The 135,704-nt window shown below is 37.8% G+C and overlaps 22 protein-coding genes, 1 non-coding gene and 3 pseudogenes across 35 annotated transcripts in view; 13 read left to right on the forward strand and 13 right to left on the reverse strand.

The window, feature by feature from the left end:
* Positions 1-1,633, forward strand: part of LOC141828473 (copper-transporting ATPase HMA5-like) — a 5,217-nt gene extending 3,584 nt beyond the window's left edge. The window contains exons 2-6 of the mRNA XM_074715905.1: positions 1-33; positions 127-381; positions 457-579; positions 659-1,138; positions 1,226-1,633. The exon at positions 1-33 is cut by the window's left edge and continues 1,365 nt beyond it. Coding sequence (XP_074572006.1) covers positions 1-33; positions 127-381; positions 457-579; positions 659-1,138; positions 1,226-1,633 — 1,299 coding nt within the window. The remainder of the gene's footprint in view (positions 34-126; positions 382-456; positions 580-658; positions 1,139-1,225) is intronic.
* A 6,779-nt stretch (positions 1,634-8,412) lies between these two features.
* LOC141828111 (protein rough sheath 2 homolog) lies at positions 8,413-10,810 on the forward strand. The gene is made up of 2 exons (XM_074715480.1): positions 8,413-8,583; positions 9,463-10,810. Exon 2 carries the CDS (start codon positions 9,514-9,516, stop codon positions 10,561-10,563), a length of 1,050 nt encoding a protein of 349 aa, XP_074571581.1. The 5' UTR covers positions 8,413-8,583; positions 9,463-9,513; the 3' UTR covers positions 10,564-10,810.
* Positions 10,811-14,118: 3,308 nt separating this feature from the next.
* LOC141827079 (transcription factor MYB3R-5-like) lies at positions 14,119-21,347 on the reverse strand (annotated as a pseudogene).
* A 1,160-nt stretch (positions 21,348-22,507) lies between these two features.
* LOC141827080 (uncharacterized) lies at positions 22,508-25,329 on the reverse strand. The gene is made up of 4 exons (XM_074714355.1): positions 25,188-25,329; positions 25,022-25,113; positions 23,349-24,933; positions 22,508-23,256 (listed from the first exon to the last, which is right to left on the reverse strand). Exons 1-4 carry the CDS (start codon positions 25,327-25,329, stop codon positions 22,508-22,510), a joined length of 2,568 nt encoding a protein of 855 aa, XP_074570456.1.
* Positions 25,330-26,898: 1,569 nt separating this feature from the next.
* On the reverse strand, positions 26,899-28,531 carry LOC141828603 (uncharacterized). The gene is made up of 2 exons (XM_074716055.1): positions 28,364-28,531; positions 26,899-28,232 (listed from the first exon to the last, which is right to left on the reverse strand). Exon 2 carries the CDS (start codon positions 27,825-27,827, stop codon positions 27,150-27,152), a length of 678 nt encoding a protein of 225 aa, XP_074572156.1. The 5' UTR covers positions 27,828-28,232; positions 28,364-28,531; the 3' UTR covers positions 26,899-27,149.
* Positions 28,532-28,539: 8 nt separating this feature from the next.
* LOC141828604 (uncharacterized) lies at positions 28,540-29,421 on the forward strand. The gene has a single exon (XM_074716057.1). It carries the CDS (start codon positions 28,575-28,577, stop codon positions 29,148-29,150), a length of 576 nt encoding a protein of 191 aa, XP_074572158.1. The 5' UTR covers positions 28,540-28,574; the 3' UTR covers positions 29,151-29,421.
* LOC141828605 (uncharacterized) lies at positions 29,205-29,678 on the reverse strand. The gene has a single exon (XM_074716058.1). The coding sequence runs from the start codon at positions 29,676-29,678 to the stop codon at positions 29,295-29,297; it is 384 nt and encodes a 127-aa protein (XP_074572159.1). The 3' UTR covers positions 29,205-29,294.
* An 850-nt stretch (positions 29,679-30,528) lies between these two features.
* Positions 30,529-32,303, reverse strand: LOC141827562 (small ribosomal subunit protein uS8z/uS8w). The gene is made up of 4 exons (XM_074714836.1): positions 32,213-32,303; positions 31,161-31,304; positions 30,921-31,081; positions 30,529-30,799 (listed from the first exon to the last, which is right to left on the reverse strand). Exons 2-4 carry the CDS (start codon positions 31,291-31,293, stop codon positions 30,701-30,703), a joined length of 393 nt encoding a protein of 130 aa, XP_074570937.1. The 5' UTR covers positions 31,294-31,304; positions 32,213-32,303; the 3' UTR covers positions 30,529-30,700.
* A 672-nt stretch (positions 32,304-32,975) lies between these two features.
* Positions 32,976-44,131, forward strand: LOC141826759 (uncharacterized). Its single transcript, XM_074714056.1, has 8 exons — positions 32,976-34,731; positions 35,025-35,251; positions 35,333-35,665; positions 40,758-41,004; positions 42,838-42,966; positions 43,044-43,259; positions 43,383-43,506; positions 43,768-44,131. Exons 1-8 carry the CDS (start codon positions 33,175-33,177, stop codon positions 44,013-44,015), a joined length of 3,081 nt encoding a protein of 1,026 aa, XP_074570157.1. The 5' UTR covers positions 32,976-33,174; the 3' UTR covers positions 44,016-44,131.
* A 707-nt stretch (positions 44,132-44,838) lies between these two features.
* On the reverse strand, positions 44,839-47,895 carry LOC141826742 (uncharacterized). Its single transcript, XM_074714035.1, has 2 exons — positions 46,850-47,895; positions 44,839-45,149 (listed from the first exon to the last, which is right to left on the reverse strand). Exons 1-2 carry the CDS (start codon positions 47,767-47,769, stop codon positions 45,131-45,133), a joined length of 939 nt encoding a protein of 312 aa, XP_074570136.1. The 5' UTR covers positions 47,770-47,895; the 3' UTR covers positions 44,839-45,130.
* A 668-nt stretch (positions 47,896-48,563) lies between these two features.
* LOC141828342 (phosphatidylcholine:diacylglycerol cholinephosphotransferase 1-like) lies at positions 48,564-51,392 on the reverse strand. Its single transcript, XM_074715760.1, has 3 exons — positions 50,885-51,392; positions 50,018-50,155; positions 48,564-49,050 (listed from the first exon to the last, which is right to left on the reverse strand). The coding sequence occupies exons 1-3, from the start codon at positions 51,230-51,232 to the stop codon at positions 48,724-48,726; spliced, it is 813 nt and encodes a 270-aa protein (XP_074571861.1). The 5' UTR covers positions 51,233-51,392; the 3' UTR covers positions 48,564-48,723.
* Positions 51,393-52,190: 798 nt separating this feature from the next.
* Positions 52,191-55,779, forward strand: LOC141826741 (adenine nucleotide transporter BT1, chloroplastic/mitochondrial-like). Of its 4 annotated transcripts, none has more exons than XM_074714031.1 (4): positions 52,191-52,323; positions 52,555-53,211; positions 54,842-55,003; positions 55,071-55,779. In XM_074714031.1, exons 2-4 carry the CDS (start codon positions 52,675-52,677, stop codon positions 55,539-55,541), a joined length of 1,170 nt encoding a protein of 389 aa, XP_074570132.1. In that variant the 5' UTR covers positions 52,191-52,323; positions 52,555-52,674; the 3' UTR covers positions 55,542-55,779. The 4 variants fall into 4 exon arrangements, with proteins under 4 accessions (XP_074570132.1, XP_074570135.1, XP_074570133.1 ...); XM_074714034.1 differs by having other exon boundaries at positions 52,673-53,211; XM_074714032.1 differs by having other exon boundaries at positions 52,191-52,317.
* Positions 55,780-56,311: 532 nt separating this feature from the next.
* LOC141828738 (U12 minor spliceosomal RNA) lies at positions 56,312-56,468 on the forward strand. Its single transcript, XR_012601828.1, has one exon. It is a non-coding gene; the product is annotated as a U12 minor spliceosomal RNA (small nuclear RNA).
* Positions 56,469-57,279: 811 nt separating this feature from the next.
* Positions 57,280-61,532, forward strand: LOC141826377 (actin-101-like). Of its 2 annotated transcripts, none has more exons than XM_074713617.1 (5): positions 57,280-57,376; positions 59,861-59,933; positions 60,037-60,430; positions 60,505-61,118; positions 61,206-61,532. In XM_074713617.1, the coding sequence occupies exons 2-5, from the start codon at positions 59,874-59,876 to the stop codon at positions 61,269-61,271; spliced, it is 1,134 nt and encodes a 377-aa protein (XP_074569718.1). In that variant the 5' UTR covers positions 57,280-57,376; positions 59,861-59,873; the 3' UTR covers positions 61,272-61,532. The 2 variants fall into 2 exon arrangements, with proteins under 2 accessions (XP_074569718.1, XP_074569719.1); XM_074713618.1 differs by lacking the exon at positions 57,280-57,376 and adding an exon at positions 57,431-57,537.
* Positions 61,533-62,559: 1,027 nt separating this feature from the next.
* Positions 62,560-66,174, reverse strand: LOC141827449 (nudix hydrolase 19, chloroplastic-like). Of its 2 annotated transcripts, none has more exons than XM_074714697.1 (6): positions 65,525-66,174; positions 65,103-65,234; positions 64,899-65,003; positions 64,636-64,735; positions 63,214-63,306; positions 62,560-63,133 (listed from the first exon to the last, which is right to left on the reverse strand). In XM_074714697.1, exons 1-6 carry the CDS (start codon positions 66,086-66,088, stop codon positions 62,847-62,849), a joined length of 1,281 nt encoding a protein of 426 aa, XP_074570798.1. In that variant the 5' UTR covers positions 66,089-66,174; the 3' UTR covers positions 62,560-62,846. The 2 variants fall into 2 exon arrangements, with proteins under 2 accessions (XP_074570798.1, XP_074570797.1); XM_074714696.1 differs by having other exon boundaries at positions 65,094-65,234; positions 65,525-66,173.
* A 2,656-nt stretch (positions 66,175-68,830) lies between these two features.
* LOC141826818 (26S proteasome regulatory subunit 8 homolog A) lies at positions 68,831-72,611 on the reverse strand. Its single transcript, XM_074714122.1, has 9 exons — positions 72,331-72,611; positions 72,004-72,101; positions 70,701-70,925; positions 70,535-70,597; positions 70,313-70,476; positions 69,915-70,071; positions 69,718-69,816; positions 69,502-69,612; positions 68,831-69,270 (listed from the first exon to the last, which is right to left on the reverse strand). Exons 1-9 carry the CDS (start codon positions 72,533-72,535, stop codon positions 69,130-69,132), a joined length of 1,263 nt encoding a protein of 420 aa, XP_074570223.1. The 5' UTR covers positions 72,536-72,611; the 3' UTR covers positions 68,831-69,129.
* A 1,760-nt stretch (positions 72,612-74,371) lies between these two features.
* Positions 74,372-79,564, reverse strand: LOC141827304 (aromatic aminotransferase ISS1-like). 5 transcript variants are annotated; one of them, XM_074714522.1, is made up of 11 exons: positions 79,407-79,564; positions 79,232-79,280; positions 79,046-79,145; positions 78,690-78,737; positions 77,861-77,989; positions 77,125-77,184; positions 76,125-76,281; positions 75,495-75,598; positions 75,372-75,430; positions 75,118-75,226; positions 74,372-74,959 (listed from the first exon to the last, which is right to left on the reverse strand). In XM_074714522.1, the coding sequence occupies exons 3-11, from the start codon at positions 79,106-79,108 to the stop codon at positions 74,507-74,509; spliced, it is 1,182 nt and encodes a 393-aa protein (XP_074570623.1). In that variant the 5' UTR covers positions 79,109-79,145; positions 79,232-79,280; positions 79,407-79,564; the 3' UTR covers positions 74,372-74,506. The 5 variants fall into 5 exon arrangements, with proteins under 5 accessions (XP_074570623.1, XP_074570620.1, XP_074570621.1 ...); XM_074714519.1 differs by having other exon boundaries at positions 79,232-79,313; XM_074714520.1 differs by lacking the exon at positions 79,232-79,280.
* Positions 79,565-80,043: 479 nt separating this feature from the next.
* Positions 80,044-85,428, reverse strand: LOC141825940 (uncharacterized). 3 transcript variants are annotated; one of them, XM_074713201.1, is made up of 7 exons: positions 85,349-85,428; positions 84,188-84,523; positions 84,018-84,089; positions 83,810-83,932; positions 82,837-82,872; positions 80,930-82,751; positions 80,044-80,364 (listed from the first exon to the last, which is right to left on the reverse strand). In XM_074713201.1, the coding sequence occupies exons 2-6, from the start codon at positions 84,505-84,507 to the stop codon at positions 80,948-80,950; spliced, it is 2,355 nt and encodes a 784-aa protein (XP_074569302.1). In that variant the 5' UTR covers positions 84,508-84,523; positions 85,349-85,428; the 3' UTR covers positions 80,044-80,364; positions 80,930-80,947. The 3 variants fall into 3 exon arrangements, with proteins under 3 accessions (XP_074569302.1, XP_074569300.1, XP_074569301.1); XM_074713199.1 differs by having other exon boundaries at positions 82,837-82,935; XM_074713200.1 differs by lacking the exon at positions 85,349-85,428 and adding an exon at positions 84,813-84,907 and having other exon boundaries at positions 82,837-82,935.
* A 12,506-nt stretch (positions 85,429-97,934) lies between these two features.
* On the forward strand, positions 97,935-101,496 carry LOC141826157 (putative sulfate transporter 3.4). 2 transcript variants are annotated; one of them, XM_074713403.1, is made up of 14 exons: positions 97,935-98,005; positions 98,129-98,514; positions 98,595-98,643; positions 98,718-98,925; positions 99,004-99,175; positions 99,273-99,338; positions 99,425-99,538; positions 99,629-99,745; positions 99,827-99,953; positions 100,042-100,328; positions 100,440-100,630; positions 100,842-100,927; positions 101,015-101,091; positions 101,177-101,496. In XM_074713403.1, exons 2-14 carry the CDS (start codon positions 98,176-98,178, stop codon positions 101,312-101,314), a joined length of 1,971 nt encoding a protein of 656 aa, XP_074569504.1. In that variant the 5' UTR covers positions 97,935-98,005; positions 98,129-98,175; the 3' UTR covers positions 101,315-101,496. The 2 variants fall into 2 exon arrangements, with proteins under 2 accessions (XP_074569504.1, XP_074569505.1); XM_074713404.1 differs by lacking the exons at positions 101,015-101,091; positions 101,177-101,496 and having other exon boundaries at positions 100,814-100,872.
* Positions 101,497-101,996: 500 nt separating this feature from the next.
* On the reverse strand, positions 101,997-103,112 carry LOC141828698 (FCS-Like Zinc finger 10-like). The gene is made up of 2 exons (XM_074716156.1): positions 102,407-103,112; positions 101,997-102,298 (listed from the first exon to the last, which is right to left on the reverse strand). Exons 1-2 carry the CDS (start codon positions 103,110-103,112, stop codon positions 102,156-102,158), a joined length of 849 nt encoding a protein of 282 aa, XP_074572257.1. The 3' UTR covers positions 101,997-102,155.
* Positions 103,113-104,602: 1,490 nt separating this feature from the next.
* On the forward strand, positions 104,603-109,145 carry LOC141826158 (uncharacterized). Its single transcript, XM_074713405.1, has 12 exons — positions 104,603-104,682; positions 104,780-104,832; positions 104,928-105,002; positions 105,325-105,406; positions 106,190-106,263; positions 106,535-106,636; positions 107,163-107,252; positions 107,576-107,650; positions 107,727-107,759; positions 107,887-107,964; positions 108,807-108,869; positions 109,059-109,145. The coding sequence occupies exons 1-12, from the start codon at positions 104,628-104,630 to the stop codon at positions 109,143-109,145; spliced, it is 867 nt and encodes a 288-aa protein (XP_074569506.1). The 5' UTR covers positions 104,603-104,627.
* Positions 109,146-110,930: 1,785 nt separating this feature from the next.
* LOC141826652 (mitogen-activated protein kinase kinase SIPKK-like) lies at positions 110,931-117,324 on the reverse strand. Its single transcript, XM_074713918.1, has 9 exons — positions 117,035-117,324; positions 116,842-116,926; positions 115,423-115,557; positions 113,388-113,612; positions 113,120-113,302; positions 112,801-113,006; positions 111,470-111,515; positions 111,275-111,373; positions 110,931-111,187 (listed from the first exon to the last, which is right to left on the reverse strand). Exons 1-8 carry the CDS (start codon positions 117,109-117,111, stop codon positions 111,284-111,286), a joined length of 1,047 nt encoding a protein of 348 aa, XP_074570019.1. The 5' UTR covers positions 117,112-117,324; the 3' UTR covers positions 110,931-111,187; positions 111,275-111,283.
* Positions 117,325-118,117: 793 nt separating this feature from the next.
* On the forward strand, positions 118,118-121,826 carry LOC141827664 (U-box domain-containing protein 34-like). The gene is made up of 10 exons (XM_074714966.1): positions 118,118-118,419; positions 118,493-118,614; positions 118,713-118,825; positions 118,928-119,049; positions 119,122-119,178; positions 119,266-119,459; positions 119,590-119,691; positions 120,075-120,509; positions 120,585-121,331; positions 121,421-121,826. The coding sequence occupies exons 1-10, from the start codon at positions 118,242-118,244 to the stop codon at positions 121,613-121,615; spliced, it is 2,265 nt and encodes a 754-aa protein (XP_074571067.1). The 5' UTR covers positions 118,118-118,241; the 3' UTR covers positions 121,616-121,826.
* Positions 121,827-124,664: 2,838 nt separating this feature from the next.
* LOC141826093 (F-box protein At1g67340-like) lies at positions 124,665-125,328 on the forward strand (annotated as a pseudogene).
* A 203-nt stretch (positions 125,329-125,531) lies between these two features.
* On the forward strand, positions 125,532-127,552 carry LOC141828122 (putative mitochondrial adenine nucleotide transporter BTL3). The gene is made up of 4 exons (XM_074715494.1): positions 125,532-126,251; positions 126,335-126,638; positions 126,721-127,149; positions 127,241-127,552. The coding sequence occupies exons 1-4, from the start codon at positions 125,851-125,853 to the stop codon at positions 127,304-127,306; spliced, it is 1,200 nt and encodes a 399-aa protein (XP_074571595.1). The 5' UTR covers positions 125,532-125,850; the 3' UTR covers positions 127,307-127,552.
* A 399-nt stretch (positions 127,553-127,951) lies between these two features.
* The window catches only part of LOC141827082 (uncharacterized), a 10,659-nt pseudogene continuing 2,906 nt past the window's right edge, over positions 127,952-135,704 (forward strand).

A 135,704-nucleotide genomic window follows, 5' to 3' on the forward strand; every position in this document is an offset into this window, starting at 1 on the left:
GCCGATCACATCTCCAAATACTTTGTGCCTCTTGTAAGTTTCATGCATGCATATCGTTCGATCATGTTTACTTGCATGTGTTGAATTGAATTGAACGTAACCAAACCTGTTGTCTTGTGTTTGAAGGTTATTGCTCTTGCATTTTTGACATGGCTCATTTGGTACTTGACGGGAAAGTTCAACTCCTACCCCAAGTCATGGATTCCATCATCAATGGATAGCTTTCAGCTCGCACTTCAGTTTGGCATATCAGTCATGGTGATCGCATGTCCATGTGCCCTTGGCCTCGCCACTCCCACTGCTGTCATGGTTGGAACAGGAGTAGGTGCCTCTCAAGGTGTGCTCATTAAAGGGGGACAAGCATTGGAGAGTGCACATAAGGTAAAAATATCTACAAGATCATAAATAAACTTTTGTTAAGATTGAATTCACTTGACCAATTACTTTGAGTTGCAGGTGAACTGTGTTGTATTTGACAAGACAGGCACACTAACCACTGGAAAACCTGTTGTTGTGAGCACACGGCTGCTGAAGAACATGGTGCTGCGAGATTTCTATGAGTATGTAGCAGCTGCTGAGGTACATCATCCTCATCAAGCATCTGTGTGTTTATTTACTGTAGTAAAGCAGCAACAAAGGATAGTTATATTCTTGGCAGGTCAACAGTGAACACCCTTTGGCGAAAGCTATAGTTCAGTATGCTAAAAGATTTGGTGAGGAAGAAGAAAGCCATGTCTTGCCTGAAGCACGAGATTTCACTGCGATCGCAGGCCACGGGGTCAAAGCTTCAGTCAGGCACAAAGAAGTCATGGTCGGGAACAAAAGTTTGATGCTGGAATCAGGAATCGATATCCCCGACGAGGCTTCTGAGATTCTCACAGAAACAGAGAGAAATGCACAGACGGGAATAGTCGTCGCCGTCGACGGAGAAGTTACGGGCATAATCGCAGTGTCTGACCCACTGAAACCTGGCGCCCGTGAAGTCGTATCTCTTCTAGGATCAATGAAAGTGAAGAGCATTATGGTGACAGGGGACAACTGGGGCACTGCAAATGCAATCGCCGGCGATGTCGGAATCGACACTGTCATTGCTGAAGCAAAACCACACGTAAAGGCCGAGAAAATAAAGGAACTTCAGGTATAGGAACCATCTCCGACGATGAATATGCATGATCTAATTAACAATATAAATCAATTCGTTTTTCCATCTGTTGTCTTCCTGTAGATGTCTGGCTTAACTGTGGCGATGGTCGGAGATGGCATCAACGATTCACCGGCACTTGTGTCTGCCGATGTGGGGATGGCTATCGGCGCCGGAACAGATGTGGCGATCGAAGCGGCTGATATAGTTCTTATGAAGAGCAACTTGGAGGATGTAATCACCGCAATCGACCTCTCGAGGAAGACTTTCTTCAGGATCCGAATGAATTACATCTGGGCGCTCGGCTACAACATCCTCGGAATCCCCATCGCTGCCGGAGTCGTCTTCCCTTTCACCGGATTCAGGCTGCCGCCGTGGATCGCCGGTGCTGCGATGGCTGCTTCTTCAGTGAGCGTAGTCTGCTGCTCCCTCCTGCTGAAGAACTACAAGAGGCCCCGGAAGTTGGACGCCATTCCGATGAGCCAAGTCTGAAGTCTGAAGTCTGAAGTCGTCGTCGTCGTCGTCGATTAAAACCATGCTTAGTTTAATCTAGTGATCTAGTTGTAAAATAGTTGTGTTGCTGCAAGTTACGTTGTTTAAATTTGTAGATAAAGTGCTTGGTGAAATAAACTATGTATGGAATTCTCTTGTTTGCGATTCGATGATGGATCTAAGAACACTCACATATCGAGTTTCAAAGTTCAGTATTAGTTCAGGAATGGTCATCCTTAACAACGTGGTCTGTGTTTCTTAATCTTTGGCATCTTGTTGGAGGGCATTGGCAATGGCACGTGAGTCTCAGCGTTTTGGAAGTCGGCGTCGTACGACAGGACACATTCATCACGTGCACTGGACCAGATTCTCCTACGGACGCCGATGTATTTTACAGCGGGTCCATGTCGTATGATTTATTTTAGGCGTCAGCAAGTATCATTTTCTTAAATTTTATAATAAATTTATGATAAAATTTATTAAAGATTAATTGATGAATTAAAAAAATTTAAATCATTTTAAAAATTAATGTATTCCTGAAAGCTTGTATCTATATTCTAAGATCTGAATTAGAATGTATAAATTATAAGTAATTAATTTATAAAAATGTGAATGTGAAAAAAGAGAGGGATATAATGTCATTAATTTTTTATAAGTAAATTCGAGATTAATTAATTTTACAATAATTTATTCATATTCATTATATATACAAACTCAAATAGATGAATAAATAAATATATATGTTTAATTTATTACTAAATATTAATTATGAATAATGTTTACGAATATAAAATTCTCATAAGCTTATAAAATAATTAATCGACCAATTAAATTTAAAATATAAAAATAAATAAATAATCAAAGAAGCTCAAATCTAAAATTAGTCAATAACATCTAAACTATTAACTTCTAGTTAATTTTAAAGCAAGCTCAAATTTATAGAAATGAAATCAAACCAAGCTAAGTTTAAAAAATTATTTCAATGACTTATTTGCGCTAATTTATTATATATGTAGAGTGGAATTATAACTTTTCTACTATATTGTGATTCAAGATTCTAATATCTAAAAGGAGTATGACGTTTGATTGTGGTCGGTGACCTCATTGTAAATATTTTTTGAATTTATTTTAATGGTCGATAAAATTTTTTTTATAAAATTGAATTAATTATCTTTAAAATTAATAAATTTGAAAAATAAAAAACATTAATAATGTTATGGGAATAACCCAGAGGAGCCCCTAGTTTGATTCGAGTCCGATCCTGGTCCCTCCTACAAGTCTAGCCATCCACGCCCACGGGTCCGTTTGATCGAGGTTCGCTCTCTTTCTACTCCACCAGAGTCGAATCAGTTGCCCATTCGGCTCCCCCGCAGTCGAATCGCCCATTCGGTCCCCTCGTGGTCGAATCAACCATTCGGCCCCTTTGTGGTTGAATCGTCCATTCGGCTCCCCCGCCGCCGAATCGCCCATTCGACCCCTTCGTGGCTGAATCGCCCATTCGGCTCCCCCGCCGTCGAATCGTCCATTCGGCCCTCTCGCCACCGAATCGCCCATTCGACCCCCTCGCCGTCGAATCGCCCATTCGGCTCCCTCGTGGCCGAATCACCCATTCGACCCCTTTGTGGCTGAATCGCCCATTCGGCTCCCCCGCAGGCGAATCGCCCATCCGGCCCCCTCGTGGCCGAATCACCCATTCGGCCCCTTCGTGGCCGAATCGCCCCTTCGGCTCCCTCGTAGCCGAATCGCTCATTCGGCTCCCCCAAGACCGAATCGCCCATTCGGTCCACTCAGCGGCCGAATCGCCCATTCGTCCTCTCTTCCCATCTTCTATTCGGGTTACACCCCCATTCGGCTATAGCGCCGAATCGCCACAGCAGCCTTTGTCCTCACCTTACATACCTCTTATCCAGCAGAATCGATGGAGCGCCCTACAATGCCCTGGTATATCCCATCATTACTTCTGATAAGCTCACACCCCTATTTATTGCCGCCATCCCTCTGACACCAGCATGGGTCATGACAAGATGGTTCCTTTCCGACAATGGGACTGGGAACTCGATTGTTCCTGACACCTCATTAATCATGATAGGACCTTCCTTAAATGATGACGTGACAGGTATACACGCTCATCCTTAAAATGACCACTCCTCCCTCAGCAGGTAACTTCTTCAACTTCTACTCTTCCTCACGCTCAAGCTATTTCTGTTACTGTTCATCTTCTTCCTCTCGCCGTTTTTGACTTGAGCGTCGGAGTGGTCGTGCCAGGGCATCCCTTGGCCTTCCTACTCACGCTCGTTGTGATTCGCAGGTCCTGAAGATCCTGATGCTCCCATCACCCTCAGCTCCTCCTCCTATTCCACACCCACAGCGAGGGAGGTCCGGTGACGTGTCCTTCTCAACCGGAACAAATAATTAAAAAGAAAAATGTGAATGATAGCACATGTCTAATTTCCAAGTGGGACCAAGCTATTCCTCTTTAGAGTAGACCCCAAAGACAAAACAAGTGGCACCATCGCTCCTCGTACGGCACCGTTTGAGTTCTTGACTAGGAGATGGTAGGATGGTGCCCAAACTTTGAAACAACTTTATAGGCAATTACTTATTATGATTGCAAATTATATTGTTCACGTTGGAAACACTTTTATTCTTTTAATCGAACAAAAAATTTATATTGTTTGAATGATCAAGCTACAAGAGCAATTCTACTCCACAGAGAAACTAAACATGGTCTCTATCATTTTCAATCATTCTTTACTATAACACTCATCATTGAAAACACAAATAAATTAACTAACTTAAGTTGCTCCACTTGATTATTCTTCTTTAAGAAATCATCATTTTTTTTGTTAATCATTGATTTCTTTCAGTTGTTTTTCAAGACCTTTTTCCTGTTATTAAATATTCTCGGTCGAAATTTTTTTGACTGTGCTAAAGACTTAAGTTCATGTCAAATTAACACAGTACTTATATTCTTGACACAGTACTTATATTCTTGAGTTTTTATGAGACTGACTGACACTTCTAACTAAAAGTATTTAATGATTATAAAGACTTTAAATTTATACCAATTAAATGAATATTTTACACTTAATTAAAAATACTGTCAACTTATTGTACTCATAAAGAACAACAACTGATCTAACAAGGTGAAAGAGGTACGATAAATATATATGTGTTTGATAAACTCAAAATGAAGTTATATAAACCTATTCAATCACATTATTGTATTTTGTTTTTCTTTGTGTTTATTCATAGCCCCACCTCCATTCCAAGTCTGCCACACCACAGCGCCTCGGTGGGCGAAACCAAAACTTCTGGTCCCGGCCTAGCTAGCAAGCTGCCCACTGTTCTGAAGGGCGGCGTGTCCATGGACCATTACTGCTGGAGGACAAAACGACGTGATGATTCTTCACTATTTCAATGAATTCTTTTGGACGTTCTGTAATTGTGCGATATGGGTCATTTCAGGATTGGTGGGTGGAGAGAGAGAGAGGAGGCTAGGGGGAGAGGAAATGGCCTTTACATCCCCGGCCGGCCCCAAGGCAGAGGGGCGCAGACGTACAAGGCTCAAGGGAAAAGCCAAGGCGAGAGACGATACAGTGCTATCACTGGCAGCTGCATCTGGACTAATTGGATCCCTTCCCACGCTCCATGCACACCGCGCAGCAGAGGAGACAGCGAGCGTGTGGACCAGAGCGACGCAGGGAGCCCAGGCAGGCAGGCAGGCAGGCATGCAGTACTGACATTTTCACAAACGGATGGATGGAGATAACATTTTAGACTAGAGAGAGAGAGAGTTGGCAATGGACAGTAATAGCAACAGGCGTTCGTATCGTCAACATCGCTTTGTCTCTGCCTGCGCCGCGAAACGCGGTGCGCAGCCCCCTATCGCCCATCCTCCACCCCGGTATTCTGCGGCCAACGCCACGCACGTCTCTGCCTTCTCTCTCTAATCATGGCCATGGCCATGGCCTAGCGGAGAGATGGACGTCCCTCCTGCCACTGTCACCGCCACCGCTTCTTTATTTTGTATCATGTTTCTCACAATTAGAACTCTGGGACGACGTGAATGGGAGGGACCGAGGGAGGGAGGCTCCGGTGGTCGGTTGAGGTGTTTCAGGAACAAGGCAGGTCGTCTGGTACCACCTCTACTGTTGTGGTTTAATGCATCTCCTGTGAGCAGATGAAGATGGAGATGGAGACGAAGATCTCCATGTCTCTCCATTTCTGTGTAACGTAAATATATAAATACAGACCAGTGTAATTGCTTGGTAAAAATTTTAAGTTGTATCAATGAGTTTAGTTTGTGACGCCCTCACTTCGGCGTGAAGTTGTTTGAATCATGTAAGAATTATGAACAAATATTGTTATATAGATCGTTTTATCGTATAAAAAAATTATATTATATAGGTTTCAATTGCAACTGTTATATAAATCTAAACTAGTCAATATTTTTGTAAGAATTATGTAAGAATTATGTTTGAATCATGTAAGAATTATGTTTCTCAAATTTTTTAAAATTTTTGTATGCTTTTATTTTACTTGGTCTATAGTGATGAAGCTAAATAGATTAAATTAAAAAAAAACTAATTCCTTTTTTAGCGTCTTTCTTTGATTTGTGTTGGTGCATTTCTTGACGATGATGACTCATCTAGAAAGGAAAGACCAATAAGACATCCCTCTATTTAATGATAGAGTATATCCTTGGGGCTATGGCCTATGGTGCAATTGTAAAGTGATTTTGTAATTAATGAGACATCTATATATAGGTTGATTTTTAGTTTTAGGGTAGTGAAAAAAATCCTGAAATGTTGATTGTGGAGCGATAGATGTCCTATTTACGCTTCCTGATTTACTTGATGAGCGATGTCCTATTCAAGCTTCCCGATTTACTTGACGATAAGTAAAAATTTTTGTGGAACCACGGGTGTTTAATCAATTTGAAGAATTAAATATTTAAATTAATAACAAATAAATAAATAAATAAGTATAGATTTTAATTGAAGAAGAGAAGGTCATATTAAATGGCGATGAGTTCTTATAAAATGACTCCAAATCTCCAATGTAATTTGATTTGAATGTTAATATATATCATATTTTAACAAATATAAAATCTATATATACATATCTATTATATTAACATTTTCATTTTATTAATATACATATTAATTTTAACATTAATACTCATTATTTGTGGGGTTCATTATCCATGCACCCCAATGATTTTTTAAAAATTTTTTACTCATTAACCAGGTTTAAAAAATTAGACTTTAATTGTAACATCATTTGAGTGTTATAGCACTAACACATTAACATCAATGTGGGTGTGCTTATGAAACTCATTAGCTAGTGCAAAAGAAAAAAACAAAGCAAGTTCTATTTATTACGCAATAAAAAGGAATTGTCTTATGCATCCTAAATTGAGTAGTAATGATCCTTTAGGCCTAATAAATGCATCTACCGGTATTCCTAAAATCAAAGTAATTTTCGGATAATATACAATATAGATAATAAAAATATCTTTTATATCGTTGTGTCGATCATATTGATGAGTATTGTATCATGCGACACTTGTCATCCTTGACATTTAACAACACAGATCAAGATGAATTAAAAAATATATTATTTATAATTTGTATTTCTATAAGATATTGATAGAAACACAACCATATTATTATAGATGAAACATAGAATTCAAATTTAAATATATAATAATAATAATTATTTTTTTGCTTTCAAATTTAAAAAAAATATATATAATATAAATGAGTAAAATAAAATTTAAAGATGTAAGTAGGCAATGCATATGTATTTTTTGAAATTATAAAAATAAAGTATGTTAAAAGGATAATATTTAAAATTTCTCTGGGTAATTCTGAAATTTTATCATCCTATTCAATAAAATGCCCAAGAAAGAAAAAACAAAAAGAGCATGGCGTGGGACCCACAGCCAAAAAAAGGACAGAACCTACCTCACTTTGGCTCTTTCTCCACCATTCCCTGTATCTCGAAAAAAAGTAATAATAAAATAAAGGTTACTCCTATTATACTTTTCATATTAAAAATATATTTATTTTATTATTATTGTAATAGATAATATCCAGCAACGGTTAAAATACAATATTTTTTAGTTGAATTTAATTTACAATGCATAATATTTTTATATAAATTTAATAAATATTATTTAAACTTGATTAAAATTATTTTTAACATTATCAAATATACTTGCTACAGTTTGTGGCCACTGAATAATTTTATGATAATTTTAAAATTTTAAAAATAATATTAATTATACATAATTTACTCTTCTTCTCTTTATTTACCAGTTACCACCCCACGGCACGAAACCGCAGGAGGAGGAGGAGGAGGAGGAGGAGGAGCAGCTGGACATGTTTGATTTTGGTCATATGTTTCTGAAACGTTGATCTGCTTTACCGATGGCCATTAGCCTCTTCTTTCCTCGTCTCTGCTCTCTCTCTTCTTCTGATACTGAGTCATGGTGGCAGAGTGAGGCCATGGCGGTCAGAATTCTGAGTCACTTTTGTTTTGTTTTGTTCTGATCGGGACCTCTCACTTGTCCCTTCTCCCTTTCCTTGCTGCTTCCCTTTAACCCCTCTCTCTTTTTTACGTGCAACCACAAGGATTGGCGTCAGATTTGACAGCATTCTGATGGTTGGGATCCTCTCACACCATCGTCCTCCTGCTCCAACTGAACTGTCACCTTTCCCTCCTATTTATTCCTGCACCCTCTCTCCACTGCTTCGCCAGAGGCTCAGCTACGTACAATCTCCCTCAACCCCTCTGCTCCTTCCCTCCCTCCCTCCATCCCTCCCGTTCCTTCTCTCTTCAATCCCTCGCCCTGCCCTGTTGCATCCCTAACTTTTGACCCGTCGCAGAACTGCTGCTGCTGCTGCTCCATGTCGAGGGCATTTCCAGGGTAGTCCCATCAGGTGAGGGTTTTCTTTTCGTGTCATTTCCATTTCACCACCACTTTTTACTGCTTCCTCGGAGGAAAACTTCTTGCCTGATCTTTTCTGGTTCATGTTTCTTAATTATAGTTCGTTTTCCTCTTGTTCATCCTCTCGTTACGATACAAGAGATCAGTAGATTATGCTTCCTTCTTCGCTTGCATTCTCCTTAGTTAGGGTTGGAGTTGCTTCTACTGAGTAGAAATAATTCTTTTAGCATTTCATTTATGGTGCTTGTACTTTTGCTTGCAGAATGAGCAGTACTGCTTTAATTCAATTGGGCAACTTGCTAATTTTTTCCTCCTTTTTCTGGGATGACTTCTGATTCTAAATTAGTTACACAACAAGCAAACTGATAAAATAATGAAGAACAGTTGAATTGTTTAACTATGGCTTGATGCGAATTCTATAAAGCATGCAGTAGGATTATCGGAGGGAAAACTAAATAGAACTGTTGACATTAATCCTCCTGCTGAGATGGAATAATGCCACAATAAATGGTGGAATAAATTGCGAGTGCAGCAGAGTGTTTGATTAGGTTTCTGATCAAGATGCATCAGCTTTTTCATGATCACTCCTCTGTCTTGAGCGTGTTTCATGCAAGCAGCTGCCACTGTGCGCGTTCTCTATTTGCTGTTCCAAAGAGTGCCATGAATGGTCTCCTTGTTTGGTTGCGCTCGCTCGGTAATCGCGGTTTCTACCTGCTTTATGGCTTTAGATTTTGATGGATTTGGGTCTTCCACTTGAATGCGTTTGTTTGCTGCTGCTCTTGATCGATTGCTGTGGTCCAATCTCTCTCTCAGGGAAGAATAAAAAAAGACAATTTATATATCTAATTGTTGGCGATGGTTGATGGTATAGAGTAAATAGGCGCGCGGTGCTGTTCGAGATGAGGAGCGGCGTCGGCGGCCGATGAAGGAGAGGCAGCGGTGGCGGGCAGAGGAGGACGCGATCTTGTGCGCCTACGTGAAGCAGTATGGACCGCGGGAGTGGCACCTGGTGGCGCAGCGCATGAACGCGGCGCTGCACCGCGACGCCAAGTCGTGCCACGAGCGCTGGAAGAACTACCTCCGGCCAGGGGTCAAGAAGGGCGCGCTCACCGACGAGGAGCAGCACCTCGTGATACGGCTGCAGGCGCAGTACGGGAACAAGTGGAAGAAGATCGCCGCCGAGGTGCCCGGGCGCACCGCCAAGCGGCTGGGCAAGTGGTGGGAGGTTTTTAAGGAGCAGCAGCACCGGATCCTGCAGCGCCAGTCCGGCGGTTGCGCCGCCGTGGAGCCCGGCAAGTACGACAGCATCCTCGAGAGTTTCGCCGAGAAGCTCGTGGAGCAGGAGCGGCAGTACCAGCACCACCGCCGCCACGCCCAGCTGATGATGGCCACGCCGCTGCTTCCGGCGTGGCTTTCCAGTAACAATGGCGGGGCCCACCCGAGGCCGCCGTCCCCGTCGGTGGCCCTCACCCTCTCGCCGGCCACTGCCGCGGCCCCAGCGCGAGCACCTTGGCAGCTGCAGGCCCCGCCCGAAGCAGTAAACTTGGTGGAGAGCGGCTCCTCGCCCTTCGCCGCGGCTGGATTCACCCTCGGCGGCCGCGTGGTGGCGGAGTTGGTGGAGTGCTGCAAGGACTTGGAGGAAGGGCACCGCGCGTGGGCGGCGCAGAAGAAGGAGGCCGATTGGCGGCTGAAGCGGGTGGAGCTGCAGCTGGAGGCAGAGATGGCAGCCAAGCGGCGGGAGAAGATGGAGGAGATGGAGGCCAAGATGCGGGCTCTGCGGGAGGAGCAGCAGGCTGCGATGGAGCGGATCGAGGCGGAGTACAGGGACCAGATCGCCGGGCTCAGGCGCGACGCCGAAGCCAAGGAGCAGAAGCTGGCCGAGGCGTGGGCCGCAAAGCACGTGCGCCTCAGCAACTTTCTCGATCAGTTTGGCTGCCGACGGTGGCTGCCGTCGGAGATCAATGGCCGGTAAAAATAAAATTCTCAAACTTCATGCACCAATTTGGGTGCTCGACGGTGGCCGCCGTCGGAGATCATTGGACGGTGAAGACAAAAGCATGGACTAAGACTGCCATCGACGATCGATCGCCTCTTCTCTCTCGTTGTCGTAGTTTCAAGTGTCGTTAATTTGTTGTAGTATCGTATAGTGAATCATCTGTGTTCTTGTTCTTGCACTGTATTGTATCAACTGTGTATTTTTCATACTATCAAACAGTGATCCCTTTAGATCCATTAAAAATTTAAATTTTATTACTCCTCTATTAGAAAAAGACAATAAATTATGACTTAAATTTTTTTTAGGGTTTCCAAGGGCAAGTGATTTTGATTTAGTGTTCTTTAGTATCCTTCTTCACTCAGCCTCGCTATATCGATTAGGGTGTCCACCTTTGGTTTTATTTCTTATTATTTTACTGTTTGATTTTTCTAAACTAGCCAAATTCACTTAGCCAAACTGAGTTTAACTGCATTAAATGTGCATAATTTTTTATTAAACTTGTTCAATCTTATTTATTAATTTTTTTATTGAGTTCAACTAACAATATTATTATTATAATTTAATTATATATATATATATATATTATAAATTACTAATATAGTATTTTTTTAAAAAATAATTAAATTTATAATCAATTTTTTAATAAAGTAATAAATAAGTTTATTTATAAAATTTTATAACCCATCTAATATTTAAGCTTATTAATTTTATTAGTAAATAAATATAAATAAATTTTATTCACTTTTCTTCTGCAAAAATCAATTTAGCGGCCCCACGACCATATTTATAAATAAATGCAGTTGGTTATAAAATTTTATAGCCCAGCTAATATTTAAGCTTATTAATTTTATTAGTAAATAAATGCCCCGGGGGCTAAATAAATTGTATTCACGCATATGACTAGGATGGTAAATGAATCAAACGTTCATAAGTTTATTTGATATTCGATTTGATAATAATTTATTTATGTTAGTTAATATATACAAAATTAATTAAATGAATAAACTTACACATTTAAACTAAACAAACAAGTTCATTATTACCACATGAACAAAATTCATAAATAAAATTTTTAAATCATATTTATCAATAAACTCTTATCAATATGTTAAATATATAATTTTTTTAAAAAATAAATAAATAAATTTATATTATTAAACTTAATAACTAATTAAATAAATTTAAAATAAAAAAATTTAAACAATCAAATAAATTTAAATTGAGAGCTTAATTACATCTAAACAAATTAAACTCGAGTTGAGCATAAAACTTAAACAATCATTTTAATAATTTAATTTAATTCTGACTTAATTATCTTAAATCAGTTCGAAGAAAGGTTTATTTCTTATACCACTGCAAAAGGTGAGACTTTTAGTCTTGTACTTTTCAAATCCAAGTTGTTGTACCTGCAGTAGAGGCATTGAAAGTCCTGTCCTTAGGATGGGAGATGAGAATCAATCTCCACCAAGGACTGACTGGGTGCATTTCTTAAACTTGTTTTCTTCTCCTGCTGTTCTTATTTTGCAATAATTATAGATAAAATTTGTTCCGGAGTTGTTGGGCATAATCAATGTACAAATCTAACAATCTAAAGGCAAAGGATATTCCCATCAAATCTAACAATCCACTTAAATTCGTTACCCGTCCATTCTAAAAAACAAAACCCGGCTGCTCAACCGGCCGAAGTCTTCGTCCAGTTTATCTCACTTTGTTATGTTTCTTAAGCTCTTGTTGTTCTAAACATGGACAAATGAGATTCTTTTGGGTTCTTGAGTTTAAGCAGCATAATCTACAAATGAGATGCCAGGAAAGTGTAAAAGAATCCATCAAAAGTTACTATGAAATGTTTTAGGATTTTAAGATCTTAGTTTGTCAAAAATGGAAATTTTGAAAAAAATAAGCTTTAGGGTTTATATTCTTTTGAAGATCTAGAAATCATTCTAATGCTAGAGTCTAGAGTACAATCTATCAATTTTGAAAAAGAAAAATCTGGTATGGTTTTATTTTTTCTGTTTGAATTGTTTAGGTCCATCAAAAAATTTTAATTAAAACTATTATATAAAATTGTCCTAATCAAATTTCATAAATAAATATTTAGTTGTGCTCCTTAAACCCTATATTTCAAAAAAGATTCTTCCTTTGTGCTTCGTATAAGAGTTATAACTCTGTAGATCTAAACTAGCTAAATTCTAAAAATACTCCCTTTATAATGTTCCTTGGAGCTACTAGAATTATTCTATGCTCTCAATTTTTTTTAAAGTTATGGCTAAAATTGTTACATCTACTTAAATCAGCTCTTGTGTTCCTTGAGGTCTTAGAAATCATTCTAAGTCTTCATTTTCAGAATTTAATTAGTTTAATTCCATATAAAAATTTACTAAAATTGATATATAAACTTACATACGAACTAAAATTCACAAATAAATATTATGTTAATTGGAACCTCTGTTGAGTTATCTTATACCTTCTTCTTCTTTTTTTAATTTAAACCCATTTAAATTTATATAATAATATTGACAAAGATTAGTTTATAATTTTATACTAGTCACGTTTCATAAACAGAACCCTAGAGGAGCAGCATATTAGCTAGAATCTTATTAAAATAGAAGTATATAGATTTTATTCAAAACAATGACTATCCTGCCTGCTGCCGACAACAAAAGTATGACTTGGATCTTTAAGATGGAAGCTTGAAATCTTAGCTAGACATTAAACTTCGAGTTGTTTCTTGCATTTCTCAAACTTTTTTCTTTATTGCTCTATTTTACAATTATTATCAACAGAAACTTATTTTTGAAGTTGACAGACAACCAAATATCCCGGTTCTAACATAAACATATCCTGACAAGGATTAGGATGGAATTCGGCAGCTAGTGCAGTAACAATTCCGAATTATGATCCCAGTAATTCAAACAAAGTGCATTCATTCATCTTGGAAAAATAAACATATAAATAACAAAGTGCACAAGCAGCAAGCAACAGGGCATGGCATTCAATGATTCATGTCATATTGAATTGCATGGCAAGAATCAGACAGTAAAAAATTGCTCATGGGTTTATTGTTATGAATCCTATTCACTAGGGAATAATTCTTAACATGAATTCAAGACAAGCTCTTATTCCACTGGAAAATTTTATAACAATTAATTACAATTTATGCTCTAACCTTGTCCGTGTGATTTGGGCAACTTTGGTGCAAAATAGAAAATCCGCTTGCAATTTAAGTGAGAAACTTGCGATCCAAGTGGGAATTGAATCCCAAATTTTTGTCGTCCAAACCTACAGTTAAAAACAGAGAAAAAAAATACAGTTACTACTAAATAATGAGAAAAACAATTGCCCAACATGTATCTAAAGGACATATCAACAGCAGAGAAGGGAAAGAGTTTCATTATCAGTATTGTAAACAAAAATGACTTCCTACTTTATCTCATGTAATGCAAAAAAACTAGAACTAAAAAATACTGGACGATACTCCCAAACAAAAAACACTACTTACATGAATCTGGGCGTGTTGAACTTAGTTCTGATTTAGTGCTTTTCAGATCCAATTAGATTTTCACTGTGAACTCTCACATGGAAGAGTTCGGGGGCTTGATATTACCGCCGCAATCATTTTCGTCAACTGTAAAATCCAGGTGTTTCCCCATAGATTTGATAATTGCAGTCCTTTTGGACCTCAACCTGTAAGGAGGAGAAGCATTGAAACTGTTGTCACGGTATGAATTATTGCTTCTGTCAGAAACACTTGGACCAGGCTTAGTCATTGAAGACTCAACTGCCTCCAAGATTTCTCTGTTCCTCCCAGTCGTAGCAGAGTTATCCAAAAACTTACGCTGTCTGCATGTGACAAACTAGTTTCAGAAGCAAGAGTCATTTCTGTTTCCCTCTATGTCCTCCTGATGATAGAGGGAGTGTTAGGGAAACTTCTAGCTGCATCTTTTAGTATTGATTCAATACTTTGGGCAGGTTCCTTCCCCTTCGAAGAGGGAGGTGTCCGATTTTCTTTTGGTGTTGATACAGTCTAATTGCTTCCGGATAGAATTGTATTAAGGAGTAGAAACAACAGAAAGGCAAACATCTTGAAGCTGAGGAGCCTTATACAAGAGTGAACCAAGACCATAAGGAGATTCAAGTAATGCTAGTTGACATGCATCATTTAGTTGGTCACTCTCCCTAGTATTTCCATGATCCACCAATTCTTTTCTGTGTTCGTATCCATTGCAGCTATCAGACATAGGAGTCTGCATGTTGAACTGGGAATTTAGATCATCGACTACGTTTACCAACAAAGTTGTTGCAGTTTCTGTTTTAGCATGAACTAATAATAGTTCCAGACAATTCTTTTGGTCATCCAATTTATATGCTTCAGCATGCAGACCATCATCTGAAGAACTGGCTGATCCAGAAAAAGCTTTAGTAAAATTCTCTGATCTATTTCTCGAAGTCAGAAGTGTAGCTCCACTGCCTATGTTTGATATGCTCTTCAAACCATCAAGAATTTCAGGTTTGTGAACCAGTGGAAGCTTACCGGTAGCCAAGAAGAAATCTAAGTTTTTCTTCAAGGAACTATTCCAGTGGTTCTTTATTGAGTTGTCAGTCCTAAACACAAAGAGAAGCAAATCAGACCATGTAGAAGTTGTAGCAAGTGAAGAAAGCTGGATATTCACAAGATTCAATTTAAAAGAGATGCCATGTTCAAATTATTAGAATCCCTACATTGCTAACTTGGCAATATATAAGCATTGTCAAAAACTTTGTTAGAATAACAAGTATAATGCTGACAGGGTGTCATATAAGCATGCGATGTCACAAGATTTGTTGCAAATACAATGAATTAGAGACCATATCAGTTAAGCAAGAGTTTTTACAAGAATAATAGTTTGCTTGGACAAATTAAAATTGTACACTAACTAGATATATTACAGTATATAAACATTATGGCTACAATTATTACAAACTTGTATTTTGGTGAAATTCATTAAATATGTTAAAAATTATGAACTTTATGTTTAAGAAAGAAAACACAATGTTTTGGATAAATCCTTAAAATGTTCTAAAGTTTAAGCTATGTGCATGAGAAAGAAACATGTTTATAACATAAAAGTTTTGTTTTGAGCTAACATGTTTATAAATCAAGTACAATTTGTAAAGAAGTTTGAGATAGCAGAATGCTATAAATGTAGGCTAGGCATTCAGATGAAGATCCACTCCTATTGTTGTGCTAAATGAACATGACAAGACAATAATGGAGAAATGCTAAGTTTTTTTTGAGTGGAAACTAATTCTACTTTTGAATAACAAAGTTTTACTATGAAGTGTAAAAGAAATTCTCAAAATATTTACGGGAAAAGCTTTAAAGATCTTTTACTACAGAAACTGTGTATCTTGATACTGCTAGTTCCACTTCAAGCACACAGCGAAGAATCTCAATTTTCTATCTGATCTCGTATGGGCTAGTGGTGGCTGGATGTTGTAGAAAGAAATCTGTTAGTAGTAGCACAGATATTATTAACTTATTAACTCAAAGTGAACAGGGTAAAGATTTGGCTAGGTGAACACCAAGCATAAGTTGTTAGGAAAGGACCAACTCTGATATAGTAGGAAGCAAATTAATAATTAATGATAATTAATAATTAATAATTAACTTTGAATATTTTTATCCTCATAATGATTTATTATGATGTTTGTATACATTCAAAAAGTTAGGTTCTTTTATCTAAATTGATTTTGGTAAATGTTAATGGTCAAATTTCTTTCATTTAGTAAACTTATTTTTTACATTACAATTACCTTATTTGATTAGTTATTCGGTTGAAAATTTGTATTCTTGCATCTACATGCAATACTAGAGCCTTGAGCAGTAGAAGATGGATATTATTGGAAATTTGAATGGAAACAATAAGAGGTGGACAAAGGAGACTCCATTGTGCATGAGTTTTTTAGTCCCACATTGGGAGTCCCATGACCTTATTGTTAGTTTATATTGAATCATATGCATGCATATTATGAACAAATGCATGGGGAGAGATTCTCTCTCACGTGTGGGTATGCAAGGGTTACAAATCCAAGGTCTGGATTGCACTGAACTAAATTGATTCGTGTTCGAGTACGACCTGCGTGCGTTAAATGCAGGACTAGTTGAGGCAAAATTTATCTAAGAGAATGAACCAATATTTTACCACATGAATACATTTTTGCTACTTGCTCAATTGCATAATAGATGCATTAACTAATCTTAATGACATATTCATAACCTCACGGGCGAAACGGCTGGCGTTTTGATCCGAGGTGAGTAAAGATAGTAAATGGTCATTAACTGGTCATTCAACGTTGCCTAAGGACCTAAGGTTGGAGCTCCTATAAAAGAGGAGGTCATAATCATGAGCAAATATGTACAAGCGAAAATAATCTTCATCCACTTTCGTTCCCTCACTATCTTTCTCTTTGTTCAGCATTCACTTGGCAGATCAACTCATGATAGCCTTCAAGTACTATCTTAGTTCGCCGCGATTACCAGCGCTTGGTGGAAATTTGCGGTTTGCCGTTGTATCCTGGGAAACAGATGATCCACGACAACTTCAAAGCACCGCCGGAGGTGGGGCGAATCTGTTTTAAGAAAATTGCATTGAACGCAAACCTCGGCTCTCTATTTCAGAGCACTCGAGTCTTGGACTTGACGATTCGGACTCGAACTCGACGACTCAGACTCAAGGACTCGGACTCGGCCATACAAGGCAGCCCAGTCTTCCAAGCAACTCAGCAACCATCTAAGCAGCTTAGCCTTCCGCTTGTTAGTTTGAGATTATCAGCTTAGGTTATCTTGACAAATAAGTCAGAATTTAAATATGGTAATTTTCAATTCAATACATTCCCATAATATCTCCGGCAAAGATTGTCCAACAATAACTATAGCTAAACATAGTTTGAAAATTATCTTTATCACCAAGATACACAATTTGTGAGCCCTTTATTCTTCATTTTTATTTCCCTGTTTAATGACTGTATTTAGGGGTCCGGGTCACGTTTAAGGGTTTTTTAATAGGCATTTTTAAAGAGCCATGTAAAAGGGCCTTGTAATAGGGCCTTGTTCTAATGGTCCTAATAAAGGGTTCTATTTAATGGTATTATTTTGGAGCAATGTTTAAGGGTCCCATTTAAGGGTCATGTAATGGGTAACCTTCTTTAATGACCTTGATTAAGAATCGTGTTTAATGGTCTTATGTAATGACCTTGTTAATGGCCTTGTATTTGAGGGCCTTATTATAGGGCCCTATTTAAGGGCCTTGATTAAGGTCTTTGTTTAATAATCTTATCCTTATTTAATGGCTCTATTAATGGTCCACGTTGTGTTTAAGGGCATGTTAAAGGAGCCCTATTAAAGGGCCATGTAATAGGGTCTTGTTTAATGGCCCTAGTTAAGTCGTGCTTAAGGACCCTATTTAAGGTAGTATTTAAAGGCCTATTATAGGCGAGCCTTATTTAATTTCTTAAGGATCCTTTTTTTTAACAAGTCTTTTTAATGCCTCTATTTATCGACCTTATTTACAAAATAGAAAACGTTATTGCAATCTTAAAATAAAATAAAATAACTTCAAAATGATTTATCTAAAAAACAAACAAGTTTAGAATCAAGGAAAAAGTAAAGAAATAGCTCAAGGGGCAGAGGGCCTTGCTTGAGGTGAGGGGCCCCACTTGAAGTGCCTAGAGCTTTGAAATCTTGGAAGGATGCCATGTACCTCAAAAAGGTACTCATCGCTTCAGAATAGCAACCCTTGCTTCTATCAGTGCACTCTGTCCTAGTGCCTCTAAATGACACCCCTTCTCTTTGTCTTTTTTTCCTTATTTGTAGTCTCGTTCATTTTATGCTTTTTCAAATTTTTTTCTTTTCAGATTGCAATAAAAATTAATGTTTTGTGAAGAAGTATCCTTGCTATTTATCTTTCTCAAATTTTTTTATTCAATTTTTTTTGTTATTTGGATAAAAATCTTCTGATTTATTTTCTCAATTTTAAACTTTTCACTATTTTGACAAAAAAAATTTATAAATTTTATTTTATTTTCAGAAGAAGTCAACATCAATTCTATTTCTACAAAGTATCTTTTTTTTTTTCCTTTTTTCTCATTTTTGTTTTTGCTAATTTAAGATAATTTGGGACCCAACCCGTGCTGCTAGGCATATTGCATTTTTGTTTCTCTTTTTTTTTCTTGATTCTAAACTTGTTGGTTTTTTAATTTCTTTTCAGATTACATCAATAATTCTAAAAAAGTATCGTTTCTTTTAATTTTTTGTTAATTTTTTATTATAAACTTTTTTGTTACTTGGGTAAACAAATGGATCAAAGCAAGGCTGGAGAAGTTACAAACCTATGGGATTGATTATTTATAGACTTTTGCTGTGGTTACAAAACCGTTAGAATTCTATTATCATTGGTAGTTAATTATAGTTAGAAGTTACAACAATTTGAAGTCAAGAATGCATTTTTGCATAGAGAACTAGAGGAAGAAATTTATATAAAGGTTCCACTAGGATATGAAAATAATTTAGATGGTCATACTATATGTAAATTGAAAAAAAAGCCTTATATGAACTTAAGCAATCACCATGAATATGGTTTGACAAATTTATGATTGCCATGGGGTATAGATAAAGCAAAGGGGGATTATACATTGTTTATTAAACAATATTATTAGTGCGATGGAGTAGTCTAGAGCAAGATTCAAAATCTCGATTAGTGCCGAAGTTTTGATCTTTGACTGGAATGATATTATTTCGGTATCGTGTTGATGTTTTGATGTATAGTATCGATAATGGATTGGAATTGAAAAAAGGAGATGAAACATAGAAAGAGGACATTGTTTGTGCTGAGCTTGGTTTTAAATCTTATACCATGCCGGGCGAAACAGTCAAAACATATCATTTTAGTAAATTATCAAAACTTGATACCACTCAACACAGACAATGTCTCATTCCTCTACTTCATCTCCTTCCTCCTTTAATCTCCAATCTATCACCGACACTATGCATCAGAGAGTTAGCACCATACCGGAACAATATCTTTTCAATTAAAGACTGAAACTATGACATGACTCAAGATTTTGAACCTTAGTGCCAAATGGTATCGAGATTTGGTGATTTATCGGAACCATACAGTTCGACCGATTCACTTGATACAATATGAGATTTCAAACCATGGTATAGAGGAGTATAATTGCTCTAGAGCACTTATTAGATAGAGAAACGGAGTAGAAACTCATCCTCAGATGCTACAAAGATGTGCTTCACTTGTGGCCTAGATGAGTTGGTCAGAGAAAATGGGTTGTGCTTCAGCACACACTTGAATGGACGACCTTACTAGTCCAACTTTGGCTTGATACCCTATTGTAGGTTTTGAGTGTTTTTTCTCAGTTTTATTACAAAGTCATGACCTTTGGAAGCTTGTAATGACAAGACTTCACCATAGGAAGTGTGCTAGAACAATGGATTCACTTAATTTGTGTAGAGATTCTAGGGGATTAGATTAGGCAGATTGTAGATAGGAGGATTTTTTTCTTCCCAAGGATATGCTAGATTTTCTAAGGAGTGCTTAAGTTAGGTTTTTATTGTTATAAATGTTTAGAAAAGAGTCTTGAGGGAGGGGGATCATGCTAACTTTTATACAAGGATTAGGTAGTTGATTGTTCATATTTCTATGTACTTTTAGCTAATACTATACAAACTTGGATTCTCTTCGTTGAGCAGGCTTATGTTGAACCATGTCTCACTGTTGTTGATGTTTTCTTGAATATTTTCACTTATCATCCTTGGAATGAGTGTTTTTACTTATCATTTAGGTCCGTCAAAGGAGAGTAATCTAAGTTATACGCAAGGTATTGGACTTGTTGCTTCTTTCACAAAAATGAAAATTCCATATGGCTTCACAGTGGAGGTGATGTTGCATTCTAAGACCACCTGTTAATATCTAATAAGGGAAGTTCCAAGACACAAATTTGAGCATCTACCTTATTAGGACTGATTCAGTGGTTTTCAATAGCATCAATACCAACAACTGGTGATAAAGCAGACTCAACCCCTACAGTAGAACTCATACAAATAAGCTGACAAAAAAACCAAATTCATTAGCTGATTCAGACAAAGATTCTACGCATTTCATAGAAATCAAACAGTGAAAAATGTAAAAAAAAACAAGAATGCAAAATTTCAACCAAACTAAACAGTTAATACTCATCGGGAATTCAATGACGAGTAAGAAAAATAAGTACTAAGCATCCAAACAGAATACAACAAACAAAGCGTTACCTATCGAATGGGGAAGATCTCGAGGAGCTACAAACAGAAGGAGACAGCCCATAACTTCCCTCAGACATGGACAAGATTGAAGCAGCCGCCGGTTGCTTATTCTCCACACAACTCTTCTCAATCTCCACTACTTCGACAGCCATAACGCCACCATCTCCCATGCAAGAGGCAACCAGGTAGCAAAACCTGCGACACCAGATCAAACCACCACATCAAACCCATTCCAACGGTCGATTACAAAAGCAACATCTAGAAAAACAAACAACAGAAGCAAACCATAAACGGACGAAGAATCACCGAAAAAGGTATTGATTAGAACAGGTTCAGAAGGAACCCAGGCGCCGAGATCTAAATTCTAAAAGAAATCTAGGAGGGAAAAGCATCGATCCAGAGGGCTTACGATGTCGAGTACCTTGAGGCGACGAAGACGGGGCAGCAGGCAGCTGGAGATCGGATTTTTGAAAACCCTCGATTCGAAGCAAAACTCTCGCGGAAGGCGGAACGCTCGATTTAAAAGGAAACCTTTTCGCCTTCGCCCGTTTGAAGCAAAGTGGGAGTTAAAATAGGGTACGATATTGGACGGAAAAAGGTCAGTGGCGTGACAGCGACGTGACGGAAACGTTAGCGATGCGCGTTGGAGAGGGAGCAGATGCGGCGACGGTTGCTGACGGGTGACGTCCGTTACCGTTGCGACACTACGAGAGTTTGAACCTTAAACGGCCCTTTCCTATCAGTTAACGGTTGGTTGGGTTTGGGTGGCTGCGAATCGTCCGATCTGCGGGACGACATCGATGGAAATCTTTTCTTAGTGAAATCCGTCGGTCGCTCGATTTCGATCAATTCTATATTATATGTGAGAAAATAAATTTAAAAATTATAATTGATCATTACGGAAGGAGACATATTTCGATTTCATCGAAATTTGATTCTTGTCCACTTCAATATATTTGTTTCGTAATAACCAATTCAATTATGTTTCGAGAGCGATATTGATGGAAACCCACTCTGCTAATTCAGAGTGATTAATACCTGTTATAACGATAAATAATTTAATTTAATATATTTTTCCTTCGTAATAAAATCAAATATATATTTTTATTGTACAAAATAGTCTTAATTTATGCTATTTTTTATTTGTACAAATTAGAAATTATCAATATTAACTAAATTTCATATGTAACCTATCAAATCCTTAATTTCATCTACCAATTTTCATACATATATAAATTTAACTTAATTTTTTTTATGACACTTTAATTTCTAACTCCTATTTGGGCTACTTACCTTTTCATATTCAATTTATACCGATTAATTTTAAAATAAATAATTCAACTTAACATTTTATCTACCAAACAAATTCAAAAAGTGGCGTCATTAGTTGTTTAATATCGCATGCATATGCTAAATGAATTTAAATTACCGAGTAAAAATATCCTGCCTTAACCACCACACTATAAACTTATCTACTGATTAAATTGATCGTTCATATCATTACTCAATTTTATTGGTTACAAAACTCAATCTTTTAAAAAACAGGCACTGAGTACTAGACTACTAGTTTAAGTTACAACATGATGATGCAACAATTGATCGATGTTCATGAGATTGTGAGGTAAGTAACTAGCCTTCAAGTTGATATGCTAAGAACTCGAGGTCCGATATATCATCAAAGTCGACTATAATTTTCTCAATCCATATATCATCGAAATCAAGTATCATCTCCTCGATCAAGTCTTCCAGTATCCAATCTTCCATGTCGAGACCCACGAACTCAGTATCATGTTTAAGGTCCATCCATCCATCATTCTTCATGAAGTCCCTGGCCACAGTGGTCTCCACAGTCTGGTCCAGCAGTAGTTGATGGCTGAGATGCTTGCTAATAACTGCCCACACCTCTTCCAGCACTCGGTGGCCGACCGGCACTGGCCGAATCCGGCAGTCAGCCTGTAGAACCCAGGGGCAATAAGCAAACGAAGTGTCATATATCTGTAGCAACACTTCATTGATTAGATCAAACAGAAGCATGTGCTTTAGAGTTGTGTTCAGTTCATTTCCATGGAGCATAAGAGCTTGAGTGGAGCACTCTTCCTCTTCGAATAGGGACGGGTCGACTGGTTGATCAGGCAAATACCATTCTCCAAGGGCCTCTTCACTGCCAATTCTTGATTTCAGGAGTATGTTCCTCACATATTCGAACTCGGTCTCGTTCATTTCGTCTACTTGTATGTGGAAGGAGCCATGCTTTTTCACTCTCAAACTTGGTGCCTCATCAAAGAGATCTTCTACATTTTCATCTCTAGGAGTTGCTTCAATGTCAGAATCAATTTGTGGCTCAACCATTTGGGTATGACTTTTCGAAGTGCTCAATTCTGAATCAAGAAATATAGAAGGAAATGAATCGAAATAATGTGAAAATTGCTAAAGGTTATGTTTTTATTTATGCTGAATCTAACTAGTTTACCTCTAAAGAAATTCCCTGTTTCAGAACTTAGATTATCCTCCAGACGGCGAGAGTCTGCAACCAAGATCTCGGTTGGTGTCCTCAGAACATCATTGCTATCATCATCCGCAAAGCAATAGCTTCTATCTTTTATTATGGACAACTCTAGTGTTTCATATGCTACTGACTTATGCTCATTAATTGGCAACACTTGTTCTTTGGTTTCGGCAATTTTCAAACTTCCATTCTTCATTGCTTGCTCTTCCAGTCTCTCCGGTTTCAATGGTAACTGAGAGTGATTTTTGCTTAGAGAATATGAATGCATGTCTTGAAGAGAAAACATTCTTCCCAAAGCTCTTGGTGCCTTCTTTGTTGGTGCATCTTTATTATCCTTGATCAGGTTTGCTATGCTTGGAGTTCTTTTAGCTTCGATGCTCGAAATCGACTCTACCGAATTCTCTACAACTCTCGATCTTTTCGCGTCTGTGCTCGAAACAGATTCCAGCAATTGTGAGTACCTTCCTAAAGATTCGGTTAGAGAAGTTGACTTCCTCATCCTTTTGAGTTTATGGTTGCTGCTAGAAGAAGCAAGTCCAGTTTCTTTCATCTTAATATTTGACGCCTTTTCTCCATAAGGAATTTTGTGAAAGATACTGTCCATAGAGATCCTTTCTTGTTCCTTGTTGTTTTCCTTTATTATATCTTTTATCTTCTTCTTAAGAACCTTAAAATGTCTTGAAACAGTTTTAACATTCTTCTGATCTTTCTCCCTGTCGGAATCTCGGTCTGCTGCCAATCCCACAGATTGTTTACCTCCTTCAGTGATGGCGAAAACAGAAGAGGAATCACCTTGGATGGACTTGTGTTTCATCCCTGTCAATCCATTTTCGGTTTCTTTATGATCAAAGGTTGAGAGACTATTTCTGTGGAACCATCCTCCTCCTGCTCCAGGAAAAGAACCAGATTTCCTAAGTTCCTTTGCTGAAACCGAATCGGTTTTTCGTTGAGCTCGATCTGTGGAATCCAAGGGAGGGTCCTGCAGGAACATCAAGAACAAGTCCTTGTTCTTAAGGAGCTGCTGAATTATGTCCGTGAACATTGACTGATAGAGTTCAGTGCCAGCATTTGCAGCATTCTCTGTCTGTCCCTCTGCTATGAGATTCAAGAGCTCAAGCAGCTGGTCATGACTCAATCCATCTATGCTACTCCTGCTCCTGCAAAATCGATACCGCTTTCTGACACTCGAAGACACCGGAGAACCATAACTCTCATCTGCAGAAAGTCTAACAGTGGGGCTGTTGTCTCTAAGCTCCAAATCACCTACACTGGTATCACTTGTGCATTGCAAAATTGGCAACGCTTGGTGTATAGAAGAAGAACCAATTGCTTGTTCAGAATCCACCTTCCCACTATCAGCTCTCTCAGTTGTTATTTGTTCAGGATCTTGAGCAACATAGTCGTTAGAATCCATATGATGAATCGAAAAGGTCCGCTTCATTTGCGACGCCGAGGGAGTGGTGCTCTGCTTCTTATCCTTGTCTCCTGATCTCCTCCTGGCTATTAGATTCTTCACTAGAACACGAGGGTAGCTTCTGCCATGCTTGGCCTGAGCATTCAGTCAATTAGCATGAGAAGAAATTAAACACCATGCAGAACAAAATGCACCACCTCCAAAATCTTAGCTCTGCACTTACAGAGCGGACCGACGAGGTTGCATCCTTTTCCATATCGTTCCGGTCATCCTCGAAAGCAGCAGCATTCTGTTTCTTCTTTGGAGATCTGACCCCTGCAGAAAGAATGCACTTAGCCAAACAAGTTTGTGAATTGATGGTGTTTGTTCATCGGAGGTAAAAGAACTACTTATTCGTGGGATCTGTCTTGGATAGGTAAGAGTTTTCGGGAAGCGAAGGCGCTGGTGAAGGTCGAGGAAATGAAGAAATCTCTGCATGTATCCTGGGTTTCTCTTATTCTCATGCAAGATTTTGGAGGAGTCATCGGCCATTGAATTCTTCCTCAATTCTGCGTCAAAGTTAACAAAATGGAATTGATCAAGATCCACAGTGGGCGATCGATTGAAGAAGAAGAGAAATGGTTTGGAGATGAGATTGCAAATGTTTAATTTGGTGTATGCAATTAGGTTGATGAGATTGGAGGAGGAAGGGAGAAGCATGCGCTCATCCTCTCTCTTTTCTGGTCTTCATTATTATTATTATTTGTTTGTTTTTGCCTTTATGATCAAAGCTAATAATAGTTATTAGGATTTTCATCCTAATGTTCATATTGGTTCTAAGTGGTAGGCTAGAAGAGGGGCTGTGGGCTATAATTAGCATTTTAATTTGATTTTATTCTATTCTCATTCAAAATCTCATTCAAATTTCATTCCGCTCCATTTCCACATACCAATCACACTCTAAACTATGTAACAAACACATTTGGATCAACCTATTCAATTGGTTAATCAACAAATTGAACCATTTGAACAATTGCATTGGATTACCTTTTCTCGGGCCTCAATCTTAACGAAAGTCGAATCTTCTATGTTCTTGGATCGCCGACTTAGATGAGATTGTTGCTTAAGTAACATCTTTCTTGGTTGAGCAATGAGCAATCTAACAACGAACAATATCTAAGGATCTCAAAATGCCCAAATATGCAACTGGAAACACTTAAAAGGCCAAAGATCCTTCAAATGAGCAATGTTGTGTGTTACTTAAATGCATAGCCTCCTCCTCTAACTGAGGTGTCAGATTCTCCTCTTAAACAATTGCTGATGATATCGACAACTTCAACTAGTTTATCAATTAGGTTACCTTCTACAAACAATAAAGCTCTTTTTTCTTTTGGTCAAACACAAACAAGAAAGTTTGAAAGCTAACACAAAGGAAAACCCTCAACTAGAAGTCTGCATGCATGAGAGGACAGGACAGGACAGGTGTTGTTAGTCCCAAACAGAATCTTCTAATTACATATTCAGTTAGTTGATCATGGATGAACAAAGAAGTGAAGGCAAAATCATCTTCTTTTGTGTGTGCTTTAATCTAAGCTTCTGCTTCTCTGACCTTTGTCCTGACCTCCCTTGTGACTCCACACATGGACAAGATGTGAAATTGAGCAAATGGACACATAGCCATAGGACCACTTGGGACAAGATTGGGTGTGCTGAGAATGAATCATGTGGTGTGGCATGCCATCATTATCCAACTTGAGAGGTGTACAGTAGATTAATTTATCGCTTATAAAACAATGTTTGTCTCGATGTTATTATAGTGCAACTTCTTAGTGTTAAATCGTGATGTTAATTATGCACCTGGAGGGGCAATATCCTTTCAAAAAACACTTGATTCATCTAAGTTTCAATCAAATAATTAATGAGTTTCTAACTCTCTTAATATATCTTTTAACTAAACTGTTCTTAGCACTCTTTCTCTTCAACGTTGAACAGTATTCCCAGAGCATTTTCCAGCCAATTGAGAATCTTCAACTTTCACAATCCTTCAATTATTAGATTCCTTGAAGATACCTAATTTTACAGGTTTGGAACTAAGAGAAAACTCAGAGAATTTGAGCCGCGTAGAACCTTTTTGCTTGTGGGTGAGATGAAGTTGCATTGATTGAACTGGCCTTAATTGTGCTGGAAAGAAGCAGTAAATATGCATCTTTTCCAGTGCTTTGTACAATGTTAGACCACATATATCTGATCGAAAGCGTACAGAAAACGAAAAAGAATGGTGCTTTTTCAGCAATTGCACGCACCAGATTCGCCACCTGAAGTGGAGAAGACCCAAACGATCGAACTGCAAGAGACATGCAAAAGAAAAAAGCTTAATTTATGTTAATCTTCACCTGTGAACTCTGTTGCCCTCTGTCTCTGTTCTCCATCTGCCTGCAGCTTATTTGGACCTTCAGTGCTTCTTCCACCAGAGTTTTCCTGTACAGCTTCTCCTCCGCGTCGCGGAGGAACTTGAAGGTTGGCGGCGGAGATGAAGAAGCCTCAGGCTGCGAGTTGAGCATGGTTTTCTTTTGACAAGCCATTGGAGTCAGAGCAGGGGAGGAAAGAGGTGTCGCAGTGGGAGTTTCATTAGACTGAAGCAAGTCCCTCAAGCTCTTCCTGAAGGGACCTTTGTTGCTCCCCCAAGACACCAAGTCTTCCAGCGTCTCTTCTTCGATGGTGAAGAGAGACCTCGGGTAACCTGCAAGGTTCATCAGCTCTGCGTCGGCTGAGTCTTCTAATGGCTTCAGCTGGCCATGGCCTTCGTCAGAATGATCTTCTCTAGCGCAGATTCCATTAGGATTGAGAGCTGTGGGGATTAGAAAACTAGGCTTCTTCCAGCAGAAGAGGAAGGGGAGCTCCTTCCCAGGGATGGAGAAGCTCCGCTCGAGGTCTACGTTACTTCTTCTCTTCTTCCACCAGAAGAAATAGTACAACTCCGCAACAAGGGCCAACAAAAGGCAACCCGAGACGATGCTCAGGCCAATCCCCAAACAGCCCAATGGTTTCATCTCTCCGCAAGCATCGCCCGGTGAAACTGAGAAAGATTACAACTTCACCATCAAGATGGCATTTTGGATTCAGGAAACCGAGAATCCTACACCAAACTTAAGCGAGCTCGTCGACGGGTGAGAGCGCAGCAAGATGGAAGCTTTGCCAGCAAAATCGCATTTTGAGGACCCCAAGCTCGCCCGTGAGAGGAGAACATGCGGCAGCTTGGTGATGGGGTGCTGGCAGCTTTTTGAGAGCGGAGAAAAGGCACGAGAGAGAGAGAGAGAGAGCGCGGAGAAGGTTGAGCGATGGCGTGGTGGTGGCTGGACGGTGGATTTGGATGGTGGGTGAGAGTGCGTGGTCTCCGAGAGCGAGTCACATGGGGGCGGAGAAGTGGGGGCGGTGTCGTTTCTGTGAAGCTGTCACTGTATGCGGCCATGAATACGATGATTTGCGTTCAGAGAGCGTTCCGCCAATTTACAACATTAGCAGCGTGTGTGTTTCGCCATTTATATCAAGATTTTTAAACATTATCACAAAGATTTGTAAGTCTTACCTCTCCCCAAGCAACGCCTTCTCATCCTCTTCATGTTGCTTTCCTTGGCTTCTTCGTCGAAATCGCCTTGCCATTACGCAGCAACGCCCCCGATCAGCCAAGTCAACCGAGTCCATGAGGTGGACTCGATGATCAATCTACTTCATATATTCTGGCATTTGAGGAGCAACCCGAAGGAAGTGTCGATCCGATTCCTCGTCCGCGACTCCGAATGTCTAAGCCGCAGGTGGCGGTCGAGACCGGGATACCGATGAACGGGCTCGGCAACGGCGCACCGGCGTCGGAGCCACCACAACGACGGCAACAGAGTCATCACGCGGGCTGGGAGCGAAACGACCGCAACGTCGTCCTCCTCGTCGCCACGCTCATCACCACGCTCACCTACCAGCTGGGCACCAACCTCCCCAGCGGATACTACCAGGAAGACGGCGCCGGGTACCAGGCCGGCGACTCCATCCTCCGCCACAAGCACCACCGCCGCTACTGGCTCTTCATGACCGGCAGTTGGACTGGGTTCGGCAGCTCCATGCTCATGACGCTGGCGCTGCTCACCGGCGCCCCCACCGGCTCGCGCCTCATCCGGTGGCCCTTCGCCGTCGCCTACTCCTCCCTCGTCCTTACCTTCATCTCGTCGCAGCCCAAGACGAAGCTCTCATTTGACATCCTCCTCTGGATTCTCGTCCTCTTCATCCTGTGGGCCGCCATCAGTTTCAAACAGAGGGAGATGAGCATTCCGGAGGCGCTTGGCGCCCTCAAAGGCTTCGTCCGCCGGCGTTTCTGCCGTTAATTTGTTTGATTTCGGTTCTGATCCATTCATCGATCGGGAGCTTGCTATGCACTGTGAGAAACTAGGGTGTTTTTATTACATTATCCTGTCTGTTCTATGAGTACAAAGTAAGCATCAATTAGCAAGGAGACAAATTTGACACGGTCATGAGTCGACAGAATCCTCCTCGTACTCCCACAGCCCCACGGCCCGGACGAAGCAGGTGGAGCCACCGACGACCAAGGCGGCGAAGAGCGGCGGCACCACCATGTCCATCGCCGATCGCCGGAAGAGCCCCGCCGGTACGCACACCACCTCCCGAGGCCCATCCGTAGGGACCCGCACGGCCGGGGAGGACCCCCCGGCGCACGCGTGGGAGAAGGAGGAGCTCGGCATGGCGGCCCACACGAAGGCCAGCTCCGGGGCGAAGGACGCGATTGCGACCGAGGCGGTGAGGAGGGCCGACCACGCGACCGCGTAGAGGAGCAGCGGGCGGCGGCGGATGAGGAGCACCGCCCGCAGAGCCGCCGGGAGGAAGGCGAGCGCCATGGCGATCGAGTTGGGAAGAAGAAGCGGAGATGGAATTTCTATAAAGGAAGAGAGAGTAGAACGGAGATGCGTGTGGGTGCGTGAAGGGGTACGTTTGGTTTGGGGTAGGTAAGCAGGCGAAACGGAGATGGTGGTGATTCAGAGAGAGTGGGTCCAACCTACTTCGCCCGTTTCTTTCCAATTATTTGACGCACACAAAAATACAATAAATAAATACCTTAACAAAGAAGGAATAATTCTAATCCAAAAATATATAAAATTAAGAAGCCGGAATAAACTTATTTATTAAAATAGTTTAAAATTTAATATAATGTATTTTTTATTTAAATAAAATTTTACCCTCTTCAATTATTACATTAAATCAATAGCTAACTTATAAGTCTAATAATAATATTATTAGGTGAACTTAATATAAAATAAATTTAAACAATCTCAATAAATAAATTTAAACTCATTTATACTCCTAATAAAACACTAGTCCAATTCAACTATCTCCATTGTTATTCTCATAATTTATATAATTTTTTATTTATTAACATATTATAAATATTAAATTAATAAAAAAACATGACAAACTATCATTTATAAAAATATACTATTTTTGAAAAAATAATTAAATTTTATATAAATTAATAAATAAATTTATTCATGACCATGAACCTTAACAAATTGAGCTACCAAATGTGTAAACTTATTTATTTTATATATCAAAACATCTTCATAGAAAACCTGAATACATCTTGTATGAAGGTAAATAAACCTGAAAACATCTTCATAGAAATAAACTATAAATTTGCTAACAAAATTATCAGCAATCATAAGTTCAACTTGCAGACACCAACATGAAAAATAGATGTAATTGAGTTCATCATTCCTTCAGCAAAAGTATCAAAAAGATCTTAAACACTTAATTCAACTATCAAGATAGAAGTTCAGATGTTTTTAGCAAAAATAGTCCAAACGCATTGAAGGAAATCAATCAAGCCTATCTTAAAAATATAAGTAGGGGAGCCGAAAAGGATCTAGTAGAAAAAGCCGAGAACTTTGCCACCGGCGTTCTTTCTTCTCGCCTCTTCATGATCCATGATTCCGGCGGACGTTGTCAGCACAATGTAACCAAACTGGATATTTCAATAAAGAAATGGTAGTATAGTTAGATGTAATCTAACATTAACAGGGAGAAATGAAATGGAATAACTATTCAGGAAGTGGAGACAAACCAAAGGAATCAAGCAAATTTACCTGGCGTGATGGAAGCAGCCTGGCTGTCCAAGATTCGATCTCTTTGACACCCACGTCGAAGCGGGGACTAATAACACCACATTTGTTCAACCTTCCATTCAACTCGACAACTATTTTACCAGCGCGGTGGTCATCCACGTATTCAAACTCACCAATGTAGCCTGCAAAACCATAAACATAAAAATTTACCAAACTGAAATGGTTGAAGCATCAGAACAATGATGTTGGCCAAGCACAAACCATGTTTCTGCATAACAAGAAGAAACTTGATTATCACTTTCGAGGAAGGTCTGATCATGACCTGCCTCTTTCCGCGCTTCTCTGCATTGTACATGCTCTTGAGAGCATCATTCAGGACACTGACTCTCACCATCCTGATTAAGTCTGCGGATATGAGAATAATCATATTTATATGCAGATTTAGTCTATAAATTTTCATCACCAATCAATACCTGAACAAAAAAAAAAAATTCTTCATGCTATAACCTAATAACATCTTAACAGTTAGCTAAGCAATGTACTCAGTGATCTAAGTTTTACTCAACAAGCTAGACTAAAAGGCAAGCATGGATGGTGTTCAAACATGATGCATGCAAACGGTAAGTTCTTCCCAATGTAATCTGCAACGTAGCTTAATCCCATCCTAAGTAAATTGCTAACCAAAATATATTTCACGAAAAGAAGCTGAGTCATGGCCGGATGTTCACCCATGAAGGTTTGGAGAATCATAAAAAAATTCAAATCTCCTCCCTAGAAGATCCAAGTTTGCTTAGGCAAGCTATACAAAAGTAACCATATAGATTATAATCAATTAAATTTAGGTCATTTTCATGGGTTTTCATCCATTAAATGAAAAAAAAAAAAGCTTTTACCCAGTAGAGTGTTTTCAAGTAACAAAATGCAGGACGTTACGATTTGTAGATAATAATTGCAACCATGAAATTCTTAAGCTTTCAGAGATAAATAATGAAACTTCTCGATCTACTAAAACAGTTGGCCCTTTTCCACAAAGTTTTAGTTGGACATAATAGCGCAGGTAATATTGAAGAGATCAAAGACACGTCAAACGATTTAGTTATCAACATACAAAAGAAATTGAAGGCCTTCAGCATACAGATCGAAAAACTATTCTCAGCGAGCAAAAGAAAACCTTTGTTAATATGCAAAGGAAAATATAAAGAATACGCAAACATACGAAGAAGAAACACCAAAAACCAGAACGATCTATGAGAAGAAGATCCTTCTCCTCCGCAGAAGAAAGATTCCAGAACAGGAGCAGATAAAGAACACACCTTGCTAAATGAACGGCGATGTCTGCAACGAGACCACCACGCAAAACTCTAACCGTAAGAAGAATCAAAGGAAAGCGGCGTTCTCTCCCTGTTCGACTATATAGAAGAGTTAGATCCATTGTGTCGTCATCGATGCCCTAAATCATTTAATGGGCCGTCCCGGCCCAATCGTTGCTCGAGTGCGCATAGTGGACCGGCCCAAAGTTGCTATCAGATACGCCTTCTTAAATTGCAGATGTTATGCACGTGACCCTCGAGAGATGCTCCCATCAAACAGATGCTCCCATCAAACTAGAAATAATGTTTTAAATGTGTATAGTTCGATGATGAAGATCAAAGATTTATTATATCTTGATTAAAAAAATACAAAGAGAAAGATGCAACCTCAAAGAAAATTGTAATTGAAATTTTAGGTTGGCCATCTAGTTTTGTTTATGCTTGGAATTTATTTTACAAGAAAATAAATTTTCTACCAATAATGTTTTTTTTCCTAAAAAAGGGCATATACTATTTAAAGAAAAAAAACTCCGATGGGAATTAAATTACTTGGTTAAAATAAAATAAATCCCCCAAAAGGGACAGCAGTTTTAGCAGTTACAGCAGTCCGCGTAACTTGGCGCCCATTTACCGATTGCCATAATCACAATCCATGCCAGGCTGGCGCGTTGGAATTGTGGAAGCGGTACATATCCTTTAACGGATAAAATTTCCACCACCCGACAAGCCATCGCATCCGTCCATCGAGCACCTTCCCGACGCTACGAGACGCTCGCTTTCCCCACTTTTCGTCGCTCCAACAAAGATGGAAATGGAAGGGACGAGGCTTCTAGATCGAAAGCGAGACGATGGAATCGTCGACCTCTGATCGTATCATCCTTCCTCTTCGTCTTCCTTGGGATCCGAATCGTCTTCGTCCAATTCAATAGACTGCGTTCTCACCTCCGATCGCGAAAGGGATCTCGATGGCGTGGTTTCGTGCAGCGTCGGGGGTGGCCCGGATCGCCCTCCGTCGAAACCTAGCTCGAGGGCCTCTCCACCGCGGCGCTAGGGCTGGATGGGGTTACCCGCTCCAGCCAGCGCGCTGCTTCCACTCGACCCACCTCCGGCGGCAGGCCGCGCCCCACCCCCGCCCCGTGCCGCTCTCGCGCCTCTCCGACAGCTTCCTAGATGGAACCAGTAGCGTTTACCTGGAGGAGCTGCAGAGGGCCTGGGAAGCTGACCCCAGCAGCGTGGACGAGTCATGGGATAATTTCTTCCGTAACTTCGTCGGCCAGGCTGCAACTTCCCCGGGGATCTCCGGTCAGACCATCCAAGAGAGCATGCGGCTGCTGCTCCTCGTCAGGGCTTACCAGGTTAATGGCCACATGAAGGCCAAGCTCGATCCTCTGGGTCTGGAGGAGCGCGGGACCGTCGATGACTTGGATCTGGCCCTCTATGGCTTCACTGAAGCGGATTTGGACAGAGAGTTCTTCCTTGGAGTGTGGAAGATGTCGGGGTTCCTGTCGGAGAATCGCCCTGTCCAGACTCTTCGCTCCATCCTGGGAAGGCTCGAGCAGGCTTACTGTGGCACTGTCGGCTACGAGTACATGCACATTCCAGACCGCGAGAAGTGCAATTGGCTGAGGGAAAGGATTGAGACCGTTAATCCTACGGAGTACAGCCGGGAGCGTCGCGCGGTCATCCTTGATCGGCTTACTTGGAGCACACTGTTTGAGAATTTCTTGGCCACAAAGTGGAAGGCGGCAAAAAGGTTTGGACTTGAAGGTGGAGAGACTCTGATTCCAGGTATGAAAGAGATGTTTGACAGAGCTGCCGACTTGGGGGTGGAGAGCATTGTGATTGGGATGCCTCACAGAGGAAGACTGAATGTTCTCGGAAACGTAGTTCGAAAGCCTCTGCGGCAGATTTTCAGTGAATTCAGTGGTGGTACTAAACCTGTAGAAGAGGGAGAAGGGCTGTATACAGGTACTGGGGATGTGAAGTATCATTTAGGTACTTCGTATGATAGGCCCACAAGAGGTGGGAAAAGGATCCACCTATCGTTGGTTGCGAATCCAAGTCATCTTGAAGCAGTTGATCCTGTTGTGATCGGGAAGACGAGGGCAAAACAATACTATTCCCACGATATTGAAAGGACCAAAAATATGGGAATTTTGATCCATGGTGATGGAAGCTTTGCAGGTCAAGGTGTGGTGTATGAGACATTGCATTTAAGTGCTCTCCCCAACTACACTACTGGTGGGACAATTCATTTGGTTGTCAACAATCAAGTTGCATTCACAACTGATCCAAAATCTGGGAGGTCTTCACAGTACTGCACTGATGTTGCTAAAGCTTTAGACGCCCCAATATTCCATGTGAATGGTGATGATGTTGAGGCAGTCGTGCATGTGTGTGAGCTTGCAGCTGAATGGCGCCAGACATTCCATTCAGATGTGGTAGTTGATTTAGTCTGCTATCGCAGGTTTGGCCATAATGAGATTGATGAGCCCTCGTTCACACAGCCAAAAATGTATCAGGTAGACTTTTTTAGTATATCATGCAAAATGATTGTGTTAATCTTTGCTTGTTCTATGTCGCCAATGTTCTGGGAAGAGATTTTATGAATGTTGTCCTTTTCCTGTTTTTTTTTCTATCCTATTGTTGGCCACAAGTTTCCACTGTGTTTTTTAATATGATTTTTTGCATATTTTAAAAACTGATACAAAAGATGTCGAATAAACAGAAGAATCTTACCTTTTTTCTATGCCAAAATGAAACTACCTTTATGGAATCTATTTGGACCATACTGACTTGTATAATGTTCAAGTAGGTTATTCAAAATCATCCAAGTTCGCTTTCACTATATCAAAAGCAACTCTTGGAATCAGGACAGATCTCTAAAGAGGATATTGAAAGGACACAAAACAAAGTTACTAATATCCTGGAAGAAGAATTCGTTAACAGCAAAGATTATGTCCCCCAAAGGAGGGATTGGCTCTCTGCTTATTGGGCCGGTTTTAAATCACCAGAACAAATTTCACGTATACGGAATACTGGGTATGATTAGCATTCACTGTTTGCTTCAAATTGTTTTCTGGCATGGGCATTCAACTATTAAATTGCCATATCCTTGTGCAGTGTCAAGCCAGAAATCCTCAAACGTGTTGGACAAGCCATTACTACTCTTCCTGAGAACTTCAAGCCCCACAAAGCAATCAAGAGAATTTTTCAGCAGCGAGCTGAGATGATTGAAACCGGGGAAGGTATTGATTGGGCACTTGCTGAAGCTCTTGCTTTTGCAACCCTTATAGTGGAAGGTAACCATGTCAGATTAAGTGGACAAGATGTAGAAAGAGGGACCTTTAGTCATAGGCATTCTGTGGTTCATGATCAAGAGACTGGAGAGCAGTACTGCCCTCTGGATCATATCATCATAAACCAAGATGAGGAAATGTTCACAGTTAGCAACAGGTACATTCTAATAACTGTTACTGGCTTCCACTTATCCTGATTATTCATATTCTTATTTTCTTAATTCTTCCATTTCTACTTTGCTTGTTAACTGATAATCATGTGCAATTATTTTTTGAGATTGTTTGATTAGCTATTCAAATTAGAAATACAAAAAATTTAGCATTAGCTAACCTCACTGACATTGCATATTCTCAAACATACACATGCCACCGATAACTGATGTTTGGTTACAGATGCTCATCAGTCTTGGTGCGTAATAGGAGTAATGTGTTGGGTATTGATATTTGTGTTTGGAACCAATCATGTGACATTGTGGCTCTTCTGATTCCTTAATTAGATGAATGTGGATTTTGTTTAGTAACTAAATTACTTTATGCTTAAAAAATTGTTAGTTCTTGTACAAACTTTATAACGTATTAGATATTTGTAGCATCAAATAATTCAGTTTAATCTATGCAGTTAACATGTAAGTACATGTTTTTATCCCTCACATGTGTGCATGAGGTGTTGGTAAAGTCTGCAATATTGTTTGTTGCCTGAAGCAGGATGAATTCATGTTCTTTAGGTGTCAAATTTTCACGTATCCTAGTGGTTTAGTGCAATGGGGAAGTTATCATTTAACATGTAAACGCTCCTTTTTTTCACTCACATGTGTGCATGAGGTGTTGGTAAAGTCTGCAATGTTGTTTGTTACCTGAAGCAGGATGAATTCATGCTCTCTAGGTGTCAAATTTTCATGTATCCTAATGGTTAAGAGTAATGGGAAAGCTTTTATGGTCGGTATTGTTCGCTGAGTGAATCATATCGATAAGATATGTAATAACTATTCCTATGGAGTTGAATTAATAAAGAACAAAATTACCTATTCCTATGTCTGATTCATTGAATGAAATAAACACTTCATTTGAATAATAAACAACAAATAATTATTCACAATGATAAAATATTCCTATGTAAAGTGATTTGTCTATCTTTTGTTTTTTTTTGGATTTCTATGCTTGGTTTCTAGAAATAAATAATAAATAAACAAAAAATAAGTTTCACAATGATAAAATATTCCTATGTTATTTTATCTGTCTTGTGTAGCTTGAATAATCTGTAGGAGTGTAATCGAACTAAGTCAAGCCGAACAGTAAGAGGCTCGAGCTCAGCTCGGTTGGTTTTTCCCGAAGCTTGACCTCGACTCGAGTTCAATTCGAGCTTTAATTCTTAAGCTCGAGCTCGGTTTATAATGAAATTAAATAGTTCGCGAACAACTTCAGTTCGGTTCGAAAATAACTCGTTTAAAAATTAAATGAGCTTAGTCGAGCTCAATTTGTTAACATATAATATTTATAATTCATGTGGTATATACGTTCTCCCCGGACCCCGCATGGCGTTCGTGCACCGGGCTGCCCTTTTTTTTTATGTGGTATATACGTTCGCAAGCCTCTAAACGAACACGTTCGCAAGCCTCTAAACGAACACGTTCGCAAGCCTCTAAACGAACATGTTCGCAAGCTCACGAACCAAATATTGTTAAGCTCAAGCTCGGCTCGTTAACTTATTCAAATATTTTTTTGAACAGAGATCCAAATAGCTCGCGAGCGGCTTGGCTCGTTTACACCCCTAATAACCTGTATACTCTATGCCCTAACCCAAGTAGTTTGTCACCTAGTTTGTCGGTGTTCTGTCTACCTATTCTAATTATTTATTCTGGTATAACTCTTTACATATAGCCCATCTAACCCATTTCAAATTAAGCATTCCTTTTGGTATAACTTTTTAATATACAATATGCCGATGTTATATGAGAATTCTAGTTTTAGTAGCATGGTTAAATTTTTCATTTTTTTTTTTGATAAAACATACATATGAACTGGTTGTCACCTAGTTTGTCGGTGTTCTGTCTACCTATTCTAATTATTTATTCTGGTATAACTCTTTACATATAGCCCATCTAACCCATTTCAAATTAAGCATTCCTTTTGGTATAACTTTTTAATATACAATATGCCGATGTTATATGAGAATTCTAGTTTTAGTAGCATGGTTAAATTTTTCATTTTTTTTTTTGATAAAACATACATATGAACTGGTTGTTTCACTTACCCAATGTGTGGATTGAAAAAATAATTAAATTATATGGATTCATTAATGTTCATATTTTATATTACATTTTTTGAAAAATATTAATGAATTAAATATTTTTGATCGACTGCATTTTCTTTAATTATTAATACAAATTTGAAGACAATAGTATTAGGATTGTTTGTTAATCACGTTGTATATGAATCACTAGCATGTGACTAAACCTCTTCTCTAGCTGGATGTTTGGATAAAGCAATCCACCCTTTATTAATGAATCGAATTATATGTGGAATAGGACCAACAATAATTGAAGTATTCATTCTACAATGTCTTAGACATATCAAGATTAATAAATCTGAAGACTAAATTAACTACTTGCATAACAAAATTAAAATTGTTAAGTTCATAAGTAAATACTCCCAGCAAGATAGAAATAATATGTGCCTAAAGGGTGACACAAGACGTTTACTCTAACAGAAAAATAATTACGCAAGAAAGTAGAATCATAAGTTAGCGAGTTGTGAGTGCATGATATGAATCATAAGTTGAGATTTACCAAAAGAGAAAGCATACAAACTGGCATTTGAGAAGACTATAAATATCCAGAGAATTTGGTAACTTGGGGCTTTTAAAGTCGAGTGCCAAGTTATAGATTTGTGAGGATATGACGTGAATCATAAGTGGAGATTTAACATTATAAGAATCACTGCTAACTGACAGATGGCATTTACAATCAACGAAAACACTGACGTTTGAGATGGCGTTCAAGAAGTTGCAATATGTGAAAATATTTGAGTGAATTGTATATCAATAAAGGAGTACTACCAGCTTGCAGAAAAGGGAAGAAAGAAGAAGAAAAAGACTAAAAATATAGAATATTCTGGAGAGCAGATTTTGGATTTCAGTAAGAAAAATCCTTTTTAACTTTGCCAACAAAGCAAAAAAAAAAAAAAAAACACACACACACACAAAGAATTCACCATGATATCTTGGATGGTTGCGATAGCTCTTGAAAGTAGTTAAAGAAAGAGCATAAGGAAACCACGAGGCCATTCCAAGGAAAGTAATGAAACCAAAAAACAAAAAGATGGAAGAGCTACAAACAAAACCTCACAGTCTAACAGAAATCTAGTAGGTTGGGACTACAGCAGAATCAAGTCTAGCAAAGTGTTTCTTTTATTTGCAAAAACTTTTCCAAATTTATATACTATAGATTGAACACCAGAAATGATCAAAGCTCATACTGATTGTACTCACCCTCAAATCAATTAGAGGGAGAATTCAGATTGAGTTTGCCAAGGTTTGGTCGAAGTAGACAATACACAAGAAAACAACAAACTTTGATCAAATTAAGCTTTACTAAATTGATCCTACAAAATACATAATGATATTATGTTCTGATAGATTCTGCAATAAGAATCACTCAAACTAATAAGGGTCCATAAAAAGGGAGGACCATGTTGGAAAGAACACTGGAAACTCAACTAAGGAGAAAGATTCTTCTAAAAGAATGAGAGACAGGTGAGTACATATGTGTCTAACCCACTCCTCCCAATCCCCACCCCAATCCGAAAAGAAAGGAAACTTAAGACTTCTATTTTGAGGCTTGCAAGATAGTTAGCAACAAGAGCATCGACAATTTGTGGATGAGCACTACAATGACAAAAGACACTACCTCATAAAATTCTAGGCATGAGCCCTATACCAGGCTTTGACTCAAGGAAGTTTGGACATGAACCTTACTTGAACTCCACCTCGGAGATGCTTTGACCTGAACTATGTAATGATCTGAACTCTGCCTTCTGCAGGCTTTGACATGTATTATTTGATTTGGACTTAGCCTCAAGGAGGCTTGGACATCAACTTAACTTGAAAAGAGGTTTTGGCAAGCAAGTGTTGTTGGGTGTCGCTAGCAAGCAATCAAAGCAAAGAGTCATGAGCATGAGAGTGTTGTGAGGTAGGCATTTCTTGTGGAGGGTAGGCATTTGTGGGGTGATTGCGAGCACAATGGTGTTGCAGGGTTGGTGTTTCACACCGAGGATGTGAAATAAGCTGATATGTTGTTGTCAAATGAGGATTGCAGCAAAGATTGAACTGGCATGAATCAAAATATGGTGGTACCTCTGGTACCATGTTAGGAGAAACATGAAAAGTATGAGGTTTTTCTTACACTAGTAGTTCCTTTACTTATAATCTTATATTCATTTTTAGTTTTATGTTACACTCCCTAGGGTATGTACTATTTATGGTCCCCAACATTAGCAAAGAGCTAGTGATGCTAATGTGACTAATAATATCATCCACCCATTATATTAGATTGGGTGTTTGACTTCAGGGATGTCACAATCCTTCGTCAACAAGTGTATTTAGTTACTTGTATTTCCTACTAGTTTAGACTGGGAATTTGGCTTTTTATGAGCAAGTTGAATCTGAAAGCTTTTGTCTGCATATATATATACACAATGTTGACTAAGTTCATGCAAAATATTATAGATTAGGTAGGTGGATGTGTACTTCTTCACACGTTAGAGTATTTTATAATTAGATTAGTTGAACCACTTATAATAGGTGGATGGGGTGTAGAGAGAGATAAAAAAAATTATTAATCCATGTAATAGAAATGATTTAACTGATTGAAAATTTTGAGTCATACTCTTGTATTAGGCTCAATGGAGGATAAAATTCAAGTAGACAACCTAAGTAATTGGAGAAACACCAACCTGATGATGGCATGTTGCTATGGTTTGCTTCTATTTCCTACATGTATCATTTTTGCACTAACTCATCCCTGTAGCTTTTTCCTCATTGGCATTTATGTGCTCTGATTAATCATTGATAGGCTAATTATTCCTATTATGGATTAGTTTTTCCCTTGTGGCTGAAGTCTAAACTTCATACTTTTCTATAACGATATCTTTTGTGTCCTCTAGGAAAATGTAATAGTAATTGTATACCATATCATGCAAATTTCCCTTGTTGCACACGAAACCAAGGTGACCTCTATACTTGCTCCTTTCAGCTCACTTTCAGAGTTTGGTGTCCTTGGCTTCGAATTGGGCTACTCTATGGAGAATCCTAATTCATTGGTTCTTTGGGAAGCACAGTTTGGTGATTTTGCAAATGGAGCTCAAGTAATTTTTGATCAGTTTTTGAGTAGTGGAGAAGCAAAATGGCTGCGCCAAACAGGGCTTGTTTGTTTGCTTCCACATGGTTACGATGGTCAAGGTCCAGAGCATTCAAGTGGGAGAGTAGAACGCTTTCTCCAGGTATATTCCTAAAGGTTTTTGTTCAATTTATTTATTAGAGATGGGTTAGTAGCCACAATGACATTAATGTACAATCCACCCAAGAAGTAATTTTTCTGTTTTCAAGTCAGTAAGAGTGGTCTCACTATTGCTGTATCTCCAAGAAGTATGCACACGCAAGTAGGATTTGTATTTTGGTTTCCATATCTGGAAACAAATTACTGCCCTACATGTGTAGTCTCTAAGTCTAACTAGTGAGAGTGGTCTCATTAGTGATATCAATTCCATTTTTGTGTAACACTATCCTTCAAGCTCAAGTATAGATATCAATTGTCCCTAATTTAATAGAAGCATAAATCGAATCCCATTATGTGGAAAATATTGGCTATCAGTTTTTTATTGCCAACCTTGTCGACGTAATTGTGCATCAGATGATGTGTCAGTTAATTACAATGTGATTAGTGCATTCATGAAACAGTGGATTACGTGCAAAATAGATAGGAGCATATTATCACAATTTATATTCAGCAATTCAGTTATCATAAAATCAAGGTCATCAACTAAAAACAAGTAAAAGCAATTCAAACTATCTCACAAGTTCTCTGTGATAGCTTTGTGTTCTACCTCATCAACTAAAAACAAGTAAAAGCAATTCACATTGTCCCACAAGTTCTCAGTATTTGCTTTGTGTTCTACCTCTATGCTAGATCACGCTACAACAGTGTTATTATTATTATTTCAGGTAACCTATTCCAACATGTATACATAATTTGGAAGTGGATAACTGGTCATTCTATCAGTTGATAATCCTGCTAAATATTGTGTTTCAATGTTTTGATGTTTATTCTTACAAAGTAAATCATTCCCAGAACCTCCTTTAATATACTACAGGATTCTTGATGCCACTATTTGTATCTTGAGTCTGGATGCTACATCATCTTAGTTGGAAACATATTCTAAAGGATATGTTTTGCCATATATATATTTATTTATTATAATCGTGCACATAAACTTAGATAAGCATTGTTGTGAAGTCGACAAACTTGACTGAAGCACACAATGTTTTCCTCTTTCTGTTTGCTTCTCCCTTCCTCTCTTTTTTCTTCTTCTGTTTCCTTCCTTCCTGTACTTGTTGGCGGAGGTGGTACTGCTCATGGAGAGATAAATGAGGGAGGATTGAAGATAAGAGGGTAAATGGGTCGTGGTATCTAGGAAAAGAGAGAAGAGGATGGGAAAGAAGTGAGGTAGAGGAGAAGGAAAAATAGGAAGACTGGAACAGAAGAAAGGGAAAGGGGTCAAGCTGCTAAAGGAGAAAGGAGAAGTGAGAGAGAGAGAGAGAGGAAAATAGACAATAATTGAATAGGAATAGAGAATTGAAAGAAAGAAAATCATATTTTTCTTGAACGAAAACTTGATTAAAATGTTGTATTTCTGTATAATAATATGGTCGGGATGGGGGAGGGGGTTGTAATTTTTATTGCTCTTGTCTTCAATAAAAAATTGTTTCACATCCATATAGAATGGGGATTCCTTCCTATTATAAAAAATAAAATAAAATATGGACTTTGTGTCCAGTTAAATTTCTACAGGCTTAATTTTTGAGTTTATGGACCAAATTCCAACACTTAAATAAGTTCATGTATGCAATTGGAATTAAGATCATTCTAGAACTCAATTACGAGAAAGAGCATAGATTGTGTTTTAAATTCTATTTACCCAATTCTAAACTGTTCTAGCTTTTGGTGCTTCCTTTAAGCTATATTCCCGTTAAAGTTGTTATACTCTTGCCATGGGAGAACTCCTATTGCTTCTTAATTGTGCAGTTTTACCTGACTAGTAATATCTTTATTACAGATGAGTGATGACAACCCGTATGTGATACCAGAGATGGATCCGACACTAAGGAAACAGATCCAAGAATGCAATTGGCAAGTTGTTAATGTGACAACTCCTGCAAATTATTTCCATGTTCTGAGACGCCAGGTGAAGTGTTGGCAGACATTGTTTGTTATTTTAAATTGCTTAAAATGATGCCTTACTTTATTTTGCACTGTATTCAGTTACACAGAGATTTCAGAAAACCTTTAATCGTGATGTCTCCTAAAAATCTTCTCCGTCACAAGGATTGCAAGTCACATCTATCTGAATTTGATGATGTCTTGGGCCACCCTGGGTTCGATAAGCAGGGAACACGGTTCAAACGTCTTATAAAAGATCAAAATGACCATAGAGAGATTGAGGAGGGTATTAATCGTCTAATTTTGTGCTCTGGAAAGGTGATATATACTTCTTTTTACTCTAATAACAGTTCAGTAACTTTGACAGCATATGCATGAAAATAATACTCTTATCTTTCTTGTATACTTTGGAACACGGCACTCACTTCCTGTATCCCGCAGCTGTACTATGAATTGGATGAAGCACGGAAAAAAATGGAACGCAGTGATGTTGCAATTTGTAGAGTTGAACAACTATCGCCTTTCCCATATGACCTCATCCAGCGGGAGCTGAAAAGATATCCAAGTATGTTCAACCCTTCTGCTAAATTGAACTCTCAATTTTTTTTTTACCTTTCTCTTTTGCATATTTTTTGCCAGTTAAGATGCGAGTGCCCTGTGCACTTCTTTTCCTCTGGCTGTCATCAATGCTTCTTTTCATTTGTAGCTATAGTTTGAATTGATTTAGTGTCGTTCTAGGACTTGATGTTGAGAATTTTTTGCATACATGTTGAACGAAGATAACACGGCAAATAATGGTTTCTCTCTACTCTTTCATGAATCTCAGATGCAGAGGTTGTTTGGTGCCAGGAAGAGCCAATGAACATGGGTGCCTATTTGTACATCAACCCGCGTCTCTACACTGCTATGAAGGCACTAGGCCGAGGCAACATAGAGGACATCAAGTATGTGGGAAGGGCACCTTCCGCAGCCACCGCAACCGGCTTCTCATCCGTTCATGTGCAAGAGCAAAATGAGATATTGCACAAGGCAATGCAGCTAGAACCAATTAAATTTCCTTCCCATGCCACATAGAAATTTCTTATGTTTTGAAATAATCTCCCATGTCATGTAAGAAAGATGATCTCAGAGAGTGACTTGTCTCACTACTCAAGTAATAATCATTTAGCACCATGGATTTGTTTGTGGGAGGTGCTCATGAGAGCAAAATTTATCGATAAAAAGTTATCCCTCCTTTTGTCCTAATCAACCTAAACGATCTCAAATTTTGAGGCAAAATTTCAATTTTGGACAAATAATTAGAGCATGAGAGCAAAATTTATGATAAAAAGTTTAAAATAAGTTCTATTTGAGCATTATATGTTCGAGTACTTGAGGGTAGATGTATGCTTGTCAAACTATATACAATAGAAAATGTTAGTTGAGAGTATATGAACTCTTAAAACTTGTCTGTTCGAGTAATATTGGTCCACCAAACACTTGTTATAGTAAGTGTTCAATAATCGAAGTTAGTAAAGAAATCAATACCCTGACTCAACGACTTGAAGGTCTGGAAAATATTTTGCCATGAAGTCAAATATTTATTTCTGGATATGCATCATTTTGCTCATCTAATATTCTATTAAAATTTTCAATTCGCAGGATCGAAGATATTTGTTCCTGCAAATAAAGATCTATATTTTTCTTCAAGAACAAAGTGTAGCAAAATGAAAAGTAAGGGCTGCTTAGTTCTAGGAGGTATTTTTACCTGTTGGAGCAGTTGCCCCTTGAAGGTATAATGGAATGACTTCTGTGCTCATGCTTCTCGGATGCTGCTAAATCTTTGGAAGATGATACCTAGAGTACAAACCAAACAGACAAACAACACTAAAGGTTGAAGCCTAAAAGGACTGCCTCAGCACAGCCCACATAATCCTAGACCTTGCTCTATGGCAAACTCAAGCATACCCTTCTATTTTTGAGACTATTAAATGGTCATCTTTTCTTCAAAGTAATACAATCTCAGCACATACAAAAGCTCACCTCACTTTGCTTAAAGCATATTAATGCTTGACAGAGAATATGCTTTCTTTTAATAGTCTCAATACATTTTTTAGTGCCATCATCACATGAGACAACATGAGGAAGATGGTTAGCAGTTGGCACCACATGACGCCTTTAGCTCTTGTAACAGCGGAAAAGCTTCACCTTTACTCATCTCCTGTAGGGCTGGAAGAAGAAAACGGAAAGTGTGTTAATGTGATGTGCTTGCAATCTGGAGAAATGGTTCCTTTAATTCCTATCGTGTTGATGCTTTCTGCTATTCCTGCTATTACTACTACACTTTTGGTTGTACTAATTTTACAAGGCTAAGCATTTGCTGACGTTCTTTGCTACCACCGTTCTTGACAAAGTAATCAGTAACTCTTAATTCATTGACATTAAACAATTATTTACACAATCAGAAAAGCTTTCTTACTATAGATGAAGAATTCTTAATTAGTTGCTTTAACAAGTTGCATTGACTAGTGATCTAAACTTAGTGATTAAATATACAAAGTAAGATAACTGTAATACAAAGGTGTGCAAGAAGTTTAGCAAGTTTGGTAATTTCTACTCGACCACATTGCAATTAGTCCTAAATAAAACGTCTAGTTAAATAGTGCAAAAGACAGAAATATACAGTAGGCTGTACCAACCCTTGGACAATTGTGATGACAACATGCCAAATTAGTCTATGTTTGGTAGTTAGTATAATTGTTGACAAATGATAGCATTTAATAGATCCAATAGAGACGATTGTATTTTGATTAGAACTATCCATAAAGAAATGTAAACCAGGTCGGTTTGAATGAAAACTATCCTAGCTTGCACCAAGTAGAGGCTATGGCCATAACTACATACCACTTAACAAATGTGATGGTTGCTAGAATCCTCCAAAAAAGGAAGTCATTTGAAGAAAGCAAGCACCAATTAGAAAGTTAAGTGTGCTTGAGTATAAAAATATATGTGCAGACTTTTGTTCATGGTTTAGATAAGCTAGTTCAATTTCAATTTTCGAATGTTATCAAGTGATGTCATACTTCTAAGTTCTATATACAAAAATATAAAAAATACTTTTTGAATGTACAAATAATTGGAAACATTGGAAGGAACAAATTATAATCTCCCAACAATATGACAAAAAAATTTAACAACCATGTATAAAGAAGTGATTTCATATATCTCACTGAGACAATGTGACCTAGTTATCAACTATAGGGAAACAAGTATAGCAACAAACTAATCATTTAACATTAGCATTCAAATTCAGCAGCAGAAGCACAATTTTGAGAGTTGATTGCAAACAATTTAGATCCATACAAGTAAAAACAAAATAAAAATTTCATATTCAGTGAACATAATTTTGAGAAACAACAATGGATTTCGGTTTCCAATTTTAAAAATTAAAAGCATGTTTGATAGATCAAACCAAAGAATTCTTTTTAAAAAAAATTGAAAATGCATACATACAAACATACACACACACACACACACACAATGTTCTAATTATTTTCATTAACTAACCAGTGTTGTTTTCAATTTCTTGATAATGCAACTAATAACTAAATCAATAAATTGCAACAAAAGGGTTATCCGTGAAAAAAGAAATGCATTTGTGAATCTAACTTCCTATAATTGATTCTTAATACTTAAGATGGCTAGCAAATCGAAAAAAAGTACCTAAAGTATAAAAGATAATTTAATTCATTTCAATGTCCACAAAGGCCTTATATCTGTAGGGAAAAAAACAGCAAGGTGGCAACCATTCAACTGCAAATATTTGTGTTTGTGCATGTGTATTGTGTGTGGACAATCATAGGACCAAATGCAAGGAAACAAAGAATTCAGCTAATTTGCATATAGAATGAGGAGGGATAGAATATTACCGCTTGACATTGAGCATTTCCTTGGCCTCTTTTTCTTCCTGCATCAGCTCCTCACTCATGTACTTGCTCAGCAGTTCCTTCTTCTTGTTCTCCACAACCATCCTCTCAATCTCCTTATCATCTGGAAGAGGCACATGTACCACAAACTCCTGTTGTTGCTTGTTCCTCTCTAGCTCCTCCCGCTCTCTTTCCTTCCTCTCCTCCTCCACAACATCCTCGACCTCTTCCATCAGCAATGACACAGCCACAGAGGCAGCTGTAGGTTCCACACTTGCGACCTCACCACTCTTAACCATCCTCATAGCCTCACTCTGGATGGCTTTGATGCGCTCGAACTCATGGATCAATTGGAGGCGCATCTCTTCCTGTGCAGTAGCCTCTAGCTTCTCCAAGATACCGTCCTCATCGTCACGATAGCCGTAGTAACTAGCATCAATGCGCTTATAGATCTCATAGCGGGTGCGGCGCTTCCTGACCTCCGGTGGTTTCTCAAAGAGCTCGCGAACACCAGGAAGCTTTTTGGCAGCACCAAAGTATCGGTATCCGGGGCCGCGCCCGCTGGGGTTAGGGACGTCAATGATGTTCCCGTCGAGATCGGTCATCTTGGCAGCGTGCTTGGTGTAGTTGGGGCCGCCGAGTTCGACGATGCGGCGCTCCCAGTGGACGCGCTCGCGGAGGAGCTTGTTGATCTCGTCGTTGAGGTCGCGAAGGCGATGCTCGCCGAGGCCCTCGTTCTGGATCTCGGAGACCTTGATGCCGATCTCGCGTAGGATCTCGGAGCGCCACTTGTGGGCGTCGGCCAGGTCACGGCACTCGGAGGCCAGGTAGGGGCGGCGCTCCTTGGGCTTCCTTTTTTCCTCAGACTTCATATCCACCCATCGATTCAACATCGACTGTGCCTTCTCCTCGTTGCGAGCCATGGCTGCCTTCTGTCTCCGGCGGAGGTGCAGGAAATCGAATACTAGAAAACAAGAGATCGGACAGCAGCTAGGGATTCTCTGCCGGTGGGAGATGTGCGCTGTGACGGACAAGGGAGTTTTTACTTTTCTTATTAGGGTTTGTGAGATAAGCCTTTGAGGGTGTTTAAGATGGTTATAGAGAATATTGATTAAAAAAAATCCAAATAATACAACATATTTTTTTATAAAACAATTAAAAATTTCTAATTGTTTTTATTAATTAAAAAACTAAATAATTTTTAAAAATAATTATAAAAATTAATGAATTAGACATCATTTAATAAATTAAATTATTTAAAAGTTTGTGTGCTACGGTTATAATTTATCTAATATCCAAATGGCCATCTATTTAACATTTATTAAAATACAGATTTGTTTTTTTTTAATTCAAAATATCTTTTTGTGGTCTGCATGCTCAAATCAAGCATATTTATTATATTCCTAGTATATTCCTTAAATTCATCCATATATTTTTTTAAAAATTTATGGTCGTCAAGTTGTTTGGGAAAAAAAATATTTATGATCTAAAGAACTCATATTGGTATCGAATGAACATGGTCACAATACAGTGTTCCTCAAAATCTATCCATATTTTCCTTTTAAATTTTAAACCTTTTACTGTCAATTTTATGTAAAAGTGTTCGATGACCTTTATGCTAAATTGATATTCAGTTACCCTTTCTGGGACTCCTTTTGAGATTTGATCAAGGACAAATGCAGGATAAAAATCATAAAAATAAATAAATAAGCTCCAATATTAATAAAATGTACCAACAAATGTTCCTTTTGAGAAAACTAATTGCAAATATTTGATTAAAGAAACCAATCAATGAATAAACGAGGTTATGGCTTTTACCTAATAAAAAGAAGAAAAAAGTTGAGCTGTGAGTAGATCATCATCACACTGCAAGAATGTCAAGGGCTGCTACAACTGCACCCACAACTGCAGCATGGTCGCTGCCTGTCGCGCTTCCACATGATTTCCTCATACTTGCCGGCGAGCACGTCGGCGACGAAGCCAGCCCCGACACCGACAGCCAAGTCGATGGTGTAATGGCCTCTCGAGGCGAGCAGCCGAATGCTCTGCAACAAATTAAGAGTGTCAAAGACCCATGCCATCTTCTGGCGCCGAGCCCGCCTCATGTCCAAGGAAGCAATCACTGCTCCAGCAACATGGCCTGAGAAAAAGAGGAAGAAGGAGACATTGCCAACGGGGAAGTCTGCGCCTGAACCTAAGAACTCCTGCAACATTGAAATAATTAAAAACATGAAGTTATCAAGGAATTGTAACAAAAAAGAAAGCCAAAGCAAACCATTATAATATCACCAGCTTAATTGCCAGATTTTGTATTTGAGAATCCACTGAAAATCATGAAATCCAAGAAAATCATAGAACATAATATCATATCCATTTTTATAATCCTATGGTTCCAAACGTGACAAATGAAACTAAAATTAGGATTTTTCAAAAATTCTATCTTTCTATGAATTAAATTTTTTTTTAACGAAATTGATTCCAAAAAGCTGCACAAGTTTTTACCTTTCAATTATATTGTATGTCATCATTTTGTGACTTTGTTAGTTTATATGATAGATGGGAAAAGAGAGGAGCAAAAGAAACAACAATGACAATTTATGTACCTTACTTCCCCACTTTCTTGTTATTCATCTATCCAAGTAAACAAAGACTAGTTTTCCACTTCAGTTGTAATACTGATAGTTTGCAACACTTACCTGTTGAATCACTATTATGATTACAATTTTCATTTATATTTTTTTTCATACTTTGATTTATTCTACTTAAGAGCTAAAGAACATGTTCAAATTTGGCGATGAAATATTTGTTAGCACTGAGATAGAGAAATCACCTTAGACAGCAATTCCTCCCCAAATTCTTAATATCTTGTTTGCATCCTTAAACACTATTGAAACAAAAAATTATCATGCTCAGTAAATGCTAAAAGGACGGAAATTTTTTTTTCTAGGCATCTGAATGGCATGCTAACCCTTGGTTAACTAACTAGGAGTGTTCGTATGCATCTGAATGATGTGTGACTATCGTTTGATATCTAAATAAAATTCTTTTTCAAATTTTGGAAAAAAACTTTGACAACATCTTCCTAATTTGATTCGATACATTCAATACAATGGCTTAAAGCTCTTATCAAAAGCTAAACTTGGGTTGTAAATTAGCAAGGGTTTAATGTACCTGAGGCAGTGGAAGCTGGGTGCAGCAACCTAGTATTCCTCTGCAAGGGAACATGAACAGAGCTGCAATGGTTGGGCGTGGCCTTCCTTCCACCAGGAAGGTCCATAGTATGTAGAAAATCTGCATGCCTACGAATACCTGAGATGAGAGTGAAATTACCATACCCAAGAAGAAAACTAAATGTCCTAGGTTACTAACACCAACTTTTTTGCTTTAGTAGTATAAATCAATATTTAAATGATTGCTCAATTGCACATCCGAAGAATGTTGTTCGTCGCTGTGATAAAATTTCACATTATCAAAAACAAGTAACATGATGATACACAATAATTGAACGAACAACGTATGATCAAAACTGTGTTGCTTAACGAATAACTACGCAATCATAGAAGACAAACTGTGGATTTTGTGCTCTGAGACTCCAAATTGTGATGACTGCAATGGTTGTTCCTAATTAATGGCACACAAAATCTAGATAGATTGCGCTCCCATTAGGAAAGCAAGTGACTGTTGGGGGATTGAGGCTGTAGCATTTCGGTTGAGAGCCAGTGGCTTTTCTCAATCAATCAACGAGAAGAAAATTGTGATCTCATTTAGTTTTCTAATTGCATTCATGATATGGCATGGAACATGAAGAAAGATCCAATGGGATGGAATGAAGCAAAAGAAAGATATAAATTGGTGATCATTTCAAGAATTTGGAACATGTTCTATAGGATCGGTGGCAGAGGCCCTTCGCACGCAAGCATTCGACCTATTGTTCATTGATGATTGGGTATAGATCCGCCAGTGCATGTTAGCCCTAATTCTGTCGCGCAAAAATCGAGTGGAGGAAGGAGAACAGTCATCAAGAGGGTAGGAACTCACCGTGTTTAGGGCTGCGAGCGCAGTGTTGAGCGCGGGAGCGGCGGCGAGCCCAGCATGGAGCGGCTTTGTGACGACGAACCCCATGTCCAGCGGCGGGGAAGCCGATGCGACCATGGGGACGGTGTACTCCACGCCCATGAAGACCAAGAGTAAGAGGGCGAAGACGAGCGGCAAAGGGTGGTGCCTCACGGAGCCAACTACGCCGGAAACCGACCACCCAGCGAAGAACGGACCGTGCAGGGGTAAGATCGGCAAAGGCGAGGGCTTTGGCGTCGTCCCTCCTCTTACGCCGACGAGAGATTTGGGAGGCGGTTGGTGGAATTGGTCGGTGGCGCCGAGGGCGACCATAGTGTCGGCGGCTGCCGTTCTCCGGTGAACGCGTAGGCGGAGGTGCTCAGGCTAGGGCCTCGCCCATGGTGATGCCATGGTGGCGGGGTGTCTCGGTCAAGCTCGGAGAAGGAAGAGGGCGAGGACTCGGAGGAAGACGCGGGATTGGCAAGGGAGAAAATCAGCCGCGTGTTTCCTAAGACGGAAAAGGGCGGAAAGGATAACTTTGTATTGTTTCTTTGGAAGAGAAAAATTATGAATATTTTTATCATTCAAAAAATTATTTTATATACTCTTTATACTCCTTAACATCACATGCCCAACAATTATTTTATATATCCTTTATAAATCAAATAAATAATATACGGCGATTCTCCTTTTGATATTTTCCTGGCAGTAGATTTTATAATATTTAAACGTTTATTAATGCCCAGCAATTATTTTATATATTCACGAGCAGGATAAATCGGGAAGCATACGACAGTCAATCCAGATGTCCAGAAATTACATTCCCCATTTAGAAGAATCACAATTCAAAATATTATAACTCCTTAACATCACATGTATCTATTCAAATAAATAATAATATGATTCTCCTTTTGATACAGTAGATTAAATATTTAAACGTTTATTAAACAATAATTCACGAGCGAATAAATATTTAATATCATGTCTTTCGTCAACATCGTATTTATAATTATAACATAAACGTATTATCTTCAGAAATAAATTATATTCGGCGCTCGATGGAAGAACCATCTTCCTCAATTTTGACTGCAATATTCCACAGAATTGAATAAAAGTACGTAAAAAAGCATTAACTTGATTGTCAAGATAGCAGTTATTAATCTTTTGAATCTACAAATCGGAAGGAAATTTGTTGATTCATAAAAAGGATTGAGTTTGATAGCAAAAAGACAATGGTGCTCTCATCCTTTCCGCGATATATATATATATATATACCCAACGAGTTGAGCAGGAATTTGTGCGATTCTCCGCTTTGTTTTGTTTCACTGGAGCGCAGACGGAAAGCGCAGAAGGAGACGCAGAGCTGCGCGAGAAGAGCAGCCATGGGGCGATCCTTCGGCTTGTCCGCGTGAAGTGCAGTGACAGTTTTGTGCTCTGATTTTTGTTTGAGAGCATTTACAGGATGATTTTCTGTTAAAAGATCGATTTTGTCCCCCTATTTTGCTGCGCCTGGCTGAGTTTTCAATCGATTGATGTTTCTTTTTCGTCTTTTTCGAGTTGTTCGCCCGTGCGCTCGGTCTTTCGTAGATCCAAAACTCCATTATTATTTTTTGGAGAATCTCTTGAAAGAAAAGTTCTTTTGCTTGCCTTTGCAGATTTGGTAAAATTTGTAACTTTGCTTGATTCGTCCCCTCAATCTGCCCCCTCTTTGCTTATCTACGAAGATCCCTTCCAAAAGCTCTTTAAATTCAATTACCAGTTACGCACTTACAGCAATGGCGGATACGAGGTTGCAACCAGTCGAGAAGAGCAGCTTCGAGCTTGTTCTCCCTCTCCAAGAGCTGCCGGGCTTCTCATGGAACCTACCGGAGGGGTTCTGCCCCGCCGGCGGCTTGTTTGCCAGTGTTGGTCAGATGGGGGTAGGGTTTGGTATTTCTTCGCAGTCTCTCAATCCGACACCGCAGGTCGGTTATCAGGTCCTTGGGACTGCTCCTGTCCTATCCACAGTGGAGGTCACTAACAGTGCCGATGAAGCCGTGGTTAAGAAGAAGAAGAAGAAGGGTGGTCTGACAGTAAGAATCAGGATCGGAAACCCTCATTTCAGAAGGTTGTTCAGTGGAGGAATTGCTGGGGCAGTGTCACGGACTGTAGTTGCACCTCTAGAAACAATTAGGACACACCTTATGGTCGGCAGCAATGGGAACTCGACGACAGAAGTGTTTCAGACTATAATGAAGACTGAGGGATGGAAGGGGCTGTTTCGCGGTAATTTTGTGAATGTAATTCGCGTTGCGCCTAGCAAGGCCATTGAGGTGAGTGATAGTATGTGCAGCATTGTTCTTCTTTACTTCTTCCTCTACTAAGGCTATATAGCATTGCATTCATGCTGATTAAGCTATTTGCTAACCTGGTATTTTGTGTTGTTTATGAGGTCTTCTCGAATGGATGAGCTTTCACATTGTGGTGATTGTTATAAGTTAGATTTAACTGTGGTTGAATACTCAATCTTCATCCATCTGCTTCTCCTCATTGAAACTAAGGAAAGTTGTGATACCCTTTTGACTTTCTATACAATATCAATGTAGAGAATGTTTCATCTTCTCCTGAAATAAGAAAAAGAAGATGTCAAATACATTTTTTTCACGAGCAATTTTCAATGAAAAAATAGAACATTAGAAATACCTTCCTGAAATGAATCTTTTGTATTTATTAATTTTTTTGGTCTGGTTAGAGAATTTGGTGAAGTTTCCTTGCATTTAGCGTGTCCCTTTTGTTCCTTGGCTTGTGTTTTCCATCAAGTACCAGCTCTTAGATTCTGACTAATATCATGTGGGTGATGATATTGATTTGAAAATTTTCAGATTGAAAATGCAGTTTTTACATGATGTATCTGGATACCAATTCATGCAAGTCAAGAGATGAATAAGAGCATTGAAACAATTTGTTCTCTTTTAATTGATAATTCCATCTCTATTTTGGTTTGTTTGTTCAAGGAAAATACATACTAGAGACTATTTTTAGTGATGCTTAAACTGCTAATCAAATCCTAAACGTACATGATAATACCGAAGAGCAACATCCTGTGTTAGGAAGGATCTGCGATTGTTCCTAGTTACAAATGTTATTTCTATTGATTTGTGTTAGATTACATATGCTTATTCAAATTAATTGTAATTAGCAGATGGAAAAAAAAGATTGTCTCTTCTGCAAAAGGTGGATCCGCCACTTTAGCAGTCCCACACGGTCGGCCCCACGACCATCTGTGAGGAGGTAAATCGAGAAAGTGCAGTTGGTTACGACGCAGGAGGGTATTGCCTGGCTTCGCCAGGATTCGAACCCTTGCCCTCTTCTGCAAGTCTGCTGCGTCGTAACCAACTCACCTATGCCCCGGGGGCAAAGCCAGACGATTGTTTCTATAGATTCTAGTTCTATCAGTTAATTCTATGATTGATTGTTCTTTGATTAGAAAGGGAAAACCTATAGTATTAATCAGTAGTCATAATTAGTCCAGACGATTATCCTGTGTTGGTTTCAGTAGTCATAAATTTTTCTTTTGTTTACGATACTATATGATGATCATTGTCATCACCACCTAGGCATTCTGATGTAGCACCAAAAGTTAAATTCACCAAAAATTCCTTGATAAGGCAAAAAACATAGAATCAAAGGGACAGTGCTCAACTGCAAACAGATGACCATGTGAGGCTTTAACCTATCATAGACATCTTATTTGGCAACGAAAGTACAATGGTTCTAGGTGTATAGTTGTATACTTATTCTTGATCTTCACATTTACAAACTTGAATTATGTAATGTGTACCAGCCATCCTATTAGTTTCCTGTTCAATACTTTGCTTATCTGCTACCTATTTGTGCGTGTCTGTGTTCCGTAACCTGTTAGTTGTGTGTTATAACTTGTTGGTCTTGATGAATCTGTTGCAGTTATTTGCTTACGATACAGCTAAGAAGGTTTTGACTCCTAAAGAGGGTGAAGAACCAAAGTTTCCGATCCCCCCCTCGCTCGTTGCTGGGGCATTTGCGGGAGTCAGCTCAACCTTGTGTACATATCCTTTGGAACTACTGAAGACGCGACTAACTATACAGGTTTGCTGAAGCCACTGTAGTATCAAAATTTGCACCTACATGGTTCTAATTCCTGTTTCTTGTGCAGCGAGATGTCTATGACAATCTTTTACATGCATTTGTGAAAATTGTGCGCGAGGAAGGTCCCGCAGAGTTGTTCAGAGGTCTCACTCCAAGCCTCATAGGAGTCGTGCCATATGCTGCCACTAATTTCTACGCTTATGATTCACTAAAGAAACTCTACAGGAAGACCTTCAAGAAGGAAGAAATAGGGAACATTGCGACTCTTTTGATTGGTTCAGCAGCTGGTGCTATCTCAAGCAGTGCTACTTTTCCACTTGAAGTTGCGCGGAAGCATATGCAAGTCGGAGCAGTTGGTGGTCGGCAGGTGTACAAGAATATGCTTCATGCTCTTTTGAGCATACTCGAAAAGGAAGGGATTGGTGGGCTTTATAAAGGTTTGGGACCGAGCTGCATGAAGCTGGTACCTGCGGCCGGGATCTCATTCATGTGCTATGAAGCTTGCAAGAAGCTCTTAATTGACGAGGAGGAAGCTTAACTCTTTATCTTCTTCTAATAAAGAGGATCACAATGCAATGTGAGATCTCAAGCTTCCCTTTGAAAGTTTTTCTGGTTCAACCTTCTCTTGCCTGAGATTTAGATTCTTACATGTAGCAGTGATTTTTCCCTCTTTTTGATTTTACCTGACGATGCATTGGACGGGATCAAACTCTATTGTTCTTGAAGTTGGAAAAGCGATCATACCACGAAAATAAAGAATATAACAATTCAGTTCATTGGATTCTTCAGGTTTTGGATTGTTCTGATCATAGCAGACTGAGTTTCTCTTCTCATTGTCCCATGAACTCTTTGCACCTTTTCACTCTCCCATACAACCATAGCTCATCGTTTTCATAAAGACAATAGCTTCTACTCCGGTATTCAAGCTAAAGAAGTGAAGGAATCAAGGATAAGAACTGATTACAGGTCCAGCAATTGCCAGATCGCTCGTGGTTTCTGCGTCAGCTCAATCGGTGGCAACCACCAAGGAGTTCGGATCGACGATGCCTTACGAGGAGTCATCATCCACCAAGGAGAAACCATCCCGAGATTCCATTATGGTGATGCACCGATGTGGAGTAGCCGGAGATCTGCATACGAGGAGTCATCCCTCGTTCGGGAAGGTCGAGGGCGGACCGGAGGGAAGATGCGGAGGTCGCAGAGACGACTGATAAAAGAGAAGGGGTTTTTTAGTCCCACATCGTGGAAGTTGGAAGGAAGGGAACGAAGCGAAGTCTTTAAAACGGACGAGTGTGGCTACGAGACAAGTTGCCTTAAACTAATGAGTAAGGAAAACAAAGCGGGTGGTGGGAGCTGCCCGCCGCGCTCATGAATATGCTATGCGCACGAATTTATGGAGGGGTGATAGGCTGGCCGAGTGGTGACGCTGCTTACTTTGCAGAACTCACTCGTGCGGGCCTCCCGCTAATGCTCAATAAAAAAATTAGTTTAGCCAAAATAATTATCTGTTTAATTTAAATTAGGTGCAAAATCTTTTTTGTTTTAATCAAAATGTTATAGAATGTCTTAAATTAGTCTTGAGCCTGATTTGCATACCCTACTAAAATTATTCTCATTCATGGAAACACTTAAAAGCTTGAGAACATCTTTATTTTCCCAATTTAAAAAAGTGATTCAGGAAAATAAAAAAGTGGAAGAAAATAGCTGTAGCTTGGTCATGTACAAACGTGCATCCACCACCAGTTTTCATAATTGGCATATAAATAAATATTTAAAAAATAGGGAGTGCTGTAAAGCAAGTTTTCATCAATTAAACATAAATTTTCTGTTTCAAGATTTATTTTTGGTAAAAATTAGAAAGATGTCTTTTATTTTTATTATCACATTTTATCTTAAAAAAATAAAAAAGATGCTCTATTATATTTTTATTTAAAAGGATACCCTTATTTATTACAATATAGAGTAAAAATGCTTTAATAATATTAGTTAAAATTATTCTACTATTAATTAAAATTGTTAAAACTTTTGTAATTCTAACATTAGCTTTAACTAAAATTGTTAAAAGAATTAATTTTTTTATTTGAAAAAAATGAATGAGGTGAACTTTAGATCTGCACTTTTAATATGATAAGGTGCCTTTCCCATTTATTTAACTGTTTAAAAAAATTAATTTTATTGAATATTTGGACTTTGATAAAGACTACGTTTGACATGGGCCGGCCCAGGCAAGTCTGGTTCAGGAAACTGATTTTGGAACGGCCGGAATATAAAATAGGCACCTACTCCCTCCCCACTTTGTAGGTGTAGCGAATAGATCGCCGTCTCCGATCTCTTCGAGGTCAAATCTTTGCCAGATCGCCGTCCTCGGACTAGGTTTGCTCTCGATTTTCATAATATTCTTGCTCTTGATCTGTTCTTCCTTGAGCTTTTTGGTTTCCCTTGCTTGTTTGCTGCTCCAATCTGTGAACTGTTTTGCTTGGGTCCGTGAATCTGAAGATCCGTGATGTACATATGCTCCGTCTTGGCCTGATCTAGTAGGTTATTTACCATTTAGTTCGGATGTAGTGATTCCGAAGCGATCTTTTTTGTTTTGACTCCTGGAACTTTTTTTTGCCTTTTCCTCGCTATCTTACGAATTTGATCAATCGATCTATTATATTTCTGTAGTCGTGTAGAGTCACTTAGAAGCGAAAGCAACTTCGATGGTAAGTAGGTCACTGTAACCACCCGTATTGTTTCTCAGGTGATGTTGGTTTTCTGTAGATTTTGCTACTCATAATGTAAGGTAGGGTAGGGAACTTGTTTGATTTCACATTGGATCTTTTTGCCCCCGGAATTATATCTTTGATTTAGTTTGACAGTGCTTCCGTAAGATTTGATCTTGTGTAGCTTACATAAAACTATGCTAGAATCGAACGTCCTTGGGGTTAATTTCTTTCTCATTACTCTTATAGACTCCCTCTAGACTTTATTTCCTTTTCTTTCTGAAAAAGCAGATCCAGTATTCATATGGACATATGTCTAGCCATGCCTCTGCAGAATTGTTCTTTCGGAATGTGGAATTTTTCTTGTGCTTTGTCTTTCTTATTGACTGGATTTTCACGAGTTTTGAACATTTCGTCGTATTTATTCAGCAAGCACCGATTTTTAAATAATTTATGGTATTCATTTAAGCAGTCAAGCTGGCACTGTCGTCAGTCTATTTTGACGTTCTAGAATTTTCTCAAGATTTCTTTTTTTAATAAAGGATTAATTTCTGTTTTATTTTTTTGAGCTGAACATTTGCAATGAGTTTGCCCAGCGATGAAATGGTAATTCTTCTCTTTTTTGAATTTAGCTTTGAAAATTAGCAATCTCAAGGGCACAATCTCAAAGTTCTGATTACACCGATCCGTTTGAAATATTTCAGGTTGTAATAGTTTGTGCTATGCTTTGGGCTTTTATAATTAAGGCATATAATATTGACCATGTCGAAGGATAAGCATTTACACCTAATTTGTGGACCATGTGCAAAAGCTCATTAACATGGCCCAGCAAAAGTTAGCGCTCCATATTTTCAAATCATAGCAAGGGCATTCCTTCCTTTCTCATATCCCTCATTTGCCCCTCCTAATTTGTAATAAGTATTCTAAAAAGCTAAATTTAATTTAAATAGTGATAATTTTGATTTTTTTTTATTTATTTCACATATTACAAATTTTTGTAAGGAACTCTAAAAATTATATGAACAAAATAAATATAAAGAAAATTATGATTGAATTTTAATTCTTTAAACATATTTTAAAATTAGGACATAAGCTTGTACAAAACCTATGATTTATTTTTATGAAATTCAAGCTTGAAAATATCATCAAAATAATGATTGTTAAATTTAATTTAAGTTATTAGAAAATATTAAATTCATTTATATATCAATCTGGATTTATAAAATAATAAACAATTAAGATTTATTAGTTTTTGTAAAAATTCACATTAAAAATATCACAAAATTAAAATAAAAAATTTGAATATTTTATTATTTGGATTGGGAGGGGTAATAGAGGAATATTGCAAGAGTGGCATGAAATGTGTTCTTTAATAATTTAGAAAATCAGGGGCGTAAAATATGCACCTTTAATAATTTTGAAAAAGAGAAACATTTTTTGGATTTTGCACCGGAAAATTAACGTGGTCTTATGATAGTTAGAGGACAAGCAAACCATAATTTGAATACATTGAACCTGTATGCTTTGCATAGGTTTGTGATTTAGAGGAACTTACAAGGTTTGAAATTTCTGAAATTTTAGTTAGGTTTCTAATCTTTTGTATGGTTGTTTTGGTTGGCTGTCTGTTTTTTGCGTATCCAGTTCTATGTAAGTTCGATTCATTGTCTATGTGGGTTTGATTGTGGGAAAAAGAATGTCAGAAATTGCAGTAGACTAGAAATTTTAAGTATAGTCGACTAAGCTGAGGACCAGATCTCTGAGAGGGAAAAAGAATGTCAGAAATTGCAGTAAGCTAGCAATTTTTAAGTACAGTTGTATGTATATAGATAGACTGTTCAATACTTAGGCGAATAAAATAAGATCTCTAAGGTTATCCATTGAATAGATTGTTCAAGGGGGAGTCAGTTGTACAATTTCACTGCTGTGCATCTGCAAAACCCCCCATAGTGCTGTACTTCTTTTCTGTTCTACACTTTCAGGTTAGTTTGTTTTTTCATAATTATCTTGTGTCTCATCTGATGATACATGTTAATGCATTTAGATATCCGATGCCTAAACAGAAACTTAAAATTGTGTTAGAATGTGCAAGGTGAAACTGTTTCCAATAAAATATTTTGTTCCTATTTCCAATGCTTTTCTCACATGTTCCCAGAGATATATAGAACATGGCTGATGCTGAGGATATCCAGCCTCTTGTGTGTGACAATGGGACTGGGATGGTTAAGGTTAGTGTTTCACTTATTGCGTCTAGCTATTGGGCCAATTTTTTGACTGGCTTTAGTAATTGATGTATAAACTGAATTAACTCTTTCACTTGTGTGTTAAAAGGCTGGATTTGCTGGTGATGATGCACCTAGGGCAGTCTTCCCAAGTATTGTAGGTCGGCCTCGTCACACAGGAGTTATGGTTGGGATGGGACAGAAAGATGCTTATGTTGGTGATGAAGCACAGTCCAAGAGAGGTATTCTCACATTGAAATATCCTATTGAGCATGGAATTGTCAGCAACTGGGATGACATGGAAAAGATCTGGCATCACACCTTCTACAATGAGCTTCGTGTTGCTCCTGAGGAGCACCCTATATTGCTCACTGAAGCCCCTCTTAATCCGAAGGCGAATAGAGAAAAGATGACCCAGATTATGTTTGAGACCTTTAATGTGCCTGCTATGTATGTTGCTATTCAGGCTGTCCTTTCACTCTATGCCAGTGGTCGCACAACTGGTTAGTATTTTCTCATTAGCATCTTCATTCTTTTTCTTTTTCAACTAAGATATACCTATGGCACATATTCTCAGGTATTGTGCTTGATTCTGGTGATGGTGTGAGCCACACTGTGCCTATATACGAAGGATATGCTCTACCTCATGCCATTCTTCGATTGGATCTTGCTGGTCGTGATCTCACCGACTGTTTGATGAAGATCCTCACAGAGAGAGGTTATTCATTTACCACCACTGCTGAGCGGGAAATTGTAAGGGACATCAAGGAGAAGCTTGCTTATGTTGCTCTTGACTATGAACAAGAGCTGGACACTGCTGTGACTAGCTCATCTGTGGAGAAAAGCTATGAACTTCCTGATGGACAGGTTATTACCATCGGTGCTGAGCGATTTAGATGCCCAGAGGTCCTCTTCCAGCCATCCTTAATTGGCATGGAAGCTGCTGGAATTCACGAAACAACATACAACTCCATCATGAAGTGTGATGTTGATATTAGGAAAGATCTATATGGCAACATTGTGCTCAGCGGTGGATCCACTATGTTCCCTGGTATTGCTGACCGGATGAGCAAGGAGATCACAGCACTTGCTCCAAGCAGCATGAAGATTAAGGTGGTTGCTCCGCCTGAGCGAAAGTACAGTGTTTGGATTGGAGGCTCTATCCTTGCATCCCTCAGCACTTTCCAGCAGGTGAAGTGTCTGTTGTATATGCTCTAGTATGAAGGAAGATTTTATATGTTTTAGGTAACTGATAAACTGCATCTTGTAAACCTGCAGATGTGGATTACCAAGGGAGAGTATGAAGAATCTGGTCCAGCAATTGTCCACCGGAAATGCTTCTAAACTCATTACCCTGTGTCTTTGGGCACTTTTTCTGGCTTGCTCTATCTAGTATTTGGCTTCGTTCGAACCGTGGTTTGCCCGATAATAGTCTCTAGTGTTTGAGTCTCCTTTCTACTGTTGAGTTTGCTTGCTGAAAAGTTCTCTTCTTTAGACATTTCCGCGGAGGATGCATTTCATTTGGAGTGGAAATGAAATTATGTATCAACTTTGTAATATGATTGCAAGTTTTAGTGTCCATGCGCTGGCCTGGGGACTTATCCATGGTTGTATTCTTGTATGATGCATTACTTGGTTTATCTGCAACATTTTTTTTTTTTGCGTTCTCTAGAAGAAGTCTGATTTGATATATTTACCAAATTTTCATTTCTATATTTTTTTTTGCAGCAATAATTCCTTAAAGTTTGATGCCAAATATGCTCATTGATATTTATTCATTGTTTCACTTAAACTATCAAAACTTATTCTCTCTCATGGTGTTCTTGTGATCACGGCAGCTTGTGTCATTTGTGGTTGCTTGGAATTTGTATGTCTACAGGTTGCTTCAAGTCTTTTTTATACTGGAAAACTTGTTTACCTTCAAAGGCCTTCAACTGTGACTTTCAGGTTGTTTACTTGGTTAAGGAAGACCCATCATTGCACTTCCTCTCACAACTCTGCGAAACCTTGGAAGCTCGAACTGAGGACCACATCGAATGTCGAAAGCAAATTGATCGAACTACTCCATAATTGCACCTGTTCATCCTACCTACGAGCATGTTTTGTGTAAGTTTGTCAAATCTGTGTTCTTGGAACCTACATTGATCCTTTAGGAGGATTAGAGTTTGCTCCTAGTTGTAGATATGATATTATAAGATTGGTTGCATTGTCGACTTTCTACTTGTTAGTAGGAGTTCTGCTTTGTTCATGTAGGCAAAAATCACATGTTTTTTTTTTTTGAATTTTGTAGCTATGCAATCTATGTAGTTGTCATACAAGCATATTAAATTGCTTCTGAAATTCAAAATGTAAAGTGATCTTGTAATTAGCATTGTTCTTCGATCAAAAGAATCATAAAACTCACATTGGGTTTGTTTGTAGCATTTTAGTAATGCACAAATACACCACTAAAGTTGGCTTCAAAATTAGGCCTCTCCACTTTCTCCAACGATATAGTTTACACATATGATACTTTTTGTTTAATGAAATGAGCTTTGTCTTTGTTATCGACTTCAAATACTCAATTTATCGTAGGGAAAAGTTTCCGATATTAAACAGGTCATCCTAATATGAAATTGGTATATCATGACTAATTCTAAAATTGTTTTTGCAAGTTAAAAACAATTCTGACTAATTCTATAATTACAAGTACACCATGAAAAATAATTGGCAAAGTTGCCAACTATTTTCCAGGTACAAATATGCTCACAGAACATACCAGATAAAACACAATTGGAAAGTTCTTGACTCTTAAAACCTCCACCAGAATAATTGATAGAAGACAATGAGAAATCATCCTGTATATGAAGTAGTTGTAGTGTGGACAAGGTCACAAATTTGGCCACATTATTCCAAGGCATGGATCAGGCAATCATTAAATCATAAGTTAGAGAGAGAACTCAGTTGCTTAGACTGCAACCCATTGCTAGAATGTGTATCTTCATGAACCCATGAAGATATGAGATGGTGAGCGATGGCATAGGGTCCAGGAACAAACATCGGCACAAGATCTCCACTTCCAGTAATCAACTCTACAGCGGAAACCTGACCTCTCTCGAGACCCTTGCAGATTTGGTTCACTTTGTTGGCAGTTGTCTTGTAAGTTCTCTCATATTCATTGTAAGTGAGAGCTTTCTTCACATCCTCTCTTTTATACCACTGAGCATCTAGTGAGACGAGAACAAGAACAAAATTATGAACCAGTTTTACTGTAACATTTTGCATGAAAGCTACTGATTGTAGTTACCTTGAAGCTCTGATTTGTCGACATGAATGTCAAATGTTTTAGCATAGGCAAAGAACCCCATCATCAACTGGCAGGGCATACTGCCAGGCCCAACTGAGAAAATCTTAGATTTCATCAATACAAGTAGCCTATTCTTTATGTAGTAAGTTAAGAGTTAAGAGACAAAACAGAAAATTCACATTTCAGTGAGGACATTCATGTTTGTTCCTTGATTAAGGCAGAAGCAAAAGACTGCATGCATATTTTGTTTATTAGCTATCATGAAAAATTTTAAGGAAATTGAAGGTTTCAAAAGATTCATGAGCCATGTGACTGAATTATTCAAGTGCTCAAATGTTAAACAAAATCAAATATGGTCAAATGCACAACATGCCTTTTAGTTGCTAAATACATTCAAATTGCAAGCACATTATGTTAATTTGTTCTAATGAATATTTTTTTAACAAAAAAAAAAAGAATTCAAAAGATTCTTGAATCATTTGTCAAAATTTTAAACGAGTGTGTGCTTCAAATAAAACCACATATAGTTGGATGCAAGAAAGATATACAACTTCCCTTTTATTTACTAAATACATTCAAATTCTGTGTTCAAATTTCTTCATCTCCTTTCACTTGGCTTTCTATCTTCACAATATTGTCTGGATGTGTGAATTATAAAATTTCACTCCAGAATTTTTTTGCCTACTTGTTCAAATTATATTTACTAGGAAAAGGTTTACAGTTAGGTAATGTTTAGGATGTTACATCATTTTCATTATGAGAACCATTATTTAAACCTTATGGCATTGTTTAGTTCAAGGAATTGTTTCTTTTGGCCGGATAACCTTAAACTAGCTACTTTCTGCATTTATTTTTGTTCGTATTCTGAAATATTTTAGGATTACATGATTACTTAGGACAAATGATTTGCTTAGGATAACAAGTTGAATAATCTACTTGCCCTCTCAATAAGAGGTTCTTTGAACTACCTTATTGAGGGAATCTATTGTGTTACCTTCTCTGGAAAATAATGGGGGTATTTTCATAAAAGCTCACACATATCCGGTTTAAAATTTAAATGCAAACCTGCAAATAGGACCAAGAATGTGCCAGAAAATACTATAGTGGCATGCTTACTTAAGATGATGAATAGGAGTGAAGAGAGAAAGGGGGAGTTGCAAGAACAAGTTTTATCAATCCACTCTTACACCTATTTTGTTTTCCTTTCTCTCAAAGTTATTTTTAAAACTGTTGCAATGAATCCGTATTTCCCTTTTGTAACCAAACAAGTAGACTGTTTCCTAAGTTTTGGAAGTATGTCACAAACTAGAGAGTAGTGAGAAAAAAATTAAAAAAATAAATAAAAATCTTATGAAATGCAATCTTAGTCTACTCTGTCAAAACATGTTACACTAAAAAATCAAAATGAAGACAAGTAGGTACCAGGCCATGGCTGAGAACTATGGTAAACCACTTCACCAACTTCGATACCAGTCTCTTCCAAAGTTTCTCTTCTTACAGCCTCTTCTAAGCTCTCCCCTGGCTAATAACATCTAGCAGTTAAGATGTAGCGCAGACAAGACCCATTCAAGCCAATTTTACAAACAAAAAATTATTCAAACTGAATGAAAAGTAGTTCATATTGCAATCACACTAATTTATCAATAAAGCAAAACATATCAGTTGGTTAAATATGGGATCAATACCTCTATAAAGCCAGCAAGACAAGTCCATAGACGAGGTGCCAACCTGGATTGGTCGCTTAACAATGCACGATCATTCTCTTTGTCAATAACTAGCATAATTACAACCTGCTCCACGCAATAATCCATATGCACATTAGTCAGCAAATAAAACAGTTGAATAATGGCAGAAGTAGATGGATGAAAGTGAAACCATACAGGATCAACTCGTGGATATATCTTCTTTTTGCAGGACTCACTGGTGCATTGCTTTCTTCTTCCTGCATCAATGGAAGCAGTGGGAGATCCACAGTGCCCACAAAATCGTGATGTTCTATGCCACTCCAGCAGTGCCCCAGCCTGATAGGACACAAGGAAGAACAGTTTGAATGTTATATTGCAAGATGTCATGACAGCATATAGAAACTAACAGATAGCAAAAACTAACAAGATCTGTTACCAAAATTCACAGAGATCTACAAGCATTCAAAAAGGAGGAATAGCACAAGCATTATCAAGAACAACGATTTCCATCATCAGATTGATTGGTTGATGAAACAGATGGGCATTGGCTATCATTAGGTTAGCTCTTTTGTAATCAATTCTCCTACAAAAAACAGTGGAATCAAGGGATAAGAACAGGTTATTACATGTCCGGCAATGGCCAACGCCCCCATCGCATCTGAATCAGCCCAATTGGTAGCAACCATTAGGGTCCTCAGGTCGACGAAGCCAAATCCATCCCCAGGGAGTCCCAAGTGAAGGTTTTCTGCGTTAGAAACGTCAACCGCCCAAGAAACGGTGCTGGCCTCCTCCTCGGGATCTGATCCCAAGTAGACAAAGGATTCCACCGGGATACCGCTCACCTTTGCGGGAGAAACCCATCCGATGCTCCATTTTGGGGCCGGATCCGATGTGGAGTCGGTGGAGCGGACCCAAGCTCTGCCCTTTCTGAAAGGCAAGACCCTAGCAACGGCGGAGGACTCGGCATCTCCACCGGAGAGGAAAGACTTGAGGGCTTCGAGGGAGGATCTGGGGGAAGACGTAGAGTCCGAGTTGGAGGATCTCAGCGGGTTCCCGGCAAAGGTATGGAATTCGAGGTTGATGGCCATGGCTGCGAGGTAGCGAGGACGAGGAGGAGCAAAGGCTTCGAGGACTAGGGTTAGCGCCGTCAGAGAAGGTCGTCTCCGCCCTGGAATTAGGTTGAGCAGCATCTCGCGGCCGCCATGGTTGCCATCTTTCTTCCACGGCGACTGAAAAAGTCAACGATGGAGGTTGGAAACCATGGAAGATATGACCCTGCGAACGCAAGCGTCTTCGGTCGGAGGATGCGAGGGAAGTGCATACATCGGTCTACTTGTCAAAGTGAGCGTTCGCAGGAACCTGCTAGAGATGGAACCGCATTTACGTGCTTCTAGATGCGCACTCGTGGACGGTGCAGATGGCACATATCTTCCAAATATGGTGCATACATTGGTGTGACGTTCGCAGGAACCTGCGAGAGATGGAACCGCATTTACGTGCTTCTAGATGCGCACACGCGGACGGTGCAGATGGATGGTGGACGCCGCGCTGCGACCGTCGCATGTAGAAGATCTGTAGCTTTTTTTGGAAAATACACTTGTAGTAATTTTAATCATAACTATTATATTATTAATTTAGATTTAAAAAGTTTTAAATAATTATATAATAGTTTTGATCAAAATTAGTATATGAATTTGTTTGATCACTTAAAAATTATTCATAAATTATAAATTATCATAATTTTTTAGAGTACATCTATGTATTTAAATTCAAATTTTAAAAGGAAAATGAGTATTTGAAAGTTTTGGTTAAAATTGATGACATATTTTTATTTTTATTTTACATCGGAGTCCTTAAATGTAATGATCGGCTTAGATGCTTGTCAGTTTAATTAGATGAGTTTAAAGGACTAAATTGGCAAAATAAAAAAGCATCCTTTTAATCATAAATTTAAAAAAAAATTATGATTCATTTTAATATATAAATTTATTTGCACAATCAACTAGTTATTGAGCATGAAAGCCCTCCTGCAATAAGCATGAACGGTCTTATAGGAAAGCGAAGACTATGAAGATGACTGTCAATGTATTACTGTGAGTATTTTTAGATATATCCGATGGGTGAATTAGGACAAAGGATCGTCCACCTCTAAGATTAGTGAGGAAAAATTTTAACACCCAAATTATAAAAAAAAATGAGGATGAAGAATATGGTTAAGCTGAGAAATTAATTGATGGGCAGAAATAGTTTTGGGGTTTAGGGTTGGGTGAAATAGTTTTGGTTTTGGGGTTTAGGGTTTACTCAACCCTAAACCCCCAAATTTCAATCTACCCTAAAATCTGATTTTTTTTGAAGAAATAAATTTCATGAAAAATCTCCACGTGATTTCTCGAGTATCCAGAGAATCTTTCAACTAAAATTGGTGACTGATCTCTCCACTTAAATTTTTATCGTCAAGCTTCAAATATGCTTTTATTTATCCGAATGCAAAATGAAAAAAAAGGGTTTTAATTTAGGGTTTAGGTTTGGGTTGAGGATTTAGATGGCGAATTTGAAGTCTGCGGGGTCCATCAGCTTCATGAGCAGGGCAGCCTGGTCCCTCAGCTTTGCCGATCCTCTTATCGACAAATCGGCGAGCAGGGAGGGCGTGTCTTCGCTAGCCGCCACCTCCTCCGTCAGCTCTCGGCTCTCCCCCAGCAGCCTTACCAGCACCTCCATCGCGCTCTCCCGGCCAACAATGCACCCCTTCCGCACCGCTTCCAGCAGCACCCACGCCACCCCCGGCACCTCCCGGATCGCTCCCATCCCCTCCTCGAAACACGCCAGCCTCGCCAGCACCACCGAGGCGGTGCCGGCGAGGTCATCCGCCTGGCCGTCGAGGATCCGGACCAGTACCGGCACCGCCCCGGTGCGGACGGCCAGGGTGCAGTTCCCGTGGAACTTCGCTAGCTCCGCCAGGGAGCTGAGCAGGTGGTGCGCCGGCGCCGCCGCTCCCGCTGAAGGAGAGGTGGTGGCGATGACGAGCGTCTGGACGACGGCTTCGACGGCGCCGGCAACGCCGAGCGGGGCCTTGTTCTTGTCGTGCATGGCGAGGCTGCAGACGAGGGAGGCAGCGAGCGCGGCGGCCTGCGGGGAGGCGGAGGAGCAGAGGAGGAGGGAGCTGAGTCGACCGAGGAGGCCGTCGACGGAGGCGATTGGCTTCTTGAGGTTGGGGTTGAGGGAGAGGTGGAGGAGGGTGGAGAGCGCGAGAGGGGAGGCGGAGAGGGAGAGCAGCAGAGGGAGGGAGCCGTCGGTGAGGGCGACGAGGTCACGGTTGTGACTGCTGAGCTTGGTGAGGGCGGAGAGAGTCTGGAGGGCGGTGGCGCGGGCCTCCTCCGACTCCGACTCCGCCTGAGCCAGGCATTCTGCAATGGCGTCGACGGCTTCGCTAGCCATGTCTTAATTCTTCCACCACAATTCAGCCTTAACAGTTAACACCATGCTGCTGCTGCTGCTATATTTGACTTGAAATTAACGTAAAACAACAGTGAAATGGACGCTGCTTCCCATGATCAACTGCATTGTAGTAATCTACGATATCACTGGAATTGAGACAATCTGTTCGACAAGTTCGATAAAGACAAAAAAAAAAATACAATATTGATAAAACAAAGAATGGAGAGTCCAATGTGGCCTTTACTATTTGCATAATGGACTAGAAAGGCCAAAAGAATACCTCAAGAACTGATACCAGGGAAATTAAAAATTAAACCGAAGGATGTTGTGTGTTAACTACACAGCACAAGAAGACTTGGCCAAAACCACAAAGCCTCGTGTTCATCCTCTGCAAAATCAATGCCAATGTTGTGCATCATAATCTGATACCAGAATCCTGTTCAAGTCACAATATACATCTGATATAATTGAACCGAATCAATAACGAAGAAATCAGATATCATGCAATCAAGACTTGATGGTTATGAAGATAATCGTACATCATAAGCACAACCATGTCACTGCCCGTCAATTAAACTAGTTGACGCATCAACTTAGTCCTTTAATGTAAGTTAGAAAGAAAGGTTTGAATGTGATTTGAGAATGTGCACAAGCATCACGTAGTTCAACATATTTTACCCTTGGCGTATTAGCATGGAGTTGCAGGCTTTATAGAATTTAAAAGATTGCTCTGTGGGTCCCGCGATTGAACAAGTTTGAGAGTTTAAACATTAAGCCGACGAGTAACAAAGATCTACTACTTCCACAACTTTCGGAGGGACATGTTCTTCTCGGTCTCTTTCTTCATGACTTTAGCGACAGCCATCTCAAAGTCCTCCTGTGTAACATGGACTCTTCGTTCTCTGAGCGCAAACATCCCAGCTTCTGTGCACACAGCCTGCAAAACAAATCATAATAACAAATACTTGAATTATTACTTTCTATAATTGTATTTAGAATAAAAATATGATCTCGTCAGAGAGCTAATCTAGAAAAGAGGTTGAGTTTTCATGTGATACACGCCACTCTCTATTAAGATGGATGATAGAAAAACATTGTTGAAATGTTTACAGATAATAAAAGTTTCAGATAAGGTTAGCCACAGCACACGCAATGATGCAATAATTACCTTAAGTTCTGCTCCGGATGCTCCATTCATCTTTTCCGCAATCTTTTTAAGATCTATGCCACGCATCAAATTCATCTTCCTTGAATGAATCTTCAGGATATCAAAGCGGGACTGCAATACAATTTGATATTTTATATTAGAATCTCTCACAAAGCCGTATGTATAATGATAGTGTTGTATAATGATAGTGTTATGATGTGTAGATCATTTATCTACCTCTTCGTTGGGATTTGGGAACTCGATTTTTCTGTCAATCCTACCAGGCCTGAGAAGTGCTTGGTCTAGGATGTCAATCCGGTTAGTAGCCATTAGAACCTGAAAAAAGGGGGAAATAATGTCAAGAAAGGTATAGAAAAATGCACCAAGGAGATCTGTTTCTATGTAGTCCAATGAATATGAAAATATAAATGCACCTTAATTTTGTTTGATGCCTCAAACCCATCAAGCTGGTTAAGCAGCTCTAGCATTGTCCGCTGCACTTCACTGTCACCATTACCAGTACCAGACTCCATTCTAGCAGATCCAATACTGTCTATTTCATCCATGAATATAATTGATGGAGCATGTTCCCTGCAGGAACAATATTTGCATCATAAAAGACAACTTGTTATTCTCATGAACAATTATACCTTCCCCAAAGGCGAACACCAAGCTTTTGGATTAATAGATACAAAGTCCTAGGACTGAGATATAAATCCAAATTCCTATCTGTAACAAGATTGCAATTGCCAAAGACCATTCTATGGTTAAAACATATTTTTCAAAAGACATTTTCATGGAATTTATTAGTAAAAAATAGAACATAACATACCTAGCCATAACAAACAGTTCACGAACCATTCTAGAGCCTTCTCCAATGTATTTCTGAACCAACTCAGAACCAGAAACCCTAATGAAGGTGCAATCAGTATGATGAGCAACAGCCCTTGCCAACAGAGTTTTCCCTGTGCCAGGTGGGCCATAAAGCAAGACTCCCTGAAAATAACACATATCAGACAAACATTCTGATATACCATGGATAAGGTGACTATACCTTTGGTTGAGCAATTCCAAGGCTTTCAAACAATTCCGGATGCTTGATTGGAAGCTCAATAACCTGAATAGAGACACAGACATTTATGACAGGGCCTTAATATTTCAATAGACCAAGGGAATATCTTAAATTGAAATAGTACTGGGACACTTGAAACTTCACTGACCTCCTTAATCTCTTTGATTTGCTGATCAAGACCACCAATCATGTCATAGGTTGAATCAGGAACCTTTTCCACTTTCATTAGATTGACCAGAGGGTCCACTTTGCTGGGTAGGATAAGATGAAGAACATAACTGTCATTGCGAAGTGCGACTCTGGTTGATGGTGTCAACTTAGTGATATCAATGCTCTTATCAATATCAACAACATATTTGCCTTCTGGATGAACCTGAAGCAGACATAATGTTGTTTGCATTAGCACCCACACTATTTAAATAACCAAAGTTGTGCCAGTTCTGATGTCCAAATGAATGCATTAAATAAGTGCAAGTTTATTTGCAACAAGCATGATCAACTGTATATATCATAGCTAATATTTCAAAAATTACTCAAGATTTTTGAAATTCTAAAGATGCCCAAGTTAATGCAAGAGAATTTAAGCAAAAAAGCTCAAGCCACAACTTAGCTTATTTACACTAGGTTTCATGTCTGAAATACATACAAAAATGTGCTACAAAATTATAGTAATATAGACCATTTTCATAAGAATAGAAAAAATCATAAGAAACAGAAAAATAAATCCAAATAAAAAATTGATTTTTATAGAGAAATTTTTGAAAATTTTTGGGTTACTCTGGTAAATTTAGGGTTAATTTAACAAAAAAAAAATCCAGAATAGCTGTTTTTTAAAAATCGGTGAATAATTTAGACATATCATGTGTTTTTAACCATTAAACTCATGTTGCGGGTCGTGCCAAGCACACGCCCGAGCCTGGGTCATGCCCAGCTCAGCCCAAATCCTGCCACCTAGCCTGACCCAATTTCCAGGCTGAGATAGGCATGACTCGACCTAGTTTTTGGCTGGGCTAGACTGTATCAGATTACAGGCACCTAGCCTGTTTGCCACCTCTATTGGAACCATTGCAATGCTTCTTAATGGCGTCAATGAGGAGGAAGAGGAGATCCAATTATGTGAGAACTAGAAACAAAGGAAATAGAATATATTAGACATTTCAACTTTTGGAAAAAACTGATTGACCAGGAAGGTCATTTGAGTCTCATTAGAAGGATCATGGGGAGAATTCATTAGGTTAATACAATAGGGAGCATTTCCGTTGTGGACATTAGATAGGAGAAGAACAAGATAATGCTGACACAGATGCATATGCAAAATATATTGCAGGAATAAACTGTACAAAGAAAAATTGTCAGGATAAAGATGTCTTTACTTCTTAAAAGAAATTAACAAAAAAAAAATGCAAGATTCTTGTTAATTTGTAGTTGAACCAATGGGCCAGATGATTTACCTTGACTAGGACCTTGGATTTCCCCATCACTTTCACCACCTCTCCAACATACGAACCAGGCTCCTGAAGCAGCTGCAGCTCTTCTCGGAGCATTCTGACTGCAACCACAGCGTACAACATCAGACAACTAGAAAAATTACCGTGACGGATCTGTCCCTTTTTATCGCTAAAATCATTGTTAAGAATCCGAAACTAAATTTCCAGAAGAAAAGGTACAATCACGTTGGGAACCACTTCTATCGAGTAGCCTAAAACCTAAACCTTCTCAGGATTAGGGCATCGTGGAAAATGGTGCAAAAACACACATCGAGTGTTAGGATTCCTAACCTCGAGAGTTGAGATCGTTCCGTTGGGCCTCGAGGCGCTGGAGGTTATTCGCCTTCTGCCTGATCTGGAGCTGGAGATCATGGATGTGCTGGACGTAGTACTGCCGCAACCCCTCGCCTCCGCCTCCTCTCACCCGCGCCGCTGGCGCGCACATCTCGCCCTCCACCTCCGCCGGTTGCTTTTTCTCCACCGCGGCAGACGCCATCGTCTTCCTCCTCCTACTTCCCCGCCGTCCTCGCTGCGTCTCGTTTTCCCTTGAATTCGTTCTGCCTTCGGTTCGCCTCTTTGCGTCTCTCTCTAGGGCTAATATTCAATGAACTTGGCCATCTGGGACAAGGTTTGGACCCGGTTCAGTGCTCGTCATATTTTTTATTTTTTAAATTATTTTAAATTATTTGTTTTAAAAATATTTTTATTTTTATAATTTTTAATAATATTTCAGTTTAAATTTTAATGATTAAATATTTAAAGTTGCTTCAGTAAAATAAAGAATTTAATTACTCCTTTAACCGCCAAAAATTAAATTTGTTTCAATTTTTTCTCAGATATCTGATTAATCGCGCGAGACTAACTAACGATCTTAACTGACTGCTAGAAATTCTGATTCAGAAACTATAAATATTTCTGCCAAGAACAGAGAAAGCACACCATCGCCTTCCTTCATCTCTCTATCTGCTTAATCTCTCCTCCTCTTGATCGATCGACTGATCATCTGCATCTGCTGCGATCGACGATGCCGAGATACACAGATGGCTTCGACTGGTTCCACTGCGTGGCGTACGCCGGCATCCACTTCACCGTGACCGCCGATGGCAATCTCGCCGTCGCCGAGCTGTGCTCTGATCCTGTGGTCATCAACCCCGGCGGCGACGTGGTGGAGTCCGGAGAGCGGACTGTTTTGGAGGTGACGAAGTTAGAGAGCGAGAGTATCATCTTCGACGAGAGCACAGATACGTGGCTGCACTTGTTCGATGTCTACTTGGGGGACACGATGGCCTCCTTCACCGCCTTCGTCTCCGGCCGCCGGATGAAGGGAATCAGTCGCCTCAGGTGATCAGAGGCGACAGCACGTGTGTTAATTTGAAGACTCTGTCTCAAGATTTTTATTTTTTTTAATCCAAATTTTAGACAGCACAAATTTTTTAATCCAAATTGTGAAAAAGTGCTCTTTTTTTTATTAGTTTTCTGTAATAATTGTACTTATGTTACGAGAAATGATATGCTACGCCATGGGTATTTACGCGATCCGTGCGCGACATCTCCGACACCCAGCCATTGCCGCCGCAGCTGCTTCGCCGTCCGACCACCACCCGCCGGCGAACCGAGCCCGGTCGACGCGCCACTTGCTGGCGCACCGACCGGCGCCGGATTCTCGACCGGATTGTAGCCGGAATCCGATCGAATTTGGTCGGAAACCGCCAAACCAGCGCACGGGCCACTATGGGTCAAATCAGGGCCGATTTCTGGCCAAATCGCGGGCGGAGACCGGCCGAGGAAGGACCGCCGACCACCGGCGATCCTTCCTCGACCGATCTCCGACCGCGATTTGACCGGAAACTGATCGCAATTTGGCCCACAGTGGCCGCTTGCTGAATGCGGCGATTTCCGGCCGAATTCGATCGGATTCTAGCCACAATCCGATCGGAATCCGACGCCGATCGACGCGCCGACGAGTGGCACGTCGATCGGGCTCAATCCAGCGGCCGACGATGGCCGGACGACGAAACAACAACGATGGGAACAGCGACGGATCAGGCGCTCACGGCACTATACATATTCCCATCCTGATCTTCACGATCACGCGTGATGGATGGTGATCCCGCTGTCGCGCACGAGCGCGTATGAAGCCAACGCGCAGCATAGCATTTTCGCTTATGTTATTATTTTTATCTTACTTTTATTTTTGAACTTTACGGCTCGATAGTTTTATAAATTTTTTACTGTATTTTATTATTATATTATAAAAATTTTGAACGAAAATCAAATAAGCGCTCCAGATTATCATAAAAAAAAACTCTCTTAACATTCTAATATATTTTTTATCTAAAAATACCTTTATTATAATAATTATGATATTTCAAACAAAAAAAAAAAGGAAAAAAGAATACGAAGACGACGTTCTTTTTACTGGTAGTCAGTCAAGAAGGGAAAGGAGCTCTGGAAGTGCATTCGTATGTTACCCAACCATGCCATCCTTCACCAGTTCTTCCAAACCCTTCTTCAGCCTGCAGGCAGCAACCTCGCAGTCGGCCTCTTTGAGGCCGCCGAACGAGATGCGGACATAGCCTGGACTGCCGCTGGCGCTGCCGGGAATGATGACCACATGGTGCTTCCTCACCAGCCATCTGACGATCTCATAGTCGTCGGCGAACTTTTCAGGAAGTTTTGCCCAGAGATAGATAGCTCCCTGCCCCCCTCTAACATTTTCTTCACCGAGCGGAGCCAAAGCTTTCACCAGGATATCTCTGCTCCTCGCGAGGTTCTGCACCCTCTCGCGAACCCATTCCGGACCAACTTCGAGGGACCGGAGAGCCAAATGCTGGCTTATGATGGAAGCACAGATGGGTATGTTGTCTTGAACCTTGAGAAGCTGAGCTGCAAAACCATCCACAGCTTCTGGGTAGGCTATCTGTAAGATTGTATGCAAGCACCGTAGAGTTTGGAAGCAGTTAGCTAGCTCAAGTAAAAAGGGTGTAATGGAGCCAAAGGATCGTAAAAACAGTGCAAGCAAGATGGAGAAAAATGTCAGCTGACAGTAACTAAGGACGATACCAGCGGTCGACTTACATATCCAACACGCCATCCCATCATTCCATAGGCTTTAGAAAACGAGAAGAGATTGACAATGTGGTTATCTTCTATGCAAGAATGCTTCATACCATCGTACATGAAGTATCTGCATGACAGCAAAAAGAAAGTAATGAGTTTAATGTAAAGTAAGGAATTTTTGTGGATCAGTTATTTGTGGTGTCATATCGGTTTTGTAAGTAATAATATGATATGACGTTGTTAATGAAAGAAAATACAGCCATAACACTTACTCATATGTGTTATCTACGACAAACCAAGCACCAGCTCTTTTACAAAGATCTGACAGTTTCTGAAAACATATAAATATATTAGACATAGAAGAATTACATATATTGACTATGAATCTAATGTACCAGGAGAAGATGCTCTGGGATGTAGGCCCCTGATGGGTTTCCTGGATTCACAACAGTAACTAGCTTGGGAATTGGATCTTGTGATAAAGTCTTCTCTAACCATTCTGCATCAATTATGCATTTCAAGGAAAAAAATATTATCATTTCACTGGCTAATTGATAAATAATAAACACCTCTAAGATAAGAGATGTTTGTTAAAAAGAACAAAGATAAGAAGATTAACACTCTTACCAACTGAGGCAAGAGTGAGACTTGCAAGAAAAGAGCATTAGGGCAAGACTTTCAATCATAATTTCCAATTCTGACTATAAAATCCAGACCCAAGCTTAATTCGATGTCTTCATCCACTCCAAAGGTTTGAAACACCTCCTAAAGACTCGTGACCTTATTAACTATTGTTATAGAAACCCTAACCTTGAAAGCCCTTGTTCCAGTACTATGTTAAATGGGATCACAGAGATATTATATTGACGTATTATCAAAGATGTCTTACATGATATATACAGAACTCAACATAACCCTAAACCTAAATCATTCAGTGTGCGACTCAACCCGCTACACGTATATAATGACTGACAACACCTCTAATGGTCGTTTAACTTTAGAAAAACAAGTAACAAGAGACTTACCTACGTCTGGTTGAAGTGTTTTGGGATCAGTAGGCCCAACCAATATGTTGGTAATGCCTGTCATTTGGAATGACATGTAAGCATTGAAGTAATATGGTGCAAACATGACGACTGAATCCCCTGGATCACATAGGGTAAGCACCACATTTACAAACGCCTGCCAAACACACACAGAGTAAATAAAAAAATAAACAATTTATTTGTGAAGGTAATCAAACAATTTAGGATTTATATATCCTAGCACATGGAACAAAACAAGACGTCGTATGAACAAACCAAATCAATTTTACCATCTAAGCACTCTAACAGCAGCCGCAACGCTGCATTAATGGGTGTTAATAACACCCCAAGAGAGAGAAAAGAATGATGTGGCACATGAACACGTTCAATGTTTTGAACGCGTTCATGTGCAGTGAGGTGGGCCAGCCTCTGACTGGCCCACCCCACATGCTTTTTTTTTTATTTTTTTAATGTTATAACATGGTAACATTGCAAATGCTCTAATATACTAATAAATAAAAATAATTAAACAATTTTTTTATGAAGGTAATTGAACAATTTAGAATTTATAAATCCTCACGTGTGGAGGAAAAAAAGACGCAATAAGAACAAACCAAATCAATTTTACCTCCTAAACACTCTAACATACTAACCAAAAGTAGTAAAGCAGTAAAGCATATACAAACAATATAAAATTGCTTATTGAACTAATTCATATTAGTGACAATGGAGTCCACTTAGTTACCATGTAAATTCATTATCTGATTTACTGAGGATGAAACTTCAGACAGGCAAATTGCCCTCAAATCAAAAGACATTTCTCATATGTATTATTTTGTCAGGTTATGGTATCTTACACTCATATATGAATTTAATCTGATTCAACCAAGATGATCAAATTGCAAATGGAAACAAATTGATCAGCAACTTCTCTTGGGTGTTCTCACAAAAGATGACAGAAAACTCAAAAAGATGAAAACACTGATGGAAAGGTAATAACCTGATTTGCACCAGCTGTGACCATAACTGCAGACTTCTTCAGATTATTCTCCCTTCGCAACTGCAACCAACTCATAATATTAGTAGGATTACTTTCTATAGTGAATGTAACATGCATATGTTATCAGTCTTTTTAGTTTTCACTAGTTGTACATGTGAAGTTAGAGTACCTATATACTGGAAGAATAAGTACATTGGTTAAAATAGAATGAAAAAATTGTAAAATATTATGACACCCCTAGTATCAATTGAAGAAACAAATCATATAACCAAACTAAGGAAAATCTCTTATATCAATAACCAGGCACCAAGAACCTTCCTGTAAACCAAATGCATCAATAGCTCTAAAATTGGAGCACGCACAACAAGAGTATATTTCACAAGTTGCACATACTAAGTTAGAGAGAGTATTTATATAAGGGATCCTTCAACAATAATTTGCTCCCATCTGGGATTTCATGTCTACCTCAAAGAAACCATTTCAAATAATCATCTATGAAATTCTGGCCCCTTCTACCTCTTATAAACTTCAATTCCATGAAATTTTCAAGGTTCTACTACATTATCAGTAATTACATCTTTTATAGAGAGGAGAAACAATTTATCAACTATTTTTACAGACAATTATATTTACATCTATTTAGAGAACTTGCATCACAATCAAAAAGTTGAATTTTTAGAACTTAAGTAGATGAGATGAATCTTGTCAGCTATATCTTGTAAATATGAGGAAATACCTTCTCAATGAGAGCCTGCCTTAATTCTGGAAGACCTTCATCAGCACCATATTTACTAATTGAAGGGTCCCAAACAAGTTCTTTGACTTTTTCTAAAGCTTGTTCAGGTGGTTGCCAATAGACTACACCCTGCAGGAGAAATTGCGAATGATTTGCAAAGTAGCAGTGATTTTTTGACAAATATTAACAAGGTTGTCCATTTGATTCATAGTGAATCAAATCGAACTTAATTGGACCAAACAAACTTTTATATTGATTATTTAGAATTTGAACCAAATTGAACTGAATCAGAGCATAAGTCAAAGTAATCGCCACCCAAATTATCGATTTGGTTCGATTGAGTTCGAGTTCAGCCAAAATTTCAACTAGATATCATAGTTTTCCTTTTAACTTTTGAATTGGATCACAGCTCCTTATGAACCAATTTTCATTGAAAACAGATTATATTGAATCAAGCAATCATACTGTTTTTTTGGCATAAACATTATATATCTTGAGTTATTCAAAATAAATCTCCATGATAAATATATTTAATCATAAACAAATAAATTTTTAGCTTTTCAGTTTGGTTGGGTTTGCAATTACAAAACAGTAAGCCAACATCAAACTAAAATTTAAGAAGATAATGGATGGCAAGCAGCAACTTCAAAAAATGACTATTGTAATTAAATTCTGTTTTACAATAACTAATTATAAAAACTAGGTTAGCTTCCAAATTTTTAGGGAAACATGTTCTCGAGTTGCATTCGCATGGGGAAAAAATGCATCAGGGAAATCAAGCAAACAATCAGCGCAAACTGAGTGTCCATAAAGATTCAACTGGTCTAACCTGAGCTAGTGAGATCGCTTCCTTGGTTCCACGCATCAGTTCCTGAATCTGAAGGGGGAAAAGAATCCCGTTAAGAAACTTATAAAATGCAATATAGGACTCCCAAAAGAACCACAACCATCGGAATTAATGCAAATACCAATAGAAGACAAAGATTACTTTCCCACTGTTCATGAAAATAAACAAACATATACATAAGAGATAGCAAAGGTTCCTTCTTTTTGCAGCAGCTTTGCAAAAGAATGGGAAGAAAAGATCAGAGTTCTACAATCTAGAACACCTCTGGATTGAGCCAAATAGACCTCTTACTTCGTTACCCGATCAGTAAGAAGAAAAGGGGGTGCGAGTTAACTAACCTGGACCATGACAGGCATATCCGTCTCGAGAGCTCTCTTCGCAAGCTTAGCCCTTGTCCCCATTCCGCGTCCTCTACTGCAGCAGTAGTACCTACAACGCCTGTGATAATCAAGAAGGGCACAGGTGTGAAATCAAAAGAACAGCAAGAGAAGCCTAATCCCTAGGAAAGACCAAGGGCGACTAACTTAAAAAGAGATATTAGGCAGGAAGCTCCGGCCACCAAGCCCCTCCTCCCTACCAATGACATCAGAGATCTCAACGACTCCCCTTGTGCATATAAAAATCCAATCTTTATTGGTTCACCAAATTGACGATATGAATGAGTCTAAAGGTGGAGACGTGGGAGGATCAAACACTGACAAGTTGAAGAGATCCGATGGAGAACGAAGGGGAGAGTGGGAGTCCTGTTCGAGCATATCAGAGACTGATGCTAGCCAGCGAGGGAGCGGCCTGCGGCCGAAGAAGCCACGGCGTTTCGGCGCCCGATCTCCTCGTCGCTCACGTTTCTATTCCTGGGATTTTCCTTTATTTTTAGTAATAATGATGGTGAAACATTTTTGTTCACTTTTAAAACTCTCTTAAAATACTTAAAAATCATAATATTGTACGTTTTACCACAAATATTAAAAATCATAAAGTAGACGATCTTTATAAATTCTGCATATTTAAAAATCAATATATATTATTTAGTAAAACAGTCGACATGAATAATTTCATCTGATTGCTTGATCATAATTGCAAAAACAAAAAATATAAATCAGTTCATGATTACTTCATTTTTGACTTCCCATCATTGCTTGATTGATTCAACCCAATTGCTCATATTGGTCTGGCTTTCTAATTCCACCAGCAAATATGATCCTTTCCACACACAAAAAACATAAATAAAAATTACCACTAAAAAGGTCAATGGCACACTTAGGATCATTGCTAAGCTAATTGAGAACTTCAAAGTAATATACAGGCAATGAGTGTACCAAAGTTGTCGAGCAAAAGATACAACTACATAAACATCCATTGATCATACTAAGGCAGCAACCAAAACCATTGTCCCTTGATACATGACATCGATCATACAACACACACAAAATAATAATATTAATATTAATATTAATAATGCGTGCAAAAATGAAACAGCATGATACATGTATCAACACAACGCTGTTCGCGCTGATCAGAGCTTGAGAAATTGGAAGCAGCTAATGAAGAAACCTAAACAAAGTCTTACAGAGTTGTGAACTGCATGAACACAGGCCGATCGCGGCTGGAGGCATTGAGAAGAAGGTAGAATGCAGATGTGCTTGAGAACAGATAAAAACTGCAGGAAAATGGCTCATTAGACTCTGTGCAACATAAAGAAGTTCACTTTCTTAATAATTCTCATGCAATTACTAACTTGGATGACTGCAAACCCCTAAAGTTTATGCATATCGAAAGTGACAGAGATTCACACTTATTCTTCTCTTTGGAATATTGATGAATTTACATCATGGCAAACCAGAAAATAGCAAAATGTATAACTTATGTATATCACACTAATCCCTTTCCCTTTCAACATTATGTACTGCAGATTGGTTGTTGTTCTCGTCGATGTCAATTAGAGAATATCTTGAGGTTATCGTCCCCAAGTTGATCATCTACATTGGTTTAGCAAGTTCTTCATTGAGCAACTGAAAGATTAAATTTTAGGTTTCTACTACATTGAAGCCATACTGCAGATTAGTGGCAACCAAAAAGGAATCTAAGACCTTAAGAAAAATGTGGGAGCTATTCGGAGGCCTAATAAGTTAGTAGATATCATGCGAGAACTATGTTCATTATTTTTGGAAACAAAAAAGGTACACACTTCGCCTTATTGTGACTAGAGAAAGGCTATACTGTACCTGATGTCTCCATGAAGACTAGAGAAAGGCTTCACAAGTTGCCTTGTTGTGACCTGCTATTTTGCACCTGCTGCAGAGTCGAAGAGCAGTGGTAATCTTGTTGGGATTAAATCGCTTTCTCCTTGGCCTTCCTGGTGGACGACGAGTAGGGGGAGGGTATGAACTTGCACCAGAAAAGAAATCTATGCTTTCAATATTTGGTATCGCATGGATAGATTCTGAATAAGCCAACTGGTAGCATTCGATTCTGAAATATCTTAAACAATAGTCGTAAACATTTTTTTCAACCCGATTAAAGGCTGCGATGGCATGCAGACAAGGAAGACCAGAAATCTGCCACCTCTTGCAAGTGCATTCCCAACTTCCAATGTTGACAACAAATATAGCATTGCCACGAACCTCAAACACAGTGTCGGAAGAGCATAATACATTTAGCTTTCGAGCCTTCACCATCTCCTTTTGCAATTTTTGCTCCATAACTGGTGTTAAGGGGCCTGCCCATGTATTGTATGCTGCACGCCTTTCTTCAATAATCTCTCCTAACTTGCCTATTATTGCATCAAACATATGAACTACTGACAATTCTCTTTTTGCAGGTACCCAATTGATAAATGAATCAACAATGTTTGACGAGAAATGATCATATCTAAACCCTTTGAAAATGGCATCAGACCAATTTTCTGGTTTACTAGCCAGAATCCACTCAGCAGCTTCTGGTGAAACATTTCTTATGCTCTCGATAGAAGCATTAAAATCCTCGATACTGCAGGCTTGCGCAGCACGGGTAAAATCTCCAATCATTGCATCTTTCACTTGTGAAGACCATGGACTCTTCCTCAGTTCATTTTTAAATTCCTCTAAAAGGTGATGCAAGCAATAACTGTGATGGCTATTATCCTCAAATACTCGGGGTATGGCCTCATCCAAACCCTTCTGCCTGTTTGACACAAAGGTAATTGTTCGAGAGGTAGTTATGGCATATTTCAACTGTACTAGAAACCAAGACCAACTATCATAGTGCTCATCCTCTACTACTGCAAAGGCAACAGGAAAGACTGCATCATTTCCATCAACTGACGCAGCAACCAATAACTTGTGTTGATTGGTTGCTTTCAAAGGAATCCTATCAAGAAAAAGGAGAGGCCGACAACCATGCTCAAAGCCATGAAGGGAGGCATGAAATGACACAAAAAACCGACGGAACTTTGAATCAAGTGAAGTAGATAGCAATGCAACACTGCCTGGGTTGGTTTCCAATATTCTTTCAGCAAACCAAGGCAGTTGGCTGTACGTCTCTTTCATAGAATCATAAAGCTCCTTCTGCGCTACTTCTCTTCCTCGCCAAACCTGAGAGTAGGTTAAATTCACACCAAAATCTTCATATATCTCTCTTACAAGGTCTTTGGGTTTTGACTGCGGGCTGCAATGTAACCTTTCCTTGATAATTTTGGTGAGCCACTGCCGTGTTGCCTTTCTCTGACCATTTCCTCCATCACAGGTATGAACATCAGTCATTTTTTTGATGATGAACTTCAACTTACTTGATGTTTCCGAAGCATGAATACGCCATGGACAAGTTTCTTCAGCACATTTTACAGTTACTCTACTGGATTCATTCTTAACAAATTTATATGCAAAACCTTTACCAATAGCGTAATTACACAATTGAGATCGAAAGTCTTTGGCATTATCAAATTCCTGTCCCACTCCGCTTATGATGGTGTCCCAGTGGGAGCCTGAATTAATAGGTCTGACATCTTCAGTAGCAACTAGAGATGTAAAAAGAGGTGTACTTGGATCAATCAATATGTTGCCAGTTGCCCTACAAATCACAGCTCATCAGAACTAGCTATGATTTTAGCTATCATTCATTTCATGTATTTCATATATCCACTCAGGGCAAGTACCTTTCATCAACAATGTCACAATTCATGATCCTTTGCCTGGAATTATCCATAGTAGCCGTCGGCGAAACAATTGGAATAAGAAAACCGTCAGCATTTATCCTAGACAATTGTGACCAATAAAAATAATAGTAATTGAGTATATCATAAGAACTTACATTTGCATCATATCAATTGCAAGGAAGATCGTTAAGATACAAAATGAAGTTATGTAATGGGTAAAACTTACAAAGCAATGTCCTGTTGGGCACTTTTAACAAGTAGGTGAAGTTAAAGATGGAACTCAACAAATGGATCTGTAGAGAATATTTTCTAGGAGATAATCAATGAAATAACCGGTCATGGATTGTAGATATAGATGCTTTAAATGAAACATATGAGGCCATTCATTATCTTTCCAACTTAATATGCACACTTACATATGCTAAACAGAATTTACTCTCACATAAGAAGGCTCAATTTCAGTCAACAATTAATCACCTTGTTAAAAAGAACACAGTTATACATGCGTCAACTTCCAGAATTAAACAAATAGATCTTATGATAGTTTTACCATGTTTTATCATGTCCCTTCTGGTGCTTCCATATTGAACTACTTTTATTTTCAAAGACATCAGTTATAGAAGTGAAGGTAGGTTGCAGTGAATGTAAGGTGATAACATTATCAACCATAGGCGAGTAAAATGATCAAAAAATGATTTAATTAATTTGATATTTATTAGTGATATAGTTTTGCAAAGAACTAAATAGAAGGATTGATTTATGCAGCCAACCTCAAATGGTAGGTAATTGGGAGACTCTGATACACGGTTTGATGATGACGAGGTGGCAAAATGATTAAAATGCATATAACCACGAGATAGTAAACTATAATTAATCTTGATATTAAATCGCAAGCATTAAAGGAGAGGATATGCAAAAAAAGTTCCATAACGTCAAATAGCCAAACTTCTAAAAATTGTAAAGATAAGTTTACCTGTGGTCATCATTTTCAGTCATGATTGGCTGCTTTTGGAGATTGTTGGCAATATTTCCAGCCACACCAGATATAGAATTTGGAATATTGGGTTGAACAACATTCACACGGGTTTTAATTGTCCTGAAGAAGCAAAAGTCTTTGATGTTATTCACTATATATTTAAACTAAACAATCTATGAGAAAGTACACATTAGCATTATTTAACCTTTTTCGTTTCCCATCTTGAGCATTTGCAGCTGCGCCAATGTTTGAGGTTCCAGAATCAGCTACAGCTATCCTACATGAACACATTCTCTTGTGAGTTTAAATTATGTTTGAAGTGCAGACCAATTAGGCAACATGGTATTCTCCACATCAACATTGTAAGGCACATACCTGTTCTCAACCTTATTTATGATGTAAACCTCGGCAGTCAAAACATTAGAAGTAAAATCAATCATCCGGGCTAAATCCTTGTCACTAGACACTGTGATGAGTGTTTTATTGTTGCCCGGGAGAAAATATTTGATGGACATACCACTTATATCAACATTGAACACACTACTAAGTTCAAACTTAAAAGAATCAAAGCTCATGCCATGAGCTACTTCAAGTGCATGAGCTTCTCCACCAGAATATGTCATAGACCCATCACCGTTATTGACAAATTCACCACCATATTGGCAAATAGCGACTATTCTTCGCTGTTCATCCATGCTGTTCTCTATCTACCTGCATATTAACACACATCAAACATCAGTTAGACTAAAAGCAATAAACAATATACTAATAATATAACCATTGCAGTAGAAACCGACACATACTTAAAATCCAAAGTTCCCATGTGAGATTGACCATGATTAGCAATAGCATGGAGTATTTTAGCAGCAAAAATAGATCAGTTACAACATACTAACCTAGAACCTATGACTTAAGACCAATGTAGGCAAATTAAGGATCTTCAAATGAAATTCTAACAGATCACAACAATACTTGAGCAGTGAAAGTAGAATCACCATACCCAAATAAATAATTATGCCACTCAATTTAGCAGGTTATGCTGCAGGAGATGGCATTCCGTAAAGCTAGATTTTGTCACTGTGCAAACGAGCTTTGTAAAAACTTCCTTTTTGATTTTTTAAGTTTTTTTCAATGATAGAAAAATAGGACAAATTTCTTTCAAAGCTAAGACCAACTCCATTCACACTTCACAAAGAGGAAAAATAGAGGGATCAAGAATCAAAAGCATAGGCAAACAAATTTCAAAGGCAATAATAAAAAGATAAGCTTTCACTATGGTTCACAATATTTTATTATCTGATAACTCCCGTCACAAATCATTTTTGTGAAATCGTCCTTCAAAGTAAGTCAAGCCCAATAGAGATCTTCGCAATCAGAAAAATAGAAAAAGTTAGAAATCAAGTTTTCCGCAGAACACTAGATTCATCGATTTCGTGACAAACGGCAAGGAGATGGCAATCAAAGGAGAAGGCACAACCAGTTCCTTTATGACCAAATCGATTACACGAAGAGAAACAGAGACAGAAAAAAAAAAACCTGGACGCGGAGGGAATCCGGCCGGAGAAGCAGCGGCGGCGGCCGCGGCAGCTTGGGTGGGGGGATTTGGAAGATGTACGAAAGAAAGGGGCCTTAGGGCAAAGATCATCATCGGGGGGTTATATTTATTTCTTTTGCATTTATCACCTCTTAATGGGTAAATGTGTAAATACTTATCAAGAACAGGGTGAAAAGGCAATTTGACTAGCCCTCTTAATTAAATTACAATTTCTCAATTTGGACCCTTTTTTTCCTTTTAATATAAATAAATTCTGATGAGGATGGTCGATAGCAGGTGCATTAAAATTAAACTTTTTATTTTCCATAAATTACAGTGAGAGATATTAACTGAGGAATAATTATTAATATACTCATATTAATTTAATTTAATTAATATCTAAAAGTTCATGTACCTGTCTGATAAAGGAAATATGAAAAAGGCGTCATATTTGAAAAAAAACCATTCAGGTTATTCATATTAAGATATTAAGTCTTTTTAACTTTTTATCATTTTCAGACGAAAAAAATATAAAATTTAATAAACAATAAAATTCTAATCCGATAAAAATGATGGGGAGAAAGGTAAAAAATGGCTTTTCTTCTGCAGAACCGTCTCAGCCATGGCGCGCTCTCTCGCGGTTCCGCCTCCTCCCTCGCAAGCCCTTTTCCTGCTCTTCCCGCCAGGATGCTAAAATCCACTCCATCGTTAGCAGGTCTGCCCCTCTCTCTCGTGTCAGTGTCTAACTCCAGTTCAATCTCATCGTGTTTTCTTCCTTGCGTAGTGAAAGCAGGTAAGCTAAAGCAATGTAGAATGCTTCTTTATGACCCTGCTGTGCTGTCAAAATCTCTTCTTTTTAAACTGAATTTGAAATTCCGATGCGTGCTTAATTTGGAAGAATAGAGCCGAACTAAAACATTCGTGCAAGTTGATCCTGTGGCTTTCATTAGATACTCGGATAGATGAATTAGGCAATAGCACTATTTTTTTGTTAGTAGAAGATGATTATCATGTATTTTTGTTTCTTGGGCTGATTCAGCAATTGATAATGAAGAGTAAAAGGAAGATGTTATGATGTATTTTTGTTTCTTGGTCTTAGACTTGTTTCAATGATCCTATGTATTTTCAGATTGTGTGCATTTTAGTCTGCATCCTATGTTCTTTTAATCATAGCTCTTACGTTTCAGTTGGTGCAAAAATTATTGGCAAATGAGTAAAAGGAAGTAATTTTACTCTTGTTAAGGCTACGGTGGTTTAGGCATTTAATAGCCTTCCAATTTCATTGGTTGTCTTCCTTTGTCACTTCACTCTTGCTCTATTTTTCCATACAAATGTAGATGAGTACTGAATGATATCTAGAAAACAGTCATTCTGGACATATCTGTTCAGGTTTTGGGTGGTGGTTGATTGTCATTTTAAAAAGAAACCCTTTATATAGTTTGATAAAATTAAGGTTAGTCTGTAGTTTGGTGATAGCATGCTTTTTTTGGCATTTGTTTTGAGACCAAGTGATTGTTGTGTTCTTGATACCAAGCTTAGCTAATCATCTTAGAACTAAAATTTCAACTTCATCGATCCTTTAGCCTATTAAATTTACAGGATACACTGGAGCTTGACTAATTGACAGTTCCCTAGACTAAAAATACTTTCATGAAACAAAATTAGTTACATGTTCACTAATCAATAGGGAAACACTTCGAGTTCCACTTGAGAATCAAAACATTTTTCATGAGGTCATGGAATCAAAGACCTTAGTCTTTCTCAAGTACATAGCTAAAGATTGGAGTATTTAATTTTAGGCTTCATTCAACATCTCAGTGATAAGTTGCAGAAAGAGAGTTTTTTTGTTTGGACCTAAGAAGTTTTAATTGAGAAAATTATGTTCAAACTAGAATGCTCCATTTATTTGATGAAAAGAAACTGCTCCAAATGCAATTGTAGTTCTTTTTTCCCATTAGCTTACATGGCAAGGCACTTTTGAAAACTTGATATTGATTGCACCCACAGAAGAAACATTTACATCGGTTTCAAAATTTTACCAAGGTAAGTAGGTGTTTAGTATTTTCTCCAAAAATTAGCAGATTGAAAAGGACTTTGGCTCGTATTCTAACTTCAGAGATGAATTTGTACTAACAGCATAGCATATTTGGATCTGGTAGGCTGTGGCTTACTTGTGAGTTAATTCTTTAAATTTTAGCTCATCTCACTTCTTTGTGCATCAATATGTTGCTAGTATTTATCCGCAAACTATCTAGGAAAGTTAACTTCAAAGCTTATATATCGTTGGTCTTGAACATTTTCTGTTCTTGCTTGGTAACCTGAAATTTGATGATCTTTATTCAAGAATTCTTCACTGAATTGTTCCAGTTGTGGCATGCTTATCGAATCTTTGTGAAGAAGCAATACTTTTCTAATACAATTGTGGTTTTCCTCCTTTCTCAAATATTCATGTTGTTAACTAATACAATGATTGAAGAAAAAACACAATCATAAGGACCCAAATCTCCATTTTCCCTACAGAAAGAGAAGAGGTGAGAGGTGGATAGTGGATTCTTGGAGAAGCAATTATCCAAATTGAGCACTTAATATTGGGAAATATTTAAATCAAACCTACTATTCTAAAGATTTTCGAATTAGATGCCTCTTATTTTCATTGAGCCAAAACACATGATCTTATCTTCCTAATCTGCTTGTAAAAGTTAACATATTTATCTTTTGCATATTAAACTAAAAAAAAGGAAACAAAAAACAGAACTACTATATTTACGTATTAAATGATAGAAATTATTAGATTTGATTAAAAATACTCTTATGGTATATTTTCGTGTATCAGTTAAGTAAACATAATTCATATGTATCGTTTCTTAGTTTTTTTTTTTTAATGCTAATCACTACCATTTCATGGAAAAGAAGAAAGCTTACTATTGACATACAACAGGTCTTGCAAAATATCAAAAGCAAGGAATTGCAAATGCTCATTGGATTGCCATTCTCTTCTTCTGCCAAAGGTGGAATCCGCCACCTTAGCGGCCCCAAGAAAGAAAGAATAGAATTCATTGGATTGTCATTCTCATAGATTATAATGGAGGCATCATTAGATCAAAAATGTAGGCATGTCAAAATCTCACATACTGTAGAAAATGCTAGAAAGCTGTCTTTCTTTCCCGTTCACATCTCTCACCTCACATAACCTTATGTATATGTTAGATTTGATAAAATTTATATTGGTAGAACCAGATTTTATAAAACTTATATTGGTTATACTATATCTAATAAAACATATATTGATTGTACTAGATATGATAAATCTTATGAAGTGACACAAACTGGACAGATGCCATGTAGAATATCTAGTGCACAACTTGCTGAATTGATTAGTGTCAAATGAATTTCATGTCATGATCTTAATGACAATCAGATGCATACTTGATGAATGTTATATTTTAGTATGGTATCCATATTCTGATGTGCTATATTTGATCAATTTTAAAGATCGCACTAGATTTCGAAAGAACCACAAAGATTGCGGTAAATTGATGTTACAATACTGCCCAACACTATTCTAGATGTTAATAAAAGCTCTCGACATTGCTTACATTGTGTCCTCATTAGACCTATTGAGGTCCAAGTGTAGAATTAAAATACAGCCCAATAACTTACACATAGCTCGTATTTGGAAATAAAGCTTCTCTTCTTTAAAAGGTGTTCTTGATTGTGATATAACCTACAGTTTCTCTGTGGGTGTGAGAACATGGTCGAGGCGACAACTTGTAGTAGGGCTTTTAGACTGATGTTACCCTTCACGCACATTTGTCCTCTTATTTACAGAACATGATATTCTTTTTCATGTATTAAGCTCAAATTGAACCGAGATAGCACTTGTTCATTCATTATTTGATCGTATATAGAATATGGTTTATGCTTAGTTTATGTCCAATTATGGTGATACTCTCTTAAAAGCCTTCTCAAGATCAATTGCTTTTATCACAGCTCACAAATTTGGAGTGTATTCTCTTGCATATTTCTGGTAGAAACAAAAAGTAGACCATGATTTATCATCCAAAAAAATCAAAATTCTTCCTATTAGACTAAATATTTCCTGTACTACATTGCAGATAGCTATTTCCTTGAAATTAATAATGGCCAAAAGGCTTTTCTCTGGAGTTGGGATCGACACTGGCAAGTGGTGCACGAATCACCTTTACATGACTTGCTTTACATGAAGTCAACACCGCAACAGCTGTCACTCAATTCTGATCATTCCACATTCGATCGAAGTTGCAGTCACCATTGAACCCATTCTCCCTGCAGTGGAGTTTGTTCATTCTTTGACATGCACAAATGAGTCTTCAACCCAATGATATCAGGTATGGATCTTCTGACCTAAGTTTGTCAAATTATTGCTGATGTCTATACTTATTCTCCCAGAGTAGAGATCTATCTCCCCAAGTCGAGTGCCACCATTCTATTTGCACTCCAACTCACTGCCCTTCCAAAAACCTGAGGACCTACTGTTCCAGTCTCCTGTGCCAACCTATGCTCCCCAAGTGTGCCATTGCTCATGTTTGTATTCTTTCAGTTCAGTCAATAAACCACATTTCACTGGACCAGTTTTTCAGGTTGAACTTGAAGGTTCAGTTGTTGATTATAAGTGGTTCAGTAATCATTCTTCAGCTAAATGATAACCCAGCACAAGGGCTCACCATTAGATATGAGTTAGTGAGCTTTTGGCTAGTGCTATCCCAACACTAGGGCCTTTTCCTAGCCATTTCTGTAGGGTAAGATCGAGTTGGAAGTTCATTGTTTTCCCACTAAAAGTGATCCACAAAGGATTAGCCTCCTCACTCTCATCTCATGGGACTTGTGAGGACCAGAAAGCTCCCCGGTGGAGGAATAAGTTCACAGAGTGGTGAGATGATGCATTGAATTAAGGCACCCCTTCCACTTCTTCTTGTCCCTCCGTGCAGCACTGAGCTTGTTTCTTTTGGCCTCTCAGAGCAATGTAGCTTCCATTTGCCAAAGTCCACCTTATCTTTTTAGGGATGCAAATGCATTCATTTAGGAAGTTCATGAACCTATAGTTTATTCAATTGGTTGTGCTTGCATTGGTGCAATGGGTTCGAGTAGACATACAATTATTGACTCCTAGCATTCACCCGGTGATGGGTACTCCCACACTTGATCAAATGCGACCGAAAGCTACTCGATATGATGTTCGACAAAATGACACTATGAAAGAAAGATACACACATCACCTCGAATGTGAATATCGTAAACTAGTAACTAGCATGGTTTCCCCGTGTGAGGCCCAAAAGGGTGGTTTAGAGTATATCCCTCACAGTGGGTCCACACCAATCTTTCATCTAGTGATAGGGCTAACCACTTTCTCTCCAGGTAGTGGTTTAGCCACTCAAGAAAAGGCAAAGAGAAGCTCAAATTTAGGGTTTGAAAAATCCAATCTTGCTTTATTATCCCTTTGCAGCCTCATAGAAAGCTGGCTTGTCATGCTCAGAGGCAAAGGAGAGGAAGATGGCAAAAGACAAGTCAATTAGCTTATGATGACAGCTCTCAGATCAGATAAAAAAAAAGTGAAACTTCGTCCAATGGTGTGGGATATTCCTGGCATATACTCTGCTGAAGTATGCTATGTATCTTTTTAAAGAAAAAAAAAGAGATTGCCTTTGAAATTTCCAGTTGTGTCTTTCTTATCATTAGTAAAGGAGATTAAGAGTTAATCATGAAGTTCATAGATGGATGAGGACTTCTTGTATTCTTTTTGATGAAAAAAAAAGATTGGAATCTTGTTCAAGTAGTTGGATCGATCGGTTGGACCGATTATGAACTATTTGGTCTATCGAAATCCAATCATTATTTTATATTTATGAATTCTAGTTATTAAAGACTATTATTTAAATAGTTATTATAGAGTATTTATTAATTGTTATACGTTAATATAATCTTTAAAAAAAAGAGAGATATCTTTTGATTTTTATCGAGAAAAAAAAGATAAAGTGTAGATTATTTTAGTCAGGATAAATTAAATGTGTTACTAAATAATTCTAAGGAATCATGTGAGTGGGCAGGTGTGGGCTGATGTAACTGTCTGACATATTTGACTGCCTATCTGCGTTTTATTGACGCACGTCAACCGCTATAATCAAAAGGACTAATAAGTGATCATAACGCGCGGCAGGGAGTTGAAAGTCCAAAGCAAAACGTTGACCTTTTTCATTTAGATCTCGTTGGTGTCGGCCCGAGTCTTAGTGGTCAATGCGGAGTCCACCATTGATGATATAAAAACGTGTTCTCTTAGTTACAATATCACAATTTGCATCATTAATAAAAACTAAAAGCAAGTAAAACTATTGTAAGATTGTTTAGGTGCATATGAATTATGCTCTAAGTTTGATTAGTTTAAACCATAGAATCAAATGTAAATTTTTCTTTCTTTCTTTTTTTCTTAATTTTTTATATTTTTATAATTAATTCATTCCTCTCGCTTCCTGCTCTTCCCTTAATTTTTTCCCCTCCTATATATACCAACGGAGATGGATTATTAGAAAAAAAATGAAGGTTAAGAGAAAAGTAAGGTGTTATTAGTAAATTGGAGAAACTGAAATTCAAGAATTTTAAAGGTAGCAACTCCAAATAGACCTCCTTATGTGTTTCGGCTGGATGCCATAGTTGATCAAGTCATCAGTCAAGGATATGCCACCTCAACCTTTGCTGGTCCCGCCGATGAAAGAACCTGAAAAGAAGGAGCTAAGCGAAGGGGTCAGCAAGGCACCGAGGATTTCCAACAGGTCACTCCGACATTTAAGTCAGCAAAGAGCGCACTAAAGAGGAAAGAAGAAGCAATATGAAAAATATAGAGAATTTGAGAGAGAGTTCTTCGTACCTACGAAGGGCTTATATAGTAACTGAAGGGAACGTTTCCTCTGTCAGAAGAGCAGATTATGCAACGTTTTAGGAAACAAATTATGTGATCCGCTGTCACATGAGTTGATGATGTGCCATTAAGGACACCATATATAACGGTCTCTAACCACTCAACAGCTTTGCAAAACTGATTATTCTCATCTGACAACTGTAGGTTCAAGTGCGCGGGGATATAGGAAACCAAGTTTGAAAATCTAGTAGCTGTCCTTATCCTTTTGACAGAGTTCACACGCTTAATTGCCTTCTAGTACCAAAGATGGCCGAAAGAGATAAACCGAACCCAAGCCGAGTAGATGGGTCGGACTGTCTAGAAACGAGTAGCCGAGTTGTATAACTGAGCGGCCGAGCTGTCGGAACATGTGGTCGAGTTGTGAGATGCATAACTGAGCGGCCGAGCTGTGAGATGCATAACTGAGCGCTCGAGTTGTGAGAGTATGTGGCCGAACTGTGAGATGCATAATTGAATGGTCAAGTTATGAGAGCATATGGCCGAGCTGTGAGATGAATAACATGAGCGGTCGAACTGTGAGAGCATGTGACCGAGCTGTGAGATACATAACTGAGTGGCCAAGCTGTGAGAGCATGTGATCGAGCTGTATGGCTGAACTAACTGATGGGTTAGATCGAATGAGAATGTCCAGGCCGAATGTTACTATAATTGGGTCGTCCGAGGCGTTACTGGGTCAGTCAAAGCACAGTTTGACCATTGACTATTGACATACCAGGTCGGATCAATTATTGACCTTTTTTTCCTTGTCAGACCAACAAAGACCCGTCATATCATTAAGAAGACCTTACTTTAAGAATTAGTCGAAAGAATTAATGATTGGAGTAATGCGAGAATGGATGGATTCCCCTCCCTACCTAATTCTAAAGTCACGTTTGAACTTATCGATATATAAGCATTCAAAGGACATCATATATTCTTAGCTAGCGTACGTAAGAAGCATTTAATTCGATATATCAATGGTTCTTGATTAATGATTAAGATGCGATGCCTGGGAAAAAAGAAAGGAACATGCAAATATGCAATGGAATATCCAAAATTCTTCATACAAATTAGTTAGTGATATTTAATCCACGTCCATGCATAAATTAAACCAAGCTACTATACCACCTCTTCAAAAATCAAAATTATATTTAATTCCACTCTGCAGCTTCTGAACATTTATTTATATGCAAGCCACGCGTTTTGATTATATTCCCTGCGCATGAATTAAAGCAAAGAAGAGAAGAAGAATTAAGTAGGAATTCTCCGATCGAGAGCGATCGGTGGACCAACACACGCCGTTCAAGTTTTCACCACCTCCATGAATCAAATCCATCAGAAGAAAAAGAAAACAAAAAAGAGAGAGAGAAGAAAAAGGCACTGGAACCATTACACCGTCGCCGCGTAACAAGCTAGCAAAGGAATCGTATCCCTTAGTTTTGATGGCCATTCTTTACTTGCTCGATCGATCAGATATCTTTCAGTGAATCACCTATCACTGTCGTCGTTAAGCAGAAAAGGAAGAAGGTAGGCAGGCGGGCAGGCACATGTGCAGCAGCTGTTCATGTCTTGCACTACTGTTTGTGGGCTTAATTGCATGTTGGGTGGACACACTTTGAGATGGTAACCGCTTTCTCCTTTTTTTTCCCCCACCTCCATAGCACTTTTTGGGTACTTTGGCAAACAAAATATTGTCGATCGTGTTTGGTTTGATTTGGTTTGGTTTGGTCAAGCGAGATGAGTGTAGGTTTGGCTCGAAAGGAAGGTATAGCTCAAGGTACGTATACGTACGTACACTTGGTACAACAAATAATTTGCAAAGATAATTAATACTTTATATATGTGCCACAATTTGCAATGAGAATTGTGACAACGAGAGTGCCTCAACGACCACCACCTCAAAATATCCACCATGCATCCTACTCCATATATATGCCTCATGATCATCACCCGATCATATATAGCATCACCATCTCATCGCCTTCACTCGAGTTAGAGCCTCAATTTTTTCTTGCTTTTGTTTCTTGCTAGATAATAATTAATACAGCAATGAAGCAACAATTAATTAAGATTTTCAGTATCAAACATGACAATCGTATCCCTTGGAGCCACATGACAAAGAGAAATATAGAGCCGAACACGATTTGACCATGCTTAATTCCCAATACGATCGTGTTCGATCAATCGTAGACGTCCAACAACTAGCACAGTCAAGCCGTACTGCCTACCAATACGGTTGTGGCATCGTGGTGGTGCCCCGAATCTGGAATACTTTGTGATGTAGGTGTAGGGATCTATATGCGCGAAAAACCGATTAAACCGCATATAACGCAGCGGAAAACAGGATCCCTCCAGAAGATTCATGCGAAAAACATACTCGTTTGACGATTCTACCTACTAGAATCGAGGTTACCTTCGATGCGTGCCCTTCGCAATCCCGACAGCAACTCTTTGCCTTCAAGGTCGACGGATCTCAGCACGATCAGTGCGTTCGTGCCTCCACGATATCCACACGAACACTGATATGGAGAAGAACCCAACTGTGGTGCTAGCCACAAAGGAGGATTCGGCCAAAGGTGGAAGAGAAGAGGAAGAGGGAGAGCAAAAACATCCAACAACTCTTCATCAAGAGTCCCTCACCCCTTTTTATATCCCACCATGGGATATGAAGGGTTTTGTCTTTTAGTGATCTAAGGAATTAATATTTTATTAACTCCCATGCATCTCATGCATGAAGATCTTTCTCTTCATTTAATAAAGATCATGCATCTCATGCATGATAATCTTTCTCTTTTTTTAAAGAAGATCATGCAACCTTTTATGATCATGCATCTCATACATGATAATCTTTGATGAATTCGAATTTGGCTTGTGTGACTTGAGTCCAACTCGAGTCCAACTCAATCCGAATTGACACTAAGGACTAATTCTAACAGTAGGGGATTCGAACTTTAGGAGGTCATAATTTTCTATTCAGATTGAATCTCAGGATTTATAATCTATTAAATCGAAGTTTGCATTCAAAGATCTACAAATGATTATCTAATGTAATCCATAATAACTCAATCTTAGGTCTAAAAAGTATCATTTAAAAGTCTTTTAGGAGGCTCTGAATAATTAAGATTATTTTTGTCTTTTATTTCATAAGATTTTGAAACTATTTAAATCTTTGATTAGTTGTTGGTAGGGATGATTATTAACTTTTATTTTGAATCAACCTATTTGGTTAAACCTAACTCTTGCTTTTTATTTGACAAATTTTGATGTTTTCTTTATAATTATGTTGTGCAACCAAGCCTCCAGATATTATTCTATCCGGCATCAATAATTTTGAACTAACATGAAATTAAAATATTTATTTACAAATTACACTTTGATTATTCTTGCAAATATTGTTGGGATGTGTATATAATGTGAGTGATGTGCATTTGGTGTTATTGTTACTATCACCTTAATGTGAATGCATTATTTTGCTGTTAACACCTATTTAATAATGGGCTATATATACCCCTTGCTAAAATGCATAAATATATATTTTTTAAAAATATATATTTAATATATATATTATTTTAAATTTCAAACATATGATTTTGAGATCGAATAGAAGAGGAGTCTTGGTGGTTTATTATCATGTGATTTCAAAGAAATGATGAGTTGAAGTATATCAAAAATAACCTTTTACAAAACAGAATCAATATGCCAATTAATTAACAGTACTATATATATATTTTATTAATGAACATGAAAATCAATACTTTAATACTTCAACATTAACTATAAAACAAGGTTCTTACTTGAATAACTTTAGCATAGTAATAATGCCTTAATAACAATTATTTTATGTATTCTTAAATGGATATATATATATATATATATATATATATATTGAACTTGAATCTATTTGAGATCGAATTATTGTAAAAAAGTATTCTTCTTATAAAGAAAGGAATCGCTTGCCTCCTAGATCAGAGATATAGAATAATCTCATGTCTAATATAATTCGATTGGAGGAGAAAACCAAAGACAAGAATGAGTGTATGTGAATAATCCATCCCTAGCTCTTTAAGAATCCATCGACATAACTAGGTAAGGGAAGATTCATTCACATATATTAACTCAAGTCACTATAGAAGCATCTAAGAAGGACTGCTAGGCTAGTTGCTAAAACTAATATAAACAAATTAACAACATCAATATCATTGAGTCCTCCTAATGCAAGGGTAACACATGATGAGTCAAATTTTAATAGATCATAACTTTTGACTCGAGAATTAGAATGAGGCAGCATGGTCGAATGTGTTTCGAAGCTTTTTCAGAGACCTTTATTCGATCTATATCCCTTCTCAATTCTTTTCCAATCTTCCATCTTCGGAATAATCACTATTTTGTTCGGCGTCACCTCCTCTAATAAGTCTTCTTTAGTGTCAAATTTTACCTTGTATTGATCTAAAGACGAGAAATTACATGTGAATTTGCAGCCAACAATCCTTGTATGATCTAAAAATTTTGTTGCAGTTCTTGGCATCATCTTTTTTTTAGCCATCTTTAAAGATGATATAATTAAACTTGGCTATAATGCTTGTACTCATAGTTAATATTACCTTATAATTCTCTCATCCTCCTTTTTCTTAATTAATACGAGTACCTTGGAGTAGGATGAGTAAAATTTCAATTAAATTAAAATAATTAATTGAATGGATTTATTTTTAAAATTCAATTGGGTTAATTTGTAAATTTATTATTTTTAAAAAAATCTTAATTATTTTGATTTATTCGATTTGATCTCAATTATAAAATTAAAAATTTGATTAATCTGAATTGTCCGGAAACTAAATAGATTGAGTAGATTTAATATTTCCAACCTTAAATTCGAAGGGTTCAAACTGTCCGGAAACTAACTTTCCATTACATTCTAATTAATATATATATATATATATATATATATATATATATATATATTAAAAATTCATGTTCAGCAATTCTAAAAATTTATTTTTTAAAAATTAATTAATTAATTTAAATCAATTTCGATTTTAAATTTTTTTATTTAATTAAATCAAATTAATTATAATAAAAAATAATTTTTAAATTTTTAAATATATAGTAAATTTATAAATCTTAATTAATCATTAAATTTCCTATAATATTTAAAAAAAATTAATTATTTCTCGAAAACAAAATTAATTAATATTTTATCATTTTGATTTGTTCAATTTTTATTTAAAAATTTGATAAATTCGATAGTTCAAAAAAATTTGATTCGATTCGATTTTAATTAATTCGATTTAATTTGATTTAAATTTAATGGAATACTTATCCTTTATATATATCTATATATTTAAAAATACTAATTATCTATGTGATAGAAATACTCTTTAATTAGATAAATACATTAGTAAAAACTCAAAGTTAAAAAAAGCCTTATCTCGAGAGGAATTGTAAAGATTAGAGAGACCGATTCTTATAAACTATATCCATTAGATTATCTAGAATTGATATATCAAAAAGTTTGAGATATAAGATAATCAATTAATATTTATAAATAATTTATAAGAAACTTTAAAATGCTTTAATTTCGCTTAAGTTAACGACGACCCATTCAAAATCTGAAGCCCTGCCTGTCCTCTCCTTCCCTGCTCTGCCCTGCCGTGTCCCAACTCTTCTGCGCCTCCAAATCTATGCGTATCGCATCATAAACCCCCCACTCATCGCCTGCTGCCTTCCCAAAAAGGTAAATGGAGTTCTATTTGATTCCTCCATTACAAATTAAAAATGAAATAAGAGAGAAAGGCAGCAGAATCAACAGTAGTGTTCATCCTCAATTCCGCTATAAGTAGCCATCATTCTCACACAGGTTTCTTCAGCCTTGCGTGTGTGCCTTGTTCCAATTCAATTCCAAACATGGTTGGAAACTCCAACAGGGTAGAGAATTTCCCAGATGGCACTGACCTTGAGGATCCCATGCACTTCTCACGCCCTTTCACGGCGCCTTTGGAAGTCCACAAGGTCTCTGTGCCACCTGAAACCTCCACCTTTCAGTCCCTCAGGCAGAGGCTGTGTGAGTTCTTCTTCCCCGATGACCCTTTCCACCAGTTCAAGAACAAACCTTTCGTCAGGAAGCTTGTTTTGGCGTTCCAGTACGTCTTTCCGATCTTCGAGTGGGGGTCGGGCTACAGCCTCACCCTCCTCAAGTCTGATGCTATCTCAGGCATCACCATTGCAAGCCTGGCCATCCCACAAGTATGAAAACTTCATTTCTGAATCTCTTACTTCCTCGTAAATTGCCTTACGACTGTTTTTTTTCTCGTTTACTTCGACAGGGAATTAGCTATGCTAAGCTTGCCAATTTGCCTCCCATCATTGGCCTCTGTGAGTCTGAATGCTTAAATTTAACAACTTGTGGAAACTGAAATGACTACTAATTGAACTGGACTTTTGGACAGACTCAAGCTTTGTGCCACCATTGATTTACTCTGTCCTCGGGAGCTCGAGAGACCTTGCGGTTGGCCCGGTATCGATTGCATCTTTAGTGATGGGATCCATGCTGAGGGAGGTGGTCTCCCCTGATAAGGAACCTACCTTATTTCTTCAACTAGCCTTCACAGCAACCTTCTTTGCTGGTGTCTTCCAATTTAGCCTGGGGCTCTTCAGGTGACACTTTTCGGGCTCTTTATAAATAATTCACAAGCCATAAGTTCTTGGTTTCAAAATCTCGGTTCTTGCTTGCAGGCTGGGATTCATAGTCGACTTCCTATCAAAGCCAACATTGACAGGATTCATGGGGGGAGCAGCAGTCATTGTGTCACTTCAGCAGCTCAAGGGATTGCTTGGAATAGTCCACTTCACTACAAAGATGGGATTTATTCAAGTCATGGAGTCTGTGTTTGAGAATAGAGGAGAGGTAATTAAGAAACACCAATTTCTGAAAGAGCTATATATTTGAGATCATTGTGTTTTGCTGTCCTATATCGATTGATCTTTTCTAATGATTTGAGCAGTGGGCGTGGCAAACAGTTGTTATGGGACTCTCATTCCTTGCTTTCCTGTTGATTGCAAGACATATTGTAAGACCTAAATCCATCTTCATACTTAATAGACCTCTTTATACATATAAAATTTGGCCAATTATTCTTGAACTTGTATGGCGCAGAGCATGAGGAGACCCAAGCTTTTTTGGGTGTCAGCAGCAGCCCCACTGACCTCAGTGATCCTCTCCACCATCCTCTCCTTTGTCTTCAAAGCTCCAAACCATGGCATCAAAACAGTAAGAGTTTTCTTCTATGAAAAAAGAAAAAGAAAAAGAAAAAAAAAAGTTCGGTTCTTGTTGTTCTAATTGACTTGCTGGTTCAAACAGATTGGGCATTTACAGAAGGGGCTGAACCCTCCTTCAGCCAATATGTTGGACTTTGAAGGTCCCTACTTGAGTCTTGCAATTAAAACGGGAATAGTTACAGGAATCTTGGCTCTCACAGTAATCCTGCTAAACCTTTTTGACTCATTCAGATTTATGGCTAACAGAGAGTAGTTGAGTTAATCGACAATGGATTTGCAGGAAGGAATAGCTGTGGGAAGGACATTTGCTTCTCTCAAGAATTATCAGATTGATGGTAACAAAGAAATGATGGCCGTAGGAGCCATGAACATGGCTGGATCCTGTGCTTCTTGTTATGTTACAACTGGTAATCCACACCTTGTTATTCTTGATATCTATTGTGGAAAAGAAAAATAGCAAGTTACATATGAAGTTAACCTCAATTGACATTTCAGGTTCATTCTCCCGATCGGCAGTGAACTACAATGCCGGATGCAGGACAGCAGCATCAAACATTGTCATGGCATCTGCAGTGCTCTTCACAATGCTATTTCTGATGCCACTATTTTACTACACTCCCAATGTCATGTTATCTGCAATCATTATCGCTGCAGTGGTTGGACTAATCGATGTCAGTGGTGCATTGCGGCTGTGGAAATTGGACAAGTTCGATTTTCTCGCTTGCATGAGCGCGTTCTTTGGTGTTCTTCTTGTCTCAGTGCAGATGGGCCTAGCCATAGCTGTAAGAATGCTTTACAATTCAACCAATAAGAACCACTAAGTTTATTGTTACTGAAATTTCTGCACTCACAACTAGCTGAGCATTTACTTACTGTTATATTGTTCTATGCAGGTCGCGGTATCACTATTCAAGATTTTGATACAGGTTACTCGGCCGAACACAGTTGTCTTGGGGAATATCCCAGGAACAAACAGCTACAGGAGTGTGGCACAATACAGGGAGGCCACAAGGATGCCAACATTTCTAATTCTTGGCATTGAGTCCCCTATCTATTTCACCAACTCAATGTATCTGCAAGAAAGGTTAGTTTCGTTTCGTTCTAGTGTCGATACTTGTACATTTTCATGATGATTCGACTAGTAGTGCCAATATAAGCACTAACAATATACTTTGAATTTGAGACTTACCTTGTCTCTCTCAATCAGTGTTTCAAATCTTGATGACTATTTCACAAGTGATACTGAATTGCAGATATATCCTTTTAGGATATAAGTATCTTTGATTCTATGTCAGGATCTTGAGATGGGTTCGCGAAGAGGAAGAAAGGATCACAAAGTTGAATGAGAATTCCATCAAATCGATCATACTAGATATGGCTGGTAAGTTCAACATTTGTGACCATGACAAATGGGAAAAAAAGTTAATTGCTACTTTGTCATTGATGATAAGCTTCAAATTTTACACAGCTGTAACGACTGTGGATACAAGTGGCATAGAAGCACTTGTGGAGCTGAAGAAGATACTCGACAAAAGATCTCTTGAGGCAAGTATTTTGTACCATCACTGCAATTTAAAGTTTGAATCTTTAGTTCATATCTTACTAGACATGTCTGAAAAATGGTTTGCAGCTTGTTCTGGTTAATCCAGTTGGGGAAGTAGCACAGAAGCTGTCTCAATCAGGAATTTGGGATCTTTTTGGGTCCGATCACATCTTCGTGACAATTGGGGAGGCCATTGCTGCTTCCTCGCACAAGGTCAATGTATGATCTAGAGGGTTGGGTTGTCTGTAAACAGTACGTTAATCTAACATAGAGACAAAAGGGATAGGTAATAAGACAAGCCAACTGTGTGCCATCTGCAGCAAGCAGTGGCAAGATTCTAAAATGTTGCCTTATTCTTCAAGCTTTTGTTGTAAGAGATTTTGAGAAGAAAAAAAAAGAACAGAAAATTTAAATCTGTTGCCTCAAATAGTCTCACTTTTCTTGTTCATTATGCTTCAAAATTGATGTTCGATAAGATCTTTCTTTGAGCACTTATAATTCAATCATAATTCAATATGAAGAACAAGAGAATCCTATCTACTTCAACAATCTTAAGTATATCATAATGTATGTGAACTATTACAAATTACTAAAGGAGAAAGTTAATTGCCAATAAATTCAGCAAACTAAACGATGCTTGAATTCTATATATCTTGAATGATTCATTGGAGAGTCTTATTGGAATGTAATCAATGGATAAAAATTAATTTATTTAAAGAGTTTTTAGATATCAATTTATCATTCGCTCGTTGTACCTCAATGTGAAAATCAAGTTTCAATTACTTTGTTCTCTATTAACTATGTTTACCAAAAGAAATTGGTAAACAAACTATTAAGTGAGACGATTAAAACCTATCATAATCTTTGATCTAAGGTTTAGAACAGAAGAAAAAGACAGGTAGAGCAATTGCCTGCAAGATCCCATTAACAGTACTATGAATCCTGAAACAAAGAAATGAATGTACATGGTGATATTGACTTTGCAAAAGATCGATTTCACAACGCCGGCATGGCTCTTGATAAACAGATGATCAAGCTGTTTACCTTCTGAAATTGAATCCTCAGCTTACGAAGCCGAGGTCATCTCATCAAGTAATATCTCCTCATGATATGATGAACCAGAAGAGGCAGCTGAAAATATCCTGGGTTTCTCCATCTTTTCTTCCATCAATCTTTCTTGGTCACAGCAAACACAATGCATAAGGAGTTATAATCGAAAGAAGCTAATGTCGAATTATAAGGACAAGAAGATGAATTGGAGATGTTTGGGGACTAACCTACGCATGAAAATGTTTTTTCCCTCTTCGAATTCCTTCTTGCAAGAAGAGCATGACAGTGAATCTTCTTCCTCTTTATGACTGGATTTCTTAAGAGATGGTGATCCTGTGATGTGGCTTTCAAGTATGCAATCTCCAAAAATGTGAGTCAGTTTGGGGCTAGGACCATGAGATATAATGCAAGTGTAGTCCTCGGATTGCTCGATCTCACTCGAAGAGAGTGTGCTAAGAAGTCTATGAGAAGAGCCAAAAGCTATTGGGAGGGACCCCAAAACCTTCTGAAAATTGGAATTTGGTCGAACCTCCGAATTCAAGTAGTTCTTGGCATTGTTAAAAGACTTAGTAACAAGCCCTGAAGAACAAGAATGAGGTTTGGATGATCCAAATTGTGGCTGTGACAAGATACCATAGTCATGGGCTGAGGCATTGTTCCTCATCTGTGAACCAAACACAATGTTCCTGTTTCCAGAGTGCCCTGAGGCCTTCCCACAAGGCTTGGTTTCCTCATCATCAATGAGACAATCCAGAAGGCGAAGGCCTACCCTGCTGCTGTCCCAACATTTAAGCCTGCCATGTATGCCTGCAGGTGTAGGGCTCCAAACTGCACCACAGTCTGAAGAGCCCTTGCTGATGAATCCCACAAGCAGGCCAGGGACATTAGGAAAGGGGCTACAAGAGGTCGTTTGAGGCATGAGGTGCTCTTTACTTGGATCCTTGTGAACTGATCTGCTCCTCTTCCTCAACATGATCTTATCCAACCTATAAACACTGCTCCTTAAGTAGTTGCTAATCTTCAAATCCCTAGTACTGGCAAAAGATCAAACACAAAGCATGAATGATCAAAGGCTATCACATAAAAATATAATTCATGAAAGAGACGAAAAGAACAGGAATGAGAAAGGAAAGGGAAAACACACCAGCTTTTGAGCCCTCTCCCTCACTCAAATGCGAGTGTGAGAGATCCATGCAGTGGAGAAAGAAAAAGAAGGGCAGCAGGTGGAGTTAAAGTGGGGTTTCACAAACGTACCAAAGCTTCCAAGGAGCACTGTCACACACACCTCCCTCTCCTTTGGCTGCATGCATCGAATTCAAGGCAGGGCAGGGCAGGGCAGCTCTGTGGCCTCTGCTGCACTCTCTCTCGATCACAATCGTCAGAACACAACGTTAATTTATTCCTCAATTATTACATCAATTTCAGTTTTGTTCACTGAAACCAGAAGGAAACACTGAGAGCCTGACCACTGACTGAAGTGGAAGTGAGACGATTGGAATTGAATTCAGTTGGTGTGGTGGCTCCACATGGCAGTGTGGCCCGATGGGGAAATCTATGATACTACAACGACGGGATGGAAGGATCAACGATGGTGGTGCGAGGAAAGGGAGGGTGCATGTTCTCTCTTTCGGAGACATTGAGAAAAGACTAAAGAGTGAGAAAAAAAAAACAAAAAGGAAAGATCATGGAATTCCATGGTCTCTAATTTCGCCCAATTAAAATATTCCTGTGTTATTAGTAATAGTAACAAAACTTTTAGTATACTTAAAATACTCAACTTTTTTTATATATGATAGATAAATTAAGGGGTATTAATTTGATATAAATTTAAAATTTTTAAGATCGTCAATGATTTTTTAATAAAAGTGTTTGATGAAATAATTAAAATTTTATTATTATTTCATTTTGATTTAGTTCGGTTTGATTCAATTTAAATTAGATATTTTTTTACAAATGAAATCTCTAAACAAATTAAGTCAAATAATAAGTTAACTAAAATCAATTGAACAAGGAGTTTAATTGATTGAATGACTAGTAAGACCGATTCAATAATTTTTTTACTTGAATTTGAGTAGAATGAAGTTGAGTTTGACCACATTTTTATTTATAAATTAATAATTATATCATAAATATTAACTACTCTAAATAGTATTTTAATATTATTATTTTTCTACTTTAGAAAATTTAAATTATTTTTTATAGTTTTATAAAACAAAAAGTATAAATTTTACTTAATTAAATTATATATATCTATATATTTCAAATATTTATAATTTATATTTTTAAAATTTCAATTTATTACAATATTTTTAATTTAAATTACTAGGTTTTAAACTAACACAAAAATTTTTAGAGCCGGGTCCAAGCGACTCAGTCCCGGCCCGTTTAGTTTAAACTGTAAGGTACTCTTCGATATCCTCGCTGCCGCCGACGCCTTTTGTATTTCCTGTCTCAGAAGCGAAGAGTTGTTCAGGCGGCGATTAGATTGATGGCCACTCAGGTTGTTATGGGGCTCTCAAAAATCGCGCTTCTTCTAGGAGCAGGTGACTAAATTCTTCCTCTTCGATCTCATCAGGCTGGATATATGTTCCTCGCTTTATTTGATTCTATACGTGTTTTTTTTTTTTTGGAATATTACAGGCTCGATCTTGATGCGCAATGGCATGCTGTCTGATATCTTATCAGAGCTTCAGGTTCGAGTTGTTTAATTTTGTGCTGTTTTCTATTATCTCCTTGATTCAGGGATGAATTCGAGATTCTTAGATAATTTTATTTGATTGGTAATCAGGGCATGGTCAAGGGTTTAGAGAAATCTGCAGAAGAAGGATCTGTCGATTCAGAGTATGCTGCACTTGCATCACAGGTATCAATTTCATTAGTTAGCAGTGTTGGCGTGGCGTTGTTAACGTACCTATTGGATTTTTGAAGTGAATTAGATTTCATCTTAAGCTTTTTGGATTTTGTTTATTTTCATCGTCATTCCAGTCAACTTTGATTTCATTATTTTGTTTGTAATGTTGATGGAGATTCTTTGTAAACCTTTCACTTGATTTATAAACTCTGATAGCTGTTATGTTTTTCGATTTCTTTCTCGCTTTTGTATTTACTGTAGTTTTCTTGTACAAGTGAGATAAATTTATTTTCTTTGTATTTACTTAAAAACCTCACGTATCAATTATATGTAGGTACGTCGTTTGGCAATGGAGATGCGCCAAATTGCCTCAGCACGTCCAATAACTGTTCTCAATGGAAATTCGGGTGTAGCAGGTATTTATTTTACATGCTTTCCCAAATGTAGGGCTAGGATTCGGTTAAAATCGAACCGAACTGAATTAATCGAAATCGAACTGAACCGAATCTTTTTGAACTAACCGAACCATTAGAATTTTCAAATAAAAATTGAACAAACCGAACCGATAAAATATCAATTGATTCAGTTTTCGACCGAATTAATCGAAATAACCAAAATTTTTAAATATTATAAAAAATTTACCATTTAATTAGGGATTTATAAGTTTACTTACTTAGAAATTTATAAATTATTTTTTTATTTTGATTAATTCGGTTTAACCGAATAAGAAATTTTAAAATCAAAATCGAACTGAATTAATCGATTTTTTTAGAAAAAATAATCAAAATCTTGAATAACCAAATCGAATTTTTAATTCGGTTGGTTCGATCAGTTTATTTGATTTAACCGAATTTTTGCTCACTCCTACCCAAATGTTTGAAAGGTATAGCGAAGGTCCTCTTTTTATGTTTTTAATCGTTGAGGTTTTCTTAGTCAAGACATTTTTTTTCTTTTTCATACCTCAAAAAAGAGCATAGTATAGGTTTTCAAAAAGTTAAATTCTGCCATCACGCTATGCATATTTTAGCAATTATCACGAGGTGCACAATTTTGATTGATGCAAAAAGACAATTTTCTTAGAGTCGTTATTCTTATATTGCTTCGTACTTTAAAAATTTAGTTATTTCTCTTGTATATATATAAAAACTCCCTTTGTATCGAAAAAATTTGCTGAAAACTACATTTACTATCTGTACCAGGGAATATGACATCACTTGTGATTCCAGCTGTTGCACTTGGAGCATTAGGCGGCTATGGCTACATGTGGTGGAAAGTATGTTTCTTCATATTACTAGTTTATTTTGTCTGTGGAAATTCTGTTTTCTATTGAAGTAATCTCTCACTTACCTATGCAAAGTAATTCTGTCAAATAGAGATTAGTTGCTCTTCCTAATTTTCTTTATTTTTAAATATCAACTTAAAATATATGCTATCTTGACACCTCATTTCTATGTGGTTCTTTGTGATTTGTTTGGTGAATTTTGATTTATATAATTTAGGTGGCCTCCTAGTATACTTATAATTCCCTTTTATGTTTTTGATAGGGTATCTCCTTTTCTGACTATATGTATGTTACTAAGCGAAACATGGCAAATGCTGTAGCAAGTATGACGAAGCATCTACATCAAGTCTCTGCTGCCCTTGCGGTGAGTATCAATTTTTTTATTTGCACATTTTGTTATTTCATTAGAGAAAATGCTATCTAAAAAAATCATCTCTTTCTTTGCGAGACTTAATGCTCAATTAACAAATTTACTTATTAAATTACTATAGGCCTAAAGTTGAATACGCTTGTAATAAATTGAGTTTCTACAATATGTTCGAACTAGTTTAAGGGAGAGTGTTAACAAGCTAAATGAGCCCATTTCTAAATATGTAAGGTAGAGAATTCGATCGTAATATTCCATATCCCTAATAACATCTATATATTGGTAAAGTGTGGCTACCTAGGTTTTTAGAGGAATAATTCTCCTTAATCTCAATGGTATATGGTTACTGTTTTATTGATATGTTTTGTTGTAATATTTGATATTTCAGTTGTCATGTAAGCCCTTTTTTCTAATTGGTATTATTTGTTCTCTTTGGTAACTTTGTGACACTTAATCCCTTTTATATGTTAGTTATGAAAGAACTTTACCATTATACTGAAGAAGTTTATTTATTTATTTACAGCAAACTAAGAAACATCTGACCCAGCGAATTGAGAATTTGGATGGGAAAGTGGATGAGCAAAAGGAGATATCTGGAGAAATAAAAAATCAGGTAATTGTTTATTACTACTACTATTAGCTTAGTGATTTTGGGGCTGCAGGTACATTTTCTTTTAATATGAAAATAAAATGTCTTTGATTCTTTACTACAATCAGGATTTACAATAGCTTTTTGAGTCATGTTTCCAATTTTAATTTTCCATGCCTGGTCTTAATGTTAACTAGTTGTAGCATCTACCATCAAATCTTCTATACTTGGTAAGATTAAGACCGCTATTGATTATGGAGGAGATAAGTATAAATATTACATCTCTTCTTGCTCTCAAAGCTGCTAGGTGTTGTTATCCCTCAATTCTTTTCTTGTTCTGCAAATAGGTAGTTAAAGTTCGTGGCAAAGTTGATAATCTTGGCTTTGAATTGAATAACCTGCAACAACTGCTTTGGAGTGTGGTGAGCAATTTGCTAGCTTCAGTTTAGCTGATTTTGGTTATGCAGTTACTTAATGATTCCATAATTTTCTAAATAGAATGGGAGGGTGAGTTCCATCAAAGACAAGCAGGTGAGCAATTTGAAATTGTTGTGCTTTAGTCGTTGTTCAAGAGCTTATCTTTTGTTTTCTGTTATTGCCAAATAAATACAGTATCTGCATGCTATTCGAGCCATTTTGACTGTGTTTGTGATTACAGAATTTTGCCTGTGATGGCATTATGTACCTCTGCCAGTTTGCAGAAGGAAAAGGTGGGAAAATGCCAGATTTCTTGATGGTAAGATGGTGACGATTATATCATTTTGCGATTATGTTCTTTGTTTGTTATTATCAATATGGACCTTATGCTATATTTATAGTATGTATTGTTAATGATCTGATATTTAACGAAACAAAAAAAAATGCATCCCTATTATTTATAATTTTCTGATCATAGCAACTCCATACAACCAACACTTTCAGATGATCCTTGTTTCGTTTATCCGTTTGAATAATCATGCTCCAAACCCTTCTGCGATCACGAACAATTTACATAAGTCGGGCTGTGTGGTGGTATATCATTGGCCTTCATGAGGAATTGAGAGATTGTTTTTCTAAAAAAATAATGATAGAGATTGATGGCCCTGTTTGGTTTCTGAGAGTTGACACTTTATCTACGAGGCAAACGTGTTGCATCATATGAGCCACGTTAGTGGCCGATTATATAGGTGGTGGCTGTTGGAGGCAAATTATCGAATGGTTCAGTCTGGAAATCATATGCATGGCAAGAAACAAACTTTTGTTTCTGTTTGGTAATTAATAGTTGTGTTTGAAACAACAATTAGAAGCCGTCATTGTGGTGTGTGTAATGAATTCAAATAGTTATGTGGATTCTCTTCTCGAGAGTGGCCACCTGAGGTCTTCTCTCACACTTAAGATTTAGTTATCTTTTCCCGACAACCCAAGGAAGTCTTTGGATTCACTTCACTTGGATTTACATGTGGTCTTGTTTCCTGTGTTTCTATAGATGTGCACTGGACAAAAATTTTAATAATTATTGTTTGTGCTTGTCTCTCTGCATTTCAACTCAAATGATGTGCTCTACTTCTCTTTCTTTATATAATTTTTCCTCATCTGCAGGCTGGCTTGGATAGCGGTGGGAAACGACGTTTTTTGGGAGCTAGCGAGGCTAAACAATTGAAGGTTTCTGTTTCTGTTTCTTATCTTAGTCCATACGCTCAATATACAAGCCCGTATCATCATTGTAGAAAACACCTGATCCTTTTGCTAGCAAGATTTACATAATTCATATCAATTAAAATAATGATCTAAGTTGACCTGTAGAAATATATGAACGTTTCAATCACTCTTATGCTTTTACCATTTTTACAGGGTTTGCAGCACTTAGTAGAGGCATTCGAAACTGAAAATTATGACACATCTAATATTGACGAAATCATACAGAACGATACAACTTGAAGCCGAAGAGCTTGTCCCGGTCAGTGATACCCTCCCCACTATCACCCTGAAACATTTATTTGGTTGAAGATTGATAGTTAATTGCCTAGATAGTAATGATGCAATGAGTGGCAACTGTTTTCTATTGAATTTTCATCCATTTCTATTCCTCACAGATGGTCGTGGAGCTGACCATGTGGACCGCAAAGGTGGCGGATTCCACCTTTTGCAGAAAAGAAAGTAGTTTGTTTAGTTGCTTTCATCAGATATGTAAATCTATTTATCTTGGTTCTTTTAATATTGTCTTGATGGTTCCAAATGTGTAATTGGGATCTGGTTGCTCTTGAATACAAGTTTACTAGCAAGGAGTCATTTCTCAAGATGCTTTAGTTTTAACAGGTCGTCTTAATGGGGGTCTAAGGGTGCAAACAAATCAAATGTTTCGTGTCGGTTTGAAATATATTTGATTTGCATTTGAAATTTTCGAATTCGAGCTGAATTTGAACATGTTTTATTCGATTGTTTATAAATTGCTGGTGAATCCAATTTGAATTGAAGTTTATTTACTTTTATATAATTTTAATTTAAATATTTTAAAATAATTTCAATTTAATTTGAATTTAAATCATTTTAGTTCGATTATGTTTAAATAAAGATTTGAATAATTTAAATTTGAATTAAAATTATTTATTTTTAAAATATCACATATATTTTTAAATTTGAATTCAAATATTAATATTTTCATATTATTTTATTTCATTTGCACCCACCCTATTCGGAATATTATGTAAGCATTGCCACAATTTTGGGTGCCTTAATAAAATAGATAGGGTTGGGTCCTATTACTATATTACTAAATTGGATCTTGTACGAGTCATATCATACGCAATACCATTTTTAGTTGCGTATTTTAACTGCGATCTCATTTTAGTTAGGAAATTTAGTTATAGATTATTTTGCAATCTGTTGAGATATGCCAAATATCTCCGTTGACATTTTGGTATTTCTAAGTAATTGCTTACAAAATCAATCTATTTTTAACATTAGATATTCTAAAAGAGAGTAATTTCATTAGATTTACATGAAAAGTCAATTTCATTAGTCGTAAAGTTGACATGTCTAAGATGGTCATTCAATTTTTGTGCCTGATTCAGTCAGATGAACTGGCAGATACAGTTGGATCATCTTCAAGCATTGAGCTTCGCAAGTGATGTATTCACAGTTCATGAATCATCGATCACAAGCAAATTAACAGAAGAGAATTAACAAAGCTTCAATTAGGCCGATTCCCAAAGATAACAAAGCTCCAAATTGCCACTGCACCACAGGCTTAATGATGCACTTATTGTAACTTTCCTTGTCCAATTTTGTATCTATCTAAAAATTTTGGAGCAATTAATATACACATGCATGCATAACAGTTAGCATCTCTCTGAGATTAGATCTTCTTTATTAATTAAGAACAAGTAGAGTTGAACTTGAATTCAGAAACAAGAGCAGACAAGGAAGCCGACAACTCTTATGTTCCACTAGTTAGCTAGCTTCCATTAATACACGAGAAGAGATCTTGTAGTACTACCTTCTTGGCTACATACTGTTCTTAGCATGCAGATTCAATTCCTTTTTTATTCAAGGGGAACTGACACTCCTCTATGGCATGGATTTGGTTTACTAGGACTAAGGACTGGTTGTTGAGAAATCTCAATCTAATAATTCAGGTAAACCAGACAAGAAATTCAAGTAAACCAGGGGAACCATCCATTGTATATTCCTGCACCAAAGATGGGTCATCCAGTACAACCAGACTTGTGTCTTGAAACATCATCAAACATTGATATAAATCTAGTGTGGTACGGTCATTACATATCGAAGTTAAACAGGCAGGCACAAATAACGTGATCTCCAGTTGAAACAAAAACAAAAACAAAAACAAAAATGATCCAATGGCATTACCAAATACATGAAGATAACATCAGCATACAATTCGATACACTAAATATGGCCAGCGGTAACAAGCAGCAGTGAAATAGAAAGCAAGATCAGTAGGCGGATGATTAAGAACACTGCAAGAAGAAATAAAAGGAAAATTTGTAATTCTTTGCCACTTCAAGGTGCAGATAAGCGAGAACTAATATGAGACATGGACTTACGGAAATCATTTAGAATGTGGCTAGGGGTGATCCAGCCGTTGTGAAATAGGAAGCAAGATCGATGTTCAGGTCAGCATACATGCTCAAGAAAGGATGCGCCTGGGTTGTTCAGAATAAATGAAGAGATCAAGGGAAAATGATTCTGCCACTTTGTAAAGCAAAAGAAAAACGAACTAATATGTGACTACTACATACCAAGAGCGCCTGTGCAGGTTTTCTATCCTTGGGATCTTTCTGTAAACTGAAACCAAAGTTTACCATAAATGCTACTTGTGAAATGGACATCAAATGAGTTATATCATTAACAAAATATTAACAATCAATTAAGAAGGAACAAGTCCATGTGGAAAAGAAATAGAGAATTATTTAATTCTTAGATTGTTCTAGTTTTAGAAATATCATACAAAGTTTCAAAATTATCAAAATATTATGTGAATTTACAAGCCCTATTCTTTTATCTTCCTAAATCTAATATTGCAAAAGCAATCTCCAAATTTAAAAACTAATTTTAAATTAGCCCTTGCATCGTTCATAAATTAGTTGGATTTATTGAGTCTGAAGTAAAATAATCCTTACATATTTCATAAATTAGTTTTATGATATCTGCTATAGGTCGGTACTCACATATTTCATAAATTAGTTTATGACATCTGCTATAGGTCGGTACTTATATGATAAGATGTAGGTTTAAGATCATAGAAAAAAAGAGATATTTACCAGACATGCTTATAAGATCTTGTATGTATGACATACCATAAAAATTTGTCATACAACTGATGGTAGCATCCTCATGAATTAAAGATGAGATGGACTAAGCTGAATTTTTTGAGATTTAGTAGTCTTCTATTGGAGGAAGTGTAGATATTTCTCAAATGATATATCAACAATAGAGGGTCTACTAGAGTGAATATGATCATGAAAAATTTTCTTGGATGTACCAATATTGATGATTTGAAGAGGAATTTTCATTAAACTTGGAGAAGCCACAAATAGTTTTCAAAGGCTCTTTTAATAACCTTTGTTTAATCTAGTGTTCCTGAGTGAGAAATGTTGTAACTTTTCAATGTTACCCAAGCAAACGTAATTAACAAATCCCATAATATGCATTTGAAGATAAACAAAGTATCTTTTTCTAAAACCATAGTAGCACAAATAGACCTGCAAGTCAAGTTTGCTTCTGACCATTGTTTCAACTAGATCATAGTGCCTAATATACTAGATGGTTAAATGCAGATCATGAGCAATCAGATTTTGGTAATACTCCACCAAGAAATTACTTTCACCTATGAAAAAAAATTAAACAAAGTCTAAAATGTTAAAACAGTTGCCTAATGGAACAACAAAATTTGACCAACCAAATATCCAATTATAACTAATGTCAAGCTATGATTTAATCGAAACATCAATTTGAGAAAGAAGCAAACAACAAAAATTATTTAGCACTAAAAGCTATGTTATCCAATATAGAATATTTAAAACCTGAAGTTCAAAAGCACATGACAGAATTATTAAGGTACCATCCTTACCATTCAGAAATAAATGAGGAGAACTCTGCAGAAAATTGATCAGAAGGTGCAGAGGGTGGGGGGCGTTCCACCACTTCTTCAAGAAGTTCATAGAAGCTATCACAAGGTGGATAAGGAAATTGACCCGTAGCACACTCCAGCATAACGAGACCCAAGCTCCAAATGTCACTTACATGACCATGTTTTTCTCCAGTAATTCTTTCAGGCTGTCAAGACAAATGTGCCAGTGTGAATGCAGATAAAAGCTTTAGAAATTCGGTCCACAAGACTATTAAAAGAGCATAACTAGACTAAAAATATGGAACTTATCGATACTTACAGACATGTAATTGTATGTACCAGTAAAGGTGTCACGCTGACCCGAGGAGCTTGCAATTATCGCACTAACACCAAAATCAGATATTTTGACTTCGCCTCTATGATTGATCAAAATGTTTGATGGTTTCAAATCACGATGGATAATGTGCTTTTCATGATGCAGATAAATCAAGCCATTTAGCACCTGCAAGAATAAATTACTTTACCCAGAGATGACTTCCTCCCCATACAATCACAAATTATAACTTGTGAAGACAATGAGCACTGGCCTGGTTACAGATTGCAGCAAGATATGGCTCTGGAATTGTTCTTACACTCTTCAAAAAATCTGCAAGCGAACCACCATCCATGTACTCCAGAACTATAGAGATAACACCATTATCATAGAAACATTGATAGCATTGGACAACAAAGGGGCATTGGGTTGATAGGCTTATCCTAAGTTCCTGAGCAATCTGTTTCCGTATGTCCTCTTGAATGTTCATCTGTATAACCTGGATGTTAAAAGTCATGAGAGCTTCTGAATACAGAGTTGGTTTGTCACACAATCATAGAACATCATCATGTATTTCATTTGAATGCTAGGTAGGAAAGCATCATGTTGCATTTGAATGTTAATTAGGAAACTAATGAAAAATTTTAATTGAAAAGAAACACAAATAATAAAATATGGACTGATGCATGGAAATTTTTGAAATTGTGTGAACATTTGATGATAGTGAAAACCTAATATCTTGACACAAGCAATTGTCAAACTGATCCAATGTGCAAATTGATGGTGATCTGTCTTCAACTTGTAAAGTTTGACAATATTGAACCGTTTGATATGCAAACATTTCTTTGATTGGTTTAACATAAGCCAAAGGATGGAGAAAACTTGAGCTTTGACAGAATATTCGGTACATATTTATATGGTCATGCATCTTTCTCCGAAAGAGTACCTATAGGTATCCAAATATCCTTTTTCATAAAAAAAGATGGCAAACTATTATTTTTTGCAATAGTTAATCCATGTATCAACTATAAATGTTCCAAAGCAAAAAGTAGAATGTGTTCATCATTTTTTCAATGAAATCCTGATGAGATCATTACTAATTTAAAAACTAACATAAATAACTTATCTGACAAACAAGAGGTTCTACCAAAATAAACGTTTATATAATCTCAAAATTTTGAAAATTAAATTTCTAATTTGCATTACTTGGTTAAGAATTATTTAGAAAGTTACAATTACAGAAAATTACCTCTTAGTCCCTTAATTCCACTTGTTTCTTTTCTTTCCTTAAGATATTTACCTCAACTGTCGGTCTTTGATTTTTTTTTTGTCTTCTTGCAAGTTTAGCACAAAACACATTAAAAATGCATTCATGTCCTCAGATTAAATATTTCAAGCACATCTATCTTTAAATGTGCTCCCAATATGCTTGCAATGTCAAGTTGGATTATTTAAAGAAGGAGAAATATGATGTTTTACAGTTTTTTGTAGAGCCAAATTTAGCAACATTGGGATTGATTGTAGTAGCTACACGTGAGCAATGTTTTATACACATCATCATTTTGGAAGGGTTGAATTTCCTGTCCATTTGCAGATCTATACATCCACATTTTATCAATGATGAATCTTTACAATCATTTTGCAAAAAATTGGGCTTGCTAATAACAAGCATATCATTCAGGTCAGCCTTACAACAGGGATGCTTGCTGAATGAAGACGTACACCGAAAAATTGAATTCTAAGAGACTGATTGAGAAAACAGCAATTACAATATTTTGTTCATATCATTTCATTGACCAGCCACATGAATCTTATCCCTCTAAAGACAGTCATGATCCGAAAATACTGTACTAAAATACAGACAAATATTGGGGCTCTTTTTTGCCTAATTTTCAACCAACAGAACTTAAGCTTAAGATGCATAGATAAAGAAGCTACCTTTACATTTTAAAGATAATACCCCAAGCCAGAGTTTATAAAAGAGTAGCAATCAGAAATAAAAGGGGCAATGATTAAAAATTATCATTTTTTATACAAAGGAAGGCAAGATGCAACCTTAGTGTAATGTATATATAATAAGAGAGGTCATTTAGTGTCTAATATACACTGCCAAGTAACAACACAGTTGCACAAACACAGCTATATAATCTCTCCAAAAAGACGGAAGCATTGCCAACCACTTGTAATACTAGAGGAAACTTTTCAGTGGCATATATGACAATGGTAAAAGTGAAAATAAATTCTTCAATGATCAGCATCATAAGATAAACATACCCAATATTAGAATGTCTAGGGGTCTAATTTTATACCTTAAGAGCAAAAAATTGGCTGGTCCACTTGTGACGAACAAGCTGAACAATTCCACCACTACCCTTTCCAACTACTTTCACCGCATCCAAGTCATCCAAACTCAATGTATTATCCAATGGTTTGATAAGAGGTGGCTGCATTACAATGCAAGAAATACTGTGAGTCAAAGCTACAGATTCAGCAGAAGGAACCAATTGTATACAGAAAACTTAAGTACTTAATTATGAACATGCAAAAAAAGGTTAACGATTGACATGCATTACCATGAAGCAGAAGACTTTACCATCTACTTGGTGCAATGTAATTCCTTGATTAGACTCAATGGACAGGGATGGGAGCAAAAATAGTATGAAAGAACAGATACTACATAGGCTAACTGCTACTTGCTAAGGTCTAAATACTTTTGGAAATCAGAAACTAAAGTTCCATTATGACTACACTATTAGATTAGTATGCCATCAGATGGTATGAACTATGCAATATCCACCAAGTTATAAGCTGATGGATCTCTCATTAATTCTTACACTCTTTCTCCTCCACTTTCTTCTACCTTCTTTCTCCACTAATCGTCTCTGAAACTGTCCAATAGCTTGCATGAGGCCAGCAAGTAATGAACATGAGTCAACTAACCATTTGAAAATCATCTAAATAAGTATTTGATAGACCGACTTCAGCTAGGTTATGTAACAAGGAGAAACAGAGCCAGCAAACAGCAAGATGATTTAGGTCGTTATGAGCATATAAAAGGTTATGAGTCTAGATTAGGGATTAGTTTAACTCAAAGAAAATTGACCTTATGGACTATTAGAACTACAAAGGGATACATGACAATTAACACTAATTTTACCTTAATGAGTATATACAAGGAGTCTACCAGAGCTTGTAAACAAGATCAAGGTAAGAAATAAAGAGGCATCAGTTCCTACACAACTAATATTCAAATCAGACAACATCCAAACCTTCATGAGTCTATACAAGGAGTCTACCAGAGCTTGTAAACAAGATCAAGGTAAGAAACAAAGAGGCATCAGTTCCTACACAACTAATATTCAAATCAGACAACATCCAAAACTGTCACTAGAAACTCCTGATACCACACCTCAACATTTCATAGATATTAGAGAGCACCTTGAAATCATAGCTTCTCAATGGCCTACTATTACCAAAGTCCTTTCATTTTCTTTTTCATTCTGTTCCTTTATAATTTTTTTTTAATCTTCTGACTAGAGTTGGTGCTACATTAATCCATCAATGAGACGTTTCACTGTTTCAGTGATCAAAATTTCTTCTTGTTTCCCTATATGAACCCTGTCGCAATTCACTACAGTCTTCCCCCCCCCCCCCCCCCCCCCCCCCCCCCCCCCCCCCCCACACACACACACACACACACAAAAAGAGAATACAAAGGGAAATATTACCCCTCCTTCTTCGCTTTGAGAGACGATCCGAAGTCCATCTTTATTGACAAGAAGATTCCCATCCTTGAAAGTGCCACTCTGTGTCCTACACTCCAAAGCAAAAAATTTCTAGTAACCGAAAGATCAAACGCTCGCAAATGAAAAGAAAGAACAAATCAAGTACAAATCAGAGATGGAAAAGATGATCGATTACAGAAATTTTCCAATAGACTCCTCCTGACCAGGGAGGGAAAGCTTGAGCTTCCGATTTCCAGGCCCCGTCTTCTTCATTGTCTTTATCGGCTCCACTCCTCCCCCTTATTCCTCTTCTTCTACTCTTTCTTAGACGACGACGACGGCGACCAGAAGAAATGCCGGTTCTGGTTGAGCGATGCTTCAGCCTCACCGGGGGCGGATCAGCGATCCCGACGCGTCGGAACGAGCTAGAGACGTCGACTTCGAGGAGAGAATCAATCGAGGAGAAAAGTCTACCGGACTACAAAATGGTCGACTCAGCCACAAATAATTTTGGATAAAAAATCTAAAGGGCGTCCCATTTTACCAAAATCGGATATTTTTTTTTATTTTAATCAAAAAACATCTCATCCTATCAATCATCTATAAAATAATACAGTTACCTTTATATATTATTCGAGATAAATCTGTATTAAACTCTAACTGTTATGTGAATATTATTAAATAAGATAATTACTATTTATAATGGTTAAATTGTGAATGTTATAGAATGGAATAAATTTGAATGGTAATAATTATGATTTATATATTAAGTTGATGATTGTTTTTTTTAAAACATCTCGTTAATGATTCTGATAAAATAAGTGCTCTTTTTATTAGGAACAATGATACACTACATGAAAAATATAGTATGAAATTTAATATGACACACTCCATGTAGTAGAACCTACATCTATGTAATTGAGTGTGTCATGTTGAGTTTGATGCTATATTTTTCTTGTAATGTTTTTTTTTTATTAGTGTCCAATAATTTTTTTTTGGCTTCGTATGGACTTCACATTTACTCTAATAATTGATGAAAATATTGTGTATTTTCTGATTTACGCTAATTGATGAAAATAAATTTTTTCGATCGGATTTATCATTTTAGAATTAATTTTTATTAGTAATTAATTTTTAAGGAAATAGCAGTATTAAATATTCATAGTCATAGTGATTAGTGTGAATGGTGGAAGTTTATGTAAAAAATAAAAAAGATTTATGAATTTATAAACCGCCGTCCGCCGGAAGTTTCGAAGCGTTGACGTGATTTTGAGATTTTCAGTCAATTTCTGGCGGAGCGACTCTTCTTCAAGCCTCAATCTCAACCACACGCAGACCGACGGGGCGCCCCTTCTTCCGCCTCCTCTTCCTCCTCCGTCGAACAGTGCACACCGCGCCGCTGGATGATACCGACCGGCGGAGATTCGGAGGCGGCGATAGCGGTGGCGGTGTGCGGTGGACTCGGCGGCGGCCGCCGTAGCCGCCGCGCTGTCCGATGGGCTGCCGACCACCTCGTCCCTTACGCCCGCCGCGTCGTCCTGGTCCATGTCATCCCCGCCATCGCCTCCATCCCCTCTCCTTGTAATCCCCCCTCTTCTTCCTTCCTTAAAACCCTAAAAATGTGGGTTTTAAGTCTTTTATCCTGCTTTTGCAGCGGGGGAACTTGTTCCCGTGGACCTTGTGGGGAGAGAGGTGGTTGAGATGTACGTTCAAGATCAGAAATCGAAAGCCCAGCGAGTGTTCTTCGAGTTCAGAAGGCTTTGCGGCACTAGAAATGTGACTGTTACCTCGCCTCCCTGTGTTGCCTTTCCTTTGCGCGTTCCTCTGTATTGGAATTGGGAAAGTTAGTTTAAAAATTGGACCTTTTTCTGTAGATTGATACTATTGTCTTGGAAGGAAAAGATCCTGCTTCTGCCCTACAGAAATATGTGTCGGAATCAGGAACTAGGAACCTGGTTTTGGGATCTTCGTCAAATTGGTTGAGAAGGTTTATTTCTTTTCTGTTACACACAGCTTATGATTCTTCTAAAATATACACTCAAATTGTTAGGTTGTTTTAGGCCAGTTCTTACTGATTGCTACTTCTTAGGATATTAAAAGGACTGGATGTGCCAATGACAATCCTGAAATACTCGTCCAATTTCTGCAACATTTTTGTTGTGTCACGAAGCAAGCTCATTATTAAATTTGCAAATCGACTAGTCTCGGATGGTAGGTGTAAAAGACTATCAATGAAACTATACTTGATGTTATGCATCATTCTTGACATATTGTTTCTTGCAGATCCTACATGTAGCTCCCATACAGAAACTATCAGCCATAAGTTACTTGGTCGAGGAGGTTGCGATAGGAATTCTCTTCTTGATGCTTAATCTTGCTTGTATATATTGGAAATTGTTACTAATTCCTTACCACCTTTGGTAACAGTTGTTGGCTCACACTCTTATACTTGGAGCGACCGGAAGTCATTTGTCAGTACATATTCTGAAACTACTCAATTTAGTGCAGTACATGAAGGAGAACAAAGTAATAGAATACTATCAGTTCCAACCTGCAAGAAATACGGTTATCTGGCATCTATTAAACGCATACATTTGGCAGTCTTCCGAACAACGAAAAAGGTTCTCTTTCTATCAGCGTATCTAAGTATGCATTTTAGAGCTTCTATGACTGTCACTAATGAATTGTGCTTACTGACTAGCATGTAAATGTTATATCCAATAACGGGTTCTCGTCTAAAACAATCTTCAGAGTGAACCTTTGGCTGGAGTATCAAAGTTAAAGAAAGAGTTACAAGACACTATCGCAAAGTATCATCAAGTTTGTGATGATTTGGTTGATGCAAAGATGAAGGTTGGAGTTTTTTTCTTGTTTATTTTAATGAAAGATTGAATTATATAATGAGTCTTTCGTACAAAAAAAAGTCATATTGCTTAGTTATGCTGGAATAGACTTATCTTAGTTTTGATCGATAAATGGACATCTAGCCCTTGCAACTCTGGCAATTAGGATGTTTTGGCTTTTTCTGAAGGGATATGCACTCCATTATTCCTTTTCCATCAATCCTCATATAGTTTCTTCTTCAAAACCATTTTGTATGTTCTTTCTGATTGTTTATCTTTTCTAGATGATTGGGATGTTTTGGCTTGTTTTTAAAGGGATATGTAATTAAATAGCTTTTCCATCAATTCATATACTTTATTGCATCTAAACAACTCAACACATCCTTTATGCAGGCTCATTTACTTTCTACTGAATGCTCCGAAGCTGAAAAGAAAGTAGAGGATGCGTCGGAGAAAGAGGAAGCTTTGAAACGGATTGCTGCAGAAGAAAGAGCTGAGCATTTGGAAGCAGTGAAAGAAGTTGAGGAAGTGAAACAATTTAGTTCACATATGCATGAGGCCCTAGAAATACAGAAAGCCAAAGAACTAGCTGGCAAAGTGTCGTTCGAGAAATCAGAAATAATAGATGCTTATTTCTTAAATAGCAATTGGTGCCGAAGATATTCAAAGGATGAAATAGAATATGCCACTGATAACTTCTCTGAAGCCAAGAAAATAGGTGAGGGAAGCTGTGGCAGTGTCTACAAGTGCACCCTTGACCATACCCCTGTAGCTGTCAAGGTTCTTCTTCAAAATGCACAAGACAAGAAAGAGCAGTTTCTTAGAGAGGTAAATTTCAATCACGAAACACATATAAACTCTTAAGTAGCGACGATAAATAAAATCAGTTTCAATCTTCTGCAGGTAGAAATTCTTAGCCAACTACATCATCCTCACATGCTTTTGCTGCTTGGAGTCTGCCTCGAGAATGCTTGTCTTGTGTATGAGTACATGGAAAATGGAAGCCTTGAAGATCAGCTTTTCGGTCATGGCAAGAAGCCACTTCCCTGTATTATTCGATTCCGGATTCTCTATGAAGTAGCATGTGGCCTTGCTTTTCTACATGGTAACAAGCCTGAGCCTATCGTTCACCGTGATCTTAAACCAGGGAACATTTTGTTGGATAGAAACTACGTGAGCAAGATTGGAGATGTCGGACTAGCTAAACTCCTCTATGATGTCGTGCCCGATGGACTCACTGAATACAAAGAAACTATTCTTGCTGGAACATTCTTTTACATGGATCCTGAATACCAAAGAACCGGCACAATCCGCCCCAAGTCTGATATCTATGCCTGGGGCGTGATTGCACTTCAATTGCTGACGGGGAAGCATCCAAATGGATTGATAGTCAGTGTGGAAAATGCTATCGAACAAGGAACCTTCTCTAATGTACTTGACCCCTCAATCACAGATTGGGCCCCTACCGAGGCAGAGAGCTTAGCTAAACTTGCTTTGCAGTGCACACGATTAAGGTGCAGGGATCGACCTGATCTCGATCTTGAGATTTTACCAGAGCTTGAAGATATATTGAACAAAGGGAATACTTATTCCAATCTGAAACGAAACAGCATTGATGTGCCAAAGCATTTTTTCTGTCCCATACTACTGGTATAACTCAATCTCTCATTTAAATTCTCATGCATCTGTAACCTATCCTTTTTCAGTTTTCAGTAGAAATGTTTGCAATCTCTACACAGGAGGTGATGGTCGACCCTTATGTTGCTGCTGATGGTTATACGTACGAATACAAAGCTATCAAAGCATGGCTTGAGAAATGTGATACATCTCCTGTGACCAAACTTAGGATTTCACACAGGTCCATAATCCCAAATCTCTCATTGCGTTCAGCCATACAAGAATGGAAGTTGCAGGTAGCTTTCTCGCCTCTTTGAATCAAATAGAGTGTTTGGATGTTGACTTTTTTAGAAAAAAAAAAGAGAAAATATTTGTAGTGTAAATAGCTTGCAAATGAAAAAGAGAGAAAAAAGTATAATAACAATAGCAGCTAATGTAGGTATGATTGTGTAGTAAGCTGTTTAGAATAAGGCTGTATGCTCCAAATTTGCATAGTAAGAAATGGAAATACAAGCTAAGCTTGGTTTTTGTGATGTTTGTGCACAAAAATGAACTGAAACTATCTTTCATATTTTATTGTCGATGTGTTTATCATGTTATCCATCACCCAATGTTAATTTGTTTTAATTTCTGAAGGCATGAAAACATTCAATCGCAACCATTCTTTAACAAAGACTAAAAATGGTATTAGAACAAGATTAACATATTGGAGCTGCGGGTGGCTTTCAATCGACATCAGTAAAATATAATGGAGAATGAATGCTTTTGAGCATGAAAGTTGAAAATGAAGGCTTATTTTTGAACCGACAATTATATATGTAGGCAGCCATTGTGATCCTTGATAGAAAGAAAAAGTGAGGAAATGAAGACACTAAAGGATTAAAAAGGCAATAAAATTTTGAGCAACATCGCTGAATTTTTACAGGAAAGTGGACGACTATCACAAGAAATCCTTACAAGAGTAGGAGCTCGAATTGGTAACTAAAAGATCAAATTGATGAATTCAAAGAACTACAACTTGAGAAAAATCATGAAGATCACCATGCCTTAGTTATAGATGGCATGGTTGATATCGAATAGAATAATGATTATTTTATAGGTTAGTTCTAATAGTGAATTTTTAGAAAAGACACATGGAATCCTCAAACATAGAGAATTCGAATTCTTCAATTAATTTAATTGGATAATATTAATTCAACATCAACTAAATAAATGTTTAAATAGTTTGAAAACTCTAACTATGCAAAAGATAAAAATAACTTTAATAAAAAATATAAAATTATTCGGAATCTCTGAAAATACTTTAAATGATATTTTTCTGGGCCTAAGATTAGGCTGTTATAGTTACACTTAATAACAAATGTAGATCTCTAAACGAGCTTCGATTTGATATATTATAGACCTTATGATTTAATCTGAATCAAAAATTATGACTTTTTAAAATTTAAGATCAAAATAGTCTCAAAAGATCCGTATTCACAAGTTCCCCTATATCAATGGTGAGTAGTGAAGATCAAAGAAATTGAGGCAGAAATATGACTAACACCCTTTCAAATCTCAACAGCATATTATACACTTCATATTCAGATGCAATAAGAAAAGTCACTACAAAAGAGAAAGTTAAAATCAAGAACAAAAAAAAAAGTTAAGAACAAAATTAGATATTTCAAGGTTGATTGTCCAAACATCTACTAAGAAAAACATTAAATATTTTGAGTGCAATAAAGAAAAACATTACAAGAATTGATGTCCAAAAACCAAAAAGAAGATAAAGGAGAAGTCAAACTCACAAATCCCCAAATCAACTTTTCATCCTGATTATGATCGTATTTTCAATTTTCAGTCACGTTTTACTCAAAACTAAATTAAATATTTGATATCCTCTAAACAAGCGGTCAGTTCAAGCACCAACTACATATTAATTTATAATAAATTTCTCCCTTACAATTCTTCTATGGTCTCAAATGTTTCCCATTATTTTCGAACACTTAATCGTAGATCATATACTTAATTAAACGTCAAGCCATGTGATTACAAAATATATATTTTTGATTAAAAGCTCTATTGCATGCATCAGCGTCAAGTAAATAGAGTGATATTAGATGGATTTAGACTTGTACTTGATTTTTTTTTCTTCTCATTTTTTATCTTTCACATGCATAAAGTTAGCCAATATATATATATATACATATAGGAATTCTCATATAGAAATTCTCATATATATATATATATATATATATATCATAAATTGATTTATAAGCCAACTTGTGAACATCTTTTATTATTTTTTATAGTGCAATCTAAACATGCGCTATGCAACCATATTTAATTTGAGAGGTAAGATAGAGTCATGTATTGTCCTACCCGAGGTTTAACCCCGGGCCTCACGATATTGAGGAGAGTTGTAGTTCAAATTTATGATGGTAAAAAAAAAGAAGGTATCTCGGGAACTTTTGATCAACTCGGGATTAATTCGAGGCTAGACTCCACCATTGTTGAAAGGGGCATTTTAAGTTGAACTTTCAAATGTCCAAAAAGGGACAAATTCAAGGTTGCCTTGGAGGCACTAAGTTGAGCATCTAAAGATTGAAGTGAAAGCTCGCAATACATTTTATATAATTTTACATAACATGAGTTATGCAAATTATCTTTGCCACCTAAAAAATAATATATTTTTGATACCCAGTCAAATTTTGATCATATTAAATAATTCTTAAAAATTGTACTACAAATTTTAAATAACCAAAAAAGGTTAATAGGGTTGGTAGTAGGTTATTTTACAAGGGCATGGACATATTATGGAATAAGCAAAAAAAGAGGGGCTTTTTAGGTAATTCACCATATAAATAAATTATATGGACAAAAATAGAAGAGATGTTGGAATCGTCGGGTGCGATCCTCTTTGTTTTTTTTAATCAAAACGGTGTTTTATTCTATTGGCCCCTTTTAATTACGTAGGTATCTTCAAATATACTGTTCGATCAATTTTGACTTTTTAATAAGTCAAAATATAAATTCAGAATAGAGTGAATAAGATCCGTCTATATTGTAATATACCATGTGAATGGTATGGATAGAATAAGTCTGTATTTTAACCGCTATAATTTTATAATTATTATAATATAATTATTAAATACATAAGTTAGGTCCGTATTGTAAATTTGATAATTATTATAATATAAATTGTAATAGTCCTAAATTTGAAATCTATCCGTCAAAAGAATAAAGGTAATGGATGCCTTTTGATCACTTTCTTTGATTTTTATCTAAATAAATAAATTTAAATTTATTTATTTATTTTAATAATTTAGATATCGAAATCTTGTAAGACTACATATTGAGGGGTGCTTGATATAAATTCGGTAATAGGAATGGTAACGGGTTTCATTGAGGGGTTAATGGTAATGTGAATGATTACTGAATTGATGGTGCTTGGTATAGAGAAATGAGTATAAGATTTTACGCCCTGGGAAACAGAGGAAGCGTCGTTGATGGCGAAGGCAGCGATTCGATTGCATCCGTGGTCGCTGTACTCTCTGGTGATCATTCAGTTCGACGGAAGCGGCGGCTCCAAAAACGCCAAGGATCTCCGCGTCGACGTCGCGTTGAGCGCCCGCGCGACCTTCTTTGGCCAGCGTGGAAGAATGGGCCGCATCGCCGGGCGACAACGGAGGGAATCGCTGAGGAGACTGCTACCGCCGCTGCCGAAGGAAGCCCCCTCCTCGGCGACTTTTGCTGGAACTTGCCCCCTCCGGAGCCGCACCCAGCCAACCCATTCCTCGTCGACTGGTCCCAATCCTCCCCAACGCGACTTCTGGAGGACCTGCGCCTCTGCTCGCAGCGCAACTGCGGGTGGTCGGAGACCCGCCGACACGAGTTCCGGCGGTGCTCGGTCTGCGGCGTCGTCAGCTACTGCTCCGGCGTGCCAGGCTCTCGATTGGCAGCTATCGCACAAGGCCGAGTGCGTGCCTCCTGCCATCTTCGTCGCCGACGTCGCCGCCGACACCGATTGAGAGAAGAAGAGGAGGAAGATGGGAGAGCTTAGATGAACGGGGGAGAAGACAAAGGGGGCGGCCAAGAGGGGAGGGAAGAATCACGGCGGGGCGCGGGGTATCGCTGTCCACAGGAACAAATAGGAATGAGTTTAGCGATAACCGGGGGAGGGGTAGATTATGAAATCAGGGATATCATATCCTTATTTTGATTTCCATTCCCGTCTACCAAGCATTAAGAATGGAAATGAAATAGATTTCATTCCCATTCCCCTCTCCTAAACCCGCCTACCAAGCGCCCCCTGAAAATATTAGATCTGTTGTTTATTCGCCCGTAGGTACGGCAGCAGATTTGGTATGCTCCCAGACCACGGCGATTCGTTTCCCAAAATGTCTCGAGGCATCAGGATCTGTCGAACTTCGTCTTCGTCAAAGCTCCAAAATTCCGCCATGGAACAAGCTTCGGAATCATGTTTCATCCTTTTGCACTGCCCTGATCAGTATTAAACACCCAGACATTGTAACAGTTTGCGCAGCTGGTAGTGCTTGGAGCAGTCGACATGTCGGCTCTGTGCTTGTCAGACGTCAGCATGGCCAAAGATTCCTACCTTGCGATCGAAGCCCCACGGGAAGGGCTCGCCGAATCCCTCTCCATTTCCCACTGGGTGTCCAAGGTCCTCCTCGCCAATCTCCCCATCCGGCCCGGTTCCGCTTCAGGACTGAGTTTCCTGATCGACGTGAGGCGCGCGGCCGCCAACGCCAGGATCCATGCGACCAGGAGGGTTGCGCAGGTCCTCAAATCTAAAAGAGTGGCTGCCGCTGTCGAGGGAGGAAGAGGAGAGGAGAGTGGGAGCGGCGGCGGCGGGTTGAGTTCGGATGCAGGTAAACCTGAAGGGAAGGGCTCGTGGAACGACATGCCCAAATTTCTCGTTGCAGGCGCAGTGTCCACAGTGATTTCCAGGTCTCGTCGCCCCCTAAGCTTTTGCTTTACGACTGTGCTCGCGCCTTGTTTGTTGTATTTCCCCAACGAAAAATTGTGTGCAGGACATGCATTGCTCCGCTGGAGAGGATAAAGTTGGAGTGTATCGTGCAGGGGTCGAAGCATTCCTGGCTAAAGATTGTCCAGTGCATCTGGGTTTCTGAAGGTTTGAGGGGGTTTTGGAAGGGCAATGGGCTTAATCTCTTGCGCATGGTTCCCTTCAAATCTATCAATTTCATTGCCTACGACATGTATGTGGATTGGCTGCTCCGCTCGGCGGGGAAGAACAGAGTCACAAATCATGACAGGCTCATTGGTGGTGGCATCTCTGGCATCCTGGCTACTTGTGTTTGCATTCCTCTGGATACAGTTAGTGGCAATAGATAATTTGTCATGATTCCTTAACATTGAATTCTTATGTTTGGTTTCTTCTGTCTTGATTTTGATATAGTTAAGAACAAGACTGGCGGCTCCGGGCGGCGATGCTCTTGGAGGAGTGGCAGGGTGCTTCCGCCATATGGTTCAGAATGAAGGCTTCTTTTCACTGTACAAGGGCCTGAATGCAGCCCTTATCAGCATGGGGCCATCGAGTGCAGTCTTCTACCTTGTCTATGATATCCTTAAGAACTCACACCTTTCCAGGGCGAAAAAGAAGAACCCTGATGGCGAGAGGAGTGAGTTGGGTGCGATGAAGACCTTGTTGTATGGTGCAATTGCAGGGGCAGTGTCTGAGACAGTTACCTATCCTCTAGAAGTCATAAGGAGGCAGCTGCAGCTCCAGCAGTCCAACAATTTAGGGTTGTCTTCTGCCTTCGTTGATCTTGTCAGAAAAGAAGGAGTTGAGTCTCTCTTTGCAGGATTAGTCCCCAGCACTCTGCAGGTTCTCATCCTTTTGTGTTCATAATTATGTTTTGGATGTCATATTTTACCGTAATCGCGATCACTAATTGTCATAGTTTGTGCATATGCAGGTACTCCCATCTACAGCTTTGAGCTATTTCTTTTATGAGGTACTGAAAAGTATGTTGAAGATCTAAACAATTATCCTTTCGAGATTGTTGGTGGTCTGAAAATTTGCGATTAGTAAACTAAATTGTATCAGGCAGAGCTGTTTCTAAAATTATAGTTATATGGCAAGAATAAAAGCTTGAAATATATATAATCTGTTGATATGAAGAAAGCTTGGTATGATATGCTCAAGCTTTGAGTTAAGCATCATTATATAGTAGCAAGTTTCTCTTTTCTTTCTTTGTCGTTAAACGAGTCAATCCAATGTTGGTACTGATCTGTTCTTTGACTAATTGATCTGTTAACTTTGTATGTTTATGATGGATACTGTTCATTGCCACGGCAATGGTTGAATGCTCGTCGCCAAAGATTTTTGCTGGTTTGTTTTGATCCGAACGTAGAGAACCAATTCAGGTTGAAGAGGATTGAGTCCGACCTCCCAAATGATAGATCTTACATTCCACAAAAATGTGAGGTGTGGAGTGGGTGGTGTGCATCCAAACTCCATATCCACTAGTAGCAGATAGGTCAAGGGGGAGTAACCACCTCAAACAGTGCCTTGCTGTAAGGTTCATATCTGAACAAGAAGTTTGTCTTATTTTGTTGGGATGTCAAAACTCAGAAACAAACAGGTTGCAACGTCTAGGAACAGTGATAGATAGCTAAGCTTGGCCATGGATAGAGAAGAGAAGGTGGAGGAAAGAAGGAACTTGGAAATTAAGAAACAGGCATGTAAGAGTAGGTATGTGAAAGAGACAAATAATTAATATCGAAGTAGTTTTGGTTGTAATAAAAGTGGATATTACAAGCTAGACATCAAGCGGATAGGAGAAAAGGAATAACTTTCAATTTCATTATTTAATGCATGATTAAATTATGAAATTAGAGGAATCTAGGGAATTAGGAGCAATTAAAGTTAAAGTTACTTCTTTTACCTTAATGCGTAAGTCATAAAAGAGCATCTAGAAGATGGACAAGGGATAATGAATTCTTACTCTAGGTTTCAATTTCATAATTTAATGCTTATGCAAGTAGAGGAATCTAGGAAAAAACCAAGGCCATAGAACATGAATGTGGAACAATTAAAGCTAAAGTTAATTCTTTTCCCATGGTAGGTAGACATAAAAACTCTAGAGTTAGAAATTTTAAATTAAAAAAAAAATCAAACTTGATATTAAAGCTTGAGAAAATGAGAATAGAGAAGTTCACAAATGGCTCAAAATACTTGAATACAATTTGGAGAGCCAAAGGCCAATTTATGATATGGTTGATTTAGGTACAAACCAATATATAAAGATAAGGCTTATGCACCATTTGTTGGGATGCAATCAAAGTCTCACATTGAAAATACATAGAAAATATCATGGATTTATAAGAAGGAATATATCTCTATTGGTATGAGGCTTTTTGGGTAGAGCTCAAAAACAAAACCACGAGGATTTAGACCCAAAGTGGACAATATCATACCATTGTGAAAATATTTTGATTCCATCGGTATTAACATGATATCAGAGTTATGGTCTATGTAGAGCCATGTGAAAAATGAAGGAGGTAGGGGAGGCTCGGATGGTGGTAGGGGGGCTCCTGAGAGAGTTCGAACTCGGACAATGAGGACAATGGTAAGAGAGGCGTACCATTGTTGGGATGCAATCAAAGTCCCACATTGAAATACATGAAAAAGATCATGAGTTTATAAGATGGAAGATATCTCCATTATAAAGTCTTTTGGGTAGAGCCCAAAAATAAAATCATGAGAGTTTAATTTCAAAGTAGATAATATCGTACCATTATAGAGATATTTTAATTCCATCGGTACTAACATATATCATATGAACCCCTTATTTGATAAGGCTTAACCATGAGCCAGTTTGTGTTCTAATTGCAAATCAATTCAAACCCAAATAATAATGCGTATAGAATTCTCCATCAAAATGTAAGTATAGATCATATGTTAATTTTAAACTAGTTCCAGTAATTTATTTTACAATAGTTGAGTCATGATATAGATAATCTACATCTAACTAAATGGGGACAAAAATCAAAAGGGCACTTTATAAAGCAATGCTCCATTCTATTTTTCATCTCAAAAATATTCTTGTGTTAGTATTATTATGGTAACTTTGTTCAAAACTACTACAACATATAATAGTTTTCTTCAAAACAACTATACTTAAACCAATTTGACCATAAGTACTAAGTAACAACTTTGGCTGAAGTTGCTACTGTTGGATTGTTTTCCATCTGTCTATGAGTTTACATGCTAATTAACAACATGTGGATATGTCGTTGCAGATATAATCCGATAGTGATCTTGATTGCAGGTTTATGAGTTATTAGGTGTGGATCATATGTATGGAATCCATTAATCCCATACTGTTAATAATGATGGGTTGTATAACGGATTTTGGATCTAAAATTTATAAGGGATGGCATCCCCACTGGATTAGGGTAGGAAGGAGAATCTCATCTCATCCCATCCGAGAGAGACTCAAGAAACCCCGCCCCTGTTGTAATTTCAGTGGAAGATCTGCTCGTCCCTTGTATCTTCTTCGTCTATGACATCTGAAACTAAAACCAGAACTATAATGGCATCTTTGGATTCAGATTCGGTTTATGAAATTTTCACACTTATTGTTCTTATTGTCTTCTTGCTATATATTGAATCATTTCGTTTAATTTAGTTGCATAAGCTAAAATGATTCCTAAAGATTTCTGTCAGTTACATGTTGTAACAATTGCAAGTAAAATTGCTACATGTTATTACCGTTTTAGCTAAAGTTACGTTGTTATATGTTATAACAATTTTAGACAAAATTATTCACATTGTAGTAGTTTTGAGACTAAGTTAACATTGTTATATGTTGTAGTAATTTTAACTAAATTGCTATAATAATATTGAAGTGATTTTGATCAAATTTGAGCGATTTGAATCAAGTTGGGATAACTTTGATCATGTTAGATAATGCTCTATGTGTAATATATGTTGGTGTAATCGATTTCAGGTCAAAGTTGGCCAAGCTCAGTTTGACTCGATGTAACGCCCCCCCTCTTTCTTATACTAATAGGGAGACGTTACGTACTTAAACTTTCCTTAACTTTTACTCATTAAATAAAATAACTCAAATAAACTTTTCTTTTTCTGTTTAGCATGCGGAAGCAAAAGAAATAAATATAAATTCTTGGACATAAAATAAACATTTATATAATTCTTGATCTTATTCCGCGGTTCCGCCGACACCACACATCAAACACTTTTCCAGCTGCCTCCTCTTTCCTAAAACTTTTCCTTTTATTTATCTGCAATATGAGGAATGCAAACTATAAGCAACGCTTAGTAAGTACATCATCTAACTCACAAAATCATAGAAAACTTCGTCATAACATATGCTATTATATGAAAGAAAATGCTGGTAAATGATTTGGGAAAACTTATACATATATATAAGTGAAAATAAATAAACATCCTTCTTTGGGGTAGCGAGGTATCAATGCAGACATCTCTTATATAGGCGAACCTTGTGCCTTGAATTCCTTTTCTTATGGGCGAACCTTGTGCCCGGAATTCATTATGGGCGAACCTTGTGCCCTGGATTCCTTTCCTTGTGGGCGAACCTTGTGCCCGGAATCCTTTATGCCTTGCATTTCTTATGGGCGAACCTTGTGCCCGATACCCGCCTCTTAAAAGTAAAATACCTTTCTTATACTTCTTATATCATGCAATTTGGAAAGAAACAATTTACACATGCTTTAACTTAAAATGATGTCATTTAATAAAACTTTATGCATGCTCTATAAAATCATACTATGGAAACAATAAAGAAAGTAACGGAACAACTCATACTGCAGGTGAGAGATGTACTTACCTTATCTTCTCTACTCACTAGGTTTTCGACGCTAGGGTTAATGAAATCGAAGAACTTCTCCGAAGTGCTCTAGCGCCTTCTCTGTGCGACCTTTCTCGTGGGATTGTCTTTGAAGGAGTGGATGACCCCTTGATCTTCAACTGTATAACCTCTCCTCTTCTCGAACGTTGTGTGGGCAACGATCCTTCGAGATGATTCCACCAAAATTCTTCTCTCCGATGGCAAGCAAGCAAGGAGAAGAACCCTCCTTTCTTTCTCTTCAAGAAGCTTCCAATTAATTAGTCATGTAATTGCTTCTTCCAATGTTAAGTCATGCAATTTAATCCTTCCATTCCGTTAAGCCATGCAATTAATTTATTCCAATGTCTTTTCCAAGTCGTTGCATTAAGGAAACAATTTAATATTCAATCTTTCCATGCTTGCCATGCACGTGATCAATTGCTTCAATGCAAAGCCAATGCAACCATGCATTGCATGGAATGCCCTTTAACAATGCAAAGGAAGCAATGCTTTCATGCAACGTTGCAATCCTTAATCCAATAGCCAATAGCAATGCTTCATGCAACGTTGCAATGCATCCATGCTTAATAGCAATGCGGCGTGCATGCACCATACGCCTTGATGCAACGGAACCGAATGCATGCAAGCAAAAAAACATGCAACGGAACCATATGGACTTTATGCAACGGAACCTCATGGAAGAAGACAATGCCGTGGAAGCTTTGCATGCACCATGCAACGGAAGCTGCTGTCCTTAGGCGTGAGGAGAAGCGGATGCCGCCGGCCCTTGAGGGGAGGAGAAATCTATTGAGTTCTCCCCTAAACCTCTCTTTATATAGTTATGCAATCTAGGAAATTTAAGAAAAAGTCTAACAAAATTTCTTTTTTTTTTATAAGATTTTATTAGAACAAATCTAATAAAATCTAACGGATAAGGTTTGCTACTTCCGCTAATCCAAAAATTCTAGAAAAATATTTTAAAATTCTAGAAAAATCATAGAATATTTCTAAACTAATTTTCGAGATATTCTAAACTAATTTTCGGAAAATCCCGCCTCGGACTTAAGTAATTCCAAGACCTAATCTTGCCTATAATTAAAATTCAGTTCCTTTTTATTTGGAATAAACCTAATTAAAACCTAATCCCTTACTGTAGCGAACCGGATTCAATTTTGGTTCGCTTGGTTCGACCATCAAACGACCTCCGAATTGATCAAAACTGGTCTTGTCGGATTCGTCTTTGCAAGACGAATCTTTTTACCTATTTTTATTTTATCAAAACCTCTTTATCAAAAACTTGGTTCCCTTCACTATCATTTAACTAAAAGATCTTTATTATAATTTTACATCTAAGTCAATATAAAAATCTTAAAAAAGTGTGGAAAATACAGGTGTTACAATCTCCCATCCTTATAAAAGTTTCGTCCTCGAAACTTAGAACAATTCAAGATACTTTTGTCTCATATCCTCTTTACGTTCTCATCTTTTCAAATCTATCATGATCAAAGCCTCACTTTTCCAACCCAAAGACCTCATCCTCCTTCTCCGATCAGCTATTGAATCACAATGATATTGTCCTATAAACAAGATTATCTTTTCTCCAACTAATATTTCTTCTTTGTTGATCTTAAATATACTTTATGCTTCTACTAGATATTAAGAGGCTTCTACTTGAACTTTCAATAGTTCACAAAGGAGATCTTCTCAAGTCTACCTATTGTAGTGTTCTTTCTAAGCTATGGCTAAGGCTATCTCTTCCTTCTTTTAATTAACCACCTTATATCTTAGTTAAGGACACATATTTTCTTATTGTATATGTGGATGACATTATCATTAATGGTGATACCACTAAAGGAATTGTACAACTAAAAGCTTATCTTCATCAATATTTCCAAACTCAAGAGAAGTAGCTTGTTTAGAGAGAGAGAGAGAACTACGTTTCATAAAACCCAATGTTAGGCTAATAAATCACATTAGGCGATCCACTAACTAATCCATAAAAACATAAATGATAGTATGTCATCAATTAGCATGATCAATCAATTTCTAGAGAACTCATGCTATGACCATCAAAAAGCAAGCAACTATATAAATTCCTATCGTCTGAAAGGGCTCCAGGAGTATTTTGTTTTGTAATCAAGGTCATCTTCTGATGGCAAGGTACATGGATGCAAACTAGGTAGCCTTTTATTCAAATAGAAGATCCATATCTAGCTATTCTATTCTCTTAGGAGGAAATTCTTTTTTTTTTTTTTCATCATGTACACATTTACCTTAACATTCTCATCTTTGCAATTCGCATGTTTTGCTCATATACTTGAGTCATTACCCAACATTTAACTTCATATAACATAGCAATCTAACTTAAGAATCATTCTTTATACTAATCATAAAAGAAAGTAAAACCTATGTATACTTTCTTACTTGAGAGGCGGCAGGATCGATGCTTGATGTGAGTGTGGCGGAAGGGCGGAACCTGCTCTGATACCATTTGTAACGCCCCCCCTCTTTCTTATACTAATAGGGAGACGTTACGTACTTAAACTTTCCTTAACTTTTACTCATTAAATAAAATAACTCAAATAAACTTTTCTTTTTCTGTTTAACATGCGGAAGCAAAAGAAATAAATATAAATTCTTGGACATAAAATAAACATTTATATAATTCTTGATCTTATTCCGCGGTTCCGCCGACACCACACATCAAACACTTTTCCAGCTGCCTCCTCTTTCCTAAAACTTTTCCTTTTATTTATCTGCAATATGAGGAATGCAAACTATAAGCAACGCTTAGTAAGTACATCATCTAACTCACAAAAATCATAGAAAACTTCGTCATAACATATGCTATTATATGAAAGAAAATGCTGGTAAATGATGGGGGAAAACTTATACTATATATAAGTGAAAATAAATAAACATCCTTCTTTGGGCCCAGCGAGGTATCAATGCAGACATCTCTTATATAGGCGAACCTTGTGCCTTGAATTCCTTTTCTTATGGGCGAACCTTGTGCCCGGAATTCATTATGGGCGAACCTTGTGCCCTAGATTCCTTTCCTTGTGGGCGAACCTTGTGCCTGGAATCCTTTATGCCTTGCATTTCTTATGGGCGAACCTTGTGCCCGATACCCGCCTCTTAAAAGTAAAATACATTTCTTATACTTCTTATATCATGCAATTTGGAAAGAAACAATTTACATATGCTTTAATAAAATCATGCATAATACTTTATGCATAATAAAATCATACTATGGAAAAATAAAGAAAACAACGGAACTACTCATACTGCAGGTGAGAGATGTACTTACCTTATCTTCTCTACTCACTAGGTTTTCGACGCTAGGGTTAATGAAATCGAAGAACTTCTCCGAAGTGCTCTAGCGCCTTCTCTGTGCGACCTTTCTCGTGGGATTGTCTTTGAAGGAGTGGATGACCCCTTGATCTTCAACTGTATAACCTCTCCTCTTCTCGAACGTTGTGTGGGCAACGATCCTTCGAGATGATTCCACCAAAATTCTTCTCTCCGATGGCAAGCAAGCAAGGAGTAAGAACCCTCCTTTCTTTCTCTTCAAGAAGCTTCCAATTAATTAGTCATGTAATTGCTTCTTCCAATCCGTTAAGCCATGCAATTTAATCCTTCCATTCCGTTAAGCCATGCAATTAATCCTTATTCCAATCCGTTGCATTAAGGAAACAATTTAATATTCAATCTTTCCATGCTTGCCATGCACGTGGAGTTCTTCAATGCAAAGCCAATAGCAACCATGCATTATGGAAACCCTTTAACAATGCAAAGGAAGCAATGCTTTCATGCAACCTTGCAATCCTTAATCCAATAGCAATAGCAAATGCAAGCAATCCTTGCTTCCAATAGCCAATGCCTTTCCGTTGCATGCACCATGCAATAGATGCAACGGAACCAATCATGCAATGGAACGAATTAAAAAAACATGCAACGGAACCATATGCAACTTTATGCAACGGAACCTCATGGAAGAAGACAATGCCGTGGAAGCTTTGCATGCACCATGCAACGGAAGCTGCTGTCCTTAGGCGTGAGGAGAAGCGGATGGCGCCGGCCCTTGAGGGGAGGAGAAATCTATTGAGATCTCCCCTAAACCTCTCTTTATATAGTTATGCAATCTAGGAAATTTAAGAAAAAGTCTAACAAAATTTCTTTTTTTTTTATAAGATTTTATTAGAACAAATCTAATAAAATCTAACGGATAAGATTTGCTACTTCCGCTAATCCAAAAATTCTAGAAAAATATTTTAAAATTCTAGAAAAATCATAGAATATTTCTAAACTAATTTTCGGGATATTCTAAACTAATTTTCGGAAAATCCCGCCTCGGACTTAAGTAATTCCAAGACCTAATCTTGCCTATAATTAAAATTCAGTTCCTTTTTATTTGGAATAAACCTAATTAAAACCTAATCCCTTACTGTAGCGAACCGGATTCAATTTTGGTTCGCTTGGTTCGACCATCAAACGACCTCCGAATTGATCAAAACTGGTCTTGTCGGATTCGTCTTTGCAAGACGAATCTTTCCTTCTATTT

The sequence above is a fragment of the Curcuma longa genome, chromosome 4, assembly GCF_044706935.1.
Source record: "Curcuma longa cultivar G26 ecotype Majalengka, Jawa Barat chromosome 4, ITB_CL_G26_1.1, whole genome shotgun sequence".
NCBI classification, from domain to species: domain Eukaryota; kingdom Viridiplantae; phylum Streptophyta; class Magnoliopsida; order Zingiberales; family Zingiberaceae; genus Curcuma; species Curcuma longa.

Coding starts and splice junctions, on each gene's coding strand:
- LOC141827562 (XM_074714836.1), bottom strand. CDS start 31,293: ATGGTGAGAGTCAGTGTCCTGAATGATGCTCTCAAGAGCATGTACAAT. Junction 31,082..31,160: donor TCTTGTTATGCAGAAACATG/GTTTGTGCTTGG, acceptor ATGGTTTTGCAG/GCTACATTGGTGAGTTTGAA. Junction 30,800..30,920: donor GGCTGCTTCCATCACGCCAG/GTAAATTTGCTT, acceptor TGAAATATCCAG/TTTGGTTACATTGTGCTGAC.
- LOC141827080 (XM_074714355.1), bottom strand. CDS start 25,329: ATGGCCGATGACTCCTCCAAAATCTTGCATGAGAATAAGAGAAACCCA. Junction 25,114..25,187: donor AAGACAGATCCCACGAATAA/GTAGTTCTTTTA, acceptor TTCTTTCTGCAG/GGGTCAGATCTCCAAAGAAG. Junction 23,257..23,348: donor AACAGGGAATTTCTTTAGAG/GTAAACTAGTTA, acceptor TTCTTGATTCAG/AATTGAGCACTTCGAAAAGT.
- LOC141826157 (XM_074713403.1), top strand. CDS start 98,176: ATGGTTGGAAACTCCAACAGGGTAGAGAATTTCCCAGATGGCACTGAC. Junction 100,631..100,841: donor TCAATGTATCTGCAAGAAAG/GTTAGTTTCGTT, acceptor ATTCTATGTCAG/GATCTTGAGATGGGTTCGCG. Junction 100,928..101,014: donor GATCATACTAGATATGGCTG/GTAAGTTCAACA, acceptor AATTTTACACAG/CTGTAACGACTGTGGATACA.
- LOC141827449 (XM_074714696.1), bottom strand. CDS start 66,088: ATGCTGCTCAACCTAATTCCAGGGCGGAGACGACCTTCTCTGACGGCG. Junction 65,004..65,093: donor TATATCCACGAGTTGATCCT/GTATGGTTTCAC, acceptor TGCGTGGAGCAG/GTTGTAATTATGCTAGTTAT. Junction 63,307..64,635: donor TAGTTCTCAGCCATGGCCTG/GTACCTACTTGT, acceptor AGATTTTCTCAG/TTGGGCCTGGCAGTATGCCC.
- LOC141827664 (XM_074714966.1), top strand. CDS start 118,242: ATGATACCGACCGGCGGAGATTCGGAGGCGGCGATAGCGGTGGCGGTG. Junction 118,420..118,492: donor CGCCTCCATCCCCTCTCCTT/GTAATCCCCCCT, acceptor CTGCTTTTGCAG/CGGGGGAACTTGTTCCCGTG. Junction 119,692..120,074: donor TGGTTGATGCAAAGATGAAG/GTTGGAGTTTTT, acceptor TCCTTTATGCAG/GCTCATTTACTTTCTACTGA.
- LOC141828111 (XM_074715480.1), top strand. CDS start 9,514: ATGAAGGAGAGGCAGCGGTGGCGGGCAGAGGAGGACGCGATCTTGTGC.
- LOC141828698 (XM_074716156.1), bottom strand. CDS start 103,112: ATGTTGAGGAAGAGGAGCAGATCAGTTCACAAGGATCCAAGTAAAGAG. Junction 102,299..102,406: donor ACTGTCATGCTCTTCTTGCA/AGAAGGAATTCG, acceptor TCTTTCGATTAT/AACTCCTTATGCATTGTGTT.
- LOC141826742 (XM_074714035.1), bottom strand. CDS start 47,769: ATGGCTCGCAACGAGGAGAAGGCACAGTCGATGTTGAATCGATGGGTG.
- LOC141826759 (XM_074714056.1), top strand. CDS start 33,175: ATGGCGTGGTTTCGTGCAGCGTCGGGGGTGGCCCGGATCGCCCTCCGT. Junction 41,005..42,837: donor GAGTAGAACGCTTTCTCCAG/GTATATTCCTAA, acceptor TCTTTATTACAG/ATGAGTGATGACAACCCGTA. Junction 43,507..43,767: donor GGAGCTGAAAAGATATCCAA/GTATGTTCAACC, acceptor CATGAATCTCAG/ATGCAGAGGTTGTTTGGTGC.
- LOC141826377 (XM_074713617.1), top strand. CDS start 59,874: ATGGCTGATGCTGAGGATATCCAGCCTCTTGTGTGTGACAATGGGACT. Junction 60,431..60,504: donor TGCCAGTGGTCGCACAACTG/GTTAGTATTTTC, acceptor ACATATTCTCAG/GTATTGTGCTTGATTCTGGT. Junction 61,119..61,205: donor CCCTCAGCACTTTCCAGCAG/GTGAAGTGTCTG, acceptor GTAAACCTGCAG/ATGTGGATTACCAAGGGAGA.
- LOC141825940 (XM_074713199.1), bottom strand. CDS start 84,507: ATGGATGAACAGCGAAGAATAGTCGCTATTTGCCAATATGGTGGTGAA. Junction 84,090..84,187: donor ATAAATAAGGTTGAGAACAG/GTATGTGCCTTA, acceptor GTGTTCATGTAG/GATAGCTGTAGCTGATTCTG. Junction 82,752..82,836: donor TGTGACATTGTTGATGAAAG/GTACTTGCCCTG, acceptor TGTGATTTGTAG/GGCAACTGGCAACATATTGA.
- LOC141826158 (XM_074713405.1), top strand. CDS start 104,628: ATGGCCACTCAGGTTGTTATGGGGCTCTCAAAAATCGCGCTTCTTCTA. Junction 106,637..107,162: donor AAGTCTCTGCTGCCCTTGCG/GTGAGTATCAAT, acceptor ATTTATTTACAG/CAAACTAAGAAACATCTGAC. Junction 107,651..107,726: donor AACAACTGCTTTGGAGTGTG/GTGAGCAATTTG, acceptor TTTTCTAAATAG/AATGGGAGGGTGAGTTCCAT.
- LOC141828603 (XM_074716055.1), bottom strand. CDS start 27,827: ATGAAACCATTGGGCTGTTTGGGGATTGGCCTGAGCATCGTCTCGGGT.
- LOC141826741 (XM_074714031.1), top strand. CDS start 52,675: ATGGCGGATACGAGGTTGCAACCAGTCGAGAAGAGCAGCTTCGAGCTT. Junction 53,212..54,841: donor CGCCTAGCAAGGCCATTGAG/GTGAGTGATAGT, acceptor AATCTGTTGCAG/TTATTTGCTTACGATACAGC. Junction 55,004..55,070: donor AGACGCGACTAACTATACAG/GTTTGCTGAAGC, acceptor TTTCTTGTGCAG/CGAGATGTCTATGACAATCT.
- LOC141828122 (XM_074715494.1), top strand. CDS start 125,851: ATGTCGGCTCTGTGCTTGTCAGACGTCAGCATGGCCAAAGATTCCTAC. Junction 126,252..126,334: donor GTGTCCACAGTGATTTCCAG/GTCTCGTCGCCC, acceptor AATTGTGTGCAG/GACATGCATTGCTCCGCTGG. Junction 127,150..127,240: donor TAGTCCCCAGCACTCTGCAG/GTTCTCATCCTT, acceptor GTGCATATGCAG/GTACTCCCATCTACAGCTTT.
- LOC141828342 (XM_074715760.1), bottom strand. CDS start 51,232: ATGGTCGCCCTCGGCGCCACCGACCAATTCCACCAACCGCCTCCCAAA. Junction 50,156..50,884: donor CGCTCGCAGCCCTAAACACG/GTGAGTTCCTAC, acceptor CTCTCATCTCAG/GTATTCGTAGGCATGCAGAT. Junction 49,051..50,017: donor CCCAGCTTCCACTGCCTCAG/GTACATTAAACC, acceptor TCAATGTTGCAG/GAGTTCTTAGGTTCAGGCGC.
- LOC141828604 (XM_074716057.1), top strand. CDS start 28,575: ATGTCTAAGCCGCAGGTGGCGGTCGAGACCGGGATACCGATGAACGGG.
- LOC141826818 (XM_074714122.1), bottom strand. CDS start 72,535: ATGGCGTCTGCCGCGGTGGAGAAAAAGCAACCGGCGGAGGTGGAGGGC. Junction 70,072..70,312: donor GAACTGTTTGTTATGGCTAG/GTATGTTATGTT, acceptor TTGTTCCTGCAG/GGAACATGCTCCATCAATTA. Junction 69,613..69,717: donor TCCCAAATCCCAACGAAGAG/GTAGATAAATGA, acceptor ATTGTATTGCAG/TCCCGCTTTGATATCCTGAA.
- LOC141828605 (XM_074716058.1), bottom strand. CDS start 29,678: ATGGCGCTCGCCTTCCTCCCGGCGGCTCTGCGGGCGGTGCTCCTCATC.
- LOC141827304 (XM_074714519.1), bottom strand. CDS start 79,293: ATGTCATTGGTAGGGAGGAGGGGCTTGGTGGCCGGAGCTTCCTGCCTA. Junction 77,990..78,689: donor AAGCGATCTCACTAGCTCAG/GTTAGACCAGTT, acceptor TTTCTCCTGCAG/GGTGTAGTCTATTGGCAACC. Junction 77,185..77,860: donor GGCAGGCTCTCATTGAGAAG/GTATTTCCTCAT, acceptor AGTTGGTTGCAG/TTGCGAAGGGAGAATAATCT.
- LOC141826652 (XM_074713918.1), bottom strand. CDS start 117,111: ATGAAGAAGACGGGGCCTGGAAATCGGAAGCTCAAGCTTTCCCTCCCT. Junction 113,613..115,422: donor GCCAATTTTTTGCTCTTAAG/GTATAAAATTAG, acceptor TTTAACATCCAG/GTTATACAGATGAACATTCA. Junction 113,007..113,119: donor GTACATACAATTACATGTCT/GTAAGTATCGAT, acceptor TTGTCTTGACAG/CCTGAAAGAATTACTGGAGA.